Here is a 135,775-nt window from a genome sequence, read left to right on the forward strand (position 1 = left end):
ATGGATTGTGATAAGAGCTGAATGAGCCCCCAATAAAATGATTTTTTTTAAAAAGAAGGAATTTAATATATAAGAGCAATTGTACATTGAGAAAACATCCCAGCCCAGTCCAGATCAAGTCCATAAGCCTGATATTAGCCCATATATCTGATACCAAGCTATAATGTCATCTTCAGACTCACTAAACACATGCAATGACGCTGAATGCAGGAAGATTACAGGCCAGTAGGTGGGAAGTGTTGTGGATCCAGTGGCAGTGGAAGCATCTCAGCGCTGGCAGGGGTCTCCACGTGGTTTCTCCAGCTCAGGCACCGCCTGTCGTCAGCCTGTCTCCATGTGGTTTGTCAACCAGGATGTCTCACAAGGGCTGAGCTTGTGTCCCACCTACAACGAGCTGTTTCTCTCTTTAGCGGCTCCACGTCAGGTCATCAAGCTGTGACCTGATTGACAGACTAAACTCCATCCCCTCCCTTTAAAGCCTCAAATTGACAACAGATTATGTAACTACCACAGGGTGGGCTCAGACTAACGTGGGTGAAGGAGAAGGACACCTGCCATAAGAGGGTGGTGGCCACGCATCGTGGCGGTGGGGGCGACATGGAGGAGAGAGAGGACAGAAGGGAAGGACTTCTGCTCTGTACGGAGCCCATCCTGCTGCAGTGGTGATTGACGGGAGGTGCGGGCAGACACCCAGGCCGAGCAGCCTTGTGGGCAGAGTGGGAGTCCGCATGACTCTCTCTCCAGGTTTGACAGAGACTGTGTACAGGTGCCGGTCTGCCTGTGAATAGGATGGGCGCACCCAGGGAACATGTCGCTGGGCCAGAGAGCTCAGGACCCTGGTCTCTGGGGACACTAAGAGCACTGGACATCACGTCATTCACAAGACAACGTCCTGCCTCCTGCTTTGGCAAATAGTGATTGGGGTCTTGAAAGTTCACGAGCAACCTGTGTGTCTCTCCCTGCCCAGAGGAAAGAAGAGGGAAGGACTGATAAGCTGCTGCAATGTCAGCCTCCTGGACCTTGACACCAAAAGAACTAGATGGTGCCCAGCTCCCCAGATGCGGTCATGAAAAGGTGGCTGGGCAGGGTGGGAGAAAGACATGGGATAAACAAAATCCTAAAACACACTCCCACGCTCCAAAGCAGGTTTAATGGTTATTAGAAGAGATGGGAGGAACATGGAGGCTGTGGCCTCTAGCCAGCCCTTAGACCTAGACGGAAACTCACCCCAGGGGCCCGTTTGTTAGCTAAACAATAAGTAGGCCTACAGGGGGAACCATAATTCTAGGAAGGTATGCGCCCCTTAGAATAGCCATTTGAGATGGCAAGGACAACATGTACCCGAGGTCAAAGTTCACAAGGCTAATTAAAAAGGAGGGGTGAAAATAGGAAGCCCAGGGAGGCAGTGGGGTGAAAGTGATGCTGCCTTGTGGGGCATGCAATCCATGACATGAAACAAAATGTATTTGAATTGCTGGAGGGGAAACTGATCTCCTCTATAAGCCTTCAGCTGATTCATAATACATTTTTTTTAATTTTAAAAAGATGCATGATCTCAGAAATCCCAAAGGGCCGTTCTCTTTAGGGTTGTTATGCGGGAGAATGGATCTGGTGGTGGTGGCTGGGACCCTCTCAGAGGCAACCTTGAGGACCTGCTCACAGCGGAGATGCTGAGGTCAATACTGGGGTCTCATGGGGAGGGGAGCTCATCTTGTCCTGTGAGGCCCTGAGGAAGGGAGTTACCCAAGGTCACAACAGAGTGGGAGAGTCAAGCCTGATGGTGAAGTCCCTCTCCAGTAAGCCAGGGGCTTATTTCCTGGGCACTGACGCAAAAGAAGGTCCGCAGTCAAAGGGCTTATTTCCCAGGCACTGACACACAAGAAGGTCCGCAGTCAAAGGCTGTTTGTGCTGCATTTCAAAGGGCTCAGACACAGGCCACTCCATTGCCGCGGGAGGCGAGTCTAACGCTCAGTATAGCGTCAACAGACTAGACCCTGGACGAGCGGGGCCCTGATGTGGGCTCTTGTTTCATCCTCAGGGTAAGATACTGAAATGACATACCACATGGTCAACTGGTACAAAAGAGCCCTTTGGAGTCTTCAAGCACAAGGCGGTCGCTTGGATGATGCTGGACACCGTGTCTTTCCCGTGGCGTGCCATGCCTGGGACAGCTGGGCCACGGAAAGGAAGCCAGAAGCAGCCCGGGCTCGTGTTGTGGACTCGGCCCGGACTTTCAGAAGAACGAACAAAGCAGCATTCGGGAAACACAGGCAGGGGCCTCCGCGGAAGGGAGGATGGCGAGATCTTGGTTTGCTTCCTTGGGGCACGTCGTCAGTAAAGACCGACAGATATAAAAAGGACATTGTGATTGGAAATAAACGGTGGATGGACACACTGACCAGTGTGGGAGGGCCTGCCACAGCGTGGGAGGGCCTGCTAGTGCGTTCCTGAGGCCCACATCCTGCCTGGGCCTTCCTCACTGCTCCTGGGCTCCCAACCCCTAAAGCTGGGGGCAGCAGGCACCCAGAAAAACATCCTCTAACTGGCCTTGCATGGCCTGTCCCAGCCCAGAGGAAAAGGGACTCCCCACCCGGGGTCACTATGAGCCAGAATTTTCTTTTTCAGAATTTTCTTGATACCCCCTAACAACCACAACAACACGTCGTGGACAGGGAAGGGCTTGGTGGCAGCTGGCAAGAAAGTTCTTAAGGTGCTCAGAGGGGCCTCGGGCACAGGATGAAGGGATCAGAGAGGAAGGGTTGGTGTGTGTGTGTGTGTGTGTGTGTGTGTGTGTGTGAGAGAGAGAGAGAGAGAGAGAGAGAGAGAGAGAGAGAGAGAGAGAGAGAGAGAGAGAAGAAAGCAACACAGTCCTGGCAGAGGCATGGAGGTGGGTGAGGCAGAGGGGAGGTGGGGAGGGGACGCTCAATGGAATAATACTGGACCAGACAAGATGGAAAGAGACAGAAAGGTGCCTCCCGGGACCCCTAAAGTCAGACTGAGGCTTTTGGACTTTGTCCTCTAGGGAGCCTCCCTGCCCCTTCCCCCACACAAAGCCTTTCACATTTAATTTATTTGACAATAAAAACAAAATAAAAGCAGCACAAGTGAGGCTCCAGAGAACAGCAATGTCCCGTTCCCTCCCGAGAAGCAGCCTGTTGCTGGTTCTCACGGAACCTGGGGGGGCTCTCCTAGCGGTGCCCCCAGCCCTCTCTCACACAGCAGGAGCCTTTCCGGCCTGTCGGGTCCCCTCCATAGACCAGGCCCTGGCCCTGACTGCAGTTCTGCTTGGCGGCCGGCTCTTGGGATCCATTGGTGCTCTCTGCGTCCACACGCAGTCCTGACGTGACTGCAGCCCGGGCCTCCGCCTGGGGGCCCACAGGCAGGCACAGGAGTCAGCCAGGTCCTGGAAGTGGGACGGCAGCAGGCTCCGAGGATGGTGCATGAGGTGTGCAGAGCCAGACTGCCTGTGGGAAGGCTTGGCAGGGGCATGCCAGGCCTGCAGGGGCTGGGCAGCTGCGACTGGAGCACTTGGCAGGGGGTTGGAGGCTTGCTCCTGCGCCAGCCACAGGCTAGCTAGGTCTGAGTCGGGCTGAGCATTTGGCAAAAGGTGAGGGTGGGGTTCAGGTCTGTGAGCCCTTTCAAAGCTCCCTGCACCTTGGAGCGGGGACATGCATGGGTCTGTGCTGCGAGGAGAGGGCTCATCTCCGCTGGGAGAGGACGGGCTGCCGGCAGCTGTGTGGGGCCTGGGTTCAGCCAAAGCCCGCGCAGAGGGCTGCCAAAAGTTTCTTTTCATTTTTCTGTGTCTTGTGCTTTGGGCCGGGGCACAGTGTCATCTTCTTGTTTACGATTACTTTAAGAGGCCCCATCAAAGGCCCAGCCCAGGCCCTTTGAAGTCTGGCTGGAGCGGGCCTTGCCTGGGGAGGAGGCATCTTTTCGGAGGATCAGGGGTGAGACAAACCAGCCCAGGATGGTCCCCAGGCCCTTCCTAACACGCTCCACTCTGCCTGGGCCACGCCCCTGCAGGTCACACTGGAAGTGGCTTCTGCCAGAGTGCTCCTGGTCTCTCGGTGTCCTTCCCCAGCTCCTAGGACACTCGTGACTGACACCCTGCCACTGAGAGGGGTGGTCCCGTAGAGGTGTCAGCAGGCATCCTGCCTGGGCTCAAACTTTGGTCCTTAACTGTGTAGCCTTGGGTGAATTACTGAACGCCTCTGAGCCTAAACTTTCTCCTCTCTACAATGGATTTACGCCCACGCCCACCGTGGGGGGTCACTGTGAGGGTGAGCTGAGAAGGCCCACCGAAGGGGCTAGCACAGAACCCCCAGCCCCCCACCTCCACCCCCAATCTTGGCCACAAGTTGCTTCTGACTCACAGTGATTCCTACAGCACAGGGTAGAACTGCGCCCACCCACCCTGCCCGCGTGGGTTTCTGAGACTGTGACTCATTGCGGGGGCTGAAGAGGAGTGGTAGGTGGATTCAAACTCCTGACGGTGTGGTTAGCACCCCAACGCATAACCCACGGCGTCACGGGGTTCTCCTGCCAGGCACCTAAGAGGAGACACACGTGGCTCTTATTATCGTCGTCGTCAATGACGGCAGTGGGAAGGTAGAGAGAGGTACCCGGTCTCTAAGGAGCCGGGTCACTGAGAGTAGACTTGCTAAAGAAATCCCTTCTTCCCCACCCTTGCCTGCAGGGAGCTTGCCTTTGCTGCTCCTGTTCCCACTGCCGGCTCCAGGGTGGGAGGGAAGGGGGCCTGCCCGGAGAGGGGGCAGAGATGGTGCCTGGACTAGGAGCCCCCTGGGGAGGGGTTGCCTGGGAGGTTGGCTCCGGGAAGGAGGAGGGAGCCAGAGTGGGAGAGGGGGCTTGTTTCCTGGCAAAGCTGAAAAGGTTTGGATTTGACTCGGAGAAGTCCCTGGCGGCGGCCTCCTCAGAACGGCTCTCTGAAGTCGAGCCCGGTCCGTCTGGGAGGCTGTTTTGTATAAAGGGGTGCTGGAGAACGGACTGAAATCTCTCGGCCCGCTCCCCAAAGGGCCACACTCACCGCAGAGCCTCCCACACTGCCTGCAGTCCTGCCTGGGGAAATCACACCACCTTGTGGCCTTGACCTTCGGGGCCCTGACCTGGGTGGTGAAGGCTTGCATCAGGAGGAAGGGGCCCAGGTCACACGGGGGGGGGGGGGGGGGGGAGGGAAAAGCACCCTCTGAGGTGGCTCCCAGCCTTGGTCCTGCAGGTTCCGCTGTGCTGTGCTGTGCTGTTGTCATTTCTGACGTGTTTGTGTTTGGTCTGGTTGCTATGAGGTACCCCCCACCCCCCTGCCCCCCCACCCCAGGTTCCTGGAGGCCCTGTGAACGCAGCACTCTCGGTTGGCAGAAGCCTATCGCCCACCTCACTGAGCATCTGCTTTTCCAGGCAGCTGCTGCTTTGCCCTGTTGTCTCAGAGGCTGGACTCTTCCGACGACATGTCCGATGAACATGAAGACACGGGGCGTCGCCACCTTGCTTTTCAGGAGCATCCTGGCGGAGCTTCCCCCAGTGCAGGAGTGTTGGCTCTTCTGGCAATCCTCGGTCTTAGTTCAAATCCCTCTCTCTCCTCCAGTCTTCCCCGCCTTCAGAGGCCACTGAAAAGACCCGGGCTTGGGTCCAGGGGTCCCTTGGGCTTCAAAGTGATAGCTTTTGCTCCTCACTCTTTCAAAAGGTCTTCTGTAGCCGACTTGCCCAACACAGTATTTGATTTGATTTCTCGACCACCGTTTCCCTGAGCGTTGATTGTGGATCCGAAAGGAATGCCACCCTGGGCTGCTTCAGTCTTCACGCCCTGATTGTGATGCTGTTGCTCAGTCGGTCAGTGGATCGGTCGGTGGGTCGGCCCAGCTGTGGGAATTTTGGTTTTCTCTCCAATCCATCCTGGGGGCGGCAGTCTCTGATCTTCGTCAGTGTTTACTTTGTGATATACCACTTGACTTATTCTGATTTCTCTTCCACTTGACTCAGCACGGCATCTCTTAAACTTGAATACGTTTGTTTTAAAAAGCACCGCTAGAGACTTGCACCGCTGGCGTAAATGCCGGCTGCCTTTACGTTCACTCTTTCTGCTTCTTTGTTCAGCGTATATTCCTTTACTATTTTTCCTGTCTGTTTGCTTGCAACCGTTGTGTTGCCGCACAATTCACCTAGCATTCAACTCCATAGCTCCATCCCACCGAGGAGAGTGGTCCGTGTGTGCTTGAACTATTGAACTGTAGCCAACGAGACTGAAGAGTGTTACAGCCGTTGCCACAACCAGTCCCAGAGAATTTCCTTCATCCGTGCACTCACCGTTGGTAGCTCCCTGTTTTCCCCACCCGCCCCTGCCATGCACCCAAGCAACCATCCATCCAGCCATCAATAGATTCACCCATCCTGAGTTTCATAGACAGAAAAACATCACAAAACAAAAGCAAAAATACCAACAATATTAACAAAGCAAAACAGTTAAGAACCGCAATTTAAAAGAAAGCAGAAAACATTAAAAACTAGAACAGATTTAAACGGATTCTAAGTGAGATCAAATGACAGGGTGCTAAATTTTAGCCTAACTGCATCTGCCAACAATCCACTCTCCATGTACTTTGTATGTTAGCAAGGCCATTCACATCCCTGGCCCTCTCAGAGGGGATTCCCCAGAAGCTTAATCCATGTGCATTTCCCCTTCACTGGGATAAAAAGAAAAGGGAAATACCATACCTTTAAAAGGGGCCAAATGAGAGCTCAGACGATAAGATAATTGCCATGATTGACTTTACAGACTTTTATCAGACTTTCTCTGTCTGATCAAAAGGCCATTCCCAAACCTCAAGTAGGATCAGAGGGAATTCAAGGGAGACTTAATCCATGTGTGGACCCTGCTAATGGATTTTGGCTTCCACTTTCATCCATAGCCTTCTGCAAACCAGGTGTTCACAATTGAAGCTTTTATTTACAGTGGATGCTATTATTTGCAATCCTTGGATCACACTGGCTGGAGTGTTTCTTCCATGTAGACGGTTGAGTTCATTCTGACTCATGGTGGCCCCACATGAGCCAGAACTGCGCGCCACAGGGCTTCAGAACCACAGAAGCAGACTGCCAGGCATTCTTCCCATATTCCACTCAGTGGATTTGAACTGTCAACCTTTTAGTTAGCTGCCGACACAGTTTGCACCTCTAGAGATGTTGTTACCACAAATAACTCACTGCCATCGAGTGGATTCTGACTCATAGTGACCCTATAGGACAGGGTACAACTGCCCCTGTGGGTTTCTGAGACTGTAACTCTTTACAGGCGTAGAAAGCCTCATCTTTCTCCCTTAGAGCTGCTGGTGGTTTCAAACTGTTGACCATACGGTTAGCAACCCAACACCTGACCACTATGCCACGCAATAGTAACCATCAAAAATAAAAAATGACCACACATACAATGTTACATTCTAGCTAGACCCCAGACTTGTTCGCTTTTAAATAAAAAATGATTAGCAAGTGTGAAAATTGTATTAAAGACACAGAACTAAGATTTTCTCGAAGACCAAGGTTGCCAGATAAAACAAAATATTTTCACTAGATGATTATAATAACATATTTATACTGTATAATTATGCAATTTCTTCATCTGAGATTTAAATTTAACTGGGGGCGCAGGGCTTTGCTCGTATGTGCCACCTGGGCATCTTTGTACTTGACGAATGATACACTTACAAGGACTAACTTTTCCCTGTTGAGAAGTAGGCATTGTGGTGCTCCTCTGCCACAAAAACCAAACTAGGGAAAGGCTGTTGGGAGTCCAGGTGGAATCAGTTAGACCAATGGGAATTTAGGAATTTGGAGGAGGGAGGGAGTATCCCGGCTGGGAGGCTGCGGGGGGACTCTGGCAGGCTCCATGGAGAGGAAGGACCTGGGACCTGTCATTGGGGAGCACAAAGGAAACAATTTTGGAGATTTGAGACCCTTCCTCCCACTGGCTCCCTGGCCTGAGGGACTGAGGTCACTCCTTAGGGAGACAGTTTGACCTTGCACTCAAAGGACAGAGGGGCTTGTGAGCAAGAGTGACTATGTTGGCCCAGGTCACACCCTCTCAGGACAGAAAAGGGCTTCTGAGGGCATGTCTTCTGACGCCACCCTCGCCACAGCCCCTGCTTGCCCCACGCAGAAACTGGAAGGGAGCTGGCTTGCCACTCCTCCAGCAACAGAGCTCTCGCTGCCTCCCACACTGCCCATTAGTGAGCAGCGTGGACTGTTAGGAAGCCGTGTCCGCCTGGGTTCTCCAGAGAACCCAAACCAGTGACACAGCGCCAGAGATCTCGAAAGAGAAATTTATGTCAAGAAAATGGTTTACACAGTTGTAGAAGTGGGTAAGCCCAGTCCAGTTTTAAGCGTGGGGGTCAGCTGTGAAGCTGCAGCCTTCTCCTAACTTGCATGGCTTCGGGGATAGATGCACCCAGAATTGGCAGGAACACCATAGACTTCAGAGGTGAGTGATTCAGGCTTCTGACTGGAATGGTTGCTGAGGTCACCGTCAGGACAGGACAAGCTGGCAGGTTGCTTGTGGCTCCCAGGATCGGCAGGCAATCCGATGGGCCTTTTCAAATCCAAAGAACCAGAGGTCGATGGATGAGCCAGGCGTAGGATCCAGACTCAGCAAGAAGCAAACAAGCTCTCCACATCATCTGTTTATATAGAAAGCAGACAACAACCCCAAGGAAATGTCATCAGGGTTGTGACTTGAGTCAGGGGCTTGCATCCCCCCTAACCGGCTGCTGACAGAAAATCCCATCATGGAATTGATGGCACAGTGTAGGTCACACCATGGGGGAGTACTGGACCTTAAATGCCAAACCACTGAAAATCCTGACTGAACCAAGTGGGCACAAACTTAACTCTCACAGGGCTCAGACTGCACAGAACCCCGCCTTCCTACAGATTTTTCACAGATTCATTTCTGCCCTCAGAGAGCAAACACCCTCTCTGCCCCAAGCCAGTCCACCCGTCAGAGACTTGGCAGTCGTGCTGATGGTCCCGGGGCTTTGGCCCGCTCTTCTCATGCCTTCCCATGTCTGGCTTGGTCACCGAGAGAAAAGTGAACTTGGGCACCTGGACGGAGGCCACGCTTGTCCTCAAGAAGGAAGCAGGGAGGAGGACAACCATGGGGAATCCCAGGGGCTGAAGTTAGCAGAACCAGGCCCAGGAGGGCAGTTCGGGTCTAGAGTATGCCCTTCCTGCAGGAAGTGCAGCACGAGCCCTGGAGTCCAGGTTGGGAGACCTTGGCTCTGCGCTCTGTCACTAGTTTGCTGTGTGGCTGTAGGCAAGTGGCCTCTCCTTTCTAGGCCTTAGTTTCTATCCCTGTGGTTCTACCTAGACCTAGACCTCTCTTACCATCATCTAGTGCTGTATCGGTGACCTTGGCCTACTCTTACAGGTAGAAAACATCTGTGCCTATTGGGATCAACTGGCTATCCACATGGTGCTGGCTGGCTAATGCGCCATTGCTGGCTGCAGGTGTGTGATGGGCAGCACACTGAGGTTGGGTCTGGGCTCAGTAGGGAAACAGGCAGTGTTCCCAGTGGAGTGGTGGTCTGCATCAGTGCGGGTGAGTGGGGATGACACCTGGAACGACAGAGCAGCCCATGAGGGGATCTGTGATGGGGATACAGGATCAGGGCGGCCCAGCAGTGAGCTGGGGACAACCAGCACAGTCATGTCTCCAGTTTGCAGACTCACCCAGCACCAGTGCCCTCCCTGACATCCAGGTGGGCAGAGTTCAGAGAGCCTCCGTGGAGGGTGGTGAGGAAGGAGGCAGGGGAGACTGATGGGCTGCAGAAGGGCAGCTATGCAGCTGGGGCTCTCTACGAGGGCTAAGGTCTTTAGGGAGCACAATCATGGGTCAGAGCTGGGCTCAGTTGCTACACCACAGGGTGTGCTCTCCACCCTGCCCTGTAGGCCCCGTAAGGCTGGGCTCTGAGTATGTCAGAAAGGGCATGCTGAATCCTCAAGCTGCAGGAACCCACGCATCCACTCTGCCTTCCCACCAGCCTAGAGTAGGGCCTTCCAGAGAGAAGACTCCGCATGCTTGGGAGGAAGGCCAAAGGAGGAAGTCTCCACACTTCCATGGCCTTCTCTTTCTGCCCCTGGTTCTGCTCTCTACCATCTCTCCATGGGACCTCCTCCCGTCTCTGCCTCTCTCCCTCTGGGCCTCAGTTTCCCCACCTGTAAGGTGAAGGACTTCGATAGATGGTCTCCAAAAGCACTTCCCAGGACCACGCTTGTAGACGCCAAGTTCATGACAGCATCAACAGTAACAATACCCATATGCTCAGAGTTCACACAGCCCTTTCCCATCACTGCTGGCCTTGTCTCCTCCCAACAATGTGGCCCGTGGGCTTCCTGACACCACGCCTTCAGGGTCATTCAGCGAGGGGATGATGAGCTGAGTCTCGGACCTGCCCTCCAGACCCCCTCCCACTGTACCCACCATTTGCAAGAGGGCTTGAAGGGGCCTTGGAGGCTGTGCAGAAAAGACACATGATCTTGGGGTCCCATAGTGTGGGAGGCAAGGAAGACAGGCCGGAGCAGGCACGTTCACTCCATTGGCTGCTCTCGCTGTGGATTTCCAGGCAAGAGAGAATATGAGGAACAGTTCAACAGCCCTGCACTGGGCCAGGCTTTCTCAGGTGGGGTGCTCAGCTCAGCTGCACACCTTTTTTTTTTACACTTTATTAGGGGCTCATACAACTCTTATCACAATCCATACATATACATACATCAATTGTATAATGCACATCCGTACATTCTTTGCCCTAATCATTTTCAAAGCATTTGCTCTCCACTTAAACCCTTTGCATCAGGTCTTCTTCCCCCACCCCCTGCTCGCCCCTCCCTCATGAGCCCTTGATAATTTATAGATTGTTATTTTGTCATATCTTGCCCTATCCAGAGTCTCCCTTCCCCCCCTTCTCTGCCGTCCTTCTCCCAGGGAGGAGGTCACATGTGGATCCTTGTAATCAGTTCCCCCTTTCCAACCCACTCACCCTCTACTCTCCCAGTATCGCCCCTCATACCTCTGGTCCTGAAGGTATCATTCACCCTGGATTCCCTGTGTCTCCAGCTCCCACATGCAACAGTGTACAACCTCTGCCCTATCCAGTCCTGCAAGGTAGAATTCGGGTCATGGTAGTTGGAGGGAGGAAGCATCCAGGATCTGGGGGAAAGCTGTGTTCTTCATCAGTACTACATCGCACCCTGACTGACCCATCTCCTCTCCTAAACCCCTCTGTGAGGGGATCTCCAGTGGCCGACAAATGGGCTTTGGGTCTCCACTCTGCACTTCCCCCTTCATTCACTATGATTGATATATATATATATTTTGCATGATGCCTTATACCTGGTCCCTTTGGCACCTCGTGATCGCACAGGCTGGTGTGCTTCTTCCATGTGGGTTTTATTGCTTCTGAGCTAGATGGCCGCTTGTTCACCTTTAAGCCTTTAAGACCACAGACATTATCTCTTTTGGTAGCCGGGCACCATCAGCTTTCTTCACCATATTTGCTTATGCACCCATTTGTCTTCGGCAATCGTATCATGGAGGTGTGAAGCCAATGATATGATTTTTTGTTCTTTGATGCCTGATAACTGATCCCTTCGGGACCACGTGATCACACAGGCTGGTGTGTTCTTCCATGTGGGCTTTGTTGCTTCTGAGCTAGATGGCCACTTGTTTATCTTCAAGCCTTTAAGACACCAGACACTATCTCTTTTGATAGCCGGGCACCATCAGCTTTCTTCACCACATTTACTTGTTCACCGCTTTGGCTTCAGCAGTTGTGTCGGGAGGGTGAGCATCATAGAATGCCAATTTAATAAAAGAAAGTATTCATGCATTGAGGGAATGCTTGAATAGGGGCCCAAGGTCCTTCCGCCACCTTAATACTAAACCTATAAATATAGGCACATAGATCTATTTCCCCATCCTCATATATATATATATATATATATATATATATATATATATATATATATATATATATTTGCATGTACATTTCTTTGTCTAGACCTCTATAAATGCCCTTTGACTCCTAGCTCTTTCCTCTATTTCCCTTGACTTTCCTCCTGCCCCACTACCATGCTCCGTGCCCACCTGGGTTACAGCTATACCTCTTCTTTACATAACCTTACCCTTGATCATTCCCTACCAGGCCTGCCACTGCCCCCTCACTACCATTTTGGGTCCCATGTCGTTCCCTTGTCCCTGTGTTTGTTAACACCACATCCTTACCCCCACACCTCTCCCTATCCCAAGTCCCCCGGAACTGTTGGTCCCATTGTTTTTCCTCCAGAAAGTTCATACAGCCTGTCTTATTTAGACAGACCTGTGGAGATAATAACATGCATGAAAACAAGACAGAGGAAAACAAAGCAACAGTATACAACCAGACAACAAAACAAGAGCAACAAACCACTGACAAAGAACAAAACAAAACACATCAAGAAAGAAAAGCTTGTAGTTAGTTCAAGGATGGTTTGTTGGCCCTTAGGAGTGTTTTCCAGTCCAGTCTGTTGGGGCACCACGCCCTGGCCCCAAAGTCCACTTTCAGCATTCCCTGGGGACCTTGCCACTCCATTCCCTTGCTGTTCCGCTGCACTCCCCCAGTGATTTGCCTCGGTGTGGTGGGATCAGGTCAGGTACAATTCCCACACTGTGTGTCCGGTGCTGTCCCCCTGTATCGCCCTTAGTCACTGAGGGGCATCATGTCTCATAGTGGGGCCCAGCCATGTTGTTCTCTCTGTGGACTGGCTGCTCTAATCAGGAACATTATCCTCACGGCCTGGTGGACCAGGCTGTGCTCCACTCTCTCCTCCTCCCCCTTCCTCTGCTCCCGTGCAGCTGCACACCTTCTGGTTGGGTTGGGTAGCTTGGTCTCGGGCTGAGGCAAGAGCTTCTTGTATCTATTGGAAACAAGGGGGCCCACCTCTTTTAAGGCAGGGAGAGTTGGTCCAGGACTGGCATTGGGCTGCAGGTTGGGAAGCTTCACAATGCATAGAGCCATGGAGTATGAAAATGTCCACAGCCTCCTTGACCTTTACTGAAGGGAAACTGAGGCTCAGAGAGGCTCAGGGGGGAACATGGCCCAGGTCACATAGCAATGGAGACAGAGAGAGGACAAGAACTTAGATCTCCTGGCTTCCCTTCTAGTTTCAGCCCAGCCACTCTGGGGAGGCAATGGGGTAGGGGCAGGGGCCAGGGGAAGAAGACAAGGAGGCAGAGGGCTGGGCCTGGGGACAGGCAGACGAGAGGTATGTGGGGCCCCGCAACCCGCTGATAAGAGACCCACAATGCCATTCCGAAGGGATATTTTATCAAGATGTAATTTTCCCCATGCCGACACTATTTTCTTTCTCGTGCAGACGGCTGGCCTTCAAGATAAGGCGCCTAGACATGTTCACACTAAGGCAGCCAAATCATGAGGCAGGAGGAGAAAAATTCCCCTCTTAATCTCCCCCACCCGGGCCCACTCCCCCCTCATTTCCTCTCATTCTCTCCAAGTTCTCATGCCCCCCCCCCACACCCCCAAAGCTGGCTGGCCTCTTCCTGCCTTCCAGTAAGTCTGCCCAAAGGAGCCAGGAAGGTATGTGGCCCAGAGGCGGTCAGGGGAGAGATGCGTGGAGGGGCGACACAAGCCCAGGCCACAGGCTCTCCCACAACTGTGCACGGCTGGGGAGAGGCAGACTGGTTAGGCCTTTGTCTGAGTCCTGCCTCCCCCAGCCCCCTCATCCCTGCACCTAGAACTCACCGCTCTCTCTGCTTGGGGAGCTGGAGCTGGAGGCCATGAGACTCTCCCTGCTCCTTGACCTCCGTCTTGACCTCTTAATCCAAGGCCTGATGGGAATTCCTCGGGGAAGAGAGTGAGCCTTCTTATTAGTAGCTGAACACCACAGACGTCAGAGATGTGGCCAGGTAGGAGATCCGGGATCCTGACCCACCAAATCCATAGCTGGACCTGGCCCTTCTGTACCTGACGCTCTCCAGGTCACCTCAGTTTCCCCATCAGGGCGCGGCGGCGGGAGGGTACCCAGGTTTCCCGATTTTGAAATTCTACCTGTGACCTCCTTGCTACTTGCTAGTGGGCTGCATGGCCCCCATGTATCAGTACCGCCCCTGCTCTGTTCAGGAAGGCCACCCCACCCTCCACATCTGGACGGAATTTACCCCCAAAGCAACTCAATTACTAGTGATGGGATCAGGACGGCTCATGTGTCAGAGGGGGCCCTGGTGAGGTTGCTCTGCCAGAGAGGAGGGCTCGTGGGCCTGTGGGCCCGTGTTCACAGTCCAGAGCTTAGGGTGACAGGGTCTGCTGAGCAAGCGGGAGGGGACCTAGAAGGTACTGCCACCTCTGCTTTATCTCAGTCAAGACCCTAAATCAGGACTCGAAGCAAGGACTGAAGCAGCGTGTGACTTCTCTGCACCTTGGCCTGGTGACCCTGTCGGGTATGTTTGGGACTGCTTACTTCAAGGTCAGCAGTTCAAGCCCACCAATTGCTCCTTGGGAGAAAGATGAGGCTGCCTGCTGCCAATATAAGAGTGACAGCCTCAGAAACTCTACATCTGATTGCTGTCAGAATCGACTTGATGGCAGTTGTTTGGGATTGGCTGGTTTTGACTCAGCAGGATACATGGCTCAGTCCACATTCTGACCCCGGGGGTGCGGGTCCAGTCTTGCAAAGGCTGGTTCTTCCTCTGGTTCAGGCTCTGTCTGAAGCGTGAGAACCCCAGGCTGAATGTGAGGACACCGCCATGGGAAACTGACTTCATGCCTGCTGGCTTCTGTGGCGTCTGTTGAGCTTCTTGGGGCAGTGGGCTTTGGGGCTCCCTGTTTCTTCGGGTTTCCCCCAGCAACTCTTAGTCCGAGCCCATTGCTCAAGGACTGCTTTCCTCAGCCCTATATCCTGGGGAGCAGCCTATCACCACGGCCACTCAGGGGGTGTGAATGGCCCAGGTCAGGAGTGGGGACCGCACTTGAGAATTTCTATTGCCCGTGATGTCATGCCTTCTTGGAGGCTGGTGGGGGTGGGGGTGAGGTGGGGCTTGCTAGCAGTGTTCTCTCTCTCTCTCTCTCTCTCTTTCACACACACACACACACACACACACACACACACACACACACACACACACTTGTTCTCTCCCCTCTCTCCTCCAGAGAATCTAACCAGGACCACACTAGCATTCCAGTTAGCAGTTCTCAGCAGAACCAATTAAGAACGGAGCACCGTGCCCAGCACTGCTGTGGGGCAGTATAGTCCCTCCACAGGGTGTTCAGTGTCTCGGGGGAGGTGACCCCTGACAGGACAGGCAGCTTGTGGAGGACAGCCTCTGGAGCCAGGCCACCGGGCCAGGCAGGAGGCGCTGGCTCCTTGGAACGGTTGTCCCATGCACAGGCTGGGCTTCCCTCTTCTCCGGTGGCTGTGAGACAAAGCTGGTGACGAGGGTGCAGAGCCCAGGCCCAGCCCAGTCCAGGCTCTCCGCATGTGATGGTTCCCGTCTTGTGTTAGGGACGAATTAGCTCCAAGACAGTCACCCTGCATTTCACTCGGGCAGAGCCCAGGTCAAAACTCAGAGCCAGGAGGTGGAGGGCTCTGGGCAGCCTGGGAATGCAGGCTGACTCGCAGGGCAAAGGGTCTGGGCTGGGAGGGAGGGGAAGTCCCTGGAGGCAGGCTCAGTGGACCCCTGTGGCAGAGGCGGGGGTGGGGGGGGTTGTCTAGATGGAGACGTTTCCTCGGGAACTGATTCGGGGACTGAGGCAGGCCACACCTTGGGGCAGGGCATCGTGCAGGGATTGAATGGTGGAACCCTCACAGAAAACAGCTGACAGTGAGACCACCACACAGCTGACAACCCCCCGCCCCCTTCACATCACGGAGATGTCCTAGCAGCTCCACGATGGGCCCCAGTGGACGGAGACCAGGCCTGTGCCTTTGGCATCAGTGCCCTTTCTCCAGGGGGTCGGTGGGGCCGGAGAGGGACTCTTATGCAGTGTGGAGACCTTCAGTGGGGGCACCGGGCAGTCCCGGGCAGAGAGGAACCCAAGAGGTTTAGGGGCCCCGGCTGTGGGGTCAGAACCTCCTGGGCAAGCACCTGAATCCGCTGAGCCTCCGCTTCCCCTCAGTGAAGATGCCCGTGGTCCTGCCCTCAGAAAGGAGTGTACGGGTGTGAGGAGGTGTCTGAGGACAGCGGTGGAGTGTGCCATGAGCGTGGCACCTGCTTGCTGCAGCCCAGCACACACAGGCCTTTCTCAGGGGCAGCAGGAGCTCAGCGGACACCATCTGTCGCTGAGGTTGTCCTGGGCACTTAGAAGGTGTCCCACCACAGACTGCGTAGCTAAAGGTGGATGGAGGCAGGCATAAAGTGAATTCATCCACCATGGGGAGCTGAGGCTAAAGAGGGAATGTACCCCAAGGGGGGCACAGGACAAGACCAGGCCCCGTGCAGCCCTGAGGAAGGGGCCCTGGGCAGGGAGGGCTGGTCAGAAAAGCTGGGCTGCCGTCACAGGGTCTGCAGAGCCCGGCTTGGCCCTCCCCGTGCACTGCCCTGCGTGTGACCGGGCCTGTTTCTCCTGGCAAGGAGAGAGAGAGGAGGCCTGGCCAAGGAAGGCGCCCAGTGAGCTGTCGAGAGGAAGCCCCACACCTGAAGCCTCCAGGCCTGTTGGGATCCGCCGGCCTGAAGGGGATTTCCTGGGGCCGGCCCAGTTCCCAGCCTGCTGACGTTGCCCCTGGATGGGTGCCCAGAGGGGGGGGGGGTGCCCCGGAGTGGCAATCCCTAGCACAGAAGGCAGGCGGGCACTCACCCAGCCCACACTCGCCCTTCCTTGGGGGCTCATGGGCTCCCATCTCCCAACCCCGAGGAGGGGAAGTGGGGGCAAGAAGGCAGCACTGCCCTTTGGCCCAAGATCCTGATTTGCTGTGTGACCTGAGGCAAGTCACTGCCCCTTTCTGGGCCCTGGGCCATGTCTGAGACAAGGAGGGCAGACTGCCTCGCTCTCTTGGAACTTAGACTCTGTGGGATCCTGCTGGGCATCGGTGGTGGGGCTGGGGGGCGGTTGCTGGGAAAGAGAATTGGGGTGAGAGCTGGGGTCTGGGGTCTGGCTGACCCAGACCTTCCAGCTGTGGAGCCGAGGTGGAGAGAGGTTGGGAGGGAAGGAGACTGGAGGCCTCCAGGGAGCTGCGGGGGGGTGGGGGGGTGGGGGGGGAGCGTGAGGCCAGCCCAATGCTTGGGGAACAGAGTTATTTTTAAGTGGCCTGTGTCACTAAGTCTTTTTCTTTGGGGTTTGAAAACCTCCAGAAGTCTGCGCTCTGCATGTCTGTGTTTGTGGAACGGAACACGGGCTGTATTTATTCATCCTTGCGCCCGGGCCCTTAAAAATATAGACGGCTAATGTCTTCAGTATGTATGAAATATCCCATATGCTCGGAAACAAAGGGGCTCTGTTATTAAAGTTTCATTTCCACACACCCCCTCCCCTCCCGCCCGCCCGCCCCCCTGACACCCTGCCCTCCTCCCACCCGCTCAGCCTGCTCCAAGACAGAGCTCTTGTAAGGAGGTAGGCGGGCGGGCAGGCAGCCGGGCAGCCAGGGACAGAGCCCGGGCACAGCGCTCCCTATAGCTGCGGTGCAGAGTCTGGTTCCAGGTGAGGGGAGATGGCGGGCAAGGCGGGTAGGGGCTTCCCGAGGAGGGGGCTGTGGGGTGTCTGGGATGTGCAGTGGAGGCATGGGGTGAGGTGGCCCTTCTGGGGGGCCAGGGCCCTGGCAGGGCCCTGCTGTCTGGGACGGAAATGCCCGCTCTGCTCTAACTGAAACCACATGTGTCCACCAGCGGCGGGACAGAGACTCCACCAAGCCTGGGGCTGGGGGCTGCGGGCCAGAGGGAAGAATGATGCAGGCTGGACCACTGCCCACCCTGTACCCTGGGTGGGTAAGGGGGCTTCAGAGGAAGGGCTGGGGTCGTTTGCATGGGTGCGTGAGTGGATGTCTGAGGGGTGTGTGTGTGTGTGTACTCGCTGCCTGGAGTTTCTGTCCTGTCCGTGCACCGTGGCCTGCATGCGGAGGGTCCCAGTGCACACAGGAAGGGTCTGGCCATGCGTGTAGTCTGAGTATTTCTGCAGATGTGCTTGGCACACACGAGGCGGGAACATGCTGTGCCTGTGGGTGTGTGAGTGTGCTTGCAGGTGGAGAAGAACTTTGGGCTGAACTGGCCTCCCTCTTGGGCTCTGAGCTCTGGGCTGCTATCACGCAGATCCTGGCCACTTTCTGGGAGGGTGTCCTGGGAACCCCTGGCCCCCTGAGCTGAGGGGGATGGCGCCGCTCTGGGACTCCCTTGTGGCCACCATCCCTCTTGGTTCTTTGTCCTCCAGCCCTTCTCACAGCTGAGAAACTGCTACCCGTTTCCCAGCGGGAAAGGCTGAGGCATAGACAATCCAGCCCTAAGTCTGGGTTCATCTTTGTCAGATGCCCTCCTCTGGGAGCCTGGCCTGTGAAATGTAGCCTGGAGTGGAGGGGCCAGTCTGGCAGAGCAGATGCCATGCCCATGGCCACTGAGAGATTGTGTGTGTGTGTGTGTGTGTGTGTGTGTGTTGGGGGAAGGGGACTTCCCAGACTTCCGAGGGCCTGGAAGATGTCTGGGTCATAGACAGCCCCAGCGGGAAGGCTGGGGCCACCCTCTGAGATCCTGTGGCAAATGGGGCCCCACCAGGGGCCCAGGTGACTGAGTCCTGCCTTCCCTCCCTAAACGGAGCCTTGCTCAGAGTCAGGCTCTGAATTCTAATTGCAGTCTGCCAGTGCACTGCTATGGGTAGTAGGCAGCTCTCCTCCCCTCTCTGGGCCTCAGTTTCCCCATCTCTTCGACAGCAGGTCTGGGCCAGGACCCACCAGTGTGCACCACTCTGGCAGCAGGAAGGACGGTGCCACGCAGAGCACGAGTGTCTGTTGAGTGAACTAGTGCACAGGATTGCTTGCCCTCCCACCTGCATCAGGAAGCACAGGTCAGTAGCCCCCAAACCAGCAGTGGATTTAAGCAAGAATATAAGCCATCCAATGAATGAGGAGCCCGGGCCCTGTCTGGATGGCAACTTGCTCCCGCGTTGCCACTGTGTGAGATGCTCCCAGGAGAGCGGAGGCCAGTCGTTTGGGCTCCAGAGACATGACCTGTTGGGTAGGCCATCTTTCGCCCCACAGATTATCAGCCTGTCGTCTAGTTGTCACCTTTGTGTGTGTGTGTGTGTGGTGTGTGGACATGGAGTGGATGGGCGTGGGGTTGCGTGTGCATTTGGGTGGTGACTGTGTGTGATTTGGGAGGGGGTGTGTGGTCTGGACACACGGGTGGTGTGTACACGTGTGCTGAGTGTGCATGTGCGTGTATGTGTGTACAGACACTAGCATCTACGTGTGTGTGTGGTGTATGTACATGGTTGTGGGAGTGTGCGTGGACACTGTGTGTGTGCACGTGGGACTGCGTCTGCGAAGAAGCAGAGGATGGTGTGGGCAGAGCGGCTTCCCCGGGTTAGCTGCCGGGTGGCCACGGCCGAAGCAGGGAGGTGGGGAAGGAGACTGCTCCCTGGCTGACAATTTCAAGTGTTGCCATCACCGGCCTTGCTCTGAATCACTGGGGCCCGCAGGCAAGCAAGGGAGGCTTGACCTCAGCCTTTCCTGGCCACTTAGCTGCATTTTCTTCCAGTCCAGGAGGTGCACTGGGAGGGCAGCGGGGTGGGGGTGGGGCCTTTGGCAGCCCCTCCCTCCCCCTATCCTGCTCGGTGTGCCGCTGCTGTACTGTTCACCACGGTGAACACGCCTCACGGGGTCCCCACTGGCTTTTCATTCCAACTCTTACAAGTGAGAACCTGATGGCCTCAAAAGTGGAATTCCCAGGACCAACCCCAGCGCTCTTATCATCCTGCCATAGACCACATCCCTCCCATCCCAGACCCAACCCCCCAAAAGCCCAAACTCGCAGCTATTGGCTTGGTTCCGACTCATAGAGTCCCCCCCTGAGGAGAACTGTGCAAGGTTTCTGAGGCTATAAATCTCTACAGGAGCAGGAAGCTGGATCTTTCTGCTGTGGAGCCACTGGTGGAGTTGAACTGCTGTCTTTGGGGTGAGCAGATCAGTGCATAACCCACTATGCCACTAGGGCAGGGAGTGTCAGCTTACTTGAAGGCTGTGGGTAGCATCCTTGGGTGGAAACCCACTCATGGCCCCTTCCTGAAGATGTAGCAGGTGCAGAGGAAGGGGCCATGTCAGCACTACCACAAACCTGCTGGGGGGCCCTGGGCAAGTTCCTTGCACTCTCTGGGTCTCAAGGTTGTCCTCCAAGAGGCTGAAGTGACATCTGGCTTTGCAATAGCAGATGAAGCAGCAGCTGTCTACCTGTAGGGCACTCTTGTGGCTTCCAGAGGGCGCCTTCTCCAGTACCAGAGCCCTGTGAGCTCGGGGTCTCACTTTGGTTCCCTGGGGGCCGGTCCAGCTGCTTCATGCCATGGGGAGCTGACCGGAGCCAGGCACCATTCCTGCTTGCAGCACGTATCAGGTCCTCACTGGCCCCGGGTGGCCTTGTGAATTCCAGCAAACCACAAGCAGCTACACCCCAGCCAACAGATCTGCTAGTGAAGCCCTGTGTGTGTGTGTGTGTGTGTGTGCGCGGGTGTCCTGAGAACCGTTTCAGAGAGATCTGGCTAACCTCGGGGGGGGGGAGGGTGTGGGGGGAGCTGGCGGTCCGGACGTGCCCTTAGAGAGCAGCTTCTTCCCGAAGCAATAGTCTCATGTCTGAGGCTGCAGGGGCGGTCAGTGTAGGCTGCTCCTCAGTGGGCTAAGCCACGGGCAGTGGTGTCAAGGTCCGCTTTTCCTACCCCCCCCACCCCACCCTGCCAAGATGCTCCGGCGCTCCCTGCGATTTCACACGGCGTTCCTGCTGGTGAGATTTTGAGTGGAGTGTGAACTTGGCGGCAGCCCTGCCTGTTTCTCAAGTCATGGCCGTGACTCCATGTCTACCATGTGCCCAGACATTAGCGCTGGGCAAAGGATGGCTAAAGTCTGCTGTCGGACTAGGGAAGGAGGCACAGGAGACAGAAATCAGCCCAGCCTCCTCCTGCTGCAGCTGTGGACCCGGTTAGTCGCTGCCTCTCTCTCTGCTCTGCTGCTTGCCTGCCCTCTAAGATAGGTGGTCAGCAAGCCATTGGATGTTGGCCCCAACATCCTGGCACACAGGGCACCTGGCACTTGGTAAAGAGCAGTTGACGGTGTCAGGCCTGTCCCTGACGCTCTACTCACTCAGAGAGGGGCATCCTGCCATTTCACTGGGGGAGAGCACCAGGGCTTCCTGGGCCCTGCCTGAGACTGGGTGATGTGAAGTGGGCTACTGAGCCCCGCCTGGGCCTCACTTTTTTCGTCTCCCAAATGGGTAAGGGTAGTGGCGACCTCAGGCCTGGCCTTTGGCCCTTGTCCCTCATGCAAAAAAAAAGCAAGAAACCCACCCACCCACCCACCTGTTGCTGTCTCGTTGGTCCTGCCTCGTCACAGTGCCCCTGTAGGGTAGGGTAGAACTGCCCCACAGGGTTTCCATGGTGGTCGCTGTTAGGTGAGCTGACGGCACATCTTTCTCTGGCCGAGTAGCTGTGGATTTGGAGCAGCCAGCCCAGGTGTGGGCAGCTGCGTGCCGGGCCACTGTGCCAGCAGGAAGTTGTTGTTAGGTGACTCGGGTCCGTTCTGGCCCATCGTGACCCGTCTGTGCAGGACAACATGAAACAGCGCCCAGTCAGTCCTGCACCATCCTCCCCACTGTTATGTTTGAGCCCGTGGTTACAGCGGCCGGGTCAGCCCCTCTCGTCCAGGGACTGCTCTGTTTTTCTGTCCCTCGGGGTTCTCAGGCATGGCGTCCTCCTCCAGGGACTGGCCTCTCCTGACAACATGTCTAAAGCACAGGAGACCAAGTCTCCCCACCCTTGCATCTCAGGAGCACTCTGTCTGCACGTCTTCCAAGACAGGCTTGTTTGCCCTGTTAGCAGGGCCTGGTCCGTTCAATAGTCTTCACCGGCCTCAAAGGTGCATGGGAGTTGGCCATTGACGAGGCACGGCTGAAGGAGCTCCGATGCGGTCGACGTAGGGTGCTGTGGAAGAACATTGGAAGCGCCGTGGACTGTCAGCAGGAAGCAGCTCTCCTCGGTTTGCTGCTCTGCTCCTCAAGGAGGGCTCCAGCCTCTTGGGGCGGCACAGCCAGAAGCCGGCCGGGGGATGGGGCGGCCCAGCATGGCTCTGCCCCAAGGTCTGGACTCTTACCTTGGACTAGAGCAGACCCCTCCTGGAGGCCTGCTCTGCCTCGGGTTGCCCCACTGCGGGGTGGCCGGTCAGTATCTGAGCTCTTCTTTCTCTTCTACTACAAGAGTAGAGGGAGTGTTGCTAGACCTGGAGGGCCGGAGAGAAACCAGGGAACTGGAGCGACCAGGAGCAGGGCCCCAAGGGTGGAGGCCAGAAGATGGGGAGAGGGCGGGAGGAGGGAAGCAGGAAAGGGTTAAATAAAAATTGGAAAAGAGGAAGAACCCAAACAGATACCAAGAAAAGTTCTAGGGGAGCAGGACGGTTGATGGGGGCAATCTTCCTAGATCCCTTTAACAGATGGAGAAACAGGGGCTCAGAGAGGTTAAGTGGCTTGCCCAGGATCGCTGGGAGTTCTGGTGGCTGCCGGAAGGCACAGCCTACTGACTGACCGCTGCCTACACTGCCTTTGAGTCGCCTCTCCACCCCATCACCACCGTACCCCGTAAGGAGCCACAAGCCCAGGGAGAGGGAAGGACTATGTGGGGCCACACAGGGTAGGAAGAGTGGGGCCGGGGCCTGGAGCCAAGAGCTTAGTGGACAGGAGTGTGGGAACCCAATGGCCAACACTCTGCAACCTCCTCTCCTGGCATCTTCTCCCATCCAGGGTATGGCCTGGCACAGGCCTCTCCCTCTAACTGCCCAGAGTCCCGAGATGACACCTTTCTACCCCCAGACCTTCCAGTCCCGTACCTCACGGCCTCACCCTTGTTTGTTCACCCAGCACGGCCTCAACAAGTGTACCTCAAGCCTCCGTCCGTAATAATAGCTCTGGTTTACTGTTGACAAAACACATTCCTGCCCCGTCATTTATTTCTTCTCATGTAAGAGAGGGGAAGGGTGCTCTTTTGACAAGCTTCAGTCCTGCCTCTGCCACTTACTGAGAGTTCTCGCCACTAAAATATCATCCACGTGTCCATAGGGCTTAGTGCCCACTGCACGGATACGGGACGTTGGGGCGGATAGGACATAAGAGCAGGAGCTGCAGCGCGATGTCTGTGTGAACCACAAGCATCAGGAATGCAGTTGGGGAAAGAAAAAACATGTAAATTACATCAAATCTGAGGTTGCATTAAAAGGGGTCTGATGTCCAGAATGAAGGAGGTGATGAACTTGCTATTCTCTATGCTGGTCTGATTTTTCTGGCACACTGTGCCCAATTCACCTCTGGGAAACTGACAGACCGGCCTGAGGGCAGAGGAGGGTAAACAGACTGGAGAGGGTCTGAGAAGTATTTCCTGTGTGCAGCAGCTGGGGGACTTGTGGGTTGCGGGCAAGGATAGAACAAAAGAGGAGTAAATATGTCTGTCTCCTCAGAATGTGGGCTGCAGATCCGTGGGGAGGGGGAGGGGAGGGGGAGGGAGTGCCAAGGATGGGCTGCGCTGCCTCTGTAGGAAGAGAGGCCTGGCCACTGGGTGACAAGCTGAGATTGGGGAGGCTAAGCTCAGGAGGTTGGGGAGTCAACCTGACTCCTGCCTCTTCCCATAGACAATGCTGAGGAGTGGCCCCTGGGGAACCCCAGCCCCAGTCTCTACAGATGTGTGTCAACTTTGCACCCCAGAGCTGTGCCCAGGTCCTCAGACAGGTTAAAGGGACATGCTTACCATAGAGGGAGAACCCTGGTGAGCACCTTGTCCAGTCCTCTCACCTGATGGAGGGGTCAAGCCTGGCAGGTGAGAAGGGGTGTGTCTGGAGTTGGTGGGCAAGTAGGAGATGACAGATTGTAACTTAAGCTAGAACCCAGACCTCCAAGCCAGAATCCAGCCTCTCAGCCTTGAAGGTCATTGGTTAACTTACAGTTGGGTTCCCCCCATCAGAGAAAGCTTCCAGGCAGAATCAGGCCAAAGTTTCCCATCCCAACAGGATTCATGTGTACAATCTGTCCTGCGTCCATTGATGGAGAACCTTGTGTGGTCCACCTGCTGCTTGAGTTGACCTGTCCGTCATGGCAACCCATGGCTCAGTGCAGCAGAAGGAGACGTCACCGATCTCCGTTATGCATCGGACTGTTGTGACCCCTGGGCCTTCTTTTCCATTTCGTTCTTTTCAGGATGATCAAGGGACCATAGTTTTAGGGGATCTACCAGTCTTTATCCAACCAGTAATCATCGTGGCCTTAAACATTTTTTAGTTCAAGTTTGTGCGACATTCTTGTCTTGCTTTACCCAGGACTTTCTAACACGACCCTTTCCAGAATGACTGGCAGTGGCAGCCGGGCACCTTCTAGTTCATCTGGTCTCAGGGCTGTGGAGACGAATGTCCCCATGGCTCGTTGGTCCATTGGACTCGTTGTTCCTTTGTGTCTTGATTTCCATCACTCTTCCTTCTTCCAGATGGGGAGAAACCAATAGTTGCACCTTAAACGACCACTTACTACAGGGGATCTCAGCTTTCCTAATGCTGTGACCCTTTCATACAGTTCCCCATGTTGTGGTGGCCCCCCAACCATAACATTATTTTCGTTGCTACTTCATAGCTATCATTTTGCTACTGTTATGAATTGGGCGACCCCCAAAGAGGTCTCGACCCACAGGTCGAGAACCGCTGACTTACAAGTTTTTAAGACCCCAGTCACTAGTCACCAAATGCAAACGTAGAACACTGTCTTTGTGGGTTATGCTGCTCCCATTGGCATCCTTGTCCCAAGACTATAGTTCGGAGGCTCAGGTTCCCATTCCCTCGAGATTTTTTTGGCTTATGTCTAAGAAGTTTCACAACTTTGGCCGCAGTCGTGGATACATTCGCAAAGGTAAATACACATTCACAAAGGCCCTCCGTCAGACCCGCATGTGTTTGTGGGTCCACTCCCACAACCCTCATTCGCCGAGTTTTCAGAAGTCAGTCACATGCCTTTCTTCCTGGCCCTTCTTAGTCTGGAAGCTTTCCTGAAACCTGTTCAACATGCCGGCAACACCCCAAGCCCCCACTGGCTGATGAGTGCTGACTGCACGACCCCATTGACCAGGAACCCAACCTGAATTCTCTCACTGAACCACCACTTCCTTCCTGCACCCCAACTAGGTGCCAGGCCTGAGAGTAGCCCCGGGGCGGGCACCACAGCAGAGTAAGGGAAGACAGCCCCCCCTCCCCCAATCACCCTTCAGGGCACTTTGCACTTTCTGAGATTAGCTGGGTTACTTCTTCATGTACTTGTTCGCGGCCTGTCTTCCCTGTCCCACCCTGCCCTGCACTCAACATTCCCAAGTCCAGGCGTGCTTCGCCACCACTGGACGCCCAGCTCCCAGTCCTGGCTCCTGGGATGTGCCCTCACATCATGAACTGGATGGATGAAGGGTCAGCGAAACAGAAGCAGCACCAGCCCTCCTGGCTCTGCCCGTGTGTCTGACACCGTGCCAAGTGCTTCTCTGGCATCATCTAATTTGTGGATGGGGAAATTGAGGTTCAGAGAGGTCAAGCAGCTCCTCCCAACCATTGTCACCACCCACTCTGAGCTAGAACTATGCAGGCCCCGCAGCATGCCTGCCGGACCACGTTAGACTCCGTGAAGGCAAAGTCCTGCCGGCATGACGCTGGTCCCCAGTGGCACCTAGAGGTGTTTGCTATGTTCAGTTGGGTTGAATTGAAAGTTGGGAAGAGCGAGGAGGACATGATGGGCAAGGGAAAGTTTGGTAGAAGATCTCACCGGGATGATGTGGGTTTCATGCTGGAAGCCATCTTTAAAGCCCACCCCCATATACTCTCATTCTGATCTTGGTCTTCCTAGGGAGCAAGATGGGGCATTCTACCCCCATAGAGTTAACCGTCTCAGAAACCCACTGGGGCAGTCCTACCCTGTTCTGCAGGATGACTGTGAGTGGGAGGCAGCTTCATGGTATTGAGTCCGTGCTTTTGGTGATTTAATGATGGAGTGGCACAGTGGCCTGGGTGGCACAGTGGTTACCAGTTGGGTTGCTAACCACAAGATCAGCACTTTGAAACCACCAGCCGCTCCTCTGGGAAAAGATGAGGCTTTCTACTCAGGCAAAGAGTCATGGTGTCAGACACCCACAGGAGCAGTTCTACTCTGCCCTGCAGGGTGGCTACGAGTCAGAATTGACTCGACGGCAGTGAGTCTGGGTTTTTGGTTTTAGAGGCAGGAAGGAGCTCAGCATCCACTGAGGCAGGAGATGATTCAAGGAAATCACTTAGCCCAGTGCCAATGGCCCCATGGCCGTGGGTCCTACTGAGTGGCTGCCGTGGGGCAGGAGTATCTGAATCCACAACCTCGAGAGGCAGGTCCTGTTAGGATCTTAGTTTTACCATCGAGGAAACGGGGGCACAGGGGTAAGTGCCTTGCTGAAGTTGTCCCAGCTGGTATGTGATGGACTATAACACGAAGCCCGGAGCCTGGCACTAACTCCTAACTGGAGAAACACAACGCGGGCACATGTGTCATTTACAGTTGTTGGCTTTTTTCCCTGTAGCCACATTCAAAACGTCAAAAGAAACAGATGACATTAATTTTAATTACACAACGGTTAGCTCAAAATAGTCCTCCTTTCTTGTTGTTAGCTGCCGTGGAGCTGGCTTCTCACTTAGGGTGGCTCCGTGCACAGTCTCATCAGAACATGCTGCCTGCTGCCCTGTCACCCGCCTGGTTGGTTGGCAATTGGACCATTGTAATTCAAAGGGTTTTCATGGACTGCATTTAAAAAAAATCATTTTATTGGGGGCTCATACAACTCTTATCACAATCCATGCATACACCAATTATATAAAGCATATTTGTACATTCGTTACCCTCATCATTCTCAAAACATGTAAGCTCTCTATGTAAGACCCTGGCTTCAGCTCCTCATTTCCCCCCCCCTCCCTGCTCCCCCCTCCCTCATGAACCCTTGATAATTTATAAATTATTATTTTGTCATATCTTACAATGTCTGACATCTCCCTTCACCCAATTTTCTGTTGTCCGTCCCACATGGAAGAAGTTATATGTAGATCTTTGTAATCAGTTCCCCCTCTCTACCCCATCCTCCCTCCACCCTCCCGGTATCACCACTCTCAGCACTCGTCCTGAAGGTATCATTCATCCTGGATACCCTGTGTTTCCAGTTCCTATTTGTACCAGTGTACGTCCTCTGGTTTAGCTAGATTTGTAAGGTAGAATTGGAATCATGATATTGGTGACAGGGGACAGGAGGAAGCATTTAGGAACTAGAGGAAAGTTGTATGTTTCATCATTGTTACACTGCACCCTGAATGGGTCGTCTCCTCCCCGCAACCCTTCTGTAAGGGGATGTCCAGTTGCCTATAGATGGGCTTTGGGTCCCCACTCTGCACTCCCCCTCATTCACAATGATAAGATTTTTTTGTTCTTTGATGCCTGATACCTGATCCATTTAACACCTCATGATCACACAGGCTAGTGTGCTTCTTCCATGTGGGCTTTGCTGCGTTGGAGCTAGATGGCCGCTTGTTTACCTTCAATCCTTTAAGACCCCAGGTGCTTTGTCTTTTGATAGCCAGGCACCATCAACTTTCTTCACCATGTTTGCTTATGCACCCACTTTGTCTTCAGAGATCATGTCAGGAAGGTGAGCATCATGGAATGCCAGGTTAATAGAACAAAGTGTTCCTTGCAGTGAGGGAGTACTTGAGTGGAGGCCTCATGGACTGCATTTTGGAAGTAGATCGCCAGGCCTTTCTTCCTAGTCCATCCTACTTAGGATGCTCCGCTGAGGCCTGTTCAGCCACAGGCTTCCATTGGCAGATAGTGGGTGACTACATGTGTTAAACGCAGCTCCCTCACTGGACTGCAAGAATCCGACCACGGAACCACCGATTTATTCAGTGAGACGAACCACCACCACCACGCAGACTCATGGCCCTCGAGCTGGTTCCAGCTCACAGCAGCCCGACAGGACAGGGTAGCACTGCCCCTGTGGGCTTCTGAGACTTCAAACCTTTATGGGAGCAGAAAGCCTCATCTTGCTCCTGCTGAGCAGCTTGTGGTTTTGAACCACAGACCTTGGGATTATCAGCTCAGTATATAACCCACTACGCCAGCAGGGCTAGTCCCCAACACTATAGAGAATGATTTGGGGATGTCATGGAGTCCCTGTGTGGCACCAACAGGCAATGCTCTTGCCTGGCTGCTAGCTAAAAGGTTAGGAACTGGAATCTATCCCGATGTACTTTGGAAGAAAGGCCTGGCAGCCTCGTCCTGAGGAAACAGCCTTGAGAACCCCTGTGGACCACCATGCTCCTGGGCTGCACCCGGGACCTCCTCAAGTGGGAGTCCACTTGGGGACAACTGGTTAAGCTTGCGACAGAGGTGAAGACGCTCTGAATGACACGTTTCACACTCCTTTTGGGGGTACCAAGCGTCTGAAATCTGGTGAGTCTGCTCTATTGACAGCCCACCCACTTGTGCCCACCCGCCTCACAGCAGGTGCTTCGTAGCATGTATGGCCGGCGGCTACAGTATTGGATGCCACAGCTCTGCCACACTGCCTTTTTAAGGTGTTACTGTGGCATACCCTATGCCCATCCCAAGAAGAGTCTAATAGATATCAGCCACTAGAATGGTTATTTTGTTGTTAGGACCTCGCCTGGCATAGTGGTTATGTACTGGGCTGTTAACTACAAGGTCAGCGGTTTGAAACCACCAGCCACTCCTTGGGATAGGCGGAGACTTTTTTTTTTTTTAAACAATTTATTGGTGCTGATACAATTCTTTTCACAGTTCATACATATACATACATCAATTGTATAAAGCACATCTGTACAGTCTTTGCCCTAATCATTTTTTTCTCTTTTCTTCTTTTACGTTTTATTAGGGACTCAAACAACTCTTACCACAATCCATACATATACATACATCAATTTTATGGCTGTGAAGAGTTACAGCACATCTGGAACCCAACCCCCCCAGGGGGTGCGGTTCTACCCTGTCCTATCGGGTTACTGTGTGTCACATGGACTGGACAGCAGTGAGGACTGGTTGTTCGTGTTGGTCCAGGGAAACGTGGCGCTGAGGTCCCAAGCCCTTGGCATGACCTGTGCACTGGTGTCTCTGTTCTTATTTGAAGCCCTCAGCCAGCAGCTAGTTTCTCTGGCCGAGCCAAGCTTCCTGCAACCTTGGCCTGTGGGTCAAGATCAGGGGACTCTAGGAGGGGCAGGAGGGGGCAGGGCGGAGGCCTCTGGGTCTCCCCAGATGGCCAGTTGAGTACCATGCGGATGGAGCTTGCTGTTGGTAGGCCTGAAGCTCATCTGCTCTGAAGGGTGGGCATCCAGTCACACCTGGAAGGGTGGCACCAGAGTCCCTCTTTCTTGGGCTCCTGGAAGCTGCACCTCCCACAGATGTCAGGCCAGATGCAACTCGGAGTAGAAAAGAAATGTTGTTTCAGGTAAATGTTCTCGTAAGCAAGCCTTCTTGACTGTGGGCGAGCTGACGTGTCACAGGGAAGACCCTCCGTTTGCCATTCAGCAATTCAGACACGTTTGGTTTCAGCTCCCTGACTGCACTCTCCACGCTGTCCTGTCCCTGCAGATCCCTCTGCTTCCTGGGGTGCTGCTTCCATTCCCTCTTCTTCCCAGCCCTTCTGAACCCCATCCCTGGGTATTGCTGCACTTTGATCCAAATGGGTGATTCTTCTGAGGTCCATGCACCTCCCTTGTGGAAGCGTCTCCTCGGAGATAAATGGATTATTTTTAAAGCTCAGACTTCTTTACAACATATATTTTTTTCTCATGGAACCCCATGAATTAAAACAGTGAAGCGAGGATGAGCCATCTGCCCCGCCCACCTGCCCCAACTCTCCATGCCTGTCTGCGAGTGGGAACTACCTGGGAAGCTTTGAGACTCGATGCTGTGGGGCCCAGGGCTGCGCTCGGTCACTGGGCTTTGGTGCAGGCTGGGCATTGGGAATTTTCAACAGGCCCTCAGTGGTTGTAGTGTGCAGACAGATCCGGGGACCATGGCGCTCCACCCTTATGGACCCAAGGTCATTTACTCTTCACCGTGTGGCACGGTGTGGTAATGGCTCCCACTGTGCCGATAGCAAAATGGAGGCTTGTGGAGGTCAAGTCACGGGCTCTAGTTCAGACAGTCAAGAAACAGGCTGGGGGGGGGCAGTGGGGGTGGGGTCACCAGCATTGGTCTTAACCAGTGGTGTGCTGGTAAGTGGCTAACGACAGACTCTCTAGGGAACAAAACTTTGATGTAACCACTAAGGTTTACCAATTTCCCTGTTACTTTCACAATTCCTGTGGTGTAAACACTGCTTACCACGACAGAGCGTGAGGTCTACCAGCACCAAGTCCCTAAACACAGAGTTGGTTGGGAAGAGCTGTGGACATTGAGCTGTAGGACCCTACATCACCACCACCCCCGCCCCGCTCCCTGCTGGGTCCTCTGCCTGGAGATGGCAGGTCTGTCCGGTGGGTGGGAGGGTCCACCTGGCTAGCAGGTTTTGAAATATTCAGTCTTACTAAAAACTCTCAAATGAAAATGTTGAGAAGAAAGAGAGCCCAGGTGTGTATAAACAATGGGCTAGCAGGAGATGCTTCATAAGTTGGGCTACAGAACACCTCGCTCTTGTTCAAACACAGCCACTGGTCAGCCATGAAGAGCAGCTTCCCCTGGGGTCCGGAGCCTTGGGTCTCAGGGCCAGGTCTGATCCTCAGAGTGTGGTTGTGGACAAGTCTCTTCCCACCTCGAGTCTTCCATTTCCCTGGTGTCCAGGAAGAGACTGGACTGGATGTAGGACGCTCAGTTGTGGCTTCCCAGACTGACCTTGGCCTTGCCTGTACCCTGCACCCCGACCCCAGTATTTATAGCCGTGACTTCAGTCTCTCCAGGGCTGCCGGAGCTGCTTCCCTGACCCACGTATTTATAAACCGAGCAGGGCAGAAATAGATGTGACATGCAGGGCCCTTGGCTGATTTTGTGAGCAGGCTGGATTGGGCAAGTCCATTTGGAATGGACTCCAGTCCACCAGTGTCCTGGGGGCTGAGGCCCACAGGCCATGAGGAAAGGGCCTTGGGGACCCTGAGCCCAACTCTGCCATTGTGCAGGTGGGGTCGCTGAAACTCAGGGGTGGAGGGATGCGGCATGGTCACAAGTGTCCGCGAGAGCCCAGACCCGAAGAAACAGCCTCTTCCAGACCCTCAAGGGAGACCCCTGTGGTCAGCCCAGACCCCAGGTACTGCCCCATCTGGGCTGGCGTTCTGCTCCGGCACCATGGCAGATGTACCTTCCTCGTCTGTTACATTTAAAAGATACTATGAGGACTAAAGGTAATGAGCAATACAGGCAGCCCCCGACAGAGAATGCATCGCAGTAAGGGAAACCACACTTAGAGACCATCTCAACATTAGTAACATGAACTACATCATGCTCAGATGTTCACGCACTCCTGTTCAAGGTCGTGGTTGATAAAGAGACTGATCATAAAGGCAATAAGGACCCACTTGTGCCAGTGTTGTTGGAACAGAGCCCCGTCGTAAGTTGGGGGTGACCTGCATGACGTAGGAACGCAGTGCCCAGCACATGGGACGTGCTCAATCGACGGCAGCTCTGTGCCTGGTCACATCCTCAGGTGCGCCTTCACAAACAGGCAGTTACAGTCACAATGACTGCAACTTACTAGCACTCAGACATACCCCATACTAAATCCGAGTCAAGGCCGGTGTGTGCACCCTTACCGCCAGCACTCACTGACCATCCAGCGTTTCACACCGAGAAGACTGCTCGATTTAATGAACTCGAAACAGGATGTTCTCAGAGAGACAGTGCTGGTTGTACAAACGGAAAAGCCAAACTCCTTGCCGTTCGGTCGCTTCTGACCTACAGCGCCCCTGTTCGCTGCAGAGAACTGCGTTCCTTGGGGTCACCTGAGCTGGGATCCACCAGCACTGGATGGATTTAACCCATCCACCTTCCAGCTCGTAGCTGAGAGCAAACGGTATATGCCCCTCAGGGACCTATATTTTATACACAGGGTTATAAACGTAATTCCGACGTGAGAGACACATCCCCAGTGGGTCATGGGAGTTCTAAAGTGACAAACGTTTGATTGTCAGTGTGAGAAATCAATCTGCCAGGACCTCTCAGGAGTTTGAATGTGCTGCTTCATGCTCATTGTATGTGTTTACGACTGGGCCCTGGTGGCCCCGTAGTTCAGCATTTGGCTGCTAATCAAAGGGTCAGCAGTTCCAACCCACCAGCTGCTCTGTGGGAGAAAGATGAGGCAGGCAGTCTATTTCTGTAGAGATTGACAGCCTTAGAATCCCGGGGGGGGGAGGGAGGGGGACAGTCCTACTCGATGCTAGCGGGTTGCATGTGAGAATAGTCGCAGTTTTCCAGAACATGTGTCACACAAACATAGAATGACATCCGCCCCCATTTTCCACCTCAGTCACAATAGCACACCCAGCCCCTTTCTGCACCATCAACTTCCCTAGCTGCCTCCTGTCTGCTCCCCTACCTAATATGTCAGCTCCTTTCACAGAGGGTCTTTCTCTTTTGTTCGCCCGGTGCTGCTGGGGCTTAGAATAGCGGATAGCACTTAGCAGAAGGCCAGAGAGTGGGTGTCAAATGAGTGGATAAATGATGTTGTCTCCAAGGAGACCACTGAGGTGCTGTGAGATGAAGGGGCTGGCCTAGAGTGACCAGCTTCCTTCAGGCTAAACTGAGACCTGGCTGATACTTCAGACCCTCAGCTAGACCAGCTTGGGGCGCTCAGCCCCTCAAGGATACCTCTTGTAGAAAGATGCCTTCCCGATGTTCCCAAGACCACCTCCCACCCCCCACCCGCCCACACTGCCCCCTGCACTTGAGGTGGATGGGAATGGAGGGGAGGAGTGGGTGAAGGAAGCAGGAGGGGAGAGGTCAGAGTGGGCATAGCAGGCAGGGAGGCCCACAGCAAGACTGCAGAGGCCGGCAGGAAGGAGGCTGGGGCTGCCAGTCTGCTTCTGTAAAGCCTCCTAGGGTCCTAGGCAACATGGCTTCATAGCCCACCTGCTGTGGGACTGACTCCGCCCACTAGGAAACACCAGAGCAGGGAGGGCTCAGGTGTAACTCCAACCCAACCGGGGCTGCTACCTCCCCACCAACCACACTGTCCAAGACCTCCTAGAGGTGGGGAAACTGAGACCCAGTGGAGGGGACTGACTCCCACAAGAACATGTAGCAAGGTAGCCACCTGATACAGGTTCCCTCCCCCACCCCCACCCCCAGCCAGAGAGCCCTAGGATCCTCACTGCGGGAGGCCTGGAGGAGGAAGCTGCTCCCACCCCCTGCTTGGCAGCCTAGTCCTGGGGGACAACAGAGGCCTGTCCCATTCTCAGGGAGAATTCGCTCTGGACACTTCCTGGGCAAGTCACCACAGTGCTGCCGGCTCACAGGAGTCCCCTGAGCCATCTGGGTCGGGTCTAAGTTGTGACCCCATCTTTGTCCCTAGACCATCTGTAACGTGACCCCCGAGTTCATCCCATTCCTCATGTCAGTTGATAAACACTGATGGAGGACTTACTCTGTGCCGGACAATCTCCTCTCTCCCTCTGCTCCCTCCATCATTCCCAAGCATCTGTCCAGGAATGGTATGCTTCTCTGGGATGGCCTTACGGACAAGAGGGATGTGGGGGACCAGACGATCAGGGTGTGAGCCCTGGCTGTGTGAGCTTGGCAAGTCATATAAGCTGTTTCCTTATCTGTGACACGGGGATAAAAATGGCACCGGTCTCCTGGGCTTCTTGATGGGGATAAAACGAGCTGATGCGTGCCAAGTGTCTGGAATAGCATCTGAGATAGCACGCACTTCATAAATATTAACTGTTATCGTTGTCATTGCTAGTGCGTGCCTGGCTCTGGGCCTGATGGTGAGTGAGGACACAGCCTTCAAAAGCTTCCCTCAGAGGGCTCCCTGTAGGCCAGCCCTGGGCCAACTTCCCCCTCCGTTCCAGCCTCCAGTCCTACCCTGGAGAGCAGCAGCCCCCCAGTTTTACAGGGCTGCCCCTCCATCGTCTCTTCGGTCAGGAGGACAGAGCCCAGGCCTCTGACAGCTCTTGATCTGGCCACCTTCCCTCTTAGCCTCACCCTCCCACCCTCAATGCCCTTCCACACAGGCTTGACCTCGGCCTCTCCCAGCCCCTGGGGTCCCTGAATTATTCCCCTAAAGCCCCGCCTCCTCACCTTCCCTTGGCTTGAAGTGTCTTCTGCCCATCTGAACCTCAGGCTCTGCTGCTGAAGCAGATCCCGATGAAGCATTCCCACCCCCAGGAAGCCCTCCTTCACTCCCACAGCCAAGCATCTGTCGGGCTCCTCCTTGGAATCCGGGTTGCCTTTTGTTCACAACTGTGCTTCATCCTGTGAGCAATGGGGAGCTGTGAAGGGTTCTTGAGCTGATGAGCAACCCATCCAGATCAGGAGAATGGATCGGACCTGTGCAGGATAGACAGAGAGACTGCAGTTCTGGGGCAGAAGGTGGAGAGCAACGAAGGGCTCGTTGTTCTGGGGCTGCTTCCTCTCTGGCTCTATGTCAGTCCCCCACCTGGGTGGAGGCATCAGCGTGAGAGGCCAAGCACAGACCCCTGCCCTCACCCTGGTAGAGTGAACCTGCTGAAGTCCCCTTAAGCTGCATCGCTCCCTCCCCTCCACCTTCCTCCAAGGCAGAGAGTTAGGCTTTGGGAGGGCCACTTGGAGTATGGGGACTCCTGCAGCTTCAGGGAGGCTGGACTGTGGGCTAGGCTTTCCCCAAGCACCCCCAAAGTCCAATGGGCTCTCCTACCTTCTGGGTGACAAGAGTGTGCAGTGTCTCAACAACCCTGTGAAGTGAGCAGGGCTGTAGCCCATTCTACAGACAGGGCAAGGGAGGCTCAGAACCCCTGGCACTGTCCAGGGTCCACAGCCCCTGAGCAGTGAAGCAGAACTCCAAAGCCAGTGTCCCCAGCTCCTTCCCCCACCCCTGCTCCCCACCACCCGCAGGGCACAGCAGAAGGGATTTCAGAACCCCAGGCCACCTCCTCTGGGAGCAGGCATCTCAGATGTCCACACAGGCAGTGGGGGGGGGGTAGGGGGGACACTGCCAAGATTGCCTGTGAGCACCCTATGCAGCAGATGGCTTAGCTCAGGGGAGTGGGATGTGAGGTAACCCCGGGGAGGGGTAGGTCATGGCAGAGTTGAAGAGCCGGCAGAGTGTCCTCCCCTCACTGGCTTGGGTGGGCTCTCCGGCCCTGCTTTGCTGGAGGCTTGTGGCTCAAAGGAGGGTCTGGGGAGGTGGAATGAGAGCCCTTAGGAGCCCCAGCCCACATGGGCAGAGGCTGGAGGGGGCCCCCTCCTGGCCACCCCCAGAGAGCTGTCCACACAGGCAGGTGGCAGGGGTCTGAGTGGCAGCCTCCTGAGCTTCAGGTTCCCTGGGGACGGGGTGTGTGGCCTCAGAGTTCAGGGAAAGCCCAATTCCAGTCTAGGGCAGCCTGGTCTCCAGGTCTGCTCTGCACCAGGTGACTCCGGAGGTCACTGGAGTTTCCCCACGTCTCCCACACCTGTGCGACATGGGTGTTTGGTCAAGCGCTTGGCCACAGGGCCTTGGCAGCTGCCATCATGGTTTTGGTTCCCCATCCCCATGGCTCCTGGGTGGGGTGCCCCAGGCTCAAGTGCCTGCCCAAGTCCCCTAGCTGGGCTTGGGCTCAGAGGGTGCTCCTGAGGTGGGGGTGGGGGGGCGGGGAATCTTTGAGTGGAAGCCTTCCTGCCAGCCCCTCCCCTCCTGGCTTGGCAGCCTGAAGACAAGGCAGGCCAAAAATATGTGTGTAGGTGGCAGCAAGTTACCGTTCCGCCTCTCTCTTCTTTCCTGGAAACGGTGGCCACCATCAAATACTGCAAAACAGAAGCAGGAATGGAGGGAGGGAGGGAGGCCCCCGCAGGGAGTCAGAGGGAGCCCTGCCCCCCCACGCCCACTCCTTCTGCCTCCTGCCATCTGGCAGTGCGATGATGCTGATGCTGATGATGATGATGATGCGGGGTGCAGGGTGGGGGCTGGCTGCAAGGTTCAGTGTCTGCAGCGACAGAGGTGGATGGGCCCTCCCACACCATCTGCTCCCATGCCCCTGGGAGCCCTGACTCCAGACAGCAGAAGACACCTGCCCCACAGCCGCCCAGCCAGCGAGGGCCAGACAGGTCTCCCCAGGATTCTAGGCCCCTTCCTGGAGGTCTGAGGACCCCTGCTGGCCTAGTGGTTCCACGTTGGCCTGTGAACCACAAGGTCAGCAGTTCAAAACTGCCAGGTGGTCGTCGAGAGAAAGATGAAGCTTTCTCATCTTTACTCCGGTGAAGATTTAGGATCTCTGGAAACCCACAAGGGCAAATCTACCCTGTCCTAGAGGGTCACTCTGAGTTGCCATTGACTCGCTAGCGGTGAGTTTGGCTGGGGTTTTTTCGCTCCTGGGAGGCTAAGGCGCTGTGAAACGCTCATGGTAGGTAGGCAGGGTGGGTGGCAGTTAGAGAGTGAGGCGGATGCTGGAGAAGGGGGAGGGCCTAGAAGTGTCTCCTATAGGTCTCTGTGTCCACCATTAGTGTCGTAGAGTCAGGGCTGGGTTCAAATCCAACCTCGTTGGGATTTGTGCAGGAAGTCACTTCCTGGACTGAGCCTACAAGTCCTTAGGAAGGAAGCAAGAGCTGCCGATCTACTGAGGGCAACCCAGCTACTGAGAACCTGTAGGGTACAGCTCCCCGGGACATGTGCGGGGCCACCCAGAACCCCAGTCCACAGGATAGCCACTGGCTCAGGTTCCCCAGGAAGCTCCTAGAGGGGGTGCTCAGCGTCTAACCAAAAGGTTGGTGGCTTGGACTGACCCCCGTGGCACCGCCAAAGAAAGACCTGGTGATCTCCTGCCACAAGATGGACACACAGACACACCCTCTACCCCAAACCAAGCCAAAGCAAACCCAGAAGCACCTGTCATTGACTTGATTCTGACCACTGTACCCTGACACCCTGAGAGCCCCAGTGTCCCCGAGGACTCGGTGCCCGTGGGCTTAGTGTGTGTTCAGTGTCATGAGAAGACCCAGGAGGCTGGTTTCATCTCCCAGGTCCCCGTGGCGGAGGCTCTGACAACAGGTGTCTGGTTATCTTTCAGATCCTGGTGCCAGTTGCCTTTCCCAGGGTGGCTCAGGTCTGCCGGGCCTGGCCAGGCACTTTTCTCTGCTCCCTTCCCCCCAGTGGCTCCTGTCGCCGCTCTGATCAGAAGCTTGGGTGGGGACGGGAGCCCAACACCTGCCTACAGGCAGAGTGTGGTTTCCAGGCTGAGCTGAGGTCAGCCCAGGCCCAAAGGTCACTGATGTCCACAGCCTTTCCATGTTCACTGGATTCTTGCTGCCCCAGTGCAGCACCGTGTGGCGGGCATGGGGGTGGGAGAGAGGAATGACCTTCCCCTTTGCGATAGAACAGGTGAGATTCAGAGACGTGGAGGGGCAAGACTCAGAGTAGAGGGACTTGCCCAAGTTCACCCAGCTAAGTGGTAGCCGAGTTGAACTGTTAACCAGGCCCCGTTCATGTCAAGGTTTTCTCTCAGATGTAATTGGCCGCTATCCCGGTTTTCGGTCCTCTCTGTCTATCCTGGGAACATCCCGCCTCCGACCACCCTGTGCCTCCACGGAAACTTGCCAAACCTTTGTCCCCCGCCTGGAACTCGCCTCCTCAGGTCCCCACTTGGAAGTGCCTGCTGCTTCTCTCCCCCGGAAATCCAAACGTTGTAACTCATCTCCCGGCTCCCGAGAACAACGCCCGCTCTTTGCCGGTTTCCCCTAATCTCTATTAACGAAATCACTGTCGCAGAGTAAGGAACCTGGCTCCTCCCTCTTCCTCCACACCCACTCTCCATCTGTCCGCCAGCCCTGCCAACTCCACTGCAGACGTCCCTCCCCACCCGCTCCCAGACCATGGCGCCCTGCTCAGCACTCATGACAGCCACGCTCTGAGCGGGGATGTGCGTGTGATCATTAGGAGCCTTTGAGACTTTGTGGGCGAGGGCACCACTGTATCCTCGCTGTCTGCCCGGGACCTCCAAGGGTGTCGGAAATAGAACAGGAGCTCAAGAACTTGTTACGAGATGAGTGAATGGTCGTGAGCTCTGTCTCTGAAACCGCGCTAAGTCATCAGCACGCATGTTCTCACTCAGTCCTCGTGTGGCACGAAGCCAGCGGTGGTGGTTCACGGCTGTTGAGTCGGCTTCAGCGCCTTGTGCCACAGAAGGAAACATCGTCTGGTCCCACTCCATCCTCCTCGTGGCTGACCCCGGGTATGTCCACCAAGAGGACGTATCTTCTGGCACTCTAGTGGACAGTACTCTGTTGTGATCCACGGGGCTTTCATGGGCTGACTTTCAAACTAGACTGCCAGGCCTTTCTCCCTACTCTGCCCTAGGCTGGCAGCGCCACTGAACCCTGTCCACCAGGGGAGACCCTGCCAGTATTTGAGACCCCAGTGGCCTAGTTTCTGGGCGCGGTCACAGTATGACACCCTGACAGTCAGGTGGGAGAGTCAGATGTAGTACAATCCCATGTTACAAAGGAAAAGCTGAGGTTCGGAGAGGTCAGGTGACTTGCTGGCCACCACACTGGTGGCAGAAGTGGGTTTTGAATTCGGATGCAAACTCAGGCCACAGATGCACACCAGCTGCACCTCCTTTTGCTGCGGCTGGGTCCTCAGCGGGCCCGGCCCCGCCGCCCCAGTGACTCCTAGAGCCGAGTACACACCGGTGGTGACACAGTAGAGCATTTGCTCTGGGTGCTGCCAGGAAAAATCTCTTTAAATAACCAGGGATGTATTTAATGGGTATTGAGGGGGAACAAGGGACCTGGCCCAGCGTCTGTGTGGTTTTCCTACCCTGATTGCTTCATAAGTCTCAAGTAACAAAAGCAACTTCGTTAATGTTAGATAAAAGGAAAGTATTAAATAAATAAAGTTTCAGGTGGCATAAGGATGTGACAGAAATCTCTGATGGCCAATGACTGAAATTCGGTCAATCCTTTCCCATGGATGTGTGGGGCCTGCACCCCAAGTTCTCTGGGAGGGTTATTCCAAGATGAACCCTAAATCTGCTGTCTTGGAGTCAATGCATGGCAACCCCACATGAGTTGGAGGAGAGCAGTACCCCATCGGGTTCTTACAGACTGGTTTTTCGGAAGTGGATTGCTAGCCTCTGGTTCAACTTGAGCCACCAAGCTTTCTGCTAGTGCCTTCGCGTGGCCCCCACGTGAATCACCCAGGGACTCCCAGATGAACAGATCTTAGGGACCCTGGCAACACCCTGCAAGCTCTCTCACCAGCTGTTCCTCTCCTTTTTCTGCAGACAGACCACCTTGAAGGGAGCCCACCCACCCGGGACTTTCCTGACATCACCCCAGTGCTGTGAGGCAGGTGAAGCTGCAGGCAGCCCGCTTCTCTACGCCATGCTGGGCCCCCACCTCGCACCGCCACCTCTGGGGCTCAATGAAGGAGGGCCCCCTCCCTGTTCTTTTCGAATCCCCGATGGGAGCTACCGGTGTCTGGCCCTGGAGACAGAGGAGAGTGGCGGCGAGGAGGGCCTGCAGGGAGAGGCTGGGCTCACGGACCTGGAGGAGGATGGGGAGGCCAGCAGGAATGGGGGCAAGTCCATCTGCACAACTGCCCAAGGGACACTGCAGCTGCCCAGACTCCTGGACATCCGGCCGCCCAGCTGCTCCAGGAAGGCACGAGGGGGGTCCCAGCATGACAACAGGACCAGCCAGGACTGGGACATGGTGAAGACCCGGCAGGTGATGGCAGCTGGCCCCGGCCCCAGAGTGGCCCAGAAACCAGGTAAGCTAGGAGTGTCACTTCTCCCCCCAGCCATGGTCCTGCTTGTGCTGTCCCAGGATACACAGCAGTCCCCCCACCCAGCCCCGAAGGCAGGAGCGAGTGTGGGGAGGCAGGGCAGCTGTGGGCTCCGTGCAGCCTGCAGCCTGCCTGGCCCACGTGGAACGCTGTTCTCTCTGCCAGAGAGGACACGTGAGAAGGCAGGGAGAAAAAGCCTCTCGATCAAGCTTGGTTCACAAAAAGTGCATCTCTCGCTCTCATTTGCCCTTTCATCACCGAGGTAACAAGTGCCTGTGTGGGGAGGAGGCAGGAGGGAATGAGCATGGGGACAAGCAGGCTGCTGGGGCGGTCACCCCGAGCAGAACAGACGTGGCCACTGCCCACCCGCCCCTGCGGGAGCTGCTGAAAAACACTGGAAGCCCCTCAGGTCAAGGGGTCAGGGGAGGTGGGGAGCAGGCCCACAGAGAAAGAGGCTGCTTGACGGGGTTGTGGGGGGGTGCGTGTCAGTGGCTGAGGGGGGCCTCACCTGGGCCTCATTTCCATCTCTGTGGTTGTTAGACGCCCTCACAGTGACCCTGTGTGCAACAGATGGAAACATTGCCCCGTCCTTCCTGCACCATCCTCACAATCGTTCTTAAAACGTAATCCCATCGTGGCGACCACTGTGCGAGTCCATCTGGTCCAGGGTCTTCCTCTCTTTTGCTGCCCCTCTACTTTACCCAGCAGGATGCCTGTTAAGAATGACCGAAAGTACCTGGTAGTGCATTGGTTAAGCTACTAACTGGGAGCTTGGTGGTTCAATGCCCCACCCCCACCCCCAGACCTGGTGATCCGCTCCCATCTACCTGACAGCCTCAGGAACTCTCCGGACAGGCCAGCTCTGTCACGTGGGGGTGGCTGTGAGTGGGAATGGGCTCCATGTCCCCAGCGAGGACAAAGGTGGGACCACCTGGGCTTAGAGGACAGCATGCTGGGAAAGCTGGCCCAGAGGAGGGAAGGAAGGAAGGAAGGAAGGACTGACGCCCGCTCTCCCGCAGGCACGTCTGGAGAGCAGGGAGCAGGGCGGGACAGGGAAACCCACACTGAATCACCTCCAGGGGCCAGGCCCATCCCATGGAAATGCTGAATTGGGTCCAGATGGGGAGGACGTGAGCAGGGCCATGCTCAGCGCAGGCAGGAGCCACTGCCAGCCAGCTCCGTGCAGGGTGGGGCAGGGGGCAGGCCTGGGAGGGCTTCTGCCTCAGGAAACTGATAGAACACTGCATTTCTCTGCAGGCATGGCTGGCATCACACCAGCTGGCCAACCCACTCTTCTGTCTGAAATAATTCTCTCTAGACCCTTACCACTACCCCCCACTCCAACCCCTGTGGCCATCAAATGACCCCTGGGCCCTGGATCACACAGGGATCTGGACAGAAACAAGTGGGGGCTTAATTCATCTACGACAGGTAGAAGGAACCTGGAGACCCCAGGACAGGTCCAGTAGCCTCACACCAGAATCAACCAAGGTCCCCTGTTGTTGGGCACTTCTGGGCTCCCTCCCTCCTTTTGTGGGACTATGACTGGCCTGGCTGCTGGCTAAGTTAAGCCCTAGGCAAATAACCTTCCTCGTTGTGACCTTCAGTCTCTTTGTCTGTGAAAACAATAAAATAGAAACATGGGTTTCTAGAGCTGGGGTGAGGTTAGGATGGGCTTGTATGTGGCCGGATGGGGACAGTTTTAGAATAATTTCGGTAAGGACCAAGGGGTGTTGACCGAATTAAGATGATCGTCAGCTGGACAACACATCAGCTACTGCTTGTGAAGCCCTCGTGCGCCAGGCAGGCCTCCTGTGCTTTACAGCAACTGTTCACTTAATCTCATCGCAAATCCTCTCAAGGTGTGCGGACTGTTACTATCCGCATTCTACAGCTGTGAAGATCGAGGCTCCGAGACCATCAAGGACTGGTCCGAGACAGCTGACGAGCAGCACATTGCTAAGCCAGGATTCAACCAGTTTTCTGAATACAGGACTGACGCTCACAGCCACCACCCTATGATGAAAATGTAAGGGAACGGGGTTGCTTGTGGATGCTTGGGAATGGAAAAGGCAGAAGTTCAAAACCACCAGCTGCTTCATAGGAGAAAGACGAGGCTATCTGCTCCCATAGAGAGTGGCAGTCTCAGAAGTCCCCGGGGGCAGTTCTACTCCGTGCTGCAGGGTCTCTGAGAATCGGAATGGTCAGTGGCAGTACACTCGGAGCTTTCGGGGTGGTATGGCACACCGGGCAGAGTCCTTTAATTCGTTTTTCATTCTCACTGTCTTACTCAGGTCTTGTAAGGCAGGCAATTATTCTTCCCATTTTACAAGTGAGGCAATTGAGAGTTAGAGGCTGAAGTCACTTTGCCCAAAGTCACAGAGCCAGTGTCGGAGCTGAGCCTGGGAACATGTTCTGTGGGTCTCACCATCCGGCTCATTCCTATCTTTAATGTCCAGCCAGGGGTCACCCCATCGTGGTCTGAACATTTCTCAGGCCAGGCCAGGCAGAGGTGAACTGAAAGGGGCAGGGCAGCCTTCTTGGAGGTAGAGGCAGGCAGGCAGCCTGATCTGGCAGGAGAGTGGAAATCCAGGTGGTCTTGGGTCAGCGCCCATACTGTATTTCTGCTCCCTCAGGAAAGGGAGCGGCCAACGTCCCTTCTCTCTGCCCAGAGATCCGGAGGGAAGAGAAGTTGCCAGGTTATTAGTGGATTAGAGCTTCCCTTTAAAGCTTCCTCCATTATCGCCAGAGGATTATAAGCATCTTCAGACAATTACACCCATCCTTCCGCAATTATACCTGTCTCCCGAGCATGCTCCCTGGGAGTTTTAAGTATGGGCTGTGGTGTCTTTTGCTTCAGGGACTGCAGAGCCCATCATTGGGGCGGGGCAGGGCAGGGGTGAACTTGATCCTCTTGATGACTGTGTACCAGCCAGGGTAGCAGGGGGTCGTTGGCTGGATGGAGGGGAAGCGGTGTGGGGAGGCGAGGTGGGCAGCAGCCTCCAGTCAACTGCCCTGCCCTCAGCTGCAATGCACTGGGAACATGTCTGTGGGAAGGAAATACAGTGCAGGCCTCAGCCAGCATTAGCTGACCCCCGGGTCATGAAGAGCGAGCACCCCACACTGAGCCGTCCCCTCTCCACAGAGTCCCAGCGGGTCCTAAGTGGCCGAGCTCCCTGAGGTTCTGGTGAGGATTGAGACTCCAGAGTCCAGGGCCCATGCTCGGCTGCCGGGCGCTGCTTCTACTGTTCTGCACAGAGCGCTTCACCGCAGAAAGGGCACCGAGACCTGTGGCGTGCACACTTTGTCTGCCTTTGCTTTACAGATGAGGAAACGGACAGCCTATGATACTTCCATGACTTGTCACAGTGTCCAGGCTTGGAGGTGGAGGAGTGGGGATTTGAACCTTGGGTCCTCAGAGCCCAAGCTCTTAACTACCCTCTGTGCTGCTTCGTTTCCATGGAGATGAGGCAGCAGACTGTGTTCTTCCACCCACCTGGGGCTGAAAACCAGGTTGCTCAGGCCCTGGGGGATGGTGAGGGACTCGGCCAGTCTCATGGCCTGCCCCTGCGGATCCAATCTCTTCTTGACTGGGGGTCTTAGGGAAAGTGACTGGGTGGGAAGGTTTGGAGGCTCTGGAGGCCAGTTCAACTCTAGCAGACATGGTGCTAAGCCTCTGGGATGGGGCCGGGACGTGGATGATTTGAGTCGTCCGATGAGCCTACCCCTGGGCATGTCTGTCTTATTGAGGTGGTGAAAACGTGTCAGGATAAGGGCTGGCAGTGGTCACTAGGCCAAGGACAAGGTGACTGCTCCTCAGGCCTGGGATGTACAGGTGCCAGTGCAAGAGGCTGAGCAGGAGGTCACCCAATCCACCTCCTGCTCCCCAACACCACGGCGACCCAAATAGGTGGGCAACAGTGTAGGAACACTGCTCACAGACTCCCACAGAGCTCACTGGTACACTCGTGTGCATATGCACATTGGCAGATGCATAGACACTCGTGTACATACACATGGCATACAGACACACCCGCTCTTATGCACATACACTTGCACACGTACTCTGACCCCCTCTCAACCATGCACATCTGACTCTCACGTGTGGATGCATGCCTCACACGTGCATACCGAGCTGCCCTCTGACCTGAACACATGCCCGCAGGCACGTGAGTGCACTGACATACAGACACATGTCCAATAGACACGCAGGTTGAAAGCATGTTCCCGCTTCCATTTTCGTCTGCTCACATTCCTACCTTGGAACCTCTCCGCACACACACCCTCTCCTGCGGGCAGTTCCCATACGTGCACAGTCCCTGTCCCACCCCTCCGTGCAGATTGAACCTCTTTCTCTCCCTCTGCCCCATCTCTTTCTGTTTCATAGCCACCCACACAGTAATCCCAGCCGCTCTCTCTATCTCACCCACCCCGCTCCTTTCCAGGTCCCCACGCAGGCCAGCTGCAGCCACTTCTGCACCCACACTCACCGCGCAGCTGACACGCTGCTGAGGGGCCCCTCCTCACCTGCCGCTGTCCCACTCTATGGCTGCCGTGTGATGGGAGCAGCGCAGGGGAAGGAGGTGGCTTTGCAGTGTGTGAGGGAAGGTATTCTGCTGTGTGTTCTGACAGAGGGCTCATCTCCTCTGTGGCCTGACCTCCCACACTCGCTGCCTGCAGGGGATGTCCTAAACCCCAGGCCACCTGCAGTTAGTTCAGCATTTCACAGAGTCTTGGGCGGGGTGGGCTTCCATCAGTGCGTTTTAAACCGCAGTCAGCAGAAATCCACACAGGCTCTTTCTTACTGCTGGGGACTGGTGAAGGGGGACTCTCTGGGGACTGGTGAAGGGGGACTCTCTGGGGACTGGTGAAGGGGGACTCTCTGGTTGAAGGGCTGAGTACTTGGAACCCAGGGAGTCTTCTTCGGTGAAAACCCCGTCCCACTTTTTTCCAGGAGCAGTTCTGCTTCAAAACCTTATTACAGCGTGCATGGGAGGTGGGCGGCAGCGTGCATGGGAGGTGGGCGGCGGGAGGGGACTCTGGACTTGTAAGGGCATCCCCATGATCCTGAGGTCCAGGGACCCTGCTGTGAGGCTCTGTGGGCGCAGTTGGAATATTCTCTGGTTTGACAGACAGATGGGGACGTGACCACCCCCCCAAGGGTCACAGTCTGCCCCCCCCCCCCGCCGTTGCTGGGCCGCTAGCGCTAGCGGAGTGGAGGGCTGGCAGCAGGCGGAGGACTTTGCTAGGTCCTCCCATGGAAGCAGTTACCGGAGTACAAGGGGGTGATGGCCCTAGGGAAGTTCGCAGACACGTCCCTCACGGGCTCCAAATTACAAAGGCAGACGGAACAAGAAAAACGGAGGGAGACGCTGCTGAAAGGAAGACGCGGGGGGAATGGCGGGGGTGGGGAATCGATCAGGACAGACAGATGGACAGAGAAGATACAGAAAGGGATGAGGAAACGCAGAGGCAGACATCCAGACAGCAGAGGCTGGGGCACAGAGCGGTAAACACGAGACAGGGAAAGGCTTGGCGACCGGGCTGGTGTGTGTGGGGGTGGGGGGGAGAAAGGGGGGGCGGGGGAAAGAGTCGCACCCCAGGGCGGGGCGGGGCGGGGCGCGGAGGGAGGCGCTAGGGCCCGGGGGAGCGCGGCAGGAGCGCAGCCGGCCGCCCGCCCTGCGCTGCTCGGGTCCAGGACTGAGCGCCAGCTCGTCCCCGGCGGCGGCGGCGGCGGCGGCGGGAAGAGGGGCTCAGCCGGGGCGCCGGGGGCAAGGCTGGGGGCACCCAGAGGCGCGGCCAGGTGCGCGGAGGCGGCGGCGAGCAGGATCTCGGGGACCACGAGCCGGGACTGGAGGTGCGTGTGGGCGCAGGCCGCCTGGGGTGCGAGCACCCAGCGAGTGAGTCTCGCCCCTTCCCACCTGCGCCGCCCGGGTAAAGTGGCACACCTGGGCTCTGCGCCCCGCACGCAGGTGATCTTGGTCAAGTCCCTCCTACTTCGGGCCTCAGTTTCCTCATCTGCGAGGTGGTGGGTGGTGGGTGGTGGGTGGCGGTGGCGGTGGCGGTGGCGGTGGCTGGCGGTATCTAGAGTTTTCCAATCGCTGGAGAGTGGGAGGGCGCCCAGAGCCTGCCAGCAGCACCCGAGGGCTGGGCGATGTTTCCCTGGAGCCCTCCCGCCGCTGACTCGCCAGGAGTCCGGGCCTGGGGCTGCCCACCCACCTCCCCCAGCAGACGCCCACGCTCCCAGTCCCCACACCCCAGCTCCCGCCTCCAGTCAGCTTCTGGACTGCTGGACCCAGGAACGTGGCGACTGGGACTCTGCTCCGGATTGACAACATGGGCGCCCATGGGGCAGCGGGAACAGCGTGTGCTGGGCCCTCATCCCCACCCTCCCCGCAGGCGGGGCCAGTGGACACTGGCCACTCACGAGGAGCACACAGGCCTAAACCGCAGCTGGGGAAACTGAGGCCCCACCGAGTGCCATCAGGGGCAAAGGGGTCAGTGTTCTAAGAACACCATACCAAGTTCTCTCAACAGACCTGCTAGTGCCTGAGTTTCTAGGGCCAACCTGGAGTCCCCAGGTGGCCAGTGGAGAGCAGGACTCCTTCTGAACCTGCACGCTGTGGAATCAAGGGTTCTCTCCAGGGTCCTGGTATGGCTTTGTGAGGACTCTGGGAGGGAGAGTGCTCTTTGGTCCTCACCCCAGTGTGTGGGTTTACTCCCACGACCCCCTTGTATTACATGTGTGGGGTTTCCAGAAGGGCACAGACACTCCACTGCCCAACACTATCCTGTCCTGAGTGGCAAGTGGCACTAGACTCAATCAACTAGCTGTGTGACCTTGGCAAGCCCCTTACCCTCTCTGAGTGCTGGTCAGAGGACTGGCAGGGTGAGCCCTGCAGGGGTGACTGAATTAGGGCCCATAGCACTGTGTTGCTGTGGAGGCAATTGGAGGATTATTTTGGGAGGCAGGGTGTGAGGTAGGGCACTCTGTCAGGCATTAGAGTGCACTGGGACCCCGACTGGAAGTCTTGCTGGTGTCAGCCTGGGTCCCATCTGTGTGGAGGGGCAGGGCCCCACCCTGGCACTGGGTGTCCATCCCCCCACTACTTACTACAACACCGCACAAGAGAGGTGAAAATACCTTGTCTGCTTGGAGTGGGGTCCCTGCCTCTGTCTCCTTAGGAGATTTTGGGTGGGCCCTGGGCCCTCTCTCCCCCTGCTCCTCGGTCTGCCCACGTGCACAAAGAAGGGAGGGGATGTCACTGTTAGAGTCACTTTAATGGGACCCTCACAGAACCTCACACCGGCAAACTGTAGTTGGAATCAGCATTGACATGATAAAACAAGACCTTCCACGTCTGCCTGCCTCCCCTTGCCTTTTTCTGCATTCCTCCCCTATGGTGTACAAACAAACAAACCCCAAACCTGTGGTGTTCTGGTGCCTGGCTTCTGGCTCTTTCCCTAGGCAGTCAGCCAGCATTCTGGCCAGTCTGCCCATTACAGAGGCAGGAGATGGAGGCCAGGCAAGGGGAGCTGTGCTCAGGATGGCCCTGTGACTAGCAGGCTGCAGATCCCCTTTTCCTTGTTAAGGGCAGGGAGCACAGGTGGCAGTGGGGTGTCTGGAGGGGATGGGGAGCAAGAAGGGGTCTTCTGTCCAGCTCTTCCCACACTCGGTCCTGCCCCATTCACAAGGATGACTCCCAAGTTGACTTCACAGCTCTGGGAGCTGGGGCTGGGAGAGGGTCAGCACTCGCCCTCTCCCCCCGCTTCTGCCCGTGCTGCCCTCACACCGGGCTAGGCACACCTCTGGCCTTGGGGCCTGGCCTGGGAGGCACCTTTTCCTTCAGGGTAGTTCCCAGGCTTCTAGACATGAGCTCATCAGAGTCATTGATGCCAGGAAGGGAGGGACTGAGGGGGAAGCAGGCAGGGCTGCCCAGATTGGGCACCGAGGCCCCTGGGGAGGTGGGGGAGGCGCTGCTGGTGAGGGCCTGAAGGTTCTAGGTCTGTCATAGTGAGAAGGAAGGGCAAGATAGGCCTGCAGAAAGTTAACCAGGAGCCAGGGCCAGAGCCAGGCCAAGTGCCCAGGCTGTGATCCCTGGCCGTGGGACCACATCATCACCCACTTGCTACATGATATGTAAGAATCTCGGGATCCCTGGCCGGCAGTGGGGGCTAGGTGTGGGGTCATGCTGAGGCACTGGAGTTCAGACAAACAAGTCCCGGCCCTCAAGGGGTGTGCATTTTCACTGGGGTGAGGCAAAACAGAGCAGACGAAAGAGCAAGATGGTTTCAGAGAGATGAAAAATGGCTGAAAAGCAATACGCCCTGCTGCTGAGATGAGGCGCCATCAGAGGGCTGGAGCGGGCCAGCCAGGGCCTCTGCAGAGGTGCTGCTGGAGCACAGACCTGACGGTTACTTGAAGGCGTGATCAGGCTGGCTTCCTAGCGGAAAGGCCTAGAAAAATGGGAGGAGTAGGAGGAAGGGTGTTCCACTGTGTGGTCCAGAAAACCAAACCAACCCCAACCCATTGTCCTCAAGTCCATTCTGACTCACAGGTATGACAGCATTAGAGAAGGGCTTCTCCAGGGGGCTGGTGTGGGCAGTAACCGTTACAGACTCAGATCCGCAGGCCTTTTCCCCAGTGCTGCCAGTGGGGGCCCAGCGGCCACCTTGAGTTTAGTGGGACCACCCAGGGACCTTTAGAGGAAGCTGAATGGCCTCACTTGGGGGTGGGCTGGGGAGTGGCTCTAGATCAGTGGTTCTCAACCTTCCTAATGCCTTGACCCTCTAATACAGTTCCTCCTATTGTGGTGACCCCCAACCATACAATTATTTTTGTTGTTACTTCATCACTGTCATTTTGCTACTGCTATGAATCGGTGACCCTTGTGAAAGAGTCATTCGACACACCTCCCCCAAGGGGTTGTGACCCACAGGTTGAGAAAGGCTGCTCTAGTGAAGTGACTTTGCCTCTGGGGATTAAGAGTGCCTATGGCTTGGGGAGAGGGATGGCTGGGCCTGCCCTCTGAGAGGCTAGGCTGTTAGGTCAGCTGTGTGTGTGTGTGTGTGTGTGTGTGTGTGTGTGTGTGTGTGTGTGAAAGAGAGAGAGAGAGAGAGAGAGAAGGCTCAGAGCCTGTTTGTGAACTGCTCCTGGACACTGGACTTCCATAGCTACCCAATGTGACCCGAGGAGGCGTCAGGGTGAGGACCGGCTCCACGCCCTGTCATCCAGAGGAGGGACAGCCTTACCAGCTGCCTGTTATCTGAACATCCACCCTCCAAGCACCCGTCAGCTTTTCCACAGGATGAGGCACTCTAACCTAGTCCCTCTAAGCCTCACCCCAAGCTCCGGGCCTTCTTCCCTGGTCCCTGCTTCCCCAGGGAGTGGTCAGTGCAGAGATCCTGCGGTGGGGCCTCTGGGCTCCCCTCCTGGGTCCCGGGCAATCTTGAGCGTGTTCCATAACCGCCTCAGTGGGCCTGTGCTCCTCGCCTGTAAGGCGGAAACAGCAACAGGCCCGGCCTTATACCACTGTTATGGAAGGAAAAAGGAAGATGGGGAAAGTGTGCTACAAAATCACTGCTACTGCGAGGCGCCGACAAGTCCGTAGTTGGTAATGGTGCTAGTATGGTTGGTTCCTGCAAATTAGTGACCCTCCAGGAGATGGAACTGGCTTCATAGTGCAAATTACTGTCAGACGCCCTGCCAGGAGCAGTATGGGCGGGAGGATAGGCACCGGGCAGTGGAACAGGGCCTGAACCAGCTGTAAGAGTGCAGGCTTGAACCCCCAGTCCTGGCTAGCTGGCTGGTGATTTTGTGCAAATTATTTGTTTCCTCTGGGCCCAAACTGCTGGGCAATGGCCTGGTGATGACCCATGGCCACCAGAATCATGGGCCCAGCAGGAAGAGCTGTCACTGTGAGGCAACAGGCATGCTGGAAAGACTCCGCAGACAGAAGAGTGTGCTGACGTTGGGGACGGGCCAAGGAGCCAGGCGGCCCTGAGAGCGAGTGTGGACAGTGGGGGGCTTGCAGGCTGCTTGGGAAGGAGCATGCTTGCCATTCAAGAAACCACGCACCTGATTCTTAGCAGTGACTCACTCTGCTGGGTCTACCAGGGCCTTCCAGGGGCACAGATCAGATTCAGACCGTGGCCCTCACTGGGCTGGCACTGTTGGGTCTGACTCAGGGGGTGGTCTCCAGTGTGACCTCCGGCCCCTGGGCAAAGGGAGTGGGGACGAGGACCCTGATACGTTTGCACCCACTCCTGCAGAACAATGCTCTTGGAGACGAAATTGATAAAAACCCAGATCCTTGGGAAATCAGTATATTTATTATTACACACTGTGGGATCTTCGAAGTTCTTTACATGCTAACTCTATAAGATAAGTACTGCTCTTATCCCTTAGAAGTGAGGATGGCGAGACTTGATCTCTCATACTTTGGACAGATTTTCAAAAGCAGCCAGTCACTGGGAGAGGACGTCAAGTTTGGTAGGGTAGAGGGTCATCGCAAAAAAAGAAAGACTCTCGACAAGGTGCATTGACCCAGGGCTTGCAACAGTGGCTCAGACATGAACACAATTGTGAGGCTGGCTGTGTACATATGGCCAGCACCGACCCACACCACTGTAATCAGCAGCAGTTTATAGACAGAGACTAAGTGGGGTTCCCAAGGCCATACAGTTATGAAGGGACCAAATTCAAACCCAGGTAGCCATGCTCCAAAGCCCAATTGCGTCACTGCCATACAAGATGGCTGCCCCGCTTCCTGTGGAGTGCCCGAGGCTCAGAGAGACCAAGACATCCGCCCAAGAACACACAGTAGTCTCCTCTTCACCTGTCCCTCAGTCCTGGGGACCTCCCTGTGTGTCTGGGGTTCGGGGCTCTCTAGCCAGGCTGCCACCACCGCCTCCCTTCCTTCTCTGCTCTTGGGAGTAGGTGCCAATGTCCCTTGCGTGAGTGGGTGCCCCAGGCGCCTGGGTTGCCTCTTGATCCCATGCAGTCCAGCATGTTTGTGTCATGCATGGGCACAGGGCGTTCGGGGCCTGGCTGCGTCCACAGGGCAGGCTCATTGTTCCTCCGCTGGGATCTCACTCCCTGCCCCTGGGCCCTTCCCTGTCTGAGCCTCTTGCTCTGCCTTCTGAGCTGCTGCTGCCTGTGGCTCCACGGGCAGAAGCTGGGACACTGGGACCTTCCTACTGATGCCCAGGGTGCCCTTTGCCCCAGCCATGCCATGATTCCTCATATGGAGACCTTGGGGAGGGCACGAGGGGGAAGGGAAGGGTGCCGATTAAAAAATAGACTGTCACGCGCACGGGAATTAACATGCCACCACCGAGCCTGTGCCAGTTCCCCCCCTCCCATGCCCAGCTGCCAAGCCCCACGCCTGGCTCCCACTGGGGGCCCTGCCCACCCCCTGGCTCTGGGCCCAGGGCTGAGTCCTCCCCAGCCACTCTTTCCCTCCCCCACCCGCCTGGCCTCCTAGCAGATGGTCCTTCCCTGAGTCTGGGTGGGCTGCTGCTCAGCTGAGCTTTAAGGGGTGCCAGGAGGGTTTGCCTGCCTCTCTCTCTCTCTCCTCTCTCAGTTGGCTGTGTGGGCTTGCATGCAGTCCCTTCCCTTGCTGGGCCTCGAAGCTAGAACCACAGTATCAGCTAAAGCTCCCTACAGCTCGCAGAGCCTTTCTCAGATGTCCTCTCATGTAGACCTCACAGACAGTGCGGGGAGGTGTCACCTGGTCCCTGAGGCAGTGTCACCTGGCAAAGCTGGGTCATGCTAAGACAGGCATCTGCCTGGGCCACCTTATAAATTCCAGCCTGGGACAGCTCCTCACTTGGTGGTAAGAGGGGGAGCATGGAACCCCGGGGGCTTTGCAGCACCCATGAGAGTGTGCATTCATTTAGCCTCCCAGCCAATCAGCCCCAGCTATGTCCCAGGTCTGGGCGTGAACAGAGTGGGGAAGTGCCCAGCACCAGACAGCCAAGCTCCCTGCCCTGCGGGGCTGCTTATCAGTAGGCAGGGTGCTGGCGTGAAAATAAATAATGAAGGAATTACAAATCCGACAAGAATTTGGAGGCCAGGTGGAGGGTGCTGTGTCAGGAGGGCATGGAGGCCTCTGCCCACATCCACAGGACGAACAGGGGAGGGCCGGGGAGGGGCGAAAGGGCAGGGAGGGAGAGGCAGCCCGTGCAGGTACTTGTCCCCTCAGTCTGTCTGGAAGCCCACCTTCAGGGAAGGCCAGGGGTAAGTGGCAGGCTGGAGGCTTCTTCACACACAGCAGCTCCTAGAAAGAAGGGGGTTCTCTGTGGGGTCTGGTCTTTCACCCCTGTTCTTCCCCTCGGATAACCACCCTGTGGGGTGACGTGATGACTGAGGGCAGAGGGCACTGGTAGTTCTTCCTCTCCCTGTGACCAGGGGTGCCTTGCTGAGGACTGTGGGGGCCCAGGGAAGGCCATGTTCTGGGGCAGATGGCTGCAGCCCCTCAAGGTGAATGCTTCTGCCCAGGTGAATGCAAGCTTTCTTGTTCCTTGTGGGAGGCTGCGGTGGTGGGCCCCTCTTTGGCACCCTGAACCTGAGTGGCTCCCCGGCTGGCTCCAGGGACCTCACTCAGCCCCAGAGGTGCCCCCATCACCACCACCACCACCACCACCACCACCACCACCACCACCACCACCCTGCCAGAGTCCTGGCTTGATGAGCAAGGACCTGTTTTCTGAGCCCAGGGCGGCTGTGTGCTATGAAGTATCGGTCTACTTTCCAAGCCTTAGTTTCCCCAGCTGTGCCCCAGGGGAAATAGCTAAATATTTCTGTGCCCTACGTATGTCCCACGGGCCATTACCCAGACACTTGTCAGAATGCAGATTCTCAAAGCGCGCCCAGACTCCCTGACATCAGAATCCGCATTTTAACCACATGCCTAAGTCACCCCCACCCTCCCCGGGTCATGTTGACATCTGAGACACCCTACTCTCTAGTTTCACACTTGGAATGTTAAACATCACTGACAGCTATAAATGCTTCCCCCTGGACAAAGTTCTACCCAGGAAACCCATATGAGAGGGCCCGCCCCTCGGTGTGGATGGGCATGCATACTAGGCAGAGAGGGATGTGGGGATCATCAGGGGGGACGTCGATAGGAGAGGAAAAGGCACTGAAGTCGTGCCATTCTCTAGGGGGGTCCTGGTACCCCACTTTGAATTCTGACCTCCAGGTGCTGGCTCCTTCGTCTTACTGGCCGGGAAGGGCAGGCATGCAGGAAGGAAGGTGACGTCCACAGCTCAGTGACGTCTTGCCCTGCTTGGTCCATGTTGGCATCCTGCCCTCTTTTCTGTGGAGGCCCTGAAAGAGTAGCCGCGCTGTTTTTAACGGGGCCCGGGTGGCGGAAAGAACCCCCTCCTGCATTATTTATGCCTCTGAATCAATGGGGTTGCATTTACAGCTCCCAGAACCCAGCCCAGTCGGTGCCCCGGACCTTGTCACTGCCACAGCCCAGGTGCCCACTGCCTTCAGACAGGAGGACAGTTTCCCGGGACCTGTAGCCCCTCCCACTATCCCCGACCTCCCCTGCCCAGTGCCCTGAGCCCCAGGCTGTGGGGCAGCTCCTGAAATACAGCATGAACTTTGGATAAAAGACAGTTGCTCTGAGGACAGCCCTTGCGGTTTTTTCTTTCATCCGAAAAGTATTTTCTGAGCACATCTTACGTGCAGTAGCTATGGGTGCATGATGGAGGAAACAGAAGTCCTGCCTTCAAGGGGCGCACCCTCCAGCCAGGCCCCCTGTGGTCACAGTCACCCCGCCCTCCCAGGAGCCCCAGGTGGTGCAGACAGTTCAGCGATCAGCTGCTGACTGAAAGGTTGGAACTTTGAGGGCACCCCGAGGTGCCTTGGCAGAAAGACCTGGCAGTCTGCTTCCCAAATACCAGCCGTTGAACACCCCGTGGGGCCCAGGTCACCTCTGACACACAGGGGTCACTGTGAGTCAGAGACCACTCAAAGGCAGCTCATTGGCTGCCCAAGGCTTGCACTACTAGTGATGAGCTCAGCTGGGATGTGCCCTGGGATGGGGAGGACAGGATGATGGTCAATCCCATCATCGCACGGGACCCATACCGTAGCCCAGGAGAGGGACTTGAGCATGGGACGCAGGCAGCTGGCTGAAGTGAGCTTGGGGCGTGGGACACACCATCAAGCTGAGGGAAGGGCAGTTCTCCATGAGCTGGAATAAGGGGATGAGGCCCCAGGGCGGCATAGCTCAGGGCTGTGCAGGTGGCAGCCCCTGCCAAGGCGGCACGTCTCCTGAGCCTGCGCAGAGCCCAGCTTTGCCGCTGGCCCACTGTGAGGGCCGGGCGAGAAGCCCCTCTCTCTCCATTTTCTCATCTGTAACCCTCCCTGCTGGCCTACCTCCGTCTGGGATAAGACCCCGAGGAAGTGAAGGTGCTATGAAAACTACGAACGTGGTGTGCGTGTTCAAGGGGTTATAGATATAAATGCATTTATTATTAAAGTGGCTTTTCATATCGAGGCACCCTGGTGTCAGCACCGTGGGGGAAAGAGGGGGCGTTGAGACCACTTGCTCCCATAACATTTCACAGCCTCAGGAAGCCTCGCTCGTGTCAGTATGAGCCGGACACAATGGCCGTGGGTTGGGTTCTGCGCCTGTAAAGATGGACAGTCTCGGAAACCGGGGAGCAGTCCCACAGGGTCAGAAACAACTCAATGGCCATGGATTGGGTTGGGTTTTTGGTTTATTCATATTCTCTGCCGGGCGGCATTCCAGGCATTTCCCCAGATGTTTGCTCACTCACGGACACGTTTATAAGACCAAGGTCGGTACAGCCCAGGGAGCCCCAAGCCTGCTGGGCGTGGCAGCCCCTCAGGGAGCCTGTTGAAGTTATATGTTCTGTGGCCTCATAGGGAACAGTCCTGGATCTTGGATGCCCTCCCCCACAGGATTCCGAGGAAGCAGCTGGTGTCTGATCTGTCCCACAGAAGGGAAGAGTCACACCTGAAGCCTCACGGAGAGGTGGAGACTAGAACCCAGGCCTCCTGCTCCCCATGGGTCTTTTCCCCTATTCCTCAGCCACCCCCCGAACACCGTAGAGGCATGAAGCTGAGGGCGATGCCCATGACAATGCGTGATGCTGATGATAGCAGCTGCTAAATCTGTGTCCTGTACCAGGCATTTTACTTGGCCAACCCCGTATAATTAGGAGCCATGGTGGCGAATTGTGATAAGCATCGGTCTGCTGACCACAAGGATGGCAGTTCAACACCAGCTGCCCCATGGGCGAAAGATGAGAGTGTTCCCATAAAGATTTACAGCCCCGGAAGCCCTCAGGGGCAGCTGGACTCCGTCCTGTTGGGTTGCTGAGCCCGACTTGATCGGATGGCAGTGGGGTTGGGCCAGGGTTTTCTCCCGGATCATTGCAGACAGGGTACAAAAGGGGCATTCTCCACAGCAACTTGATCCCGGGAGATATTTGAGCATCACGTGGCAGATGTTCAAGCCCTCCTGGACCAGGGAAGGCGGGAATGCAGTGCAGACACTGGAGCAGTGAATCTAAGCCCATGCCCTCGATGCATGCCTCCCCTGTTCTGCAGGAGCACATGCCCTCCATACAGGGTTATCAGGTCACTAGGTTACCTGGAGTCAGAGCCAGCTGATGGGAGGGAGACACGTGTGCATCAGGTGCATGCACCTGGTCCATCCCCACCTGTGCCAGTCAGCCACACATGCGCCTGCCTTCAGGTGCCACCGTGCGCTGATGGCTCATGTGCAGTGTGAGCAGGTTCCTGTGCTGACCCTCTGTGGGCGTCCTCATGTCCAAATATACACCTGTCTGTACTCACTCCTCTGAAGCACAGGCTCAAAGGAGCACCTCTGCGCGCGGGCCTGCGGGGAGGCTGAGGCCTTTAGGAGTCGCTGAGTGTGTGTATGAGGGAGGGGGTGTATAAGGGTGCTTCAAGGAGCCCGCGGAAAAAGAGGATGACAAGATAATGGGGTCTTTCCACCCACTTGTTGAAGCCCCTGGTATGTGTGTGTACACTGAAAGTGAGTCGGAATGCAGTGGGTCCCAGAGGGCGGAGGAAGCAGGGCCACCAGAGAACACCCTTTACACACACACACACACACACACACACACACACACGTCCTGCCCGCAGGGAGCCCGCCTCCTGCCCCTCTCTAGCTGTTCCCCAGACTCGCTCCGTCAGCCTCTTCAGTTCTCCCTCAGACAAGACCTCACCGTGGGCCCACGCCGACCTTCACATTTCCATTACTGTGTATCTCAGCCTATCTTGTCCTGCCCATTCCTGCCTGATTTTTCTCGACAGCCTGTGCCGCCTGACTCACCTGTGTCTTTCCTCTTAGACTTGAACCCTTGCTCTCCTATTCGGACGCAGGCAGGGCTTTCCATCTGTGGCTGTGAACGCGCACATCACCGTCTATGAAATGAATGGATCGAGGGACCACCTATACTGATTTCTTATCTTTACATTCTATGGCTTTTATTACTGAACCATCTAGCCTCTCCCTTAGAAGTGATGTTTGGTGTGTTTATTACATCATCTCCAATAAACCTCAATGTATTCGTTATTCAGATGTCACGTGTTGAGGCGCCACAGAAGCCAGGGGGCACCAGCATCTGGGAATCACAGTGCAGGGCAGCGCAGTCTCCCCTGTAACAGCTGGGGAACTGAGGCCCATAGAAGACCACAGTTTAGTCCACTGCCATGCCCAAGGTGTGCAGGGCAAATAGGGGAGCCAGTGTGCTGCCGTCAGGACTGGAGCCAGTCGGCTCTGGTAACTGGCCCACCGGCATGGTCAACGGCAGTGGCAGTAGCTCTAGTCTGGCCACAGTGTCCTCTTGGCTGCTCAGCTGGGGATCAAGCTGAGGGTGAACTGCCAGTACAGGCTGAATCATGCCCTGCTGCCCCCCACCCTGGCATCTTTGGAGGCGGGCAGAGAGGCCTTTGGTATCCCCCCCGCCCCCCACCCTGGCATCTTTGGAGGCGGGCAGAGAGGCCTTTGGTATGCATTGGGACTGCTTAAACCCAGGGCCTGGGTCCCTCCAATGGCAGGCTGGCAGGAAGGGCTGAGCTGTGCAGTCAGTTCTGTTGTCGGGCAATCGGAGTTGAGAGGTTGGTTGCTTACTTGAGGTCTAGTGAGGGGTGGCCTTTGGTCCCCTGGTGACGGGATCACAGAAACAGCACAGGGAGTGGCTTTCCCAAACAGCAATGTACTTTCTCCTAGTGGAGGAGGCTTGGGGGACGGGGGACGGGGGGGGGGGGGGGAGTCCTCTACTCTGGTGAGTGTCCTTGACGCAGTTTCTCCAGGTTCTTCTCCAAGACAAGCCCTGGAGAGCTCCTTGCGGCAGGCGCCTTCTCCTGGGCCCCTTCTGGCTCCTCTGCGCCTGATTTGCTCTTTTTATATCTTTAAAGGGAGCCAGTGGAAGGCACACCTTTTACTGATAAGGCCTCATTAACATAACGCAGAACACAGTCTCAACTGGCATGAGATCCACAGGTACAGGAGCTAGCCCCAACACAAGTTTAGGGGAGACACAATTTAATCCACAACGCCCAAACCACACATCTCAAACCCCAAAGCTGAACTGCTTTCTGCTAAAGCGTGTGGGCTGCATTCTGTACTGGTGTCCCCTGTGCAGCTGGTATGCTGGGAGCCGGGAGTGGCCTGTGCCTGGCTGCAGGCAGGAGAGGGGATTATTGGGAGACCAGACCCAGAGACACTTGGTGAAGGGCAGGAAAGGAGAGAGACAGCAGAGAGACAGCGCCCCCCCTCCCCCTCCCTTCGTGGTGGAGGTGGGTGTGTGCCCAAGGGTAAAGGGTGAAGAATCCCCCGTCTGGCGTGCACAGTGTTGGACGCTTCCCAGCTCCCATCTGCATCTCCTTCGCTCTACAGCCGGTTTGTGACTCAGATGTTATCCTGCCCTTAGCCCTAACGGGCTGGCAGCGGGAGGAAGTGAAACCGCAGAGGTGCCATGGTTTCCACAAGCAGCCCAGGCCTTAGCATCTCAGATGTGTCACCTAGTAGCGGGGAGGGGGACCATCCGCACCCCTGGGTGGGACTGATCAAGGAAGGCTGCCAGAGAGGGGAGCGGCGTGCTGGCTGCACAGGTGCGTGTGTGCAGGGATCCCTTGTTTTTTCATTCCGTTTTGCCGTGAACGTTTTGAAGCCTCTTTGAATAAGGAATCGAGGAGTCTGGTGGGTTATGCATTGGGCTGCTAACCAAAAGGTCAGCAGTTCGAAACCACCTGCTGCTCCTCCAGAGACAGATGAGGGAGGCTTTCTTCTCCTGTAAAGAGTTAGAGTTTGACATCCCCCAGGGACATTCCACCCTGCCCTGTAATAGAGGTCGCTCTGAGTCAGCACTGACTCCACGGCAGGGAGTCTGGAGTTTTGAACGGGAAATGCAGAGACGTTTCAAACCGTGGTTCGATTAACCGAAAGAATCGCAAACCTTTGTAGGCCTCAGTTTCCTCTTTTGTGATTCCTTAGCTCCCTAAAACCACACAGGCACAGAATGCCTGGCCCCTAAGAAGGTACTAGGGGTGAGTGCACCCGCCTGACTGCTCTTCCCTGTGGGGTGTGCCAAGATAAGCACCTTCTCCGATACTTCTCTGGCAGACATGAGGTGGCTCAGCACAGCCTGGGGGCTCCTGAAGGGCTGGTGATGACGCCCCAGGGGAGAAAGAGCAACCTGAGAAGCCCATCCCAGGACAGTCTTGTCTGTGTTCTGGCATGCTTGCTCGCCATTATCATTCCTACTGTGGGTCCCCCTCCACCCCCCAAAGGAAGGAATGTGGGGAATTTACCACAGGGCGCTGGCCTTCGCCTCTGGCTGCCCCACAGCCTCCTCTATTAGATGGAAGCGGGGAAACAGCTCACAGAGAGGAGGAGGCGGGAGGGTCCCAGCCCTATTGTGGCCACTGTGATTATGTGATTATGTAACCACCCAGAGGCCCAGGGCAGCCACCCCGGTCTCTGGCCTCCTGAAGAGCCTGGAAGTTGGCACAGCTGCCTTGGAACTGTGCCAGGATCACCCCCTTCACCCTCAGCCTCGGGGTGGGAGGGGGCAGGGGAGAGCCCAGAAGGGTGTGTTTCTATCCCAGAGTCCTTCCCATCCAGCAGCTTCACTGAGGCTGGGTCACTCAGCAAGGTAGCTCCTGACATCACCACCCCACGGACCTCTGCCCCTGCAGAACCATCCAGAATCCTTTGTCGTCTTTATTACTGATTCTAATTATGACTGTATGTGATCAATATAGCTATAAACTAAGTGTAATATTTCTGAGATATGTAAATACTCACCACACACCATAGCGCTGGGTGAAGTAGAAGGGCAGTGAAAGAGGAAGGCCCCCACAAGGTGGGCTGACCCCAGGCTCAGACACAGGAACAACTCTGTCGTGCACAGGGGCACTCTGGGTCACAATGGATGGACAGCACCTCAGGACAATAACATTATTTGGTGAAGATTTTCTGTACTGAATTACAATGTTGCTAGTTACAATATGGTTATTAACCAGGGGGAAGCCTTACATTTTTCTTCCTTTTATTAGTCCATTCTCAAAATGGTTATTCCCGTCGGTTCGCACATGCTAATGACCACAGAATTAAAGCTAAAACTCCAGAAAGTTTGGCAAATGAGCACCTGGGAACCCCCTGCCTGGGCTTGTGGCCTGAGCTTGTAGCATGTGCAGATGAAGCCGCACACTTTGAAGTGTCACCGTAAACGGGTCATAAGGGCAGTGAAGGCTTGTCAGTGTAGACAGCCAGATAGATACCTGTCACCTAGGCTTGTGAAAAATCTTTTTGTAGATCCCCTTGTTGCAGAGGGTCTAGGGGAAGAGAGGAGCCAGTCAGGGTGCGATGTAGCACTGATGAAAAATGCAGCTTTCCCCGAGTTCCTAAATGCTACCCCCGCCCCCCCCCCCCAACTATCATGATCCGAGTTCTACCTTGCAAGTCTGGCTAGACCAGAGGATGTGCACTGGTACAAATAGGAACTGGAAACACAGGGAATCCAGGGTGGATGATCCCTTCAGGACCAGTGGTGTGAGGGGCAATACTGGGAGGGTAGAGGGAGAGTGGGTTGGAAAGAGGGAACTGATTACAATGATCTACATGTGACCTCCTCCCTGGGGAATGGACAACAGAAAAGTGGGTGAAGGGAGATGTCGGACAGGGCAAGATATGACAAAATAATAATTTATAAATTATCAAGGGCTCATGAGGGAGGGGGAAGCGGGGAGGGAGGGGAAAAATGAGGACCCGATGCCAGGGGCTTAAGTGGAGAGCAAATGTTTTGAGAATGACGAGGGCAATGAATGTACAGATGTGCTTTACACAATTGATGTATGTATGGATTGTGATAAGAGTAGTATGAGCCCCTAATAAAACGATTTAAAAACACACAAATTATCACAAAGTAAACACCTATGTAACTACCACTCAGCTAAAATAAAACAAAACAAAGCAAAGCAAACAAAAAAGAAAAATCTTTTTGTTGTTACAACTAGCTGCAAGGCTATTGTGATTTAAAGAACACTGAGTTTCTGCTGAAACGCTGCGCAAAACTCTAAAGCTGCTTCGGTGGCCCCTGTCTGATGGTCACCTGGTGGCAACCAGACCCTCACACAAACCTAGTGATTTCAGTGTCCCCCAAGCACACCGCACCCCCACCCTTCCCCACCAGCCAGCCTTGATTTGAGGTATGGGCAACAGTGGGGGAGGGGAGGGACACTACCTTGAGTCTCCCAGCCTCTGCAGAGCCATCCAGGGCTTGGAAATGTCCCGTCTCCATCCTTGAAGACCTAGGGCCTGTGCTGCTAGCTCCGTCCTAGTGCCTCTCTCTGATTCTGTGTTCTCTGAACACTCTGTTTTCAAGTTTCAGCTCCCTCGTCGACTACAGACTTGTCACTGCCCACTCCCTTTCCACACCCCCAGGTTCCCTTCTCCTAGGAAGGACAATCCAGATCTCAGGTCTCTGGGGAGATTTCCTGGAGCAAGGCAGGAGACTTGCTTTGCAATCATTTATTCAGTCAACACTTCCTTGGGGGATGGCCCCTCCTGGGGGATGGCCCCTCCTGGGGGATAATCTCTGGGGCCAGGGAGAATAATCCCTCCTAGGGGGTTGACCTCTTGAGGGGAAGGCCCTTCTGGGGGATGGCCCCTCCTGGGGGGATGGCCTCTCCTGGGGGAGGGCCCCCTCCTGGGGGATGGTCTCTCCTGAGGGATGGCCCCTCCTGGGGGCTTACAGGGAGGAGGGAGAGGTACTTGGCCTCAGCTGTTGCAGGGCCCAGAGAATCAGCCACATCTTTGTGAAGGGCTCACGGGAAGCCTCCAGGGCTAGAGGCTGGGACCCCAAGATGACACAGGCCCAGCCCCATCCTGACGGAGAGCAGTTAAGGGAAAGCTCCCTGGCCCCTGCCCTGGCTGGGTACCTTTTTTGTCTCCTGGATGATGCAATTTCCTTTCTGCAGCCTCGGGGCTCCCCGGCAGCTGGGGAGGCTCATTGAGCGCAGTCTGGTTACCCGGCCTAGAGTGCAAGATGGGGGTTCTGGGTTCTGATCTTGGCTCTGTGCCTACCAGCCTCTCCCATTTGCTGCATGCCTGGGGCTGAGTCCTGTCCTTCTGTGAGCTACCCTTCCCAAGTCCCTACTAGTTATGGGTTAACAATTATACCTACTGGAGCAGGCAGGAAGTATCAGTGAGTCCTGGCCCCTCAAGGACCCTGCAGTGGCCCCCTGGTCTGTGCCAGCTGAGCCCTGAGTTGACTTGGAAAGCCTTGTCTGCCACTTCCCCACCCACCATCCCTGCCCTGCCCCAGCCCAGTCCACTGCCAGCAGAGAGATGCCCGGAGTTTTTCCTCGGTTTCTGAGTTTTCTCAACCTGTGCTCTCCTCTGAGCTCCATTCCTGCTCTGAGGCCTCGGGTCACAGAAGGAGCACTGATCTGGGAATCCAAATGGGCTGGGGAGGGCTTCCTGGAGGAAGTGGCAGTTGGGCTGGACCAGGGGCAGTGGGTGGGGGAACTGGCTGGGGAGGTCAGTGGCTGAGGGAGTGTGCTCTGTGTGGAGCACGGAGAAAGAAGTGGCTCCAGGCTGGGGACCCGTCAGGCGGCCTGCTCCAGCCCCCTGCTAGCTTATGGAGCCTGGGGGTGAGTTTTCAAAGTTCTCTGTACCTTGTTTTTCTTATCTATAAAATGGGGGCAAGGGACCCTCCCTTGTGATGTTCTGTGAGGATCAAACAAGAGAATACATGTCAAACCTTAGCTTGAGAGCATGTGGTGCCCAGAAAGTATTGTGTCATCCTCCTGGTCTTCCTGGTGATGCTTACAAAATGCAAAAGCAAAACAATCAAGGTCGAAGCTTGTACGGCCTGTGGGGTACAGACCCCGGAGCAGGGCAGCCCACTCGGGGTTTGAATCCCAACGCTGCTCTGACTAGCTGTGCAGCCTTGAGCAAGTCGCTCCTCCTCTCTGAGCCTGCTGCTCCTCTCACCCTGGAAGGAGGGCACCACGGAGCCCAGATAAGTAAAGCCAGGGCCCGCCCTGCTGCCTGGCCTGTGGTGGGAGGAATAGCTCTGAAGGAGGTGGCACTGTGGAGCAACGCAAGTTCAGCACCACAGGCGGCTCTCTCTCTCAGGGACAGCTCTTTGGAGAGGGAGGTGGCCTTGGAGGGGTCCCAGCAGGTGGAAGGAAGCGGTCAAGCTCTCACCTGCTAACGGAAAGGGTGGTGGCTTTAAGCCTAAGGCTGACAGACCAGGCCTGGCAACCTGCTCTGACCCGTCATGGCCTTGAAAGCCCCATGGAGCAGTTTTACTCAGCTGCACCTGGGGTCCCCTGAGTGGGAATTGAATGGGCGGCACTGGCCCTTGGTTTTGGTGGCATCTGAGCTGGGTGGGAAGGCTTCGAGGATATGATGGCAGAGTGGGGACTGTTCGAACCCCACTCAGGGGACCAGTGGGAGCCGTGAGCTCTTGCCCCAGGCCCAGAGGGAGGGCTAGTGCACTGTGGGGAAGGGCTGGGGTATGTGTACGTGTGGCGTGTCGGGGTGGAGCTCGTCTACCAGGGAGAAGACATTCAGGTTGATTCTCCATGTCCTGGGAGGGAGAGGGTTTCATCTGGAGGGAGGGAGCCACGGGTGGAGTGGAGCTAGGCTAGCAGGCAGGCAGGCAGGCAGGCAGGCAGGCAGGCAGGCAGGCAGGCGGAAGATGAATCTGGCAGCTGGGGCGGGTAGATTGGGGGCGGGGGAGGGAGCCGGGGGCGGGTGGAGAGGCCATTTAAAAGGCTGTTGCAAAATCCGTTTTCCTGATAAAGAGCTGGCTGAGTCATCTGTGGAGGAGAGAAGCCACATCCAGCTCCAGCTTGGTGCTGTGGATGTGGGATCTTACTTTCTTCGTCAGCGAGGCAATTGGTCGCCGTTCCCGGAGGCTCTGGGTACCTAGGCCACTCAGCTGCTGGGAGCACATGGCAGGAAACTGAGCTGCAGGGGGAACCTGTGGTCCTGAGTAAGTGATGCACTTGGGAGGGCCTGTGTGGTTTGGGGGTTGTGGCACTCCCTGGGGGCATCCAGGAAGAAGTGTGTGGGACCCCCCTCACACTTGCCTGCGATGAGCTGGGACTGGGGTGCCCCCTCCCATCCCAAGGACTGTCCCGCTGCCATCCCACCTCGAAGGGCTTCTTCTCCTGGGGGAGGGCGGGTAGTCCGGGCAGGTGTACTCCCCAGGTCAGTCCCTCTTTCCTTTAGGAGGCTGCACAGCAGGGGCTGGTAAGGTAGCCAGGCCATTCCTCAGCCCTCTGTCATCTTCCTGTCCCCCGCTGAGCCAGAGGCTGGGCAGAAGCCAGCACTGGTTCCTTCCTGACCCCACCAGGGGAGCTGTTTACCGTGGGGTTGCCAAGACTCCCGAATGGCCACAATGGGCTGCTCTCAGCCATCCCCTGGTCCCACCCGTGCTCCGCTGACCTGGCCCGGACCCTCCCATTGACGGCTGTCATGTGAAGAAGCATTTCCTTGAATTCTCCTCATCCTGACCTTTTGCACCGGCCTCCTTTCCCCTACCCCATCTCCCTGCCGTGGGTCTCTGGTCCAGACATGCACCATGAAAGGTGGAACAGGCAGCTCTGTCTGCGGATGGGCGTGGGGCGAGGGAGAGGGCTTGCCACAGCCTGAGTCGAACAAGAGCTGGGGTCTCCTGACTCCCAAGCCATACTCCTCACGCTCCACTTGTCTTTGATGCCCTATTAGTCATTTCTACCTTAGTAAAAATAAGTCCTCCAGCTCTTCTCCTGAGAAACGAGTTTTGAGAAAGTATGTGCTGTTCTAGAGTAAGCACTGCTGAAGGCAGTGAGCACAGATGGAGACGGTGTCATTCTGCAGACCTGTGTCAGGAGCCCTGGGGGTTCAGGGAGACAGCCCCCCACCCCATGCCACCGAGTTCTGGTCTGGAAAGCAGGGTGGTTACCAGATGCGACTCAGCAGCTGAACTGTCTGAGCTTCAAACCCCAGCTCTGCCCCTGACTAGTTGAGTGACCCTGGGTGGCCTCTCTCTGTCTCTGTTCCATCTGCAAAGTGGGGAGAAGAACAGCACTTCCTCTCTGGCAGCGGTGAGGACTGGATACGGGGATAAGCAGTACGAAGGGCACAGCACCCCAGCCGGGATGCACTGAGAGCTCAGTCATCACCGCCCCACTGCCGGACTCCTCCCTCTAAGGATTGTGCTCCAACCCTGCTGAACCCCTAGGACTCACGACCCCAGTCCTCTTTGGGGCCTCTCCTAGGGCTTCTGAGCATACATTCACCAAAAAATAAAATAAACTCCCTGCCCTCGAGTCTCTGCAGACTCCTAGTGGCCCTAGAGGACAGAATAGGACTGCCTCGGTGGATTCCCAGACTTTACATATGTACAGGGGTAGACAGCCTCATCTTTCTGCTTTGGAGCAGCTGAAGGGTTTGAACCACTGACCCCGTGGTTAGCAGATTGCTGCAGAACCCACTATGCCCCCAGAGCTCCGTCATGTCCTCACGGTGGGTCTTTTAAGGGCCAGAGCCCAACTGTCTCTGCACTAAATATAGGTACAGGTTGCAGGCAGGTGGACTGTGGGCTCAGCGAGGCACCTGCCCTCTGTGGCCCCTGCAGACTCCCACCCCTCTGACGCCAGGTGGCTGGGCATTTCCAGGGGTGGCAGTTCCTGGATCTGAGGAGCCGGGTTTGAGCTGCTGCCCCGGGCCCCAGGAAAGGGGACTCAGGAGGCCATTGGCCTCCTCTGCCATTGGCCAAGCCCCTCCTCCTGAAATTTGTTTGTGCAGGGTGGCAAAAACCGCCTGGATTGCTAGCTGGGTTTAGTCCAAGCCTCCCGCCAAATTCCTTTTCCATGGAGTCACTGTGGGGTGGGGGGCGGGTTGGGAGAGGGCATGGGAGCTTTCCCCGGAGGGCAGGGCTCCTCACCCCTGGCCTCTGCTGCCCAGCTCCTCTGAGAGCAGAGGCCAGGGGAGGCACCAGCGGGTCCGTCAGCGGCAGCCCTGGCTGTGGATTGAGCCTGGGGGCAGCAGACATGGTCCTAGGCCCATAGCCTTCTTCCTTCCCCAGCCCAAGGGCAGCTTATTTTTGCGGGTCGCTCGCTGTCTGACATGTGAGGCTTCTCTAAACTCATGTCTGCTCACCTAACGGTAGGTGACTCTAACCACCCAATGGCTCCGTGGCAGGAAGATTACAGGTGACAGCACTGTGGCAGGCTCCCATGTGCCCCTGCTGGTGGGCGGACGGGGGTCAGGACTGAGGTTCAGATGATGCTGGTCACCTAGACCAGCCCGGGGATGGGGCTAAAGCAGAAAAGTGAGGAGAAAAATGCAGGGATGTTGAGATGCGGGGATTGTTCACACACAGGTGCTTCCTGGGTGCCTGATAGTGGGGGAGCAGCCAGCCAGAGCAGGGGTTGCACCACCTTCACCTCTCAGTCTGCATTCTCTTACTCTGTGAAAGAACAGGAATGAATACCGGTGCTTCATCAGATTGCTATAAGATGACCCGGGTCAAGTGCATGTGGAGGTTCACAGTAGGCGTCCATAGGACTGAGTTCATTGTGCCACGAGGGATTGGTTGGGACTAGGGGGGTTGTTTCTGAAGGGGGTCATATTGGAAAGAGAAAGCTTCTTTTTTGGGTGTCCAGGAAACAGAAACATCCAGAGATGCAAATTAACTGCTTACTATAAGCAGAAATTCCACAACTAAACCTGTTGCTATTCCATTGGAAGTCAATTCCAATTCATACAACCCTATAGGACAGAGAAGAACTGCACTCTTAAGTGTTTGGGGGCTCGAGATCTTTACGAGAGTGGCCAGCCTCATCTTTCTGCAGGGGAGCAGCTGGTGGGTTGGTGGGTTTGAACTGCTGACCTTGCAGTTAGCAGCCCCACATGTAGCTGACAGCATCCCCAGGAGATGCTGGTCCCTTGGCATTCATTCATTGCCTCATTGCTGCTCCCAGCCCTGATGTGAGCAGGCTTGTCACCCTGCTCAGTTAAGGAAACCAGAACTCTCAGAGGTGTAGGAGCTTACCAGGTTTGCTCTAAGAAAAGTCACAGAGAGAGGCCTCACACGAGATGAACAGCCTCTGGTGTGGGGGCTGCCCCCTCCTTAGCTGCCCCCAGGTCAGACCCCTCATATTTTACCAATGGATTGATCTAAGCAGGAGTACTACCAGGAGGAGGCAGGTAGCTGAATGGGTGGGTCAGGCTGTGTGTCTTCACAGGTGGGGACCAGGGGGAAGGGAGGTTGGGGAGGCGGTTTGCCTGGACACAGGGAAGCTGCTGTCTGCAGCTCCTCTGCTCTGGGTGGGTCTCCCTGCTGGCTCTGTGTGCCCGATGTGGGGGTCATCAGCCTGGTCTCTGCCTCTTTCTGGACCTCACTTCCCCCATCTCAGAAATGGGGAGGGGGCATGGGAGAGCTCCTCTATTGGGCCCTTCTAGCTCTAAGAGGTCCGGAGTCCTGAGCTTGCTTCTCTGGCAGGCTGCCCAGAAAAACTGTCCCTAGAGACCCAGTCAGCATGTCCGGCCAGTGCTAATGAGGGCAAGGTAGGAGGGGGTGCAGGGTCAGATTCCTCGGGAACTAATTAGCTTCCCACAGTTGGGGGGGGGGGGCGCTGGAGGGATTTTCTCAGCCAGACTGAGCTTCTAGCCCTGGCCACAGGCTGATCCAGCTATCTGCCCACCGGCTTATCAGTTCCCGAGTCACTGTCCATTCCTCAGGCATACACTGAGCACCTATTAGTAAATAAGATGGACAAGGTCACTGCCCCTAAGCCTCCGTTCTAGCTGGGAGGCAGACAATAAGCACAGAAGCATGTAAAGAGGAGAATTCCTCATTGTGATGGATACAGGGACATTGGGATGTAGAGGGAGTGGTGGGGTGGGAAGATAAGTGGATAAACGGTTGCTCACAGCGTCCACACAGATCGAAGCCCAACGTGTGACCACCACATCGGCAGGGGTCCTATTTCTCTTTAAAGTCACCCCAAATGACTATGCGCTTGGAAGTACATAGGGTCCTGTGAAAGACTTGTTCTAGGGTCATTTGCATATTTATTACTGACAGTGACTGCCAGGCGCAATCCTAAGAGTGGTGACCAGGGGAGACCACGCCTTGGCCCCTGAGCTTGGCTGGGGGGACAGACAATAAACAAGGGAACATGTAAAGAGGATCATTTTACCCTGGGGAATGGAATGGAGGAAGTAAAACAAGGACAAGGGATAGGAGGGTGCAAGCCTGGCCTGAAAGGGAGGCATCTCCAGAGAAGTGGCCTTCAGCTTGAGACCCAAGTGGCAAGAAGGTGCTCACCTGCGAAAAGATCCTTGCAAGTCAAGAATGGCCCATGCAAAGGCCCCGAGGCAGGAGCAGACTTGGCATTTCCAAGGAACAGAAAGCAAGCCAGCCAAGAGAGAAGAAGGTGCAAGGAGAGGAGGCAGGAGCACAGCAGGGAGTGGGGCCTTGACTGCTGAGTGGACTGGGGGTGGGCAGCCATGCCTCTTTGGTCAAGTACGGCACTCGCAACCTTGCTGGACATCCAGGCTCTGCTCTGCTCCTCCTGGAGGGCTCCTCCCCACAAGGGGTGGCACGTGAGTTCAGGGGGCCATGAAGTTTGTGATTAGGTGATTCTAGGAAGCAGTGAGCAGTGGCCAAGCCCCAGAAAAGAGAATCATGCTATGGGAGGGACTGAGGGGTCTGAGTCCCTGTCTGTGCACCCCTGGGGGTCGGGGGTTAGCATCCACGCTTGCTAACTGGCTCTCTGTCCCCCCTCCCCTTCCCTGCAGCGCTGGGCCGGAGCACTAGCCTTGCCGACAAGGATCTGAACGAGGCCAAGGCGCGGAGCCAGCAGATCGCAGCGCAGCTCACCACTCCACCCAGCTCCAATTCCCGGGGCGTCCAACTCTTCAACAGGCGCCGGCAGAGGGTGAACGAGTTCACCTTGGAGAGCCACGGCCAGAGAGGCCCGGAACCCAGCTCCCAGTGCCTCAGTGTGCCCCCTGCCAGCCCCACCAGCCATGCAAAGGGGCTCAGCCTGAGGCCCACAGTACGCCCCCAGCCAGGCAGTCCCAGCAAGGCCCACCCTCCAAGTCCTGGCACAGGCCCCAGCATGGAGGGGTGCTCAGAGGAAGCCAGCTTGCTGCGGCACCTGGAGAAGGTGGCCAGTGAGGAGGAGGAGGTGCCGCTGGTGGTTTATTTAAAGGAGAATGCAGCCCTGCTGACGGCCAATGGGCTTCACCTGTCCCAGAACCGGGAGGCCCAGCAGGCCCCACCAACTCCACCTCCAGCTGAAATTCAGAGCCCAGCCGCAGATGTCAACCAGAACCTCCCCTCCCCTGAGCCCATGCTCACAACTCCAGCTTCTGCCAACAACCACAGCCCGCCAGCCCCGGATATCAACCAGAACCCACCGGCTGCTGTGGTGCCTCACCACGTGGCGCCTTCTAGTGCCCAACACAACTCCTCAGAGGAGCAGCTGCCCCCGAATGGCACCGTGCCGGGTGCTGAGCCCAGGCCCGTGTGTGCTGGAGGGCCAGAAATGAAGTCCAGCACCCTTATCATCGATAAGGTGTCCGCTCCACCTTCTACCAGCGCCCCCTGCTCCAGGGACACCACTCCCATGCCTCGCTCAGAGGCTTCCACCCCAGAGTTCATGTCCAGCTCCCTGCTAATCGACATCCAGCCCAGACCAGCAGTGACATCGGAGGAACAGGACCTCTCTGGGCGGGCAGCCCCCACCACGCCCACCAAGCAGTACAGTGAGGTCCACCTCACGCTGGCCAAGTCCCCGTCAGTGGTCAATAGGACGGCCAGGCCCTTTGGGATCCAGGGACCAGGGGCTCCCAGCCAGATGGAACGAAGCCCCATGGTGGAGAGACGGCATCTCGGGGGGAAGGTCCCGGCCTCCCAGCCCCTAGCCATGGCCGACAGAAGCCCCCGGCCACAGAGGCATGTGATGGCCTACAGCCCCATGATGGAGAGGAGGCCCTTGGGGAACTTCACCCCGCCCCCCACCTACGCTGAGACTTTGTCTGCAGCCCCCCTGGCTTCTCGGGTGAGGTCTCCCCCCTCTTATTCTGCTCTGTACCCTGGCGCCGACCCTCAGCCTTCCCATCCGAAGGGCCAGGCAGCCCCCGCCAACAAGACGGGCATCCTGGAAGAGTCGCTGGTACGCCGGAGCGGCCGGAGGTCCATGTTCACCTTCGTGGAGAAGCCCAAAGTGACCCCGAACCCAGCCCTACTGGATCTGGTGCAGACGGCTGACGAGAAGCGCAGGCAGCGGGACCAGGGGGAGGCGGGCGTGGAGGAGGAGCCCTTCGCGCTGGGGGCCGAGGCCTCCAACTTCCAGCAGGAGCCCGTGCCCCGGGACAGGGCCAGCCCCACGGCTGGCGACGAGGCCCCGCCGGAGTGGGCCTCCTGCCTCAAGTCCCCCCGCATCCAGGCCAAGCCGAAGCCCAGGCCCAACCAGAACCTCTCCGAGGCGTCCGGGAAGGGGGCTGAGTTGTATGCGCGCCGCCAGTCGCGGATGGAGAAGTACGTCGTGGAGTCTACCGGGCACCCCGCCACCACCGCCGCCGAGCGCGCCCGCTGCCCGTCGCCCACTATGTCCCTGCCCTCCTCCTGGAAGTACACCACGAGCCCCGGGACCCTGCGGGTGGCCCGGACGCCGCCGGCCTCCCTCTACCACGGCTACCTGCCTGAGAACGGGGTCCTGCGCCCAGAGCCCAGCAAGCAGCCTCCGTACCAAATGCGGCCCTCGCTCTTTGCCCTCTCGCCCATCAAGGAACCGGCCCGCGCCTCTCCGCGAGCCGCCTCGCCCGCCAAGCCCAACTCCCTGGACCTGGTGCCCAGCCTGCCCAAGGGGGGCACCCCAGCGTCTCCCGCCCTGCCAAGACCCTCCCGCGCCTCACCAGGGCTCTACACCTCGCTGGGCCATGAGGGCCTCCAGCCCACCTCCGGGAGTCCCACCTACAGCAGCGATATCTCCCCCGTGTCTCCCTCCAGGGCGTGGTCCCCTCGGGCCAAGCAGGCCCCCCGGCCCTCCTTCTCCACGCGGAACGCCGGCATCGAGGCACAGGTGTGGAAGCCTTCCTTCTACTTCAAGTAGCCGGACACCCCCTCTCCCCGGGGATCCCTATGCCTGCCCCTGCCGGGGGTCTCGCTCTGAAAGCCCGATAGTGGAGATAGAACCAGGCAGAAGGCCCAGGGCCGGGTCAGGTATATGGGAGCCTGAGATTCCCAGGTCGGATGCTGCCGCCAGCCAGCCTGGAGGCCTGGGGCAAGTCTCCTTCCCATTCTGAGCTGCAGCCCTGTCTCTCCTACCAGCTGGGGAATTGGACCGCACATCCGAGGGATTGCTGACCCATTCTGTTTCTGAGTGAGGAGAGGGCCTCCCAGGAGCCAACTCCCTGCCAGGCCCACATGAGGCTGAGAGGGCGTCCTCTGACCTTCGGGAGCTGGAGGGGTGCGGGATCTGACGCCAGCGTCTTGCTGGGAAAACGCCCGAGGAGGCCCTAACAGGCTTTGGAAGCAAGCAGAGCCTGCCAGGCCTGAGATGATGGGCTGCCCTCGAGGGACCTCCCCCATTGTGAGCCAGCCTCCCAGTGGCATCTTTCTGCCTCTGTTGGATTCTCACACCTCTGTTGGATTCTCACACCTCTCTTCCACCTCTGCCTTCTGGACTCTGCTTTTCACAGCTCTGCCTCCACCTCCAGCTCTGCCTCCACCTCCGCCTCCACCTCCCTGCCTGCCGAGAGTCCTTCTGCTGGGCCTGGACGTGGCTCCCCACTGCTGCCTGCCTCCCACCTTCCTGTCCCTCTGCTCAGCCTGTCCCCCCTCCCTCTCCCGCCCAAGCATCTAGCTCCACTTCAGGGTATCTCCTTGGCTCAGACCTCCATCCCTGCTCCTCCAGGTTCCTCCCCCTGCCCTGGGGTCACAGAGGGTCTAGGGGAACCCCCTGAGAAGAAGCGGATGTGTAGATGCAGTCACCCCACTATCTATTAGCTGGTTTGGCTTCGGCCTCAACCCTGATCCACTCAACTAAAAGCAGCCACCTTGGTGCAGTGGAATGGGCCTCAGGGAGAGAGGCAGGAAAGGAGTGTTCAGATACCCATTTGCTGTGTGACTTTGGCCAAGTCACTTACCCTCTCTGGGCTTTCTCAGCTCTATGTGATAGTGTGTGAGGTGAGGCTGGTGCTTCTGTGACAAGGCTTTGTAAGTGACAAGAAAGTCAGTCCCCGTGGGGGCAGAGAAGGAAATGGGCTTCTGCCACAGGATGGTGGAGGTTAGGTGTCAGCAAAGGCACTCTGATGCAGTCTGGTGGGCTGGAGCCTCGGCAGGGCTGGCTTTGGCTCCGGAGAGCCTGGAGATGGGGCAGCGTGGCCAGGGCAGACTCGGGAGCAGAGCAATGTGGCAGAAAGAGGACTCCGCCTTTGTGCTTGGAGGAAAAGCCTGGTTCTTAGGAGAGGTGAATCCCAGCAGAGTGCAGGTATCTTGGAGTCCGTTTCCCTAGTTGTATGGTGAGGGTTTTGAGTCAGGTACCTCTAACACTGCTGACCCCTCCCTAAAAACAACAACAACACACACGCGCGCGCGCACACACACACAGGCTTGGGGGGGGGTGGAGAGTCCGGAGCGGGGGCGAGAACATAGACCTGAGAGAGAGGATTCAGATGGAACCATCCTGAGGCTGGGGGCCGAGAACCACCCACTTTGTCTTCCCCAGCCCTATTTCTAGGCTCCCCAGAGTGTGCAGGGTGGTGGGGGTGGTGCCCATGCTGGGCTGAGCCTGCAGTTTTCGTGAGATCCGGGCTTGTCTCCATGGGAACAGGGGTGCCTTCCCAATGAGCTCATCCCACCCAAAATGTGGGGCTTTGCATGGGGGGGGTTGATCATGGGGGAGTTCAGCTCTTTCCTGCCAAGCCCTTCCCCTAGTCCCTCTATCCCCACCTCTCCAGACCCCTCCTCCGCTTGACACCTGGGGGCCAGCAGTGGAAGGGTCTACCATCCATCCTGCAGCTCCTGCGGCCACCCCAACCTCTTCCATGGACTGTGCTCTTTCCTGTTCTCAATACACTCTGCCTCAAAGCCGTCTCACTGCTGTCTTTCTTCCCCGCTCGCCGTCTGGTCCTGCTTCTCTGATTCTGGCCTGGGAGTGGGGTGGGAACAGTCATTTCCTCAGGGTGAAAGTGTGGTTGTGGGTGTCCAGCAGTGCTGGGGGGCAGATGAGGGCTGGCATGGAAGTGAAGGCTGCCGTCTCTTCCCCAGGCCGGCACTTGGGGAACCTGAATCCTGTGTGGACTGACACATTCTACTGCTCTTTCCCGGGGAGTTTGGTCAGAAATGGTGGAGCAGTTGGGAAACCCAGCCCTGTTTGGGCTTTTCAAACCTGGGATGTTTAAAGTGCCCAGTGTTCCTTGGGCCCAGAAGTTCCCTATGCTTATCCCCACCCTCTGGCTCCCGGGAGCATTTGTGCACATCTCAACTAGCGGTGGGGGGTGGGAGGGGGCAGAAAACACTGGGCTCCTCCCCAACTGACACTTGATGTAGACACCCCGCTCAGGGCAGGCCCCGTGGCTGCCCTACAGCAGATGGCCTGGGGGCTCTTCTTTTAAGTTGCAGGATCTGCCTTCAGCACTTGGACTGTCTGAAAGCTTCCAGGGCTCATGCCAAGATTAGCCCCTGGGACCTTGGGCTCATGTACCTGACTCTGGGATGAGAGTCTGAGCCTTAACTTTCTCACCTGGTGGCTGAGGGTTTGTAATGTCCCCAGGAGGCCCCTAAGGGTCACTCCATGACCTTCATCCCTAATAACCCGAGTCTCCCTGGCCCCAGCAGTCAGGCAGCATTCCCCTTTGGGTTAAGGGCTCCTGCTGGGCTCATCCAGCAGCTGCTGGACTCTGCTTGGCGGAAAACGGAGAGGCCATTGCCTCTTACTTCCTGTTAGCTGGGAGAAATGCGATTCTGGTTGGATGAGAGTGGCAGAACTATGCTGACTGCTGACTGGGTGGACTGAGACTGGGTCTTGTGGATGGGTCTAGATTTTGATTGGGTGGAGACATTGCAGGATGGGCTCTGATGGATGACTGCTGGGGAACGTGGGTTGACTGGACTGGTCACTGTTAGAATCGGACTGGACGATCTAGCAGGTGCCAGCTGGTTTCTGAGCCCTCTACTTTCAAACCAGTCCAAACTGCATACGCGTGGTGAAGCCACTGAGTCACAGATAGCATCACACACACACACACACACACACACACACACGGTGGTTGTTTCTACTTCGGAGCTCCATCTTCCTCGTCAGTAAAGTGAGTATGCTGACACCAGGCACCTCCCCAGGCTATTGTGAGGATTGAATGAGAGAAAGGGTGAGACTGAACCTGGTAGACTGGAAAGTCCTCTGAGAGTGTAAAAGGAATGCTTAAAAAGGCACTGTGGCATCAGGGCGCCTCCTCTGGTGGTAGGAGGAGAAGAGCGTCACCTTCAGCCTGTTCAGAGGCTGACTGCCAGGAGGTGGAGGTCAGACAGGCCTCCTCCCTGCAACTTCTTCCCCAATTTTGACACCAGCCATCCCTCCTTTCCTCCCTCCCATGGTGCTCAACTTCCCTGCTGGATTCAGTCGTGTGCCACACTCCCATGCATGAGGTTTATTAGAGGTAGTGACAGGTTACAACTTGGGATCAGGACAGGGCGCACGTAGGCAAAGTCTCCTTTCCGCGCAGGGCAGCTCTCACCTCCTTTGGGCCATACCGGGCTCCCCCCCCCCCCCCCCCCGGCCTCCTGAGGACAAGTTTTCTCCGTGACTCAGACAGGCCTCCTTCCTCAGTCCCCAGCTACCTCGCATGCCTTACCTCTGGCCATTTCCTGTCAGTCTCCCGGTTCTTCTGCTGCTGTTCCTCAGCGGTGCTTCTTGCTGCCTCATACCTTCTCCAGTGCAAAAGCTTTCTCTGTGTCCTGGGTCTAGGACAGTGGTTCTCAACCTTTCTAATGCCGCGACCCTTTCATACAGTTCCTCACATGGTGGTGAACCGCCCCCAACCATAACATTATTCTCGTTGCTATTTCATAACTGTCATTTTGCTACTGTTATGAATCAGGTGATCCCTGTGAAAGGGTCATTGTACACCCCCCACACACACACACACACAAAGGGGTCGTGACCCACAGGTTGAGAACCGCTCATCTAGGATGTTTGCAGTGCAGAGACTCAGGGTCCAAAGAACACACTTGCTCCTGCCTTGTCTTTCTTGATGGCAAGGAGGTCCCTACTTTCCACTTCTGGGACAGCTCATTTTTTCAGCCTACTGTGAAAGCAAACCTACTCCAATAACTTCCTTGGGATTCAATGTACCTTATTTGCATGGTTCCACCCACCCAAGGGGTTTGTGTACTTCGTGTATATTGGAAGCAAGCTGCCTGATCCCGTTGGTGAGCCACAAGCACCTTGATTTCCTTGGACCTTCCCATTATTGTGTGGGAAGGCACACAAGATTATGGTTCTAAGAGTCACAGGAATTCACTGCACCACAAAGGGGGAGGAAATAGGTAGAGCAGGGCTTATCTTAGCAGAGTGGTGGTTTATAACCTCAAAGTCACACTGCCCACCCGTACTGGCAACAAGTTCAGGGAGGGGAGTGTGTTCCCGGGGAAGCAAGAACCCAACTTCCCTTTGTGCTTCTGTCCGGCAGTGGGAAATTCCTCCCTGCTCAGGGATCAAGGGAGAAATGAGGTGACCCTGGCACCGTGGCAAGGGGTTGGGGCTAAGTGGGCCTTTCACCAAATCTACCCTAATGGCAACAGCCAATGATTTCGATTTCAGATGGCTCACAAATCTAGATGTACACATTTTGTATTTAAATCTATACATGTATATGAGCTTCCAAAAGTTCATAGGGGAATCCACCATCTTTCTTCCCATTCTCCATAAGCTCTTTGAAGCCCCCTTGTACGGTAAGAGCCGATTCAGTACACTATATACATATTATATACCCAGACATTTTAAAAGCCCAATTCCTCCTCTCTGTGGCCTGAGCATTCTGTCTCCTTGACTGTGTTTCTCAATGGGCAGCCACTTCTGTGCATCTCCTTCCAGTCTTTCTTCCTGCTAACACGTGCTGAGCCTTTCCCCCATCCAGGCAGGGTTCTAGGCCAGGACTTGTCTTACATAGTTAGCTGGGGGGGGGGGGCATGGGTCTTGCAAGCATATGGGTTGCAATTCAGGCCAAAAAGGCCAAGCTTGTTGCCACCAAGTCAATGCCAACTCAGTGAACCTATAGGACAGGGTAGAACTGCCCCCCTGTGAGTGGCCGAGACTGTTAACTTAAGGGGAGTGGAAAGTGCCATCTGTCCCCTGTGCAGGGGTTGGTTTTGAGCTGCTGACCTTGTGGACTGCAACGGAACAGGTAACCAACCACTACACAGCCAGGGTGGCCATTAGTTTGGGTGGTGACTTCCCTGCAGTGTACAGCGGACAAATCAGCCCCCCTCCTTTCCAAACCCCAGCGCTAACAGCTGCCCCACCCTCTCTGCTCTCTCCCCAGGACCGCCGGGAGCACCTGCCCATCTCCCCGCCCTGGACGCCCGCCGCGTCCCGGCCCCCCAGCAGCCTGGACGGCTGGGTGAGCCCCGGGCCGTGGGAACTGGGCCGCGGAAATAGCATGAGCAGCCCCCCGCCGCTGCCGCCGCCGCCCATGTCCCCGTCGTGGAGCGAGCGCTCAGTGTCCCCGCTGCGCCCCGAGCCTGAGGCACGGCCGCCCAGTCGCCAGCTGCAGGCGCTGCTGGCGCGAAACATTATCAACGCGGCCCGGCGCAAGAGTGCCTCCCCGCGGCCGGCGGGCGCCGAGAGCCTGCGGCCCTTCTCCCCGCCGCGGGCGCCGCCGCCCCCGCCGCCGCCGCCGCCCCCGCCGCCGCCGCCGCCCCCCCCGCCGCCGCCGCGCATGCGCTCGCCGCAGCCCATGCGCTCGCCGCAGCCCGCCCGCACTGGCCCGGGCGCGGCGCCCGCCGCCACGTTCGCACCGATCCCGCGGAGCCAGCAGCCCGGCGGGCCCTCCCCTTGCAGCAGCCCCCGGAGCCCGCTGCCGGCGCCGCCTAGGCCCTTCCCCTACCGCCGCTCGCCCACGGACTCCGACGTGTCCCTCGACTCCGAGGACTCTGGAGCCAAGTCTCCAGGCCTGCTCGGCTACAACATCTGCCCCCGCGGCTGGAACGGCAGCCTGCGGCTCAAGCGGGGCAGCCTCCCCGCCGAGACCTCTTGCACCACCTAAACCTAAACCCTGCCCCTCCAGCCTGCCTCAGGCTAGCCGCCCGAGGAGGAGCCTCGGACCGGGCAACGCCAGCCTCTTTGCACAGTTCCAGAGACGGGGCGCAGGCGGGCTGAGCGGGCAAGCGTGGGTCCATGCCCACACTTCCATCATGAGGTTGCTGTGTGACCTTGAACAAGACCTCCGGCCTCAGCCTTCTTGTCGGTTTTTCTGGGGCTTTGGCCAGGTGATCTGGGAACGTCAAAATCCGCCCCACTGTGTACCCCCCACCCAATGTACACCGTGCACACAGCACACAACATAGTGCCTTGGCTGAGGCAGGGAGCTGTGTACATGGACCCCTCCAGACTTGCTGCATTTCAGGGTTCCAGGCCCTTCCTCTCCCGCCTTCTGGTTTTGCTCTCTGGAGCCTGGCAACTGAGGAGTGTATTGGAAGATCCTAGGCCTATGTCCCCTCTCTGGGCCTGACCCAGCCCCTGGCACCAGGTCCCACGCAGGAGCAGCTGTTTTCCATCCTGTCCCAGACAAGCTCTATTTTTACTGCGGTGACCTTTAGAAAGGCCTCCGGGGCCAGCTCAAGGTGCCCGCTGACCCTCTGGAGAAAGGAAATGCGAAGACTCACCCAGCCTCTGCTGATGCCGCCTTCCCCTCCTCCCAGCGCAGGCTGTACAGGGCATCTTACCTGCCCCGGGAGGAAGGTAGTGGGGCTGCAGGTCCCCTCAGGCCCAGGGGTTGGGCTCTCTGGCTCTGTTAGCAAGTTCTGGGCTCAAAGCTGAGCCAGGGGAGAGAAACCAAGATAGATCAGGAGCTTCCACGTGGCTTTACTTGATGGCCCTTGAGTTTGGGGTTGTCCATTTGGAAAGGGGGAAGTAGCTCCTTTTTAATGCAGGAATAGAAGCAGAGGCTAGCTAGGGTGCAAGAGAAGGGATTCCAGCAGGGGATGGGATTTACTTGACCGACCTCCGAGGATGGTCCAAAATGCACCCCGCAGGACTAGGAAGGAAAGTGAGGTGGGGGTTTGACTGGATTTGAACTCAGGGGGAAGTACTCCACTCTTTAATTCCAGGCCCCAGCTCCTGGGTCCACACTGTGCCCAGATGAGTAGACACTATCCTGCCTTACTGCTCTTCTACAAGTCTCTGTCCAGCAAATGCCTGTGGGGAGACTGGCCACAGGCCCTGGCAGTCCTTGAAGCCTTGGGGACCCTTGGCGGTGGTGAATTGTGTTGATCTTGAGTTGACTGGTGGTGCCCTCTAGAGATTCAGACTGTTAGTTTCAGGACCCTCTGGGTTGGCTAACGGTCAAAGGTAAGTCTGTTTGAAGGATGGCGGGCTGTTGCTAACGTAAGGGGCAGAATGTGATTTGGGGTAGCAGTGGCCTCACCCCGCCCCCGAGGAGACCCCTAAGGAAGGCTGGGGACAGCAGAGGTCAGAGTGGCAGAGTCCAGGTGGGAGTGGAGCACTTTGGAATAAAGAGGTTCCTGAGGATTTGGGGCACAGGCCATGTTTGGAGGAGGGGAGAAGGTGCTCCTGCCTCCAGTCCAGGATTCGGACCATCCGTCGGGGAGGCTAGGGCTGAGAGGCTCTCCAGGGAAGAGACACTTCTGATCTCTGACTGGCACAGTGGCCTAAGGATCCACGTCTACCTGCATTTCCCCCAAAGGGCCAGCAGGAGGCAGCCTTGAGAAGGTGCAGTTCTTCTCTGGTTGTGTTGTGTGGGCCACACTGCCTTCATCTCCTGACCCACAACCCTAGCCCCATACCCCCACACCCGCCCTCAGTGCTTACCCACTTCCTGCCTCCTGTAGAATTCTGCTGCAGCTCTTAATAAATGCTTCCTGCATCCCTCTACCTCCGTGTCATTTTCAAATCTATCTGGGGCCCTTTACTCCCATCCATACCAGAGTGCAGGGGGGCTCTGAGTGGATGACCATGTTTAAGACCCATGGGATGGCAACTTGAGGTGGAGGGGTAGGAATGAATGGAAGAGCATAAGAGAGGTCACAGGTTCAAGTCTTGGCCCTGTGGTTGACCAAGGGGATGTCCCTGGGTAAGGCCCCGCCTCCCCTCTCCCCCTCCAGCTTCCCTATGAGTGCCATGAGGGAGTTGGGTGAGGTGGTATCTCGGGGCAGTGCTGTCCAGGCCTTGAGCACAGGGCTGGTCACTGGAGCAGGGAGGCGGAGCTGGAGCTGGACCCAGGGCTCTGGGCTGCTTCTTCAGGGCAGGATGGTGCTGTGGGCAGCCTGAGGAAGCCATTACGAGAGGTCACGTCCAAGCCAGGGCAGCCCTCCTGAGCTAGGACCCAGACCACCACACCTGCTCCTGTCCCCCAGGATCCCACTCTCAGGTAAGGCCCAGCCTTCCCTGGGACTGTCCCTCACCCTGCCTCTCTAGAAGCCCAGGCCCAGCAGAACCCTGAGGGCCAGGCCACAGCAGCAGAGGCAAGCCTTCCGCCCGAAAGGGTGTCCGAGATACACCCACACGCCAATAGGAGCTCTTCTCTCCCCAGGCCCAGGGTGCCCTTGCTGACTACACCCTTCCCTGGGACCAACCTTTCTCTTCACCGGGAATCCCACCCCCGACTGTGGTACCCTACTGCCTGCTGGTTAGCCTGTGCCCATTCCCAGCCCACACTGAACTCTGGGACTCTCCCGGCCCCAAGCAGCTCCTCCCCTCCTTCCCTTCCTCGGTCACCCACTGCCAAGAGCGCCTTCCTTTCTCCCCTCTCAGGTCAAGCTCACCAAGGCCCAGTAGCTTTCCAGAGAGCCCACGAACCCTTGCCCCTCCACCCCCTCGGCCATGGCCCTAGTGAGCTCAGCCACACCTCTCCCTTGAGGAGCCATGGTGATCCCATCTGGCAAAGGAGCACTGTCCCCTGCACCCCCAGGGACAGCTCGCCAGGGATTTCTTCTGCAGACATGCCAAGTGGCTTTGAACCAGCAGCCCTTTGGGCTTGCATGTGACCACTGCTCCCACAGGGCACCTTCCTTACCAGGCTGCCTGCCATCCTTTGACACTGGCACTCAGCTATCCTGGACACTGCGGACCTGGCCACTCCACTCCTTTACACCATGCTTCCAAAGCACCTCATTGGATAACCTGGTCGCTGCCCAGATGCCTGGCCTCCCTCTGCACTCGCCACACTGTGGCTCCATGGCTGCTGCAGAGCCGTAAGGCCTCCTACTCCCGTGAAGAGCGGCAGGGCCCCACCCGGCAGCTCTAGCCTGCCCTCTCGGGTGCTAAGAGTCAGCATCGCCTGCTTGGCAGGGCGTTTGCTTCTTGAGTCCAACATCTTTAGACAAGACATGTCCTTCTTTGCAATATCTTTCTCCTCCTGTGCCCAGTCATCCTCTAAGACCAGACCCAAAGTTCTCTTCTTTTGGAAAGTCTGCCCCCGCTGGCCCCACCCACTCTCCTCTTAGCTCAGGCTGAGCTGAGCAAGTGACACCTTCCTATCATGCCTCTCACCGCTTGTTTACAGTGTGATTCCTGGGCCTGGCTGGGCTTCTTGAGGATGCTCTGCCTTGTTTGTCTCAGCCACAGAGAAAGGCTCAGGAATGGAGAAGGTGCTGGAAGCACGGGAACCAGAGGGGAAGAAGGAAGCGGGGCACAGAAGAAGGACAGAATAAGTCAAGCAAAGATATTAGGAACCTTTCATTCGTTCATTCAACGGATATCTACGGAGATCACTCCTGGTATGTTCTAGGCACTGAGGTTACAACAGTTAAGCTGAATGACTGGCAATTAACAGGCTCTTAGCACTTCCAAGTGACTGGGGGTGTGCCCGTAAGTGTGTTAGTGCGTGTGTGAACACACGTACGAAAGCCCTTCCGTCTGCAAAGGACCGCTGCCGGGGCACCTGTCTTCCCTAGGGCCTAGTGCTTTTAGCATCTGGCCCCGGCTCCTGTTGCAGCCCGAAATAAGGCTGTGACCCATGACAGGGCAGGGACAAGTCTCGTCAGCTGAGCCCGAGCTGCCTACAGGGCACACACTGTTCGATGACCACCCACTGCTGACCCCGCACTCTAAGCTCGAGACAGAGGGATTGACCGCGAACCTGACCCCCTACTTGCCCACTCTCAGGTACGGGGATACCAGGGGAGCTGGGGAATGGGCAGGGGTAGGTGGCTGAATTCCTAGGCCCCTCTCCTGCAGGCAGAGGGTCAGAGGCATGTGGACAACAGGAAGCCTGCACATTGGGATAGGAGGAGAGGGGTTATAAGATGTAGGCTGGTCTGGAAGATGGAGGGGTGCCCAGGATTAAAGGTGGGGCAGGTAACAGCTCTGCTAGGGGTGTCAACATTTTTAGGCAAGGCTGGGGAGTAGCTTCCCTGTCACTCCTCCTGGAGCCTGTGGATTTCTGTCAGGAGTGTATGTCAGGAAGTATCTGTGCACAGGGGACCCTTTGTGGTCACAGTGGGGGCAGTCTCGATCCCTCATGACCCTCACCCCAAATCCACGCTGGCACACATCTTTGCTGTAGGCTGTCTGCATCCAGCTTAGGGGTCCGTAGGTTCCTCCATGGTCCAGTCCACCCTGCTGGGTGACAGACCGGACGCCAAGGCACAGAGCAGGAAAGCAACATGCTGAGGCAGTCAGGGGCCCCAAGCCAGGGACGGGGCCTGCGGTGGAGGGGTTCAGACGGAAAACCAGGCGGCTTTTATAAGTGAAAACCCAAAACCATACTCACTCCCATCAAGTGACTACCGACTCCCAGCCGCCCTATGGCACGGGGTAGAACTTCCCCCTGTGTTTCCAAGCCTGGATCTGTTTACAGGCTAGAGAGCTCCATCTTTCTCTTGCAGAACAGGGAACGGTTTCCAGCCACTGACCTTGAAGATCACAGGCCAACAGGTCGCCACCACGGCTCAGAAATGCCTGGAAGCAGAGCACCAGGCACAGGAGTGGGCGGCGATTTGGGGAGCTCACGTCCTCTCGGCCTTCGCTCTGGGGGGCAAGTTAGGGAAGCTGGATTTAGGCCTCGTGGGTTTCTGCACCTCACCTGATTTATAAATCTATAAATGCCCAGAAAGAGCCAGGAGATGCAAGTGGAGGGATGGAGAAGGGACAAGCGGTGAGGGAGAGGAGGGTACCAAGGGGGCCGGCCCAGGGACGTGGCAGACTGGGAAGTGGAGCAAGGGTCCCAAGGCTTTAGTGAGCTGCCTATACCCTTGCGTCTCCTTGTGGCTGAATGCGGGGACCCCAGGGAGCATCCCAACTACATCACTCCCGGAGCCCAAACGCCCACCTGCTTCATCCTGTGGTCAGAGATTGGCTAGGTCTACAGCTGACCCTAGCCCTCTCCTCCCGCCCAACACCTCCTTCCCCAGCTCTCCTGACCAAGAGAAGGACCCCTGGGAAGAAATGCTCCCCTGGAAACAGGGGAGAGGCCTGTGTACCCTTCCTGGACCTCAGCCTCCTCCTGAACAAAGAGGACCTCCTCTGTGGGCCCTGCAGGAGGCCCAGGAGGGAGAGGAGGAGGGGATGGCTGCAGCCTGGCTCAGGTGCTCGAGTTTCTTCTCCACAGGCTGATCCCCCAGGAGCAGAAGGATCCCACGATGGGTGCCAGGGACGACCTGGATGGACCAGGTAAGTGGCCCAGGCTGAGCTTCCTTAGAGCCTCCCTCCCTGGTGGCTTCCCAAACCCACTGCCATCAACTGCAGTTTGACTCACAGCTCCTCACGCAAGGTTTCTGAGGTGTGGATCTGTATCTTTCTCCCCTGGAGAGGCTGGTGGGTTTGTGACGCTGGTCTTGCTGTGCACTTAACCTACTGCGCCAGCAGGACTCCTTTCTCTGTGTCCCATCTCCGGCAGAGCTGAGCGAGGGGTAGGTCGGTCCCAGGGAGCACCTGAGGTATCGAGAGAGGCCAGGACCCAGGAGTTAGAATTAGTTAGTGCTCCAGAGAGAGCACTGGCCCTGGCCCTGGCCCCACGGCCATGGCCAATTCCTGACCTCAGTGCCAGACTGAGCTCCAAGGGCTCTCATTACTAGTCCTCCCTGTGGCATACTCTGTTTGTGCTCTATTGCTAACCTAAAGGCTGGAGGTTCGAACCCACCCCCCAACGCCGTGGAAGGAAGCCCAGGTGATCCGCTTCCATAAAGATTCCCGTCCACGAGACCCGGCGGAGCAGTTCTGCTGTGTAACACACAGGGCCTCTGTTGGAACTGAGCCAACAGCAACGGGTTGGGGTCTTTATACTTCTTTCCTCATAGCCAGCCTTGTCCCAAGACCTGAAGGAAGGCTACGGGCAGCCCCGTCTCGGGCTAGAGACAAGGCTGGGGGAGCGGGCAGAGCAGGCTGCCCAAACTCAACTCCAATAATTTCACCTAAAAGCCTGCTCTTTTACTGAGCAAAGCTTCTTAAAATTTGTGTATATCAGAGTCACAAGGCCTCTTCCTTAATTTCACAATTTGTTCATTTGGGCATTTCAAGTATTTAAAAAATTGATTCAGAGGTGTTATGTCCATGGAGGTCGCCCTCTTGAAGGTGTGTTAGGTGCTTTTCCGCTTTTCCGTGTGTGGGAGGCAGCATGGGTGGCCCTACAGGGATAAGCCCTAGTAGGATAAGGGCTTGCGGGGAGAGCACAGTGGTGGTGTAGGAAAAGAATGGTTGAAAACGGATTCTGGTAGGAAGTGTATGATTTTATTTGATGTGATTGAAATAGGGAATGGCACGTTATATGTATTAAATCCCAACTTAAAAGAAAAATGAATTCAACCCAGTCAGTGTTCTCGAACTTTACTATGCAGCACAGTGACCGAGTAACATTGTCTAAGGACACAGGTTCCCGGCACTCACCCCCAGGGAGCCTGATTCAGTGGCCTGGAACAGGGCTCCCACATCTGCCCAGATGGTTCTCATGCAGGTGGACGGTGAGCCCAGCACTGAGACACCTGTGTTTGGATTCCCCCAGAGCCCTAAGATATAGCTAAGACATTGTACAGCATTGTTTTAACTTCTTTTGTGTTTTCTCCCTTGCCTGCTCTGGTGGGCGCCGGGGTTCTCGGTGAGGTACTCAGCTGGAAGAGGTAGGCTCCAACCACTGTTCTCAATTTTCTAAATGATTGATAACAAAAGCCAAACGAACCCCACTGCCATCCACTCAATCACGGCATATAGGGACCCTGCAGGACTGAGGAGAACTGCCCCGTGGGGTTGACAAGGTGGCAAATCTTTACAGATGCAGACAGCCTCGCCTTTCTCCCAAGGAGCTGCCAGTAGGTTCGAATCACGGACCTCACAGTTAGAAGCTGCGTGCTTTAACCATCGCACCACCAGGGTTCCATATAATTCCGGAACCTAAAATATTGACGGGAACCAAACACCTAAACTAGTTGTCCCTGAATATTGGCATGCATCAGGTACACCTCACTTGAAGTGTATCACTTGTTCATCACTGGTAGAGTGCTCACTAAAGACAATTCTGCAATTAAAGTAGAATGCACAGAGAGCGAGAGCAATGTCATGGTCTCACCACCAAACCACAGCCATCGTGTTTTGTGAGGTATTGAAACAAGAGCAGCTTGGGTGCGTCGTTGCCAGATACATGCTCAGACCTCTTAGGCCTGGTGACATCTGACCGCAGCCCTGTCAGTTCAACAGTGTTCTAGTTGCCATGGAAGCTCTCAGGGGCTGGGGGGCTGGTGGCTGAGGTGAGATGTTACTCCAGCCCTCCTGCCCTCTGCAATAAGCAGCAATGGAGGAGGGCAGCGCAGACCTCCTCTCGCTTCCCTGGTGCCAGGGGGCAGGGATCACAAGTGCCTCCACCCCACACCCTTCCTTACTTCCTCTGACACTAACTGTCCCGCCCACAGCACTCTCCGTCTGCGCCGCGTCCAACAAACTGCTGCAATGGGCACGGGGAACTCACAGACAATCCTCACCACAAGTGAGTCCATTATGGAAGGTGACAGGCTTCCACAAGTCAGGAGCAGTCAGCAGTAAGGCGACGGTCACTGGTCCACAGCAACACCTCTCCTGGACCAGCAACCAAGCCGCTCTCTGGTTCTCAGCCTCTTGGCCACGTGGTCCCCTGGCCTTAGCTTCCTTGGGCCAAGAAGCCAGCCTGTGGCTCTGTCCCACAGTCTCATGGACTCGGGCCAAGGAGACACCATAGCCTCGGCTCTGTTCCACAGAGTCTCCAAGCTGCAGTCTTCCCCGCAGCCTTCGTGTCACACGAGTCTTGTTGGTTTTCTTCTGGCAGAGGACCATCAAATTCTTTCCCCCCTCTGACGCCTGCTCTCGCGGCCTCCCCTCCCCGCCCCCCCACCGGGCTGTGGCTGGGACACAGCATAGTACGCTTACTCGGCCTAATGGTGGTCAAGGAGCGGAGGCTTGCCTGGGTTGGGATGCTCTGTTGCTCTGTGGAGCCGGTCGTGTGACTTGTTGAGGACATGCTCCCAGGAGCAGGGCAGTGCAGGAGCAGGATGGGCGGGGATATTGCTTAAGCGAGGATGTGGTCCAGGTCCAGTCTGACCTCAGGGGAGACCCTGGAGCATAAATTGTGCCCAAGAATTCATCCCACCTGAGGCAAAGGGGCCAGGCAAGCTTCCTTCCTCCTGGGCGAGCCTCTGCAGAAGGTTGCTGTGAACTGTTAGCCATGGCTCCAAGACACCTGGGCAGCAGCATCCACTATGAGTTAGACCCACAACTTCCTCTAAACCCGCTGCCGTAAACATCCATGAACTTATGTCTTCTGCATACACATGGATGTTTGTGACAGCGGGTTTAATGTGTACGTCTATCTACTTACTGATATATACACATCGTTTATATATTTGGACGTGTTTATTTCACTTTCAAATACATTTTGGAATGTTTATTTCACCAAGAATGAACCCCTAGAAGAGGAATTGCTTATTCAAACATGTTTTATCCGTTGCTCAGTTCATCTGGATAGGATTTAAGAATGTGATTCAAGTGGGCCTTTTATAGTGCATTTAGGTATAAATAGTCTTTCATCTTTTTAAGTTAGAGAAAGAAGTGGGAGGGGGGCATTTCCGGCCCTTCTTCTTCCCGGAGCTAGACCATTGCTGTGGAGTCCATTCCAATATCCACGGCGGTCCCCGGAGTTACAGAATGGAACTGCTTCACAGGGTTTCCTGACGACGATCTTTGGTAAAGCAGGTGGCCAGGCCTTCCTTCCGCGGTACCAACCTTTAGCTCAGTCGATGAACTGTCCGCAGCACTCAGGGAATGTGTAGTCACTGCTAATTGTTGGGGTGTCTCCTTGCAGATTTTTCAGTGCATCCACAAACAAATCGTTGTTTCTTAAGTATCTAAATGGGGTCTTAGAATACATATTCTTCAGGAACTTAGAATTTTCCTCTTACTTAACCCACAGTGAATTCCCTTCTGTGACTAGCATGTAATGCGCTATGCTTACGTGTTGGAAGACTGGAAACCACCTGCCTCTTTTCTAAAAGGCTGTTTGGTGTTGCATTATATGTAATTGACCCCAGCTCCCGAGTGAGCCCTCAGTGCTGCCCCGCCTCCTTGCCACTTGCTCCCCATACTGCTCCCCCAGAGGACTTTGTCAGCCCTCCCCCTCTCTCCCCAAACCCCAATACCCGCTCCCTCCCAGCCTTCATTCTCAGCTAAGGACCTTGCTTCTCATTGCCCCCGAGAAAGACGAAAATCTCAGGAGATGGCTGCTGCAAGCTTCCTGCACCGCATCTGCCCTCAAGCTTGCACCTGTGTCTGTGCCCTCTGCTTCGCCCGTGTCTGCAGCCCACCTTCTATCTGAAACCTGGCCCTCCCGTCCCCTCTCTCCTGCTCAAGGATAGCCCTTCAGCAAGCCTTCCCTGCCACCAACTTACCAACATGCTGTCATCCCCCCGGAAACCAAACCAAACAAAGTCCTCTTGACTCCACAGGGGCCTCCGGCCATGACCCTCAGAGCACAGGTCCTCTCTGCGTGTCTATGTTCGTTTCCATCCTCTCTCTCTTTTTTTAACCTTTTACCAGGACCATTTCCAAACAAATACAAAAGTAGAAGTACAGGCCCCCAGTCTGCCCCCGCTTGTCCTGGGGTTGCTCTGGAGCACATTCCAAAGATATTTCTGAAAGTATGTAAAACCAGAGGAGCGCATGGTAAAAGAAAGAACTAAGAGGCAGAAGGACACGTATCGGATGATTCTCCCCACCCCCCCTTATCTGAAATATCCAGCACAGGCAATGCACAGGGACTGGAGTCGATGAGGGGGTCCAACAGTTGGGAGGAGGGAACAACGGGGTGTTCTTGCTTATTGGATGCAGACTTCCTGTTTTGGGGGGCTGTCAAGGTTTGGGGCAGATAGAGTGGCAATGATTACACAACACTGTGAAGACAAACAATGTCACTGAACCGTAGACTTAAAATGCATGGAATGCCAAATCCTTTCTGAAGTCCATCTGTATTTGTTTTGACCCGTTGGGGCGGCGTCCATTCAGATTGGTGGAGGCTCCGCACCTGTTAGAGTAGAACTGTGTGACGTTGGACTTTATTCTGATCCTTTTTAAAATCCTTGAGTACATGGAGTTGCACATATCATATCTTCATGTTTGCATTCACCATTTAAAAGAACTGATCACACCTCCCATATGGCACTTTTATTTTTAGTCATTTTATCCTTCCATCCATTCTATCGAGCGTATGTGTACATATGCTGCCATCATCATTTTCTAAACATTTACTTTCTATTTGAGTCCTTGGTACCATTTGGCTTTTAATGGCTGGTTCTCACAAGTAGGTCACCAGGCCTCTCTTCCGAGATACCTGTCCCTGGCCTGAGACCTCCAACCTACCAGAGAGCAGCTGAGCTTGTGGACCACTGGCAGCACCCAAGCATGCCGTCAATATTTTACGACTTTTTTTTTTTAATCTTAGGCGGGGAAAATCTAGGACATGTCTTTCCATGATGGACAAAGTCATCAGCCCATTGGACAAAATGAACAATCATCATTTAATTCCGTCAGAAAACCAATTCCATATTGTATTTCCTCCCATTTCTCATACAATGTCATTTTATGGATGGTTTCCATTCAGATCCAAAGTCTCCTTTAATCGAACACCACCCCCACCCCCCACCCACCTTTGCAGTAACTTGTTGAAGAAGTCAGGCCAGTTGCCCTGTAGAACATGCCACCTGCTAGATCGGGCTAGATTGGTTAGACTTCTTCCTCAGTTCACTTTCTTCTAGACATATTCTAATGAGGTGTTCACAGCCAACCATTCCGTAGAAATGGCTCCTGTGAAGATTACCAGTGGCCCACGGTTGCGAAGTGTGACTGTCATCCTCCGCAGCAATCGGCAGCCCTTGGCAAGACTGCCCACTCTGCTGTTCCAGGGGCACCTTCCCCCTTTGGTGTCCTGGACATTCTTGGTTTCTTCCAGCATCACTGAATGCACCTTTCCAGATCCTGGGTGGCCCCCTGATTGCGTGGTCTGAATGTTGGTGGTCGCAGGGCCTGGTCTTGGGATTTCTTCTCTCTGTTCTCCCTCCCTTGATGATCTCACTAGGTGGCCCTTAAAATTGCCCCTCTGCCCCAGTGATGCCCACAGTTTTGTCTACAGGTCTGCTTTCTCCCATAAACACCAGATGCATGTTCCCCACTCCATCCTCAGCCTCCACGTAGCTGTCCGCAGGCTTCTCAGGCATACAGCGCCTGACTTGGGCAACAGGGGAATTGGAATATGGACTGAGCAGGAGAAAAAGCAAAAGCGTGTTCACTTGGCAGAGTGGGAAGAGCAAGTTACAAACCATCTCCACGACGGTTTAATCTCAGCTAGAAACTCATAGATTCTAGATTTGGGACGCAGATTCTAGATCATAGATTTTGGACACTAGATTTCCAAAACCCCAAACCAGCTGCCATTGAGTCTGTTCTGACTCGGTGACACTGTATGACATGTCCAAGGCTGTGAAGCTTTAAGGGAGCAGACAGCCTCGCTTGTCTCCTGCAGAGAGCTGGTGGGTTTGAATTACAGCCCAAAGCCTAATATACAGAGCCAATAGGCTGCTTATACAAGTGCTTTGTAATTTTTAAAGATATGAAAGGCTATATAAGATGGTATGAAAAATGGTACTCTGGGTAAAAGAAAATATTACGTTAATAGTACTTAAAAAACCGTCTCTTCTTTCTCCACTGTACAACTATGCTTTTTCTTTTTTTAAAAAAACATTTTATTAGGGATTGATACAACTCTTATCACAATCCATACATACATCAATTGTGTAAAGCACATCTGTACATTCTTTGGCCTCATCATTTTCAAAGCATTTGCTCTCCACTTAAGCCCTTTGCATCAGCTCCTCTTTTTCCCCCTCCCTCCCCATTTCCCCCTCCCTCATGAGCCCTTGATAATTTATAAATTATTATTTTGTCATATCTTTCCCTGACCGATATCTCCCTTCACCCCCTTTTCTGTCGTCCGTCCCCCAGGTCTTTTGTTTATTTTAAAATGAAGATAAAGGGTGATTTTAAAATGAAAAGAGCAGATGTCTAAAATGGAACTCCAGATCTTTCTCCAAACATTCTCTCTCTGCCAGCCCCTCCCCAGTCTCTCTTATCACAGTGAGTGGCTGCCCCATCCTTCCAGAAACTCAGACCAAAGACATTGCAGCAATTCATGATATCTCTCTCTCTCCCTCCCTCCCTCATTCCCCTTATCCATGTGATGGGTTCGAATTGGGCTGCTAGCTGCAAGGTCAGCAGTTTGAAACCACTAGCTGTCCCATAGGAGAAAGATGAGGTTCTCTGAAGAGTTTCCATCTCAGAAGCCCACAGGGGCAGGTCTACTCTGTCCTATCGGGTCGTTACGAGTCAACACTGACTGGATGGCAGTGAGTCTGTGTGCTGGTTTCTGAGCATCTGCCCTCTCCTCCCACCCGCCGCTAGGGCGGGCAAAGAGTCACCCCGGAACTTCACGGGACGCGCACCACTGTGCTCTCCTTCACCGAGCAGGGACACATGCAAAACTCTTCAATGTGGAGGTGTCTTTTTCCGCCAGCAAGGGGACAAAGGACCCCCACAATGCTGACACCCCATGTGGGCAAGTGTTGGGGAACAGGGCCATGCTGTGAGGCAGGTGCCTCAGAGGCTGTGTGTGGACAGAAGTGTCTCCAGGCTGGAGCACTGAGCCCACTCTGGCCTCTCCGGCAGCCCCTTCCCTGAACCTGGGCAAGAAGCTGAGCGTGCCCCAGGACCTGATGTTGGAGGAGCTATCTCTGCGCAACAACCGGGGCTCCCTGCTCTTCCTGAAGAGGCAGCGCCGCGTGCAGAGGTTCACCTTCGAGCTGGCAGCCAGCCAGCGGGCGGTGAGTGGACCCCTGTGCTCCCGAGGCAAGATGCCCAGACAGGAGCAGTGGGCAGCCTAAAGCCACAGAGCTCGGCTGAGGACCAGCGGTGAGGTTCTTATCAGATGCAGCCCCAGCCTTGCTGTGGGCCCTCGAGGCGTGCTCTCTGTGGGCATCTTTGCTCAGATAGGAGACATACTGTGGACTCGGGGGAGAACGGACAGAGAGGGGGCGCTGGCCCCTGCAGAGACTGAACAACCGTCTCATGCTTTGGGCTGAATTTATAGCGGGCAGGGTTTAGGTGAGACTTGGGCTCAACCTAAGACAGGGAACACACGATGCCTTTTTCTTTCCTGTCCATGGGCAAAAGGGAAAGGCCAACGGATAGTCTGTAGGCAGAGAAAGAGGCAAGAATGACTCAGGGGGAGAGCTTTGACCAGGACCCACTGAGGGGGTAAAATGGAATTAAAAGATGATGCAAATTTCTCAGAACTCTTTGAAGGTGCCTGATAGTCCCCGAGCCTCAAGAAGACTTGCCAGCCAATCAGTGTTGACTCGCGGTGGCCCTAGAAGGGTCGAGTAGAACTGCCCCCGCAGGCTTCTAAGACTGCAGCCCTGTAGCGGGAGACAGTCTCATGTTTTTCCTCTCAGAGCAGGTAACTGGTAGTTTCAAAATGCTAACCTTGCAGTGAACAGCCCAATGCATAAGCCACAAGGCCACCATTCCCGGGCTGACCTGGAGGCTGACAGAGGCAGTCACGGCCCGCGGGCTAGCATGGTGCATATCCCCGTACAGTGGGGATGGCGATCACATCTCCCTGGTATTTGTGGAACCCATGAGGGACATGTGAGCACCCATCCCCATTCTCTAGAGAAGGAAGCCAGGCCTTCTTGCCCAGAGCCAAGTTTATAGAAGCAGCTCAGATTCAGCCTCTGCCCCCCGCAGCCCCCCCTCTGTGGTTTCTAAGGTTACTCTCCTCTTTTTGGGTGGGGAGGATTCTGAGCCCTTGCTCCCTGAGCCTTCCGGTAATGAATTTGCTCTCACAGCTCCTGGCTGGAAGCGCCAAGGGAAAGGTGAGCGCAACCGCAGAGCCTGCGGCTGCCAGAGCCGAGGTAGGTAGGGCCGCGAGATGGGGGAGGAGGAGGGGGCCAGGCGGCCCTGCTGTCTGTCTGTCACCCACGCCTGTGTCCATCCAGATGGTCAACGGCCCCGAAGGGCAGGAAGTGGATTACCATCCGGAGCCCAACACCATCCCGGTGGCCCCCGGGGGCCCTGAGGACGCCTGTCCCACAGCCGCCCCGGCGGAGCGTGCCCGCACTCCCAGTGCCCTGGCCCCAGGTGAGTGGTCTCCCAGGGTCCTGGGACCGGGCCTTGGGAGTGGTGGTCATAGGGACCCTCGACTGTGAGGCAGGAAGGGTTCCCAGGGGTCATCTGCTCCACCCTCCTGTGCAGAACACTGAAGCTCCCAAAGGGGCAGTGACGCCCCAAGGTCACACGGCCGAGAATTCATGGCTTCTCTGCCGCAGCCCTACAGGCTCCAGAGATGGAAGAGGGCGCCCTTTGCCAGGGTGGGTGACATCATGCGCACACGTGTACACACACACACACACACACACACATGCACACACACACACACTGCACCTCTTCCCTAAGTTCCTCTTATCCCTGCTGCAACCAAGTCTGAAAGTGGAGGGGGAAAGGGGCGGGCAGGTGCCCCGGGACAGGCGGTTGCCCCTATTCCCCAGCCTCCAACGGGCCCTGCCCCACCCGCAGGCTACACGGAGCCCCTGAAGGCCATCCCACCCGAGAAGTTCAACCACACTGCCATCCCGAAAGGTTACCGCTGCCCGTGGCAGGAGCTCATCAGCTACGGGGATTACCAGGGGGAAGGCCGAAGTCCCACGACCAGCCCCGCGGAGTACCGGAATTTCAACAAGTAAGAAGCAGTGTGTGCCCAAAGCCAGCCCAGCCACAGCAGTAGCTGTGGGTGGACCGCACCCTCGCTGCCAACGGGCTGTGTTTCAGACACCAGACAGCGTGAGCTCGGCTCTGGCTGGACACAGTGCCCGGCAGGTAGTAGGTGCTCAGCCTGGACCTATGCGTCACACGTCTTGTTGGCGCTTGCCCCGTCCGGGTAGGGTCATCGTAGAGTCGTCCCCGCTCAGCAGGCCGGTGGAAACAGACAAAGCCCTGCCAGGTCCTGAGCCGTCCTCACAGCTGTCCTCATGCGCGCGTCCACCCGGGCAGTGCCCGTGTCTTCCTCGCATCCGGTTGAAAGTCTTCCTCTTTCTCCACCCCGCCTGGCCCAGGCCGGGGTCTTGTCAGTAGCCTCACATGCATGCGAAGGTTGGACATGGAGCCAGGTAGACTGAAGATGAGCAGCTGCATCTGAATGGTGGTGCTGGAGAAGATATTGAAAGTACCACGGACGACTAACAGAACAAACAAACCTGCCCTGACAGCACAGCCAGAATGCCCCTCAGAGGCAAGGATGGCAAGCCTTCATCCCATATACTCCAGGCATGTTGTCAGGAGACACCAGCCCCTGGAGAAGGTCATCGTGCTTCGTAAAGTAGTGGGGTAGAGTGAGGTAGATGCTGTGTTTTCCTCCTCTTCTGCAGCTGAGGAGACTGAGGCTCAGCAAGGTCAACCTGCCTAAATTCCTAAGGCAAGCTCTGTAGTAGCAGAGCTGGGATGGAGCCGAGTGTGTCGGACTACCCCAGACCCACCACGGGCCACCTCTCTGATGCATGTTCTTCTTAGGCCTCAGTGTTAGACAGGGTTCTCTAGAGAAACAAAACCAGGGACTTCCATGGAACAGTTAATGTACTGGAAATCCTTCACTGGCTCCAAGGTCGAGGAAGCAGACAGCTGAGTCTTCTGTGGGGCAATGCAGACAGTCCAGCCACAGGCAGCAAACAGCAGGGCAGGTCACCAACAGTCCGAAAGACAACAAGATCCAACAGTCCCAAGCTCAAGCAATGAATACACCAGCAGCATGGCAAAGCTGGTCTCGAAGAAACCTCAAGCTCTAGTGATACAATCCATGGGTTGGTAGTCCCATAGATAATGTAGCTCATGAGTTGAGGCAGAGAACTAGCAGCTGTATGCTGGTCCAATCACCAGAGAGCAAAAGAGAGAGAGCTGGGGCTTGATGAGCCATTTAGCAATTTGCTCTCCAATCAAACTGTGACCTTATTAGTCCCACATGGTCCTATTGGCCAGGATGGCACAATAAACCTAACTATCACAGTCTCCTTGCTGCCATTGAGTTGGTGAGGGCTCAGAGTGACCCTATAGGACAGGGTAGAACTGCCCTGTGAGTTTCTAAGACTGTAACTCTTTACAGGAGTAGAAAGCCTCTTCTTTCTTCCACAGAGCAGTGAGCAGTTGAATCTGCAACCACTACACCACCAGGGTTCCCTTCCTGGGGTGGTTACACCTAAATCTCATCAGCGCTGGGACAGTTCAGACTTTTCCTCATGACCATCATTGTTTTGGAAGAAACTTGTTACTGAATGCCCCTGAATTGAATCCAACTCATCATGACCCTGTAAGACAGAGTAGAATAGCCCGATAGGTGGCCATCTGTTTGGGAGCACATCTCCAGATCTAGTCTCCTGCTGATCTACTGCCAGTGTGCCAGCAGGGCTTGGGCAGCTGCCCCAGAGTGAAGTGACAATGGAAGGCTGGCCACCAGGGTGAGAGCATGAACCCTCCCTGCAGGCACAAATGCAGACTCCATGCCCAGCTGAGTGATCCTGGACAAGTCACTGGGCTTCTCTGCATCTCCATTGCCCTACCTGTAAAACCCAGCTACTGTAACACCCATGCTCTGATAGGAGAGCCACGGGCAGCATTTAGTTCTCGATAAACAGTAGCTATGATTATTTTTCTAGAAGTGTCTGGGTGTGACAAATAGCTAAGCACTCCACTACTCGAGGAAAGATTGCTGGTTTGAATCCACCCAGAGACAGCTAGGAAGAAAAAATCCCTGGTGAACTCCATCCAAAAGACCACAGCCTAGAAAGTCCTCTCTCTGCAGCAATGTTCTTATCTGAAAGACGCGGGGGCCCAGAGTCAGAGCTGACTCCATGGGAGTTGATAAAATGATCATTGTTTGCAGGCTGAAACAATGGAAGCACCAACAAGGTACAATTAGAAAGGGGTAAACTTCAGATTCTGTCCTGAGTGCTGGGGAACCAAAAACAAACTGTAGGAGTGCAGAGAAGGACTTGGCCCCAGCGAAGTAAGGCCTTGACCTTGGATTAGAGGGGCTGGGTGGGGTGGGGGTGGGACGGATACATTTCAAATGCACTTGGCTTCCTTGGTCTGATGCTATTTCTGGAACTGATCCTCAGGCTTGGGCCACATTCAGTGAGGAGGAGGGTGGTCCACAGAGAGGAGACCCCAGGCCAGCACTTCTGGCACCTGCTGAGACCACACATGGAGACCATGTCTGTCTGACAGACGGACGGCTGGACAGCAGGACCTGGGTAGGTCTGGAGACCAGGCCTCATGAGAAAAGGCTGAAAGAATGGGGCTGGTCAGCCCTGAGAAAGAGTCGCTCAGAATGCTAACTGTTCTTACACAACTGAATGGCCAGCGAGGGCCTCATGGGAAGAATGGAGCCAACAGGCGCCAGGGGAGCCATGGCAGACTACCGACTCCTCGCTTCTCCTGGAACTCTCCACTCCTCCTGCCCAGCTATTTAAACCCCTCAGCAGGCCTCAGTTGCAACGGGCAGCTTCTGAGCTGGCCAGCTTGGGGCCCAGGCCCTGGGCAGCTCATCCCTCAAGGCACATTCCCAGCAGCAGAAGGAGGGCCAGAGCACAGGTCCCTCTAGAGGCAGAAGAGACCACGAGGCTAGAGAGGAGGAAGGACCGTGTTGGTGGTCAGCTTGGCTCAGACTCCAGCCTCTGGGCTCCCAGTCAAGGGCTAGACTTAAGGGCTACTTGGCTTGGAAACTGCCCAGTCTGCTCTGGTGGGGCCTGGTCATGGCTGCCAAAGCTGGGGTGGTCCAGGCAGGAAGCTTTCTGGCTGGACCCCAGCGCCTGGCTGAAGGTTTGCATCTCTGTCCCAGGGCCCAACACTTTCCTCTTCCCACTGCCCCCAGGCCACGAGGCAACCCCTGCGTGTGGGGCTAGGTTTTTCCCCCCCTCTTATATATAAACTTATATATATAGACCAGTTACAGATAAGGCCCATTGACTTTCAACCTCAGCTCTCTACCCAAAACTTACAGTGTAGTTGAGTAGGCGTGATGGATCCCAGAAATTTTTGTATACACTTATCTATAGGGGACCTTGCTTTTCCTGAGTGTGTCATGCGAGGGGGGGGGGTTATAGGGAGGAGGTAAAGTTTAATACTTTGCATTCCATTCCTGGAACTGCTTTGTTTCAATCGATGTCATGGTATTGAAAGCTACTCTATTTAATACACATGTCTAGTCTGTGATTTTGCAATGGCTGGGCAGTATGCTGTCATGTGCATCTTTTCCCTTCACCCGTCCATTCCTCTGCTGATGGACACATGCTCTTCACCAGCGCAGGGCTCAGACTAGCCTCCGCGTGCCTATGTGTACCTGCCCTCAGAAACTAGGTACCTGGAGGTGCCGAGTTTGCACATTTTCAGGTCCCAGCAGTCCTGCCAAGGTTGCCTGTGATGCCAAAGTGCTGGAAGCTATGCCCCTGGTACTTCACATGGCAGCAGGATCACTTAACGTGTAGAGGTTTCAGCAGGAAGCCAAGACAACGTTCAGATGACAAAGGAGAGGCTGTCCACTTCAGGGGAATTCGCCACTGAAAATCCAGTGATGAGCAGTGGACGTTGTCACATTCGGAAAACCTCCTGACTAGCAGTAGGACATTGTCAGAGACCATGCCAGAGGTGAGTCCCTCAGGTCAGAAGGCACTCCAAGTAAGACTGAGGAAGAGCCGCCTTCTCAAAGTCGAGTCAACCAGAATGATGTGCAGGGAGCAGAGGCTGCAGGAGTTAAGCCTTTGTTGATGGGACATGACCCCAAATGAGAGGAAACAGCTGAAAACATCTATTAGCAATTGGGACTTGGCATGTACGAAGTATGAATCTAGAAAAATGGGAAGTCATCAAAAATTAAATAGAACACATGAAGATCGCTATTTAGGCAATAGTGTGCAGAGATGGACTGATATTGGCCTTTCTTTTAATCAGAAAATCATATGGCTTCCTATGCCAGGAATGATACAATCAAGAGGAATGCTGTGGCCTTAACAGACAAAGGGCATGTCCAGATCTGCCTGGAAGTACTATGCTGTCTGTGAGAGGATTATAGCTTCCCCTCTACAGGGAAAGCCAGTCGGTACAGGGATTATTCCCATGTATGCAGCAGCCACTAAAGTTGGTGATGGATGCATAAATTGAAGAGTTTTACCAATGTCTTCAGTTTGAAATTAATCAACCATGGAATCAAGATGCAATGATAATTATAGGTGATTGGATTGCAAACAGTTGGAAACGAAGAGGAAAGCTGGAAAACATGGCCTTGGTGATAGAAATGAAGAGGGATACAGAAAGGTTCCCCCAGGTTGTCACTTGCTTGCTAGCATTTTGGGAGGTCAGCTGTTTATTTTTTTAAAACGTTTTATTAGGGGCTCATACAACTCTTATCACAATCCATACATACATTAATTGTGTAAAGCACATCTGTACATTCATTACCCTCTTTATTTTCAAAGCATTTGCTCTCCACTTAAGCCCTTGGCATCAGGTCCTCTTTTTCCCCCCTCCTTCCCTTATCCCCCCTCCCTCATGAGCCCTTGATAATTTATAAATTATTATTTTGTCATATCTTGCCCTGTCCGACGTCTCCCTTCACCCCCCTTTTCTGTTGTCTGTCCCCCAGGGAGGAGGTCGGTTCCCTCTTTCCAACCCGCTCTCCCTCTACCCTCCCAGTATCGCCACTCACACACGGTCCTGAAGGTATCATCCGCCCTGGATTCCCTGTGTTTCCAGTTCCTATCTGTACCAGTGTCCATCCTCTGGTCTAGCCAGACTTGCAAGGTAGAATTCGGATCATGATAGTGGGGGAAGAGGAAGCATTTAGGAACTAGAGGAAAGTTGTATTTTTCATCAGTGCTACATCACACCTTGACTGGAGGTCAGCTGTTTAGAAGTTTCTTCCTGACAGCATCAGCCATCCAGAGCCATCAGACACTATTGTCTGTCCCACCAGAGGTGGGGCTCTCACCCTTCTGATAAGGACAGTAATTGTTTCCCTGTAGGAGAGCCCAGAGACAAAGTCAAACCAGCTCAAGAAGGATCAAGGTTAGACTGCCATCTTGGATCTAGGATCCACCCATCTTGCCACATGTGTATCCCTAGCCCCTCCCCTTCCTATTGCGTGTACACCCCTAGCTCATCCCCTTCCTGTCACTCATATGCCTACTGGACAGCCCCCTCCTGTTACATATGTGGTTCTCTGCAATCAGGGGGGCTTTCATGCCCCCTAAGTATATATAAGCCTTAGTTAGAAATACATTCTCTCTCTCCTCCTCCCTTTCTCTGTGTGGACCTGGCTGCTGAGCTCATGGCTGTCCTGGATGAACATGCTACCATAAAATGTGTCTGACTCCATTATCTTACTCTCTCCTATATCTCCTATCCTCTATGATTTTATTATGATCTTTATATATTATAACCGTACAGTTGCGCCTACAGACCCTGCGGTGGTCAGAGGCTGGTTTACTCTGACAATGATGGAATTTTGCAAGATCAACAACTCCTTCATTGCAAACGCCCATTTCAACATGACCGAAGGTGTCCGCACAGGGGCGTCTCCAGACTGAACACATAGAAACCAAATTGACTGCATCTGTGGGAAGAGACCACAGACAAGCCCAATATCAGCAGTTAAACCAGGCCAGGCTGCCTGTGGAACAGATCATCAATTGCTCATATGTAAGCTCAGGTTAAAGCCGAAGGAAATTCAAACAAGTCCAGGAGAGCTAAGGTATGGCCTTGAGTCTATCCCAGCCGAACCTGTAGAACCTCTCAAGAACAGATTTGATGCCTTGGACACGAATGACAGACCTGATGATCTGGGGGAGGAGATCCAGGACATCGTTTAGGAAGAAAACGGAGCGTCTGAAAAGAAAGGCAAGATCAAAGTGGATGTCGGGAGAAACTCTGAACTGAGCTCTTAATTATAGACTAACTAAGGCAAGTAGAAGAAATGATGAAGACCAAAAACCTGACCAGAACATTTCAAGAGGCAGCTCAAGAAGACAAAAGTAAAACTTTCAAATGAAATATAAAAAGACCTATAATCAAAAGACCAAGAAGGAAGAGCAGACTCCACATATCTTAAATTGAAAGAGCTCAAGAAAAACAATTCAAGCCTCACACTTTGAAAGATTGAAAGATTCTTTGGGCAAAATATTGAATGGTGCCTGATGCATCAAAAGAAGGTGGAAAGAATACACAGAAGAAGAAAAAAAGAGGACCTGATGCAAGGGGCTTCAGTGGGGAGCAAATGCCTTGAGAATGATTGGGGCAGGGAATGTGTGGATGTGCTTTATACAATTGATGTATGTATATGTGTGGATTGTGGTAAGAGTTGTATGAGTCCCTAATAAAATGTAAAAGAAGAAAAGAGGAGAAAAAAAGAAAATGCTTAGGGCAAAGAATGTACAGATGTGCTTTATACAATTGATGTATGTATATGTATGGACTGTAATGAGAGTTGTATGAGCCCCTAATAAATTGTTTAAAAAAAAGAAGAAAAAAAAAGAAGACACAGAAGACCGTTTCAGGAAGTAGCATACGAAGGTGAACCAATCGTGCTGAAGGAAGAAGTCCAAGCTGCATTGAAGGCATCAGCCAGAAACAAGGCTCCAAGAATCGGTGGGACACCAGTGGAAATGTGTCAACAGCTGACGAAGCGCTGGAAGCACTCGTTCATCTGTGGCAAGAAGTTTGGAAGCAGCTACTTGGCAAACGGACCAGAAGAGATCCGTACCTGTACCCATCCCAAAGAAAGGAGACCCAGCAGAATGCTCAAATCACAGAACAACATCACTGATACCACGTGCAGTAAAATCATGCTGAATATTATCCAATAGCGTTTGCAAATGGACATTGACAGGGAGCTGGATTCAGAAGAGGATGCGGAATAACGGACATCATTGCTGATGCCAGAGGAAACCTGGCTGAAAGCAGAGACCAGAAGGATGTTGGCTTGTGTTTTATTGACTGCAAAGGCCTTCCACTGTGTGGATCCTAACACATTATGGATCACCTTAAGAAGAATGGGAATTCTAGAACATTGTGAGCATTGTGCCCACGTGGAACCTGTACATAGACCGAGAGGCAGTTGTGCGAACAGATGAAGGAAGGCTTCTTAGCAGCCGGCGACATGCAAAATGACATACCTTGCTTGCTGAAATCGGGGACTTGAAGCACTTGCTGATGAAGATCAAGGGTTGGGCCTTCAGCATAGATTACAACTCAACGTAAAAACAAACAAATAAAAACAACAACCAAAATCCTCAGAGCTGGACCATTCGGAAATAATGATAAATGGAGAAAAGGTTGACAATGTCAAGACTTAGTCTTGCCTGAATTCACATCCAATGCTTGTGATGGTTCGGGGTGGTGTCAAGTAGGCACTCCTGGGTAAGGGTAGGGGCAGACCTCACCTAATCAGTTGGGTCACAGCCTCTTGCTGTGACAAGCCTTGTTGTATCGGAGAGAGACACAGAACAGAGTGAAACCCTGCCGGAGCTGGATCATGCATCTGGTCCCTCGGTCTCCTGTTGCTGTCCCAGGAGCCGGCAGTGGACACCTGTTGATGGATCCATTAGGCTGACTTTAGATGTCTGCTCCAGCCTGTGTCCCCTACTGTTTCTGCTTCAGCATCCTGCATCACACTCATCAGTCCCCGTGATTCATGAGAAGCCTGACTTGACCTGGACTGGACTTCCCTAATTCTACAACTGTGAGAGCCATTTCTGGATAGAAACCTCTTTCCATATCCAAACACACACACACACACACACGTGTGTGACCGGTTTTGTTTCTCTTGAGAACCCAACCTGACACAATGCTCATGGGAGCAGCCGTGAAGGTATCAACAACACCGGCATTGCATAAATCTGCAGCACACAACCTCTGTAAAGTGCTGAAAAGCAAGGAATAAGGGGTGCCTGACCCCAGCCAAGGTGTTATCAATTGCCTCGCGTGCAGGTGAAAGTTGGACATTGAATAAGGAGGACAGATGGGGCCCGAGGCACTGGAATGATGGTGCTGGCCAAGAATATTGATGCCCCAGAACTTCCGAAAGGACTGATAGATAGATTTGTCGGGGACAATGGACAGCTAGAATGTCTGTTAGAAGCGAGGATGGTGAGATTTGGTCTCCTGTGCTTTGGAGGTGCTGTCCGGAGAGACTGACCCCTGGAAAGGACATCCTGCATCATCACGTGAGGGTCAACGAAAAGAGGCAGGCCCTCGGCAAGGTGGACTGACACGGGGGCTGCGACAACCGGCTCTGACCTAACAGTTGTGAGATTGGCCCCGGAGCAGGAGGCGCTTCCTTCTGCCGCTCCCAGGGTCGCTGTGGGTGGGAACTGAAGCCACAGCACCCAGCAACTAAGTTTGTCGTGATCGGGTCCTTTCAAATCAAGGTGACTCCACTGCAGCGCATCACAATTGTGCCAGCCATCCAACAGGCTCTCGTGGGCTGATTTTTGGAAGTAGATAGCCAGGCTTTCTTCCCAGCTCCACTAATCTTTATTCTCAGCACGACAACCCCACGGAATGGGCCAAGGGGGAGAAACCTGTCCATGGTCATTTTAAAAGCCTGCTGGGCAGAAGGGACAACCAGGCCCCAAAAGAGGGAGGGGGGCTCACACAGGGACTCCTATGGTTCACACAAGGGGGTGATTCTGGCAGCTTGTCAGGAGCCACCAATTCAGGAGACGGAGGCGGACGGGATAGTGGAGTTATTGATAGGCTATCGGTATTCAAGGAGACAGAGTGGATCCTGTCCAGAAGTCCTGCCTCCCTGAGCGACAGCTGACGAGGTGTTTTCACAGGCGAGGAGAGCGGCCTTCCGGGAAAGAATCACACGTGGAATCAGGAGGGGGGCGGGTCTTCTGGGGCTCGGTCGGCAAACTGTACGTATCTGTGACTCCAAAGGAAAACTGGAAAAACGTAAAGGCTAACATTTAGAGAAAGGTGATCTCATGGTGTTTTTTTTTAAAAAATGCAACTATGGCTCTCGAATACATTTTAAATTGTTGTGAGGGCAGGATCGGCTCTTCCATCCTCGAGTTTGCCGGTGACCCCTGTTCTGGAGCAGCCGCGGCTTACGCAGCCAGATTGGCGCTGGGCCGCCTGGTTCAAGGCTGTCCTTTGCTTAGAGGCATGTTCATGTCCCGACTGTAGGGGTTGCTCGCAAGTTCTGTCCTTCCACAAGAGGTGGGTTAATTGCTAACTTCCAAAGGGAAACGGCAAAGGTTGGTTCGTCATCAGTTCCACCAGAATCGCCAGATTGAAGCCAGAGAGCAAAGTGCATGCAGCCCCGTGTCTCCCTGGGGCCCGCAGGAAGAGCACCCACGTGAACTGCTCTGGCAGCTCTCCCTGCACAACCCACCCTCTCTCCCGCTCTTCTTTCCCCAGGACCCCCGTGCCATTTGGAGGACCCCTTGTGGGGGACACTGTTCCCAGGGCCACCACTCCCTTCGCCCCGGAGCTCATCAGTGGCTTGGAGCTCCTCCGAAGAAGACCCTGCTTCAACAAAGTGGCCCAGGGCTGGGCCCGCCACCTCCCCGAGTCTGAAGAGCTGTAGACCAGTGTGAGTCTTCACCTTCCCCATCTGGGGGTGGGGTAACCCCTGGAGGCCCGACTTGTGGATACCATCTCACCGTCTACAGGGGCCTTCACACACAAAGCCTCTTTGCAAAAGGCAAGTCACCAAGTTCCACCGAGCCCCCCAATGCGACTCTGCTTCACAATCCCCTGGGGGTGTTGTGTGACATTTCTGGCCGGCCCCAGCCTCCAAGTCTCCTGGTCAGGCCTTTACTATTAGGAGGGAGCTCTGCCAGGCGATTCCAGTGTAACTTTCCCGAGATTCGTGCCTTTAGGAGTCTGAAACCCCCACGGGATCCGCCGCCCAGCCTCGACACTGCCCCCCACTGCCCTCGGCCTCCAGCTCACACTCCTTGGGCGACAGGGATGTCACACGTCGTCTTTGATGCTGTGGACGTGAACCACTGAGTTTGTTTTGACTTTAGCAGCCCCATGTGACACAGTGGAACTGTCCCCCGGGGTTTCCTAGGCTTTAACCATTTGTTAAAGGACGTTCGCCTGTGGACTGGGCGGAGGGTTACGGAGCAAATCCATTTTCCATCCAGCAGCTCACGCACGTCCTTTTCACCGTGTGGTCGTAGCTTTACTTCTCCTACCGCCTCCTCCGTGTGTGTGGTTCCCACGCCTCCCCCCTGCCCTTCTGAACGCTGTCCCTGGGCAAATGCTGTCGGCTGTCGGCATCCTCAGGGGAGCCGATCACCAGGTCTCTCCTCCTACGGAGGCGCTGGCCGGGTTCAATAGCCCATCTGTCTGGTGGTTAGCGGGCCTCCTGGAAGAGCTCTCCCAGTGGCATGTCTTCCCCTTGACAGGGAAACCTCTAGTCACGCTCTCCACACGGGCGCATCCCCCCATGGGCCTGGGGAGAGTGTGGGATCAATCAGTCCCAGAGCCCCAGCCCTGGCCTAGGGAGCAGAAGGCATTTGAAAAGACTTTCATAGAGCAGGAGGTGACCCCGAAGCCCCCTAAAACAGGAATAATGTGCAATGTGGTAGAAGAGGTGCCCCAGACCCGGGATGAGGGCTGGGAGGTAGCGGAGCTCCCCAGGGGACTTGAGCTGGCCGTGGAGGGGAGGTGACTGGAGGGCATTCCTGGCAGGGGGAGTGCTCTGACTGGCACATGGAGTTGGTCTTTGGTGGGGGCTGTTTGGGAGTAGAAGGAGTATGTGAGGATGGCAGAGGGGCATGGCTGCGGAAATGAGGGGAGCTTTAAGCTAGGTAACCACGGGTTACGTCTACCTTTTCAAGCCTCACGAGGGTGCTGGTGTGGGAAGCGGATTGGAAAGGAGCGATGTTGGAAGCCAGGCAGTCTGTAGGGAAGGAGGCCGGGAGTAAGGTGGTGGCCATGGGGGCACAGAGAGGGGTCCACCACCACCCCACGCCCTCATCCCACCCAATTAGTGTCGTCCAGGACAGGCGCAAAGTAGAGCACGTAGAGGGCTCCTTCTCTCACCCGCCCCCCACCCCGTGGAGCCTCCATTCGCCAGGTGTAAGATGAGGGCAAGAATAACAACTTCGCAGAGAGCTTTGCTAAGCACAGAGCCGGACACGCACGTGAAAGGTTCAATCATGTGAGCTCTCCGTGGCTGGAGAGGTTCTAGAAGCTGATGCCGACGGAGAAGAGAAGCATTCTGGGAAGATGTCATTGAGGGGGAGCAAGTCAAGTTGCAGGGCCCCACTCAGCAGGAATGACCTCCCTCTGTCTCCTGCCTACCCCCTCCCTCTTCAGAGCGGTTTGCAATCGATATGATCTCTGCAGTTCAGAGACCTCTGTTTAAAGACGTTAAACAGCCATTAACGGGTTGGAGACCAGGAAGAGAGGGTTTGCCTTGGGCTTGCCTGTCTGCTTTGGAGAGAAGCCACTTACTGCAATGACTGATCAAGGAGGAAGCGATGGGAAACAGTATCTGCGCTCGCTCGTGGTTCCCCCAGGGGCACACACAGACCCACCTTCCCTCCTGCGTCTGGCCCCTCCCCACAAACTGAGAACAGCGGTCCTGGCGGGATTATTTGAACGATTGGCCATTTCCACCTCCTCACTTAGCGTGTGCTGGCCAGGTGGGGTGTGTTAACAGCACGGTAGCGCCTGTTACCCAGATGTGTCCGTGGAGTCACTGGCTGGAAGCAGTGTGTGTATCTGTCCTTTGAGTGCATGCAGGGAGCTGGTGGACCTGGGAGAGTGTGGACACTAACCCTGACCTAGAGCAGAGTTTCCCAAAGTGGGCAATACCTCCCGCTCAGGAATAATCCACTCACTGACATTGAGTTGGTTCCGGCTCATAGCAACCCTAGAGAACAGGGCAGACATGGCCCTGTGGGTTTCTTCTGAAACTGCAACTTTTAACAGGAGTAGAAAGCCTAGTCTTCCTCCCATGGAGTGACTGGTGGATTTGAACTGTTGACCTTGTAGTTAGCAGCTGAATGAGTAACCATTAGGCCACCAGGGCACCTGGAACAATCAATCTAGGGGATGTTGCAAAAGCAAATGCTGTGCTTTATTCTGGGCTATGGGCCATAGTACAAAGGCTCTTAATTGCCAGCAGGGCACTGTGTAATTTTTTTTTTCCCTGAAAAGGAACAGGTAGGCTAAATAAGTTTGAAAATGTATGAGGAGGAGGAGAAAAACGCATTTGGGAAGGCAAGTCTGTAAAGCAAGAAATCACACTAAAATCCCCTGAAGCATGCTAATTGGCAACCAGGGAGCAAACTGCTTTGAGGTGAGGGTTGGCGGGGGTGGGGTATAGGGAAGGGTTCAGGGTGGGGGTGGGACCTGGGGAAGCTTCTCAGAAGATTGGAGCTCGACCTTGGAGGAGAGGGCGAGTCCCTCTAGGCCAGTGGGTCTCAGCCTTCCCAATGCCAGGACCCTTTTATACAGTTCCTCATGTGGTGGTGACCCCCAACTATAACACTGTTTTTGTTGCTACTTCATAACTATAATTTTGCTACTGTTATGAATTGTCATGTAAATATGATATGCGGGATGCATTTGCATTGTTACCAATGGAACATAATTAAAGCATAGTGATTCATCACAAAAACAATATGTAATTATATATTGTGAAATATTTATTTCTAATTACAAATAAATGAAATTTTGGCTTGAAGCATGGGGTAGCATGGGTAATAGGTAAGTCTTCACACCGGATACTCATATGTGGGTGTATCTGCATGTGGGGGGACCTGCCTGGAGACGGATATAGGAGTGGTGTCTCAGTTCCTAAGACCATGGAAAATATGTTTTCCGGTTGTATTTGGCAACCCCTGTGAAAGGGTCGTTCCATTCCCAAAGAGGTCGTGACCCACAGGTTGAGAACCACTGCTCTAAGCTGTAGGCCAGTGAATTGTGTCGAACGTGTCACAGATAAAGAATACCAATGTCGCACAAAGGTTTTCAGAATAGAGAGGAGGAGGTCCCATTTCCAAAAGGTTTTAAAGCCAGCAGAAGCCCCAAAGAGAACACTGAAGCCAGTCTCTCTCATGAACCGCCACGAGAAGCACATTTCAGACAGACACAGCCTGAAACGCTCAACATTGTGGTGAGAGAAACAAGACCTAAATGCATGGAGACTCAAGGCGTGGAAGACCCGATATTGTAAGATGTCAGTGCAGTCCCGATCTGATCCTGTCAGAGCTTCGGGAGAGAACGACAAGCTGAGTTTAACATGTACATGGAAATGCAAAGAGCCTAGAAAATCCAGAGCAACTCAGTGAAAGGACAACGTTGGAGAACTCTCAGTACCTGACATCAAAGACATACATGATCAAAACAGTATGAGACTGTGCCTCTGAACCGTGCATGTAGATTGTTGAATTGATGTGTGTTCTGATATGTAAAGTAGTAACAAAAATAAAGCATAATAAGCATTTTTTAATATGCTGAATAAAGATCAACACAAGACACTTGGAACAGAACAGAGTGCCTGGGGACAGACACACTTCTATGCGTACTGAATGTCTGACAACTTGTTTGTTGACTGAGGCGGCTTGTGTGGTACTGTGATGCTCCACCATTGGTATAATAATACTAACGATGTGAGGACGATACTAGTTAGCAGGGTGGCCCCGGCTCTGCAAAAGCTTGCAGACTAAGCATAGGAAGAAGGACCTGCTGATTTATTTCTGAAAAAAGAGAGTAAAAAAAGGCCAGCGTAAACCTTATGAATAACTGGTGAACATTGTTGGATACAGTGCCAGCCGATAAGCCCGCAGGTCAAAAGGCATTCAAAATATGCCTGAGGAGGTGAGCCAATGTCCTCCACGTGTGATTATTTGTATTATAAGTAAGAGTCCAATTGATTTTAATGCGAGCTTTTTAACAGTATCGGTGAAACTACCATTTGTCAAGTGTGGGTGTTGTATTAAAGAAGTCTACTCAGTTATCTGGAATGATAGTAACATCTTTCTTCTTCGTTCAGAAACATCCCAACATCCTCTTAGAAAGATAGCCTGCCCGTGCATGATGGTATTTTAACACGTCTGTGAGGGATCAAATTCACAATGCACGACAGACTTCATGGGGTGATGATGAGTTTGTTCATGAGAAGAGAGGGTAACTGCTTGTACAGCTGCAAGAATGCAATCAGTCTCCCAAACTGTAAATGTAGAAACTATGCTTTACAATGTATGCCCTCAACAAAATAAAATTAGGAAAATCTTCCCCTGGTTAGATAGGTAGATAGATGATAGATAGATGATATAGATAGATAGATGATAGATGATAGATAGATAGGTAGGTAGATAGATGATAGACAGATAGATGATAGATAGATGATTGATAGATAGATATGGCTGAGGATGAGCCGCCTCCACAGAGCGTGGGCTTCAGTGATGTGGGTGGAGTTAAGCTCTTGGACCTTCATTTGCTGAGACAGCCTGACTCAGAATGTATGAAGTGTGAATCTAGGAAAATTAGAAGTCATTTGAAATGGAATGGGAAGCTGAGAGATCAGTATCCCAGGCATCAGCACGTGGGAACGGATGGGAGTTGGGCTTTTGAACTGGGCCGCCATGTGGTGCGCCGAGCCAGAAGAACACATGGAAGAGGAACGGCGCTGCGCTCAGCCTGTGAGGATTACAGCCATTCGCCCCCGGGAAAAGCCGTCACTCACACGCACAAACCAAGCACTGACGCCCAAGATGAGGAAATGGAAGGGATTTGTTTTGTTGTTTTTAGCAATTTCTGCAGTTTGAAATTGGCCAAACATGAATTCAGGAAGCATTGCTAGGAACTGGTGATAGAACAGGAAAACTAGAAATAATCAAAAAGACTCAACAGTTGGAACATGTGGCACTGGCGATAGAAATGGTGCTTACGAAAAGCCAAGCCATCAGAAAGAAAGAGCAGGCACAAAATGGAAGCAGAAAGCCTGAAACTTGCTTTAGAATATAGACTATCCAAAGGGAACAGAACAAATGAAGGACGGGAGCTGAGCAGCCTTGCACTCACAGCTCGAGAAGACGACGTCAAAGATTACTGGGAACGACTTGCTGATATAGTTAGAAAACCAAAGGGCAGAACGTGCATTCTAGCCGAAGGACCTCAAAATTCAAACAGCGAGTGGCTGTGTTGAAGAATTCGGGGGGCAAACACTGGAGAATGCAGAAGAAAATGGAAGAACTGCAGTCCCTACCCCAGAGAATGACTCAACTTTCAGCCATTTTCAAGGGCAGTCTATGAATAAGAACTGACGGCGTTGAAGACGTCCAAGCTGCACTGAAGGCATTTCCCCCCCAAAAAACAGCCCCAAGAGTGGACCAAATGTTTCGAAACTTGGTGCGGTGCTGGAAGCACTTACTAGTCTATGCAAAGAGATTCGGAAGAGCTCCACATTTATGCCCATTTCAGAGAGAGACGGCCCAGAAAATGCAGAAACTAGCAGACAATCTCTTTAATGCCACGTGGACCTAAAAAGATGGTCTGAAGATGACTTTAACGTGGTGGCAGCACTCCGTCTGTAGAGAACTGCCGGAAATCCAAGGCCGATCCACGAGGCCGTGGGAGGAGGGAAACCACTGCGATGTCAGGGGGATCCTGGCTGAAAGCAGAGGACAGAAAAAGGTTTGTTCCTGTGTTTCATTGAATAGACAAAGGCAGTCCACTGCCGGGGCCGTTACAAATTGACCATGGCAGAGAATGGGGATTCCTATGACGTACCTGCATATAAATGGACAAACAGGAAGGGGGGATGCTGAGTGGTTCCAGATCAGATGTGCATCCCTTATAGCAGGCGTCCTCACGCTTTTTAAACAGGGGCCGGTTCACTGTCTCTGACCATTGGAGGGCCAGACTAGAGTTTAAAAAAACTATGAACAAATTCCTATGCACACTGGACAAGTCAGCTGCTAAGCGGGACAGGCAGTGGCGGCAAAAGCACTTGGTGGGCCGCATGTGGCCCGCAGGCTGTAGTTTGAGGACCCCTGCCTTATAGCCTGTTGCCATTATTTATTCAATCTAAGTGACAAAGACAGTCTCGGACACCCCCAGGGGCAGGTCTACCTGCCCTATAGGGTCTCAAGGAGTTGGCATGACTTGATGGAAGTTTTTAATTTTTAGAGTTTTACTCTGTTGAGCAAATAAACCAAGAAACTGGCCTCTGTGAAGAACATGACATCAAGCTTGGAGTTTGGCCTATTAACAACCTAAGACAGACAGATGACACAACCTTACTTGCTCCAAGTGAAGAGAACTTGAGCCACTTACTGATGAACTGTGAATTACACAACACAGAAACCAAAACTGGGCCGTGATGGAGAAAAGATTGACACTGTCTGATGGGGACCCAATGCCCATCTGTAGACAACTGGACATTTCTTGCAGAGGGGTAGGGGGGAGATGAGTCAGAGTTCAGTGTGCCAATGAAACTCACAACCTTCCTCTAGTTCTTAAAACGCTCCCCCCCCCCCCCCCCCGGCCCCAATTATCATGAACCCAGTTCTACCTTGCGGACCTGGTTAGACCAGAGGATGCACAGCGGTACAGTAGGGATCTGGAAACACAGGGAATCTAGGACAGATGAACCCCTCAGGACCAACGGTGAGAGTGGTGACACCAGGAGGGAAGAGGGGCTATAAAGGGGGAACCCATCTTGGGGATCTACATGTAACCTCCTCCCTGGGGGATGGGCAACAGGAAAGTGGGTGAAGGGAGACACCGGGCAGTGTAATATAAAATAATAATTTATAAATTATTAAGGGTTCATGAGGGAGGGCAGAGGGGGGAGGAAAAAAAGGAAAATGAGCTGATTCTAGGAACCCAAGTGGAAGGCGAATTCTGAGAATGATGAGGGCGACAAATGTATAAGGGTGCTTTACTCAATTGATGTTATGTATGGATCGAGATGAGTTGTATGAGCCCCAATAAAATGATATATATATATATATATATATATATGAAAAAAAAGATTGACGCGTCAAGGACTTCACTTTTCCTGGATCCAGCCACACGCAAGGAAGCGGCAGTCAAGAAACCCAATGGCATACTGCATTGGGCCAATGGGTTGCCAAAGATCTCCTTAAAGCAAAGCTGTCACTGGACTGGGTGTGCCTGACCCAGGCTGTGGCATGTCCTCGTATGCATGCAAAAGCATGACCAGGACAAAGGAAGATGGCGGCGTGAAGACTGTTTAGTACACCGTGGTCTTGCACAACGAACACCTGACTCGGTCAGAGAGCCCTTGCAGAAGACGCGGTGCCTCTGTGGGGCGCGCACTTTGGACATTCTTTAGTGGAACCAGTCCTTGGAGGACATGGTGCTTGGCACGAGGAAAGCCCTAAACACACCCATTGTGAAGATGGTACAGGACAGGGCAAAGAGATGCTTCGTCAGAACTGACTCAGCGGCACTTCGCAGTTGAATACCTATCCCATACGGTTGTTTATGCTGGTTTATGGCTTTTAATGTTTCAAACTCCATCACAAGCATTAGAATGCCTTCCTCCTCAAAGAGACAAGAATATAGGTGGATACATTTGTATACACAGAAAATAATCAAACATGGCAATTAATAAAAAAGCTACACATAGGATTCACACGTTTTTAAACTTGGTTATAAATCTTTTATGTGCTCAAAACAAAACTAAGACACAAGCAACAACCATCAGGGATGTAAGCTGTCTTGCTTCACCACTGACAGCACTCGAAATAAGATGCAGTTCCCTGCATGAACTTTAATAAATCGTGGAGTGTAAAGCCCTCTGAGCAGTGGGTCTAAGCCTTCCTAATGCTGTGACCCTTTCAGACAGCTCCTCATGTTGTGACCCCCAACCATAACATTATTTTCATTGCTACTTTCTAACTGTAGATTTGCTGTTATGAATAATGTAAATATCTGATATTCAGGATGTATTTTCATTGTTACAAATTGAACACAATTAAAGCATAGTGATTAATCACAGAAGAATATGTAATTATATATTGTCAAATGTTCATGTCTTCCCATGGTTTTAGGCAACCCCTGTGAGAAAGGGTTGTTCGACTCGCGAAGGGGTCGAGACCCACAGGTTGAGAACCGCTGCTCTAGAAAAAAAACCCCAAGAGTCAAACAGGGGCCCTGTTCAGTCAGCTACATTTCTTTAGTCCCCATTGTCCTAAGAGTGCCATGACCCTGGTCCCCGGAAGGTGGAGCTGTACACACCTTTGACCTGCTCCCTTCAAAAGGACTTGCAGGAGGCTCTTTTCGAAGCGAACGTTGGTCATACAGCACGTGCTGGGCTTCGCAGGAACTATCTTCTATGAGCTCGTACTTCAGCCTCACGGCAACCTTTGACAAAGGTCCTGAAAAAGGCCTGGGCCAGTCTTTAATCAGTATGGAATGAATACGGAGATAAAAGACAGAAAAGTCTAGTCTTTCAGAAACTTGCATTTATATATAACTTGTTTCCCATTTCCACCTACGAATGAAGAAAACAGATCTAGAACATTTGGAAAACTGACCCGTTTTAATTATTTTAAAACAAAATGAAACACATTACATTTCCTTGACCCTCTACAACTCAGTTCTATCCAAAGGCTCTACCATCAGACCGCCCGCCCCTGCACGACACACAGCACAGGGAAGACACACCAAGGTGAATGCTTCAGATCAGAGTCCCGGCCGAGTTGGGGCTCCCAGGCACACACACAAACACGCCAAGCCTGTTTGTCTCACAGGTGTGGTAAATAATTTTGATTCCAGACACCGGGCTGCTCTGGTCATACCCAGCACCCCAGAATCTGGATTTCCTTATGATTTGGAAGCGTATCAGGTCCCGTCCTCTTTATTTGTGGTTGGCGGCACAGAGGAGTCAAAGCACAGCCAGAGTTCTTGTAGCAATGAGGAAGAGGAGACCCCGGCTGCTGGTCTCTTTCCAAGGGGTGACTTTGGAAGAGTCAAGTCCTGCTCAGGTCTCCACAATGATTAGTCCTGGTTATCTTTCTTAGGTAAGAAATAGGAAAATACCCAACGGACAGAAAAATGGACAAAAGCTGTTTTTGTTTTGGACTGCAGGTCAAGCCCTCCCCCCACCCCGAAAAAGGTAAAAAAGGAACGTGTCGTTGGGATAATAACGCCCAGCGCTCCCCACACAGCTGGGGGCAGTCATTAGATCTCGTTAGCAATGTGAGAGCAACGGCCTGACTGCTCCGGCTAATTAGAGGTCCATCCGTCCTTCAACATGAGAGGCCGGCTGCAGTTCTGCCTGCCCCACATCTGAACACATTCAGCTACCAGGGAGACTACAAAGACGGAAAAGATAGCTTTAATCCAAGACCCATTCCTGGAGTTTGCTAGCGTGGCACCGGTGTGCTAGGGACTGCTGTGCTTGCCGGCGTGGGCCCCCATCCGCTGTGGGTCCTGAGAAGGGTAGTGGATTGGTCCTGGAGCCCTCATGAAAGGAGGGGGTGGTCCCATGGGGTGGAACATGTGTGGCCCAAACCCTGCAGGAAGAGAAGAGAGGGGGGGGTCAGGCTTACAGAAACCCAAGAGTTTCCCTAAGGAAGGAACCACCTACACAGACAGCCCCTCCACAGGGGGCAGAAGAACAGAGCATCAGCTCACACACGGCTTTGACGGTGCTACTTTCCGGGTCTCCAGGACTCAAGGCACCTCCTCGTATGTCTCCATACACACCAGACCCCGCCAGGAAGAAGCAGGACTCACTGGACTTAGGCGGTACGGAAGAAGTCAGGCTGGCGGCCAGGCCCTGGTATCCTTACGCTCAGTGTCCTACACCAGACTGGAGCGCGTGCAGAATCCAGGGCTTTCTCCCAGGAGTATGGGAACTCTGCCACCGGGAGCACAGGAGGCAGCTACTCAGGACTGACGGAGCCTATTTACTGTCACGGACATCCCCTCGGACCACGCTACCCAAAGGTCAGCCTGCTAATCAGGGTGTGAGCACACAGCTGGCTTCACCTGACAACTTTTCTGTATTAAGGCCTCCAAGCAAAGGTGAAATGTCGCGCTCACTGCTGCGGCTGGAGGAAGAACGCCCTACAGCGTCAGTCTGGGTTTAGCTTGCTGGGTTTAAGTGCCGTCCGTCAGCCGCGCCTGCTCTCACTATACAATAGCTCTCAGTTTAACAAGAGCTCCTTCAACGGAAAGATTCTTCCAGGACAAATCCAGAGAATTCAGATGGACTAGACTGGATGGAGAGGTTCTCTGTGGGCTAAGGAAGTTCCATCTGCTTACTAAGAAGGAGGCTGGAGGTTACCTGGGGGCGGGGGCGGGGCGATGCCAGGGGGCGGAGGCAGGGCGATGTTGACCACAGCTGGAGGACCGCTCGGAGGTAGGTTGAAGTAGTTGGCAGAAGCTTCTTCTTCAGCTGCAGGAGGCGGGGGCAGAGCTGCAGGAAAGAAAACGGGTAGAGAGGAGGCCACTTCATGCATGCCTCACTGCGCCTCCCTCCTTGAGACCCTCCACGGTCCTGCTGGGGGAACGGGCTGCCGAGGGAGCTTCCACCTCTCAGCTGTGTGCAGAGGAAATGCACACGTTCAGGGCAGAGGGAGCACTGCAAGTGGGCAAGCTGTGGGGCCCGCAGAAGTCGGCACTCACCGCCTGGCAGCCCGGGCACGGGCTCAAGCTTGATGCCGGAGTCTGTGGTTCCGTCCTTCTCCTTTTCTTTTCCTCGGGCAGCTTGGGATCTAGGGACAGTCACCCACCATCAGCACTTTATCCACCTGTCTCACGCCTCTCCTCTCTGCCCTCCAGAGGCACCTGCACATTTTGCTTTCTCCTCACCTAACATTCTCTCCCCATACAAGCTACCGGGCAGAGGGAGAGATGAAGAGTTTGAAGCCAGGAGGCCAAGCCTTCCAAACATACTTGCCAGCACTATTGTGAGTGAGCTCTAGAAAAGGCAGCCTGTCGGGGTGCAGCACCGTGCTCGGCAGAGAGAAAGCACCGCCACCAGGAAGTCTCCTGCCAGGCTCCAGGCTGGAAACCCACTTGCCCTTCCAAATCCCAGAGCAGTTTGTCCTGTGTCTCTTGCAAGCAGCCTGCACTTTGAAACTTACACTAGTGATCCTGTTTAGCACCTCCACTGGACAATCAACCTCTCCACAGAGTACCAGCTAGCTTTAATTCATTTGAAAATACACAAATCTGCTTTCTACTTCTTAACAGAATACTTTTAACTACACCAGATGGTTACAAAAGACGGTTTCATACATTATCCACAAAGGATACTGGAAACCTTTTCAAAGCATCGCTAGGAATGATGTCTCACTGCTATTAAGTCGAGTCCTGATAGGGCAAGGCAGACGTGCCCCCGTGGGTTTCCGAGACCGTACCTCTTGATGACAGCAGGAAGCCTCCCTTCTCCTGTGGAGGCTGGTGGTTTCAAACTGCTGCCCTTGGGGTGAGCAGCCCAACACGTAACCTACGACACTAACTCTAAGACGGAGAGTTTTAACAAGTTCTTTTTAGAGAGCCTATTCATAGAAACCTCTTTGCTAAATGTGTACCAAGCCCTAGAAAATGAAAGTCAGTAAAGTCCATTAAACAGGTCTAGGTCTCACCTGCCCCACTTCACGTTGAGTCTGCGGCCATTGACAATCAGCTTATTAAAGGACTTCTCAGCAGCCACCTCTGCGGCCTGCCTGGTGGCGAACTGAATGAAGGCACACTGCTGCCTCTGAACGACAGTGACCGTCCGGATCTCTCCAAACTGGTAGAAGTGATTTCTAGGAGGCGATCAGAGAAAAGCAAGAGTCAGTAATATACAGGCATTCCTGAGATGGACACAGTGAATGTGTAACTCTTTCCCCAACTCCCCAGCAGGCAGGTAGACCCCCAAGTTACTTGTCTAACTAAAAATCAAAACAGCACCAAAAACTACCCAGTCTATTTCAAGACTTCCAGCAACCGCTTAGGAAACGGTTGTTGTCCGGTGCTATCATGTTGGTTCTGACTCATCGCAACCCACTGAAAGAGATACAACACTGCCCGGTCCTCACCATCCTCACAGAGCAGTGTCTAATAGCCCAAAGTGTTTCCAGGGCCATGAACCTTTCTGGAAGCAGACTGCTACATCTTTCTCCCTGGAAGCCACTGGTAGATTCGAACTACCAACCTTTTTGGTTGGCAACCAGGTGGCCTAACCACTGTGCCATCAGGACTTCTTCCTGCCTAAAGATCTTACCCCGCTGTGGGTACTGCCTAATGAGAGAAAAAAGTACAATGGGAGCAAAAGGGGCTGTCGATTATCTCAGGACCTTTCCCAAGGAGGAAAGGAGATCTGCCTAGATACCTCTTCAACAGAAACAGGATACAAATTGACCAAACAGCAGCCTCTTTTAAAACTAGCCGTTTCAACACTAAATTTTATAATCCCACAGTTCCCCGCCGTCCCTTGCGCACCCATACTTAGACATGGGCCCCCCTTTAAAACTTCTAAGGTTTACCCGACCCATCAGAACCCGGCGTCACTATCATCAAATGCAAGGACGGCGTGCACACCGATCCACACGACTACTCTGACAACAGAACCAACAATTCTGTGCCAATTCTAGCCAGCACGACAGAGCCTGAGGAAAAACAGCCTCTGTGTACCATTACCAGGCCCGCCAGTGTCTCTGTCAAAAGCGATTCCAGGGACATTAAAAGAGCTCCCCAAAGTGTTGCCACCACACACCTTAGGTCTGTTTCAGTAATGGTGTCGCCTAGACCTCCGACATACAGCGTGGTGATGGTCTTGTCCTCTGGCGGGTCCAGACGGGGCATGGTCGACGCCCGCTTTAGAAGCTTGTCGGCCACGGGGTCGTTGACGCCGTAATAGCGGTCCTTGATGTTCTGATCAGCAAGGGGGTCGTCTGGATCTGTAGGCTTCTCATGTCTACGGAGCAGGAGCAAACAATGTGTACAGGGAAGACAAAGGGAATTTTTAAAACAACTTATCATCCAATAGGAGCTGTAATATTACTCTCAAATGTATACCCTGAAAAGACTTTTGAACTAGAAACCAGTCATACCAAAAAGATGATCAAAATAGCCACTAAGATTACTATCGAAATAAGGGGTCCTATCAAACAAGAATAAACTCGCCTCCCAGAAGCTATCTGGACAATCAGCCAAGGTGCCAGCGCTTTCATAGGAAACGTGCCTTTAGCGCAATGTATTCCACAACACAAGGAGACACGTGGTTAACCGCCTTTAAGCCATCTTGTAGTCTATCAAGAATCTGATCAAAAAGACAGACATAGGGACTTCTGCTTGTTCACTGAAAAACCCCATGGCTTTTTCATTCCATTTTTCCGAGAGCCTTTTAAAGCCCCCACGTGTAATATTCGATCTAGGGGAGAAATGTTTCGGGCTAAGCGTTAACCAAATTCCAAGTTACAGTTACTCCCTCCTCCTTCAGGAGTCTGGCCTAACCTGACTGCCCGCACACTGGGAGCCAAGTCATTTACACCTGACAGTCTAGAGTCGCACTGCAGGTAGGAACTTGTAGGCTCAGCGCCTCCATTAGGTGGCACAGCATCGTAGTGGCCGAGGCTCACTGAACAGGTAAGCCATCACTTGCTGGTCTACGGACAAGTCTGCTAAGAAAGGACATAGCAGCGGTCTCACTGTACAGCAGGGACAGTGTGAGCTGGCATCTCCTGCTTCCCCGGGAAGCAAACAATGCAGACACAGCTCGGCTCTTACCTGTAGGGACACTCCTCTCCTCTCTTGCACTCGCCTTTCACCCAGAAGGAGCAAATGTGGGGCCGGTTCCTCTTGTAGTAGGGTGTGGTGCGGGCCAGTTTGAGCAGCATATCACTGGTGGATGTCGCTTTCCCCAGCATGCCAACTGGACGTGTCCCATCGGAGTTAGAAATCTAGACAGGAAGGACAAATTCAAAAGAGACGCCCGTCAATTCCCTCGCATGCTCGCATCCAACACAAGCACCACAGAGAAAGGGCAGCGTACCTCTCGCTCCATGTTCTGCGTGTAGTATTCTTTGTTGACATCTGATTTTGGCATATCATCTTTAAAAGACAATCCGGCGTCACGAACCTGGATGGGCAGCCCTGATATGAGAAGAGAGAAGGGACAAGAGTATACTGAAAACATGTCTATTCAGACAGTCCCTGGTTTCTAACCAGCTCCGTTCCTAAGTGCGCTTGAAGTCCAGTTTACAGCTAAGTTGGAACAGGAGCAGCGCAGCAGAAATCCCGGTAGCATAGTGGGATATGCGCTGAGCTCATCACAAGGTCAGCCGTTCGGATCCATCAGTTACTCCTCAGGAAAAGTTGAGGTTTTCTGCTCCCATAAGGGTGTTTAAGTCTCAGACACACAATGAGGCAGTTCCACGCTGTCCTATGGGGTCGCTATGTGTTGGAATCAGCTCAGTCGCAGTATTTAGCACAAGGTTCGAAGCTTTTTAATTCTTAAAACCTGCCCAGCAAGTGGAGGTGATTACAATAATTGTTTCAAAATGTGAGCAAAGTTACAAAACACTAAGGGCAAGTAAGAGTTGTCCGTGCGTGTGATGTTCGCGACCCAGGGACTCGCTACACGGTCTCTTGCACCACTCGCTCCAGCGCCAGAGGCTGCATTACATGTGTGCCCTAAGACTTGGTCCCATCAGCTCATATGGCTACAGAGCCTCTGCTCTATGAAATGGCCCCAATCTCACATACATGAGGGTGTTCCAAAAAGGTTGTGGAAAAATTCCATCACCATTCAATTCAGTTTTCCCACAAACTCTTGGAAGTCCACTCATAGATGGGGGAGGTTAGGATGACACTCATTAATTCCCACCCTTTTCTTAAGTTCCTACAGCTATTCCGGACTTTGAGAATGGCGTCGCCTGGTTTCCTTCTGGGAAAAGCCGATGACCGTGAGAGGGTGAGAAGTGGGAACAAGAGACTGCGTTGTTGTCTGGGCCCGGAGCCCCGTACGCTCCAGTCTAGCTGGCAGGCACACGCACCATATTCCAGGTCCAACAGGCAGGTCTGGCAGACGTTTTTCAGTTTGCTGCAGGTCTGGCACACCTCTGTCTTCTTGAAGCGCATTCGGACTCCAGGGCACCACCGGAACACTGTGAAAGGCCTGGCACAGATCTGCAACAGCAAGCAAGCGCCCCAGGGGTGAAGGTCCCGCCGCACAACGCCACAAGAGAGGGTCTGAAGAAAGATTCCTGAGCTCGGGATTTGGAAGAGTCCACATCAATCACCTAGTCTCAATGTGATCTAAGGCTCTACCCTAGTCACAACCCCCCTCCCCAGTAGCTGCAGGAGACTCAGCTTTCTACTCCCATAAACAGTTACAGTCTTGGAAACCCACAAAGGAGTCGCTGCACATTAGCCTTATCTCCATGGCAGTGAGTTTGGGTTTTGGTTCCTCGTAGGTACAGAGCCTTGGTGATGTAGCGGGTAGAGGTGGGCAGCTTACTGCATGGTCAGCAGTTTGAACCTCCTAGTCATTTCTTGGGAGAAAGTTGAGGCTGTCAGCTCCCGTAAAAATGTAGTCTCGGAAACACAAAGGGGTAATTGTACTCTAACCGATAAGGCCACAAGAGTCATAAGTGACTCAATGGCAGTGAGCTTTTTCTCCCCAGTAGTTAAAAATCCACACAACAGAAATGTGACACTCAAAAAGCCTCCGTCCCTAAGAATTAACTGCCATGGATATGTGACCCAATGATCTCCCCCTCAGCTGAAACGTTCATGTGTATGATCATACATTTGATGTTTTTTTTTTTAAATGAGAGGGTTTTCACATGACAGGAAACAGACTCTGAAGATGCCCAGGGAAACCATAGGCTAGCAGGCAGACAGGGGTTCAACCAGATGAAAGGGAAGGTGGTACCCAACAGAGAGGAGGGAAATGCAGCAACGAGGGCAAGGCAACGAGAGGTGTGGGGAGCTGCTCGGTGCAAACCCGACGATCTGCTCTCCACCTAATTCACAATACAGAAGTGAGAAACAAAAACAGACACTGGCACAGTCCACTGGCTGGCCCACACTAGCAATACTGGCCCGAGAGCAAAAGGAGAACATATGCATTGATGTGTCGGAACCTGAACTAAGAGGAAGGTGCGCGCACACCAAACAGCATTGACATCAAAGGACTGTTTCTTTCCGTACCTCCCACAATAACCAGTGCCATCAGCGAGCGCATCAGTGACTTGTGAGCACGAGGTGGCACTGACGCTCACTCTCATTGTGTGCAAGTTGTGTCCTCTGACGTGTACAGTTCAATCGACAGCTGTCAGCTCAGTTGCAATATGGTTGCAGAGAGCGTGTGAATCGCTGCAGAAGCAGAGGGCCTCATATTTCTTCCGAGGACCAACTGGTGAACTTGAACACAGTCAGCAGCCCGATGCTGAACCTACTGCACTACCAGGGCTCTTTCATTACAAGTCTGAGCGACCCTCTAAGACTGCCTAGGGCAAACGGCCACAGTCTCTAGGCTGCTTGCAGATCAGGATTTCCAGGCCTCTGTTCACACAGAATAGCTGGGGGTGGGGGTGGTGTCTTTCAGAGTGCTTAACCAGTGCTGTCACCAGCATTCCTTCATTTACTTTTAATATACTCTTTAATGGACTACTTACCTTGCATTCTTTGCCGTACTTCTCTTTGGTCTGAAAGAATAAGGAAGGGGCGTTAACAGAAAAAAGTAACACTATCAGCTGGCCACTCCTTCCCCACCTTAGAATCAACCCCAAACACACCTGCACAGACCCTTGCATCCTAAAGAAAAAAAAGATTCCTCTTGGGGCGGGGGTGGGATACAAGGAGATTCAAAAAGTTACAGAGAAAACTCCATTATCTTTTCATTCCACTAATCCACAACTTGGAGCACCCGGGATAATCCACTTTGCCAAGTGCTATAATCTCAAAAGAAACCTATAGATCTACCCTGTGGGTGTGTTTCCAAAAAACCATCACTCTACAGATCAGCCTTCAGATCCATTGCTGGCTGACATGAGGGAGATGCCGCCATGACCACCTCGTCTAACAATGTTGGTCAGAAAGCAGTTACTACAGACTCACCCTGTGCTGAGACCGTGTGTCACAAACCTCTGTTCCCATAGAGCTCTTCACGCACCTCGAACACAATACTAATATGTCTTCTGAGACTGATCACAAGTCAACAGATCATCTGTGGTCTAATGATTACATGTTAACCACCTCTAAATTTTTCCCTTATTGATACGGACTGTGGCAGCTTGCTTCACCCTTGTCCCCAAGGCATCCCACCCACCCACGTCCAATGGGGCAATGGCCAAAGGCACATGGGCTGGAAGTCAGGAAACCCTGATTCTGATCCTGGTTCTCCTTAACCTGCTAAGGCCTCTGGAGTCCGACCAACGTGATCCTTCACTTGCTTTTTGAAAAGACACTGACATTCTTTGGGCCGCGGGTCAATATACCTATTTCTGGGTCAAAGAACAGCAAATACAGGCTGATGTTTCGACTCCAGCAAGACAGGATTGTTGCTGGGTTCCCAGTGGAAGAGTAAGCATGACATGCCTTTGCAAAGCGGCTTGCACTCAGGGCCAGTACGGAGGCACCCCCTCCAGCACGCGTCACACCGACACGACGGGAGTCCCCCCCCATCTCACACGGACCACTCACCATTCGGATATAGGGGTTTTCTCCAAGACACGTCTGGCACAGAATGGGGAAGTCCTGGGGGCAATAAGAAGTCTGGTTGAAGGCCAGGTTCCCAAGACCCTGCCATCCCCGCCGCACTGACGGGGGACCGCGCTGGGGGGTGGAATCGAGGGTGGCGGCCCGGTCCCGCGGCGGGAAGGGCGCTGGCTGCACCACGGGCTGGCGGCGGGGGAAGAGAGCGGCAGCCCGGGCGGCTGGCGGGCCCAGGGACGGCCGGAGGGTGGACCGCGGGCCCGGCGATGCCCCTGCCCTCCGAGCCCGTCCGCGGGCCGCCCGCCCAGCCTCCAGTTCCCGCCGGGCCGGGCCGCGCAGCCGGCTGCTCTGCAGGGTCGCCCGCTGCCCGCGCGGGGCGGCTCCCCCTTCGCCTGGGTCCCTCCGCGGCCAGCGCACTCACCGCATCCTCCCAGTTCTGCCTGTTGTAGGTGTTGGAACCCAGAGACGTCGCCATCTTGGGGCGTCTGGCAGCAGCGGCGGCTCCCGAGGCGGAAGCGAGGACCGCCACAAGCTCGTCGCGCCCAGGCCGGCCCCGTCGACGTTTTCTTTCTGCGCCCAGCGCGCGCGCGGGGCGGGCCCGCTGCGTCGTGACGTCACTCCCCGCGCCGTCGTTTCGCGGCGCGGTCGGCGTCCCCGAGTACGGAAGCCTGGAGGCTTCTCCTCCGGGCCCTGGTGGCGCGGAGTTTGTTGCTACTTGCGGTGAAGAGCCGCAGCGCGGTGGGCTTGTTCCAAAATGGGGCGAGAGAACAAAAGAACAAGCAATGAGTGAGGCGCCGGCATGGAAAGCGTTAGCTCTCACTGAGCGCTTGTGCCAAACGCTGGCTTATAGGTGGAATTCTCCAAGGTCAGCAGTTTGAAACCACCAGCTGCTTCGCTGGAGGAAACAGAGGCTTTCTACTCCCCAACAGTCTCAGAATGCCACAGAAGCAACTTTACCTGCCCTGTAGGGTCGCTGTGAGTCAGAATCCACTCAATTACAGGGGAAACTAACTCCATTTGGGTCTTCTTGATGTAAGAGTTAAACCCATGGCAGTGGGTTTAACATTTGTTTAAATTGCTCTTTTTTAAAAAAGAGGTTTATTTAAGGTATGGTTTGCATACTGTAAACTTTTAGCCTTTTTAGTTGTGTAAGTATGAATTTTTAACACACGGTCATTAAATCAAGGTAGAACCGTTCCATCACCCCACCCCACCCCAAATTACTCCGAAGGCAGTAGTCAATCCCTTTCTTCCCACCCGCAGTCCAGCCCTTGGCAGTCACTGATCTGTGTTCTCCCCATCATTTTGCCTTTACCAGAACGCACAAAAATGGAATCTCTTACAGTTTTTTTGAGTCCGACTTCTTTTATTTAGCTTGTTGGAGATTCATCCACATTGTTACATGTTTCAGTAATTTATTACTTTTTGTTCTTGAGTGGAATTCTGTATGGATGTATGTATGTAGTCACCTAATCTGGTGTCAGTTTAAGGATTAAGAGTGTAGGGGTGGAGTCTAGGCTGTCAATCTGGAGATAGCCAATCAGACTTCTCTGTAGGATTGGCCTTCTCCTGAGAATTCTGGGAAATCTGGTACTTCCTCCTTGGAGGTGGAAGACACTCTCTCTGCCACTCCCTGGAGACAATGCAGAAGACAAGCCACATGGACCTCTGAAGCGGGAGAAGCCACAGAGAGACCCCTGCCAGCGCTGAGATAGTTCCAATGACACTGGATCCAAAGACGTTCTACCAACTGGCCTGTGATCATCTGTATTCTGTGTCATTGCATGCGTTTTGTGAGTCTGAAGGGGACTTTATAGATTGATATAGGAAGTATGGGCTAATATCGGATTTATGGACTTGACCTGGACTGAGATGTTTTCTCAATGTTCAATTGCTCTTGTATATAAATCTCTTTCTTATACACGTGTGTCCATGGATTTGTTTCTCTAGTCTACCCAGACTAACACAATGTACCACTTAATTTTAAAAAAATGTCCATTGACTAGTTGATGATCACTGAATTGTGGCAAAGAATATTGTAGAAGTTGGCAAGTCCAAGTTACGGCAGGTTTCAAGTTCATGGATCAAATACTAGGCTGGATGGGGGCTGATGAAAACAGAATCGGCAGGAAGGCAACAGGCTTGCGGCTGCATAGACTAATGAACCCAAGGAAAGGCCACTGAAGACTCCAAGGATTGACAGCAGCCAATATCACAAGCTGCAAGCTCAAGTCCAAAGAACCAGAGGTGGGTGAACCAGATGCAAGATCCAGCCCAGCATAAAGGAAAGCAAGCTTTTCCACAATGTCCACTTACATAGGAAGTGGGCCACACCCCTGAGAAAACTTCCTTTCTACTGCCACAGAACTGTGTTAAGGGTGTTTCATCCCACCCTAGTCTTTTGCAACTGATGTGACTGCTCTTGGAAGATCCCATGATGGAGTTGATTAAAATGTGGTAGGTCACATCATGGGGATTGACTGCCAAACCACTGAAAATCCTGGTACAATCAAGCTAACATAAAATCTAAGTATCACAATCAGTAATGTACGGAGAGATCCAATTGAATCCAAATGTTAAGTGCAGTTAAGTCAGTCTGACTGCAACTTCACGTACAACAGAATGCAACATGGCCTGGCCCTCACCATTGTTCTCGTTTGAGCCCATTGTTGCAGCTAACTATAGTGTCAATCATCTTCTCAAGGGCTTCCCTCATTTTCATTGCCCCTCTGCTGTACCAAGCATGCTGCCTTCTCTAGAGTCTGCTTTCTTTTGATAGCATGTCCAAAGTATGTGACACAAAATCTCCACCCTTGACTCTAAGGAATATTGTGATTTCTTCCAAGGCAGATTTGCTTGTTCTTTTGGCAGTTCATGGTACTTTTCACTCTTTCTCCAGGACCACAATTCAAATGCATCTATTCTTCCTTGGTCTTCCTCACTCAGTGTCCACCTTTCTTTTTTTTATTTTAACAATTTATTGGGGCTCATACAATTCTTTTCACAGTTCATACATATACATACATCAATTGTATAAAGCACATCTGTACAGTCTTTGCCCTAATCATTTTTTTCTCTTTTCTTCTTTTACATTTTATTAGGGACTCATACAACTCTTAGCACAATCCATACATATACATACATCAATTGTATAAAGCACATCCATACATTCCCTGCCCCAATCATTCTCAAGGCATTTGCTCTCCACTTAAGCCCCTTGCATCAGGTCCTCTTTTTTTTTTCCCCTCCCTCCTCATTCCCCCCTCCCTCATGTGCCCTTGGTAATTTATACATTGTTATTTTGTCATATCTTGCCCTATCCAGAGTCTCCCTTCCCCCCTTCTCTGCTGTCCCTCTCCCAGGGAAGAGGTCACATGTGGATCCTTGTAATCAGTTCCCCCTTTCCAACCCACTCACCCTCCACTCTCCCAGCATCGTCCCTCACACCCTTGGTCCTGAAGGTATCATCCACCCTGGATTCCCTGTACCTCCAGCCCTCAAATGTACCAGTGTACAGCCTCTGTCCTATCCAGCCCTGCAAGGTAGAATTCGGATCATGGTAGTTGGGGGGAGGAAGCATCCAGGATCTGGGGGAAAGCTGTGTTCTTCATCGATACTACCTCACACCCTAATTAACCCATCTCCTCTCCTAAACCCCTCTATGAGGGGATCTCCATTGGCAGACACTTGGGCCTTGGGTCTCCACTCTGCACTTCCCCCTTCATTTAATATGATATATATATATATATACATATATACATATACACATACATTCACACACTTATATCTTTTTTTTTTTTTGCATGATGCCTTATACCTGGTCCCTTGGGCACCTCGTGATCGCACTGGCCAGTGTAATTCTTCCATGTGGGCTTATTTGCTTCTGAGCTAGATGGCTGCTTGTTCGCCTTCAAGCCTTTAAGACCCCAGACACTATCTCTTTTGATAGCCGGGCACCATCAGCTTTCTTCACCACATTTGCTTATGCACCCATTTGTCTTCAGCGATCCTATCATGGAGGTGTGCAGTCAATGATGATATTTTTGTTCTTTGATGCCTGGTAACTGATCCCTTTGGGACCACTCGATCACACAGGCTGGTGTGTTCTTCCATGTGGACTTTGTTGCTTCTGAGCTAGATGGCCGCTTGTTTATCTTCAAGCCTTTAAGACCCCAGTCACTATCTCTTTTGATAGCCAGGCACCATCAGCTTTCTTCACCACATTTACTTGTTCACCCATTTTGGCTCCAGCCATTGTGTCGGGAGAGTGAGCATCATAGAGTTCCAATTTAATAAAAGAAGGTATTCATGCATTGAGGGAGTGTTTGAGTAGAGGCCCAAGGTCCTTCCGCCACCTTAATACTTGACCTATAAATATAGACACATAGATCTATTTCCCCATCCTCCTATATATATTTGCATGTACATGTCTTTGTCTAGACCTCCATGAATGCCCTTTGACTCCTAGCTCTTTCCTCCATCTCCCTTGACTTTCCTCCTGCCCTACTACCATGCTTCATCGCCACCTGGGCTAGAGTATACCTCTTCTCTAAGCAACCTTACCCTTGATCATTTCCCACCAGGCCTGCCACTCCCCCTTCTCTACCATTTGGGGTCCCATGTTTTTCCCTTGTCCCTGGGTTTGTTAACACCACTTCCTTACCCCCCTTCCCCCCCCCACCCCAAGTCCCCCCGGAACTGTTGGTCCCGTTGTTTTTCCTCCAGATAGTTCATCCAGCCTGTCCTATTCAGACAGACCTGTGGAGTCACTAACATGCACGAAAACTAGACTTAATTATCTCCATGTGCGGACTCTGTGATGCCATTTTATTCTTTTTGTGTTGGGAGTTTTCCTACTTTCCTTTCTCATTAGTGTGTGTTTTGTGTGTGTATCATTCTTGACTTCTTTCCATCCTTAAGCCATTGCTATCTTGGGGTCTGTTTTCTCTTTGTTGTGCTCTGGGTGAAGTTGTTCTATGTGTTGGTCTCTTATTAGCGCTTGGTGAGTGTTGTTCTTCTGCCCATACTGAGTCGGCGAGGATCTTTTGTAATGCTGGGTTTGTTGTAACGTATTTTTTGAGTTTTTCCTTGTCTGGGAAGACTTTTACTTCTCCATCGATCTTGATCGATAATTTGGCTGGGTAGAGTATTCTTGGATTTGCGTTGTTTTCTTTCAATTTTTGGAATATGTTACTCCACTCTCTCCTTTTTTTCATAGTTTCTGCTGATAGGTCTGAGCATATCCTTATGTGGGAACCTTTATATGTGATTGCTTGCTTTTCCCTAGCTGCTCTCATGATTTTCTCCTTTTCCTCAAAGTTTGAAAGTTTAACTATTATGTGCCTTGGTGATTTCTTCTTGGGGTCCCGTCGTGCTGGTGTTCTTTCAGCCTCCTGGATGGTTGCTTGGTTTTCATTCATTAGGCTGGGGAAGTTTTCCTCCAAGAATTCTCTCGCTACTGTTGCAGATGACTTCTTTGTTGTGTCTTCCTCCGGTAGGCCAATAATTCTAATGTTGTTCCGCTTCATAGCATCAGACATAGCTCTTAGGTTTTCTTCGGCTTCTCTGATGCTCTTATTAGATTTTTGTTCACGTTTATTAAAGTCTGCTTGGCTGTCCTCCACGACACTGATGCGGTTCTCTGATTCCTCCAATCGATTATCAAGGAACATGATTCTGCTATTGTTTTTCGTTACCTGCTCCTTAAGCTCCTGTATTTTCCTTTGGTATATGTCTTTTATCTTCTCTATCATTTCATCCTTTTTCTGTAGTGTTTCACTCATATTCTGCATCGCTCCAAGCACCATTCTGAGAGCTTCTTTGTATGGCATCTCAATGTCTGCTTCTTCTATGTTTGTTGTTATGTTCAGGACATCTTCCTTTGCGTTTTGTTTCTCCTGTTTTTTCGTTGAGGTCATTGGGGGTGATGGCTGTTTGTGTTGAGTTGTTTTTGAGGGACCAGGTGCCATTTTCTAGTCTCTCTCTGGAAGACTTATAGGAATTCTTCTTCGATCTGCCTACAACTGATTTTGCTATGGGATTAACCTACCACTTTATCTTCCTGTGGCTTCCCTCTCAGGGGAGTGCCCCAGATGGCAGATCGACTGCCTGCACCAGTGTTGCAGAGGCTGGGCTGAAGTTCCCGCTATTGGTTTGAATATTGATAAGTGTTGGCTGAGCTGCCTTATGTCCCCAGGTACACAGGCAGGAACTCCCTGGTGAGAAGTCTGAGGAGTAGCCCCTGGAGAGCAAGCAGGCCTTACCCTAGCCTTGGGCTATCTATGCAGGGTGGAGCTCACCTAGCTGGGTGTGACCCAGGGGCAAATGCCCTAGGGCAATGGGAGTGCCCCGTAAGTCCCCAATGGAGTGTGAGAGAGCAGGGCAGGAACAAGGGGGGTGAGAAAAATCAAAAAGTGAGACTAGACTGTGCAGGGGTACAGGGAAGCGAGGGAAGCAAAAGGAACTATGTAGCTGAGTCCTACTCCCTGCCTGTGGATCTACAAGGGCTTACTCCCTGCCCCAAGCCCCGCGGTAGTTCGCAGCTGAGCCCCAAGAAGGGTCGCAAGAAAACTGCTGAGCCGCCCCCAGAGAAATGGGGGGACAGAGAGCAGAGATGTTAACAGACGCCGCCTGTAGCTGAAGCTTGATCCCTGCCTATGGAGCTGTGGGGGTTTGGGTTTATTCCCTGCTCAGACCACGCGGCGCGGCTGCGGCTGCGGCTGTGCCTTGAAAAAGCCCCTGCGCAGCCCTCCAAGGCTGTGTAGGAATATAAAGCAGAGATGCAAACAGAAGCAACAATGTAGATGAACCCCGATCCCTGCCGGTGGAGCCGCAAGAGTCCTGTTCCTGCCCTGAGGCAGATAGGGAAAAACTGTGGCTGTGCTGAGACCAAGCCCTGCTACAGGCTCCAAATGGTCCAGGCTTGGGCAGATCCAGCAACTGGACTAGGGTCGAGCCCCAGCCGGCTTCCACTGAGGTAAGCCAAAAGCCCCCAGCCCCTCAAAACCCCGTGGATCTGTGCCTACTTATCTTTATGATGCACCTCCTGCGATCCAGTGGCGTTGAATTTCACTCTGAGCAACTCTCCTGGGCTGGATTCTGCGGAATCCCTCTGGTGTGTGAGTGTCCACCTTTCACATGCATTTGAGGCAATTTAAAATATCATGTCTTGGGTCAAGCACATCTTAGTCATCAAAGTAACCCTGCTGTCTAACACTTTAAAGAGGTCTTGTGCACCAGCGTACCCAATGCAGTATACCGATCTGTTGACTGCTGCTTTCATGAGCACCGATTGTGGACCCAAACAAGGATTCTCCATTTACCATGTCGTTACCTAGTGGTCCAGGTGTGAGGATTTTGGTCTTCCTTACATGGAGTTGTAATCCACACTGAAGGCTGCAATTCTTCATCAGTGAGTGTTTCAAGTCCTCCTCACTTTCAAGCATGATGCGTCATCTGTATATTATTGCAGATTGTTAATAAGCCTTCCAATCCTGATACTGCATTTTTCTTCATGAGTCCAGCTTCTCTGATTATGTGCTCTGCACACAAACAGAATACGTGTGGTGCAAGACTACAGGCCTGTCGCACACCGCTCCTGACTTTAAGCCGTGCAGTATGTGGACAGTGGCCCACGACCACAGTAGAGTGTCCTGGGGTTCTCATTCTTAAGGCTGTTGCTAGTTCACTATGATTCACACGGCCAAATGCCTTTGCATACTTAGTGAAACAAAAATAAACATAGTTCTGGCATTTTCTGCTTTCAGCCAAGATCCATCTGCCCTCAGCATTGATACCCTTTGTTCTACGTCCTCTTTTCACTCTGTCCTGAATCTCCGGCAGCTACTTGTCAATGTACGGCTGCAACCCTGATTGTATAATCTTCCGTAAAAATGTACTTGCCTGTGACATCAATGAGATTGCTCTATAATTCGAACATTCTGTTGGGTCACCTTTCTTCAGGAGGAGTACAAATAAGGATCTCTTCCAGTCAACTGGCCAAATGGCTTTCTTGCGAGTTTCTTAACATAGACCAATGAGGGCTTCCAGTGCTTCATCGGCTTGTTGAGACATATCAAGCGGTAGTCCAATTCCTGGAGCTTTGTTTTTGGCTAATTCTCTTGAGTGCAACTTGAACTCCTTCCTTCAGTACCATTGCCACCTCTTGAAATGGTTGAATGTTGACTCTTTCTTTTTGGGTACAGTGACTGTGTTATCTCTTCATTTTCTTCTGATGCTTCCTGTATCATTCAATATTTCACACACAGAATCTTTCAGTATTTCAACTTGAGGCTTGATGTTTTTCTTTACTTCTTTCAGTTTCAGATATGCTGAGTGAGTTCTTCCTGTTTGGTTTTATGACTCTAGGTTTTTGCATATTTTACCTTGTCTTCTCAAGCTGCCCCTTGAAAGTTTCCATTTAACTCTTTGACTTCATTATTTCTTCCATTTGCTTTAGCTACTCTAGAATTAAGAGCAAGTTTCAGAGTCTCTTCTGACACTCACTTTGATCTTTTCTCTTTTTCCTGTCTTTATAATGACCTCTTGCTTTCTTCATGTATGATGCTCTTGCTGTCATTCCACAGCTCACTGGGTCTTCTGTCACTAGTGTTCAGTGCAGCAAGTCTGTTCTTGAGATGTTCTCAAAATTCAAGTGGGAGAGACTCAAGTCATAGTTTGGCTTTCATACTTGTATACTTGTTTTAATTTTCCATGGCTTTAACCTGAACTTACATATAAGAAACTGTTGGTCTGTTTCACAGTCAGCCCCTGGCCTGATTTTATCTGCTGATGAACTTCTCAGTCACCTTTACCCACAGATGTGGTCAATTTGATTTCCATATGTTCCGTCTGGTGAAGATCATGTACATAGTCGTGGTTATTGTTTAAAAAAATGTCTGGATAGAGCAGAGGTTGTACACTGGTGCAAACAGGAGCTGGAGGCACAGGGAATCCAGGGTGGATGATACCTTCAGGACCAGGGGTGTGAGGGGTGATACTGGGAGGGTAGAGGGAGAGTGGGTTGGAAAGAGGGAACCGATTATAAGAATCTACATGTGACCTCCTCCCTGGGGGACGGACAACAGAAAAGTGGGTAAAGGGAGATGTTGGACAGTGCAAGATATGACAAAATAATAATTTATAAATTATCAAGGGCTCATGAGGGAGTGGGGAGCAGGGAGGGAGGGGAAAAAAAGAGAGGACCTGATGCTAAGGGCTTAAGTAAAGAGCAAATGCTTTGAAAATGATGAGGGCAATGAATGTACAGATGTGCTTTACACAATAGATGTATGTATGGATTGTGATAAGAGTTGTATGAGCCCCTAATAAAATGTTTAAACAAAAAAAAAGGAAAAGTCTTTACACCGACTAAACATACAACTTTCCTTTCGTTCTTTAGTCGCCCCCTACCACCACTGTCATAACTCCAGTTCTACCTTACAAATCTGGCTAGACCAGAGCCTGTACACTGGTACAGATAAGAGCTCTAGACACATGGAATCCAGGACAGAGAACCCCCTCAGGAACAATAATGGAAGTAGCAATACCATGAGGGTAGGGGGAAGGTGGGGAGGTGTGGGATACAGAAGGATTTCTCCCAAGCTGTCTGCCCCAAATATGTGCCAAACTTAGCTGCTTGCGAATGACTTTATACTTGGGGTCATCAGAAGCAGGTCAGGGGTTATTCTCCCTAAGAGCTATCAGTCATCTAGAACAAGCAGTCACCACTATCCCACAGCAAATAGGGCCCACTCCCTTCTGAGAAGGATAGTCGTTGTTTCCTTGCAGGAGACCCCAGAGAGGTCAAACCCAAGGATGACTAAGGCTAGGCTGCCATCTTGAATCTAGGGTTGGCCCTTCTCGTCATAGGTATACCCCTAGACCTTTCCATTCCTATGGCACACCCCTAGCTCATCCCCTTCCTGTCACGCTTATGCCTATCATACATCCCCTTTCTATGATGTGTATGCCTATTAGACTGTCCCTTCCTGTGATGTGTGGTGACCTGTAATGATGCCCCCGAAGGAGATATAACCCTTGGTTAGCAGTAAGCGGGTCCTCCAGCCTCCGGCCCGGTCCTCGAGCCTCCTGCCGGGTCTCCACCCCACCTCCCTTCGGCCCACACTGTGTGTGGACCTGGCTGGTAAGATCATGACCATCCAGGAGGTGAGCATGCTGCCATGAATTGTGTCTGACTCCATTATTTGACTCTCTCTTCTATCTCTCATGCTCTCAATGACTTTAATATAACATTTATATATCTCAACCGTGCAATTGTGCTTATTGAATCCATGATTAGTAGTGGGGGCTGGCACCCCAACTCATACCACAGGGAGGCGAAAGGGGAAACCTATTGCAATGATTGATATACAACCCCATCCCAAGGGGGATGAATAATAGAAACATGGGTGAAGGGAGACAGCGGCTGGTAGAAGACATGAAAATAATAATTTGTAATTTTTAGGGGTGCATGAGGGTGGGAGGGTAAGAGAGTGAGGGGGAGAATAAACTAATATCAAGGGCTTAAGTAGAAAGAAAATGTTCTGAAAACGATGATGCAACATATGTATAAATGTGCTTGACACATGGGTGTATGGATTGTTATAAGAGCTGTAAGGGCCTCCAATAAAATGATTAAGAAAAAGTCTTTGGTCATACAGAATTCTCTCATGCAATATCCAGCTTTATTCCTTCACCAAGACCTTATTTTTCAACCACTGCTCTGTTCCCAACAATTCAATCGACACTTATAATTGCATGTTTGATCTTCAGACTGAAGATGTTGGTAGAATTCTTCAAATTTTCATCATTTGCTTTAGTGGTTGGTGTATAAATGTGAGTAATCTTACTGGTTGGATATCTTTGAATGGAGATAGATAAAACCCTACCACAGACAGCATTGTACTTCAAAATAGGTCTTGAAATGTCCTTTTTGACAGTGAATGCAACACCAATTCTCTTGACTGTGTCCTTCCCGGCATCATAAACCAGATGACTGTCCGAGATTCAGAATGGCCAACAAGAGTCCATTTCCGACTGTTAGTGCATCGGACATCAATCTCTACGTGCTCCGTTCCATTCTTGATGGTTCCCAACATTCCTCAACTCATACTTCTTGCATTCCAAGTTCCAATTACTCGTAGACTGTTTCTTCCCAGTTTGAGTCGTGCCCCAGCAGCAGGGGAGACCCTAAAGGCTTTGTTCCTACAGACTTTGCTCTGTCCCCCCATGGTGGCCAGTGAGCGCAACTGAGAAGGCAGCTTCTCCTGTCATAGTCTGAGTGCCCTCTGACGAGGGGCTCATCGCCCGGCACTATCACTGTCAGCATTCGGCTTCTATTCATGACGACTTCAGCATCCGACAGGGTTTCAATGCTATCCATAAGGTTTTCAGTGGCTAATTCCTTCAAAGTTGACAATCTACTCCTTCGTTGTGTGTTCTTCATCTGAAAGCTCTGCTGAAACTTGTTCACTTTCAGTGATCCTGGTGTTATCTATACCAGTGACAAAGCTCCCAGTTTTACAGCAATACACCAGCCTCCACAGGAAGACAAACTGACAGGCAAGTGGTGGGTTGATTCCAAATAGCATTGCCAATTTATTTAAACTATTTTAATAGGTGTGCTTTGGTATCTTGATGGTGTTAATGTATATTTTCCGATGACTGATGTTGAGCAACTTTTCATGTATCAATTCCACCTGAGTGGCTGCCACCACGGGCTCTCAAGCATGGGGACACTTGTGAAGCTGGTCCAGGGCCGACCAGTTTTCCCTTCTGTTGTGCACAGGATTGCCGTGGGTCGGAACCAACTGGAGGACCCCACTAACAAACAGCAGTGACACTGCCTTCCATCTGTGTTTCTGGTGGATCAAGTGTTTTGATCACTGGTTATGCCTAGGTTACTGGATGCTTAATACTCAGATTTCAGATATTATTTTATGATTAAGCATATTTAATGTTTACTTCTAAGTACTACTTTTTAGCTACAGCTTTTAAACTTTGATTTTTCATATTTATTCAATTATATATATATTCAATATATATTTTTAATTCATAGTTTTTCTACCTACAGTACTTGTATGGTAGCCAGTACCTCCTCCTCCCATTCTGTTAGTCTCAACATCACATCTCTCCTGGAAGATGGCCCTGCTTGAAATCCAGGCAATTTGATTGCCTTGTAACATCCGCCTTTTCCTAGTTGTTGAGAGTGCCAGTGATGGCCATTCCAGCTGGCTGCCCCTCTGGCCCTAGGCAGACGTGGAGCTTCCTCTCCTCATCGTGCTGCCAGCTAGAGACCTTTCCATTCCATCACTACTGTCCGTGAAAATTTAGTATCAGGTGCTTAGGTGTAGTCTTCAAAACAAATAAATGGAAAAGAAACAATGTGATAGAATACAGAAAGTATACTGTTGCCTGCCAAAGGCTCTGAAACAGTCTGTAAAGAAAACATTGAGTGTTAGAGGTTAGAAGTGTAGCAGTCTCAATACGTCCCCCTAGAGGGCAGCAGAAGGAAACAAAATAAATCCTAAGAAGGAAACACCTTTTCATCTTGTGATTTTTGTTGTGGAATGCCACTTACATTGAACTCTTACAGTTAATCCTTTGGATCCCATGCGGTGAGTTATATTTCAGTCTGTTTATCATGTCTGAGCACCAGAGCGTGAGGAAAAAGTTACCATCTGCTATGGAGCAAGTGACTGTGCTCTGGAGTTTTCAGTGCGATCCAGGCTGCCTTGGAGTGGATGGGGTACAGGAGAAACAGATGGCAGAGAAGCCTGGAGGGTGCCATTCGGTATGGGGGAGGAGGGGCGTGTGTGTGTGTCTCTCTCTCTCTCTCACACACACACACACACACACACACACACAGCCACAGGGTTGATTCCTACTCGCACTGGGTTCCCAAGGTGGTCCATCTTTACGGGAGCAGATGGCATCATCTTCCTCCCTTGGAGCTGCTGGAGGGTTGAACTGCCAACCTTGGGGTTGGAAACCCAACATTTAACCCACAGTGCTCATCAGGGCTCCTTCAATCCACAACAATGAACGTAAATGCCCTGCAGAGGTACAGACTAGGAACCTATCTGGGGGTGGGGGGAGGGGAGGTAGAAAGAGATGGCAATAGGAGGTAATTCTGGAAGAGGAGCAGATACAGGGAGGAATATTCTAGGTAGAAAATACAAAGCAGTAAGAAAATATTCGACCTATGACAAAAAGAAGGTATTTCTCTTCATCCCTCGGTATCATCTGAGACTCACTTAGCTCCACCTCCCTACACGTATCTGCTACTCTCCCCAGGAACACTCCACTCCTTGCTGCTTTTGAAGCACGCCCTCTCAGGAGTCTGAAGGAAGAGCAGGGCTCGAGGGATAATATTGTTAATTTAATCAAGTATTGAGAGCCGACTATCTGCCAGACACCGTCTAGGCTCTGCGGCTGCTGAGAGTTTAAAGGGGAAAGAAAGTTTCTGGTAAAGTGGAACGTGTATTTCACCGCTGTTGTGAAGCTGACTCACAGCCGCCCACCGTGGGACAGAACGAAACACCGCCTGGCCCTGCGCCGTCCACATGGTTTCGGCCGCTGGGTCAAGCCATCTTCTCAAGGGCCTTATTCTTGCTGCTTTTACTTTTGACCAAACATGGGATTCTCCTCCAGAGATGGGTCTCTCCTGGCAACATGTCCAAAGTGAGGTGAAATCTTGCCATCTAAGGAGCATTCTGGCTGTACTTCTTCCAAGACAGATGTCTGTGCTTTTGAAAGCCCATGGTACTTTCATAATTTCCTCTTAGAAGGCTCTAGGCCATTGAGTCCATTCTGACTCAGTGACCCTATAGGACAGGGCAGACCTGCCCCGATTGGTTTCTGTGTAGTGTATGGATGGTAATTACGTTATGTCTTCTGGGACACAAGCTATGCATGGATATCAAACAGAATTAATACTGGCTAAGTAGGGCAAGATTGAGGATGGATCTAAGGGGAGTTGAAGAAATGGAATAAAAACCTGAATGTGCTATATTACGTCTCTTAAGTTTCCATCTGAGCAGGCAATGCAAAGGCTCTGAGATGGCGTTTGCCTGGGGCGTTACAGGCACAGGTAGAGGTGGGCAGCGCTGGGGTGAGTGAGCATGGGGAGACAAGAGGTGAATGAATCTAGGTACACAGAGGTAAGAAGTAGCCTCCGACTGTGTGCCTCATATTTTGTTAAGGACTTTGCATTTTATACCTGAGCAGGCTGCTTTTCAAGGGTTGTGGGCAGACAACTATACTCCATCATGCTGGATGCTGCCTGAGAAAGCTCCATCAAGGCGATTTCAGGGAGTAAGTAAAAGGTGGGGAGAGTCCAGGACCAGGCAGTGTTTTGTCCTGTCCCAGGCCGGGTCGCTCTGAGCTGGAATGGCTTTGACGGCACGTAACAGAAAGTGTGGATGCTGCTGTAACATAACCTCAGGTCTAGGAATTAGTGTGTTGGCTCAGGATCGTAGGGCTGACAAGATTTGTGGAGTCACTGGCTGTGCCACGTAAGTGAAATCAAGGGAGATGCTGCGGGTGCTGATCAGTGTAACTGGAAGGCTCCAACTGCTGTGCAGAGGCAGATGTGGTTAGGGAAAATCCAGGCTGCAGGGTTGGACTTTCAGCCACTATTAAGAGCTGACAGTTAAATCTGGGAGGTGGCCTGGAAACTAGGGCAGCTCATTAGGAGAATGAGGGTAGAAAGAGGAGTGTCCATTCCAGATCAGGAGTTGGGGAAGATTTAGCCAGCAAAGCCGATGGAAGGGGCCGGGGTAGTAGAAGGAAAACCCAGTTTGTGCCCTGGGAACTAACGGAAGAGTTCCAAAGCCAAGGGAGATGCTACGGGGAAGGTGAGGAGATGAAGACGGAGACTGGACAGCTGCATTTAGCAAGGTGGAGATCATCAGCGAGATCACTGGTAAGTGCAGTTTTGGTGGCGGAGTGGCGACGTCCTAACGAATGGGAAGGGTGGCTAGTAGGTTGTTTTGAATTAAAGTAGAGAAATAGGAGACCTGGGGAGGGGTATGCGGTACATTTTTTTGAAGATGAGAAAATCAGAGGATAATGGAATTGAGGGGCAATTCTGAGGCAGCGGTGGGGAGAGCTGCTGAAATCCAGTCCTTGAATCAGCAGTGGGATGGGATCTAATGCATCAAGTGGTAGGGTTGCTTAAATGACGGGGAGTAGGCACACTTCACTCAGAGTAACAGGAGGGAAGAGTTTGAGTACCAATCAAGACGTGGGTACTGCTCAGATTGGAAGGATAGGTCTCTGGAAGGGTCTTGGGGACTGTGACCCAGGATGAAAGCTGGTGGAGGGAGACCTAACAAACTATCTTATCTAGAATGGTTCTAAGAACATGTTTGTAGGAAGTTTTCAAGCCACATCTCCCTACAAAGGTAAGTGACATCATATCGCTGCTAAGGTTCCAATTCATCAGTGTATAGATTATTCCAAACAGTTTAAACGTTTCTCTACTCTGTGGATGCTGCAGACTAATGATCCCAGGAATACTTTGATCTTAAGGCATCTTCAAAAAAATCCAATCACAACAGTGTCTTCTGAGGATCTGGTGGGCCAGCGGTCAGCTCAGAAAGTTACGGTGACTTTTTTTTTTTTAACATTCCCAAGG

The 135,775-nt window shown here is 53.7% G+C and overlaps 3 protein-coding genes across 14 annotated transcripts; 2 read left to right on the forward strand and 1 right to left on the reverse strand.

The window, feature by feature from the left end:
* Window positions 1-13,708: 13,708 nt before the first annotated feature.
* SYNPO (synaptopodin) lies at window positions 13,709-78,804 on the forward strand. 12 transcript variants are annotated; one of them, XM_075541819.1, is made up of 5 exons: window positions 13,709-13,963; window positions 18,904-19,037; window positions 39,652-40,139; window positions 68,483-70,773; window positions 76,235-78,804. In XM_075541819.1, exons 3-5 carry the CDS (start codon window positions 39,752-39,754, stop codon window positions 76,955-76,957), a joined length of 3,402 nt encoding a protein of 1,133 aa, XP_075397934.1. In that variant the 5' UTR covers window positions 13,709-13,963; window positions 18,904-19,037; window positions 39,652-39,751; the 3' UTR covers window positions 76,958-78,804. The 12 variants fall into 12 exon arrangements, with proteins under 12 accessions (XP_075397934.1, XP_075397935.1, XP_075397937.1 ...); XM_075541820.1 differs by having other exon boundaries at window positions 18,907-19,037; XM_075541815.1 differs by lacking the exon at window positions 13,709-13,963 and adding an exon at window positions 16,819-16,974 and having other exon boundaries at window positions 18,907-19,037.
* A 73-nt stretch (window positions 78,805-78,877) lies between these two features.
* On the forward strand, window positions 78,878-104,796 carry MYOZ3 (myozenin 3). Its single transcript, XM_075541827.1, has 8 exons — window positions 78,878-79,300; window positions 80,491-81,036; window positions 82,481-82,542; window positions 90,100-90,254; window positions 91,281-91,346; window positions 91,431-91,572; window positions 92,008-92,170; window positions 101,896-104,796. The coding sequence occupies exons 2-8, from the start codon at window positions 80,888-80,890 to the stop codon at window positions 102,062-102,064; spliced, it is 906 nt and encodes a 301-aa protein (XP_075397942.1). The 5' UTR covers window positions 78,878-79,300; window positions 80,491-80,887; the 3' UTR covers window positions 102,065-104,796.
* Window positions 104,797-110,457: 5,661 nt separating this feature from the next.
* On the reverse strand, window positions 110,458-120,711 carry RBM22 (RNA binding motif protein 22). Its single transcript, XM_075541828.1, has 11 exons — window positions 120,557-120,711; window positions 120,124-120,177; window positions 119,097-119,126; window positions 117,471-117,603; window positions 116,468-116,568; window positions 116,203-116,375; window positions 115,190-115,390; window positions 114,075-114,239; window positions 113,110-113,198; window positions 112,769-112,900; window positions 110,458-111,992 (listed from the first exon to the last, which is right to left on the reverse strand). The coding sequence occupies exons 1-11, from the start codon at window positions 120,608-120,610 to the stop codon at window positions 111,862-111,864; spliced, it is 1,263 nt and encodes a 420-aa protein (XP_075397943.1). The 5' UTR covers window positions 120,611-120,711; the 3' UTR covers window positions 110,458-111,861.
* Window positions 120,712-135,775: the final 15,064 nt, after the last annotated feature.

The sequence above is a fragment of the Tenrec ecaudatus genome, chromosome 2 (genome assembly GCF_050624435.1).
Source record: "Tenrec ecaudatus isolate mTenEca1 chromosome 2, mTenEca1.hap1, whole genome shotgun sequence".
In the NCBI taxonomy this organism is placed as follows: domain Eukaryota; kingdom Metazoa; phylum Chordata; class Mammalia; order Afrosoricida; family Tenrecidae; genus Tenrec; species Tenrec ecaudatus.

Coding starts and splice junctions, on each gene's coding strand:
- SYNPO (XM_075541819.1), top strand. CDS start 39,752: ATGCTGGGCCCCCACCTCGCACCGCCACCTCTGGGGCTCAATGAAGGA. Junction 40,140..68,482: donor CAGAGTGGCCCAGAAACCAG/GTAAGCTAGGAG, acceptor CCTTCCCTGCAG/CGCTGGGCCGGAGCACTAGC. Junction 70,774..76,234: donor ACGCCGGCATCGAGGCACAG/GTGTGGAAGCCT, acceptor CTCTCTCCCCAG/GACCGCCGGGAGCACCTGCC.
- MYOZ3 (XM_075541827.1), top strand. CDS start 80,888: ATGACAGGGCAGGGACAAGTCTCGTCAGCTGAGCCCGAGCTGCCTACA. Junction 81,037..82,480: donor CCCTACTTGCCCACTCTCAG/GTACGGGGATAC, acceptor TCTTCTCCACAG/GCTGATCCCCCAGGAGCAGA. Junction 82,543..90,099: donor GGACGACCTGGATGGACCAG/GTAAGTGGCCCA, acceptor CCTCTCCGGCAG/CCCCTTCCCTGAACCTGGGC.
- RBM22 (XM_075541828.1), bottom strand. CDS start 120,610: ATGGCGACGTCTCTGGGTTCCAACACCTACAACAGGCAGAACTGGGAG. Junction 119,127..120,123: donor AAAACCCCTATATCCGAATG/GTGAGTGGTCCG, acceptor TTATTCTTTCAG/ACCAAAGAGAAGTACGGCAA. Junction 115,391..116,202: donor GGAGAGGAGTGTCCCTACAG/GTAAGAGCCGAG, acceptor CCTGCTCCGTAG/ACATGAGAAGCCTACAGATC.